The sequence below is a fragment of the Lonchura striata genome, chromosome 9 (assembly GCF_050655825.1).
Source record: "Lonchura striata isolate lonStrDom1 chromosome 9, ASM5065582v1, whole genome shotgun sequence".
NCBI classification, from domain to species: domain Eukaryota; kingdom Metazoa; phylum Chordata; class Aves; order Passeriformes; family Estrildidae; genus Lonchura; species Lonchura striata.
The window spans coordinates 19,510,578-19,634,755 of NC_140711.1; the positions used below are offsets into that span (position 1 = coordinate 19,510,578).

Consider the following 124,178-nt stretch of genomic DNA (forward strand, 5'->3'; position numbering starts at 1 on the left):
TGTGCTGTGAGCCTGTGGGTCCTGCTGCAGGGCTCAGGGGTGTTCGCTGTGCTGGAACACGGGGAGGACTCCCTCTGTGGCCCCTAGCCCAGCCCTCCACCCTGCTCCTCTGCTTCAGCGGTGCTTGGCCCGCTGCCTGCGACCAGCTGGTCTCTGCATGCACCAGGGGCCACCGGGGTGGGGGGTTCAAGCAGGGTGGGCACTTTGCAGCAGCACAGAGTTACTGGGGGGGTCCCAGCACTGCACTGAGGGAGCAGCAGCCATGGGCAGGGCCCACCCTGCCCAGGTGCCAGCTCAGGCACAGCTGGAGGTGAGCAGGGGCTGAGGGGGAGCTGTGTCTGCACGGCGTGGGTGAGCACGCTCAGCTGCTTGGCAGATGAACAGTGTGCTCTCCCAGCCAAGCCTGCAAGCTGCTAATTTTAGCGATTACATGAATTTTTCCAAGCAGTCTCGAGTCCCTTGGTGATTCAGAGCCACTCAGCTTTGCTGCATCCGCCACCCTGGCCGTGGGGATGTGCTGGAGATGTGCCAGCAGGGACAGACAGACACGGGACTGTCCTGCTGTCCTGTACAAGGCAGACAGCTCCAGCAATAAGTGATGCTGCTGTTCTGGGGCTCCAGCATCTCCTTGAAGGTGCAGGGATACAACAGTGTCCAGGGCTTGGTCAGGGGGGCCTCTGGTTGGTGCAGCTGGAGGTGGGAAAGGTTCAGGCTTTCCAGCAGCATGAGACCCACTCCATCCAGCTCCGTGTGATTTCCTGGCTACATGAAACAGCCTCTCCCTGCTAAATGCTAATCTCACCCTCAGTCACAGCCATGGGCTGTCTCTGGAGCTGCCTCTCCCCTCCAGATGTGCAGGGTGGGTATGGGCTGCTGTCCCAAGCAGGGTGAGGGTGCTCTCACACCCTCTGTTCCTCTCCCTTGTAAGTAGCCTGGGGCAACCTCCCATGTGCTCACCTCTGGGAGTGGCTGCTGTAGTGGCTCAGCATGTGCCATCTGTTACTCAGCCCTGCTTTATTTTTAGCTATGTCTTGAAAACAATCATCTGTTCCGGCCGGAAGCCAGAGGCAGTTTCCTGAGGCCTGGGTAGAGGCAGGCGGGTTTTTGTCAGGGCTGTTACCTGGACTGCTCTGAACTTTTCATGGTGCTAGGGACCATAATCTGATGACCCCTCCTGTTGGGGCAGGGTGTTTAAGGTACCCATCCCGGTCTGCCCTGGGGCAGCACTGCTCAGGAGAAGAGTCCCACATTCCTCTGATGAGCTGGGCTTGGGACGGTGGTTTATCGGAAGTGCTGAGGTTTGGTTTCTGTGTTGCCTTGCTGAAAAGCTGTGAGCCTCTGGATGAGTCAGAGTGGGCAGAAGCCCAGCAGCACTGGCAGTGGGCAGACAGAGCCACGATAAGGCTGTGAGAGCCCTGCTCGCATGCCAGACCTGCCCAGTGCCTGACCTCCAGCTGCACTGCTGTCCCAGAAGTGGGGAGATTGTTTTGGGAAATGTGGCTCTGGGAATCCGCTGTGTCACTAGAGTGTGAACTAGAGCACGTGGTGGGTGGTGTTTTCAAAATGCCCATTCTGTGCCAAAATGCCTGGGTTTTGCCCCATGGCAGGCAGGAAGCATGGCCAGGGGTAGTTTCAGCCTCTGCACTCACTTTCCAGCCAGAGGGATCCACGGCCATCCAGCATGTGCTATGGCAGATGGGCCTCCCATGCAATGTGACATCATGGTGGCCGTGGCCTCCAGCTGAGGTCCCATTCCCTAACACGTTCCCATGATCCCTGTCTCCTTCCTTTGAGACTGTCTGGGAACTCTGCTCTCCATCCCTGCAGTTTGCTGTTTGTCCTAGTCTGGTCCCCTCTCTGAGCAGGGCAGCTGTCCCTTCCACTGCCCTGCACGCTCCCAGCCCTCCCAGCATGACACACTTCCTCCCCCTTCTCCGGCAGCAGCCCCACGCTGTTCCCATCCTGAGCAGCTCCTCAGTGCCACCGGAGCCTGAGCAGAGGCTGCTGCAACCGGCGGAGGGGTGGGACGGATGAGAGGCAGGCAGGGAAGTTCCAGCTGCCCCGTGCTTAGCAAGGGCTGCAGTGGCTCTCCAGGAAGCCCCAAGGGGCCGCGTAAGGCTGAGTGTCCTTAGCTGCTTCCTCCCGAATATCCGTTCCCGGTAGCTGCTGGACTGGGACTGCCCGGAGGAGGTGGGCAAGGTGGGGAGACCTGGGCTGGGTGATGGGACCCATGGGCACCCCAGTGCACCCGTGTGTGCTGGGGGGGGTGGGGAGGGGTGGCAGCAGGTGCCCCTGAACAAGTAGCTGGATGCTTTCCAAACACCCCTGGGTACCAGGCTCCATCACCCGTGTGTCAGGACTGCTGAGGGGGCACAGCAGGGGCAGCCACTGGGAGACAGCTGTTGTGCTGCTCTGGGGTTCCAGGGATGCCTGTAGTGGGGGTTCCTTGGCACCAAGGTGTTTCTCAGGGCTTGTGGGCAATGCTCTGGCTTACTGAGGGCTCTCTGAAGCAGCCTGGCCTGTGGCTGGCACCCACAGAGCTGCTTGCCCTGGCACAGTTCTCCCTTCCTAGCAGTGCTGCTTGTGGTGCCCACAGGACAGAGCCCTCAGTGGGTGCTCATGGGTTTGTGGCCCCTTGGCATCTGCGGCTGTGGGGGGAATGAGAGCTGTGACCTGGGCAGGGTCAGTGTGCCAGGGGTCTGCCTGCACTGGTGGCCCTGGGCTGGGGCACAGCCGGAGGTCCTGGCACTTACAGGAGCCAAAGACAGGGAAGCAAGAGCTGTGCCTATGCCAAGGAAGTGCCATCGAGCAGCCCTGGTGTGAACTCGTGCCAGGGAAGGACAGGGTTGTGCCTAGGGGTCTGGCTTTGCTTGTCTGCCCCCACAGATCAGTGGCTGTGTCCCTCTGGAGACCAGGGGGACTCCGAGGGATGAGCCACTGTCTGGGCACTGGCTGACATGAGCAGCATGTTCACAGGGCCCTCTGCTTGTCTGCTTACAAGAGCACTGGGGTTCAGGAGGGGGAAACCCAAAACTCATCCTTGAAATGCTTGCTCTGCTGAGGAAATAGGAGTTGGAAGCAGCTCTGCTCCAGTGCTTTCCCTAACCCCGCCACTGCCCCTGTGCTGATTCATTGATTTGGACGGGTTATATACTGGGAGGGGAAGAATGAACCACACTCTGCTCTCTTGCCAGCACGGAGCTGTGCTCGCTCGGTGCTCGTGGCTGCAGGACACTCGGGTAAGTCTCCTTCTCCTGCTGCCCCTCTGAGTGGACACGGATTCCAGGGACTCCCAGGGCAGTTCTGAGGGTTGGTGGTGGAGTGGTGGGATCTGCACATTCAGCACCTTTTTATTTGATGGAGATGTTTATCTTGCAAGGGTTCTCCGAAAACCTCTGAAACTTAGATGCTGTGGGAGCTGAAAGAGTTACATAGGCGATGTATCCCAGACAATGATCAAGAGAGAAAATTAAAGGGGACAAAGTAATGTTTGGGGGGGACTGATGTTAGGAGCAGTGAGATGCTGAGGGGCTGAGCAGCAGACAATGTTCAGCCTCTTAGTCTGTAAGTTTTTTATCCCTAGAAGAAAAAGAGATAGCTGTTTTCAGCTGCCTTCCTGAAGGTTGCTCCAGTGTGGGTGCTCTCAGTGCTGCCTTACCAGGGAAGGACATGAGCAGGGCTTTTGATGTGCTGAGCTTTTGGGGAAGTTTATAAATATCTTGCTATAAACATAGCTGTTCTTGGATGCAGATTGTTTCCATATGAGAAACATAAACCACGCTGGCTTGTGGAGGGAGGGTTCCTCCCTCCCTGCCTGAGAGCAAGACTGTTGCCTGTGGGGAGGGCAGGGAAGAGGGCAGGGGCTGTGCCCCAATACCCTGGGCGCCAGCTGGGGCACTGTGACCAGACCCCTGTGCTGCCTGAGTCGCCTGTCTGGCTGAGCTGTGCTCAGAGCAGGAGCTGCAAGTTTTCTCCTCCCTTGTGCCACATGAAGCTGTTAATGGGGAGCTGCTCCATGCCAGCCTGGCACAAGGCTGCTGCTTTAATCTAGGGAGGGAGGAAGCTCACAGGCCACAGGAGAGAGGAGAAGGTGTCAGTGGTATCTGTGCTCGTGGGGTAATGGAGAGCTCTGCTGGGCACCACCCTTGACACCAGCCTGCATACACGTGCCCACAGCAGACACCCCACTCATGGTAAAAAAGGCCAGGCTGAGACCTCGCTAGGGATGGGGGAACACAGGGCCAGCCTGTACCCAGCCTGTGCTGGGGAGCTGGCAAGGGCCCTGTTGACCCAGGCTCCTGCAGGACTGGGGCTGAAGCATCCCCGGGCACAGTTCTTGGCTTTGCAACAGGAGCTCAGAGCTCAGAGGGTGCTGGGGGTGCTGGGGCAATGCTGGGACCCACTGCAGGTGCCATGGGCCAGCTCTGGTGAAGGTCTGGGCTCTTTGGTGGTGCCAGCAGGCCAGCGCTGCTGGTAGCAGGTCGCCACACTCTGTAAAACAGGAAACCACACTCCCAGCTGCCAGAGGAGCCAAGAGAGCTGGGACGCCAGGCATGCCACTAATAGCTGTGGTATGGCAGCCAGGCATTGTGGCTTCCAACTCTGTCTTGCTCTGAGCTCCTGCCTGGGCTGAGTCAAACCTTGCCTGCCCCAAGCCTCCCTTGTCTGCCCTTTTCTGCCTCGTTGCCATGCTGGGGGCAGGAAGGCCACAGCCTTGTGGGCTTTTTCCAGGGGGAAAGAAGCACCCATCCCTTGCAGTGGCTCTGGGAGCTGGGAAATTGCAGGGATTGAACCCCTCTCCTTTGTTTTGTGTGCAGGCCCAATGGAGCAGGGAGGCTGGCAGCCATGGCTGCTGCTGCTGGTGGGCATCCAGCTGGCCAGTAGCCAGTGCCCAGAGCAGTGCCAGTGTGTCCGCAGCGCCCAGGTGGAGTGCTTTGGTGCCGACATCACCACGGTGCCCAGCCCCATCCCTGCCAACGCCATGACCCTGCAGATCATCAACACGCGCATCGCCGAGCTGGGCGACGCCGCCTTCGGCAACGCCTCCCTGCTGATCGGGCTGCGCGTCGAGAAGAACATCCTGTCACGCATCAGCCCAGGGGCCTTCCAGAACCTGCCCGACCTGCGCTACCTCAGCCTGGCCAGCAACAAGCTGCAGGAGCTCCCTGTGCAGGTTTTTGAGCCTCTGGACAAGCTGGAGTCTCTGCTCCTCTCCAGCAACCAGATCCTCCAGGTCGAGCCTTCCCACTTCGCCCATCTGAGCAACCTCAAGGAGCTGCAGCTGCACGGGAACAACCTGAAGGAGCTGCAGGAGGGGGTGTTTGACCAGCTGACCAGCCTCACCAAGCTCAACCTGGCCAGGAACAACATCGACCGCCTGCCGCCCCGGGCCTTCGAGCGGCTGGCGCGGCTGCAGGTGCTGAGGCTCTACGAGAACCGGCTCCGGCACATCCCGGTGGGCACCTTTGATGGGCTGCCGGAGCTGCAGGAGCTGGGGCTGCACCAGAACCAGCTGGAGACACTGTCCCCGGAGCTCTTTGTGCACAACACCAACCTGCAGAAGCTCTACCTGTCCAACAACTTCCTCACCACTCTGCCAAGCGGCATCTTCCTGCCCCTGCACGCTCTCGCCAAGATCACCCTGCACGTCAACCGCCTGCGGGACATCTCCCCCAGTGCCTTTGGGCCTATGCCCAACCTACAGGAGCTCTGGCTTTATGAGAATGAGCTCTCCACCCTCCCCACTGCCGTCTTCAGCAACCTCACCCAGCTGCAGCTCCTGGTTCTCAGCAAGAACAGGCTGCGGTCGGTGGCACCGGGGGCATTCCAGGGCTTGGGAGAGCTGCTGGAGCTGTCGCTGCACTCCAATGCCCTGCGCCGCCTGGATGCCCGGGCACTGGAGGGGATGCCCAAGCTGCAGAACATCTCTCTGCACCATAACCAGCTGCAGGCACTGCCACGGGGCCTCTTCAAGGCCACCCCTGGGCTGCGGCACCTGCAGCTGCACTCCAATGCCCTGGAGTTCCTGCCCGCTGGAATCTTCTCCCCGCTGACTGCCCTGCGAGAGGTGAGGCTGCACAACAACTCCTGGCGCTGCGACAAGGGCATCCTGCCCCTGCAGGGCTGGGTGGAGGAGAACCCTCACAAGGTGGGTGAGATCCCCCCGCTGTGTGCCCAGCCTCCCGCCCTGCAGGGCATCCCCATTGCCGGGCTGACACAGGACCAGTTCCTCGACCCCCAGGCCCCCACTGCTGCTCCTCATCCCAGCACCCTGCTCCCTGCTGACACCTCTGAGGCAGCATCAGATGATGCCTCAGCAGCAGAAGATGCCTCAATGGAGCCCCCCACAGGGCTGCCCGCCTCCCCACAGGAGGATGAGGAGGAGAAGAAGGAGGAAGAAGAGAGGGGGCAGTGGGGGCTGACACGCCTGCAGAGTGGCGTGGTGATAGCAGTCATCGTGCTGGTGTGTGTGGCCCTGCTGGCTGCTCTGGTGGCACTGGTGGTCTATGGCTGTAGAAAGAAGAGCCACGTTGTACTCATGAGGATGAAGGCTCCGAATGAAGCCTGAGTATCTGGCAGACCCTGAGGGCAGAGGTGCTTGTGGGGTCAAAGGACATGACAGTCGCTCTGCATCAGTTGCCCTTGCTGACTGGGATGGGACAACATCACCGTGTGAGCTGTGTGTAGCACTGTCCTGCTCTGCTTTGCCCTGCCCCTGCTCTGCAGCAGGGCCTTCCCACCAAGTGACCTCCCATGGCTGCCCACTATCCCCAGCCCTTCCTGCCTCCAGTGCAGCCTCTGTGCTCATTCCCTGCCCAGGTCCAGCAGCTGAGGTGTGGGATGCAGAGAGGGACCCCTCAAGCCAGGAGCCACAGCCTGGCCATGATGGTGCTTTACCCCAAATAACAGGACTTCCCCATCCTTCACCTCTCCTCATTCCCTGCAGTGCTGCTGCCCTCACACTGCCTGCTGCCCTCACCCCTGCCCAGCCCCTCTTCCCCACCTTCTGCCCCCTCCATGCCTCCCCCTTGCCCTGCCTGGGCAGGCAGTGTGAGCCATCGTGCTGGGCCAGGAGCCGGGCGAGCACCTTCGCCCCGGGGGAGCTGCATGGCCTCTGCTGCTCCGTCACTCACTGTGCCTGGGCACGGCTCCCCGTGGGGCTGGGTTGCTGCCAGGCTGGCACACCCTGAGTGTCTCAGCTGCCTCCCAGTTGCCCTCCCTGCCTGCTGGCAGGGCAGGCCAATGCACAGCCAGCACCCTCTCCTGCTCCCAGCATCTGCCTGCTTCCCTCGTGCACCTGCAGCCAGGAGAGCCAGGGGACAGTGTGCTGGCATCAGGGATGGGCAGGAGCAGCCCACCAGCCCTCACTGCTGACCCTGCTGTGGCTGTGGCCCTGCCTGCAGCGCCCTGCCTCAGCCCCACAGGGTGCCAGGGGCTTGCACTGTGAGGGTAGAGGAGTGGGACAATGGGTGTGAAGGTCCCGCAGGGGCTGGGAGAAGCTCCTGTGCTTGTGCTCCTGGACTGCTGGAGCATGCTGGGGCTGCTTCTGCTGCATCCCGTTCCCGGTCCTCATTTCCTTAACACCCTCCACAAGCTAGTGAGCAACCTGGTCCTGCTCTGTTTGATAAAGCTTCTTCATCCTCTTCTAACTCCCTTGAGTGCTCTCCTCTGTGTGCCCAGTACCCCTGCTGGGTGCAGCCCTTGGCCAGGGGGATGCTGGCAGCACAGAGTGCTGGCTGCTCTGCGGTTTGCAAATGGGTGCCACACCATCCCCCCCTGCATCCAGCTGCCTTCTCCAGCTGTAGCATGCCCATGGGGGGATTGAGCTCACCTCCATGTGTGCTGCAGTGGCACCAGCCTGCCTGAGGACTGCTGTTGTGGGACAAGGTGTGTGTTTGGTGTCCACCCTGCAGTGCTGGCTGTTCACACACCTCAGCAGCCAGTGTTGGTGCAAGCAGCTCCACCATGCAAGCTGGTGCATGTGATGGGTCACCCCTCTGGGCAGAGTCCTGCATGGCAACAGGAGACTCATGACTGTGTCACGGGGCTGTTGGGTGCTGATGTGTGACCTTCTCATTAAAGAGCCACTGTCCACTCTGAGTGCCAAGAGCTGTTTATTCACTCCTTTATGGTGGGAAGCACGGGAATGGCCCAGCAGGGCCTGCACTTGATCTCCACTCCTCAGAGATTTTTACAGCATTGAGGAAAAGTCTGTATGAGCTGGTAAGGCTGGGAGAGGGTTAGTGGGCTGTGTTTGCAGAGCCCTTGCTGGTCCCTGGATTCCAGCCTGGGATGATGGACCAAGGAGGGCTAAGCCATACAACAGCAGTGGGTGGGTTTTTGGAGAGTGAGCTGAGACCTCAGCAAGCTTCTCAATGGAGACACTGACTGTCTCCTGCACACTGCACTGCTGGGGTGGTGGGGAGCTTGCTTGGCTCCTTTCAGAGCTGGCTGCCTCTGGATTGTGTCAGCTGTCTTTTTCCATGTGTCACCATCTGCTCCATGAGACTGACTGAGTGCATCCCTCCTCCTGCCCCTGGGGGTGTCTCCATGGCTGCTGCCAGCCCGGCCCGTGCCAGCGCAGGCCCTTGCAATGCAGCTTTTATGGCAGTGTGTGCTGCTCCTCCAGGCAGGTTGAAACTCCTAGAGAATTCAGCAGATCCATGGGTCCCTCACCATCCCACTCCTGGCTGGGATGTAAAATCCCTGGTGACCACCATGATGGTCCCACAGTGGTTCCCTCCCCGAAGAATCATAAGGTTGGAAAAAACCTCTAACCTCATGTACAACCTTCATCTGCCTTGCTAAGCTGCACCTGGTCGCTTCTCTCATGGCAGAGATATTCTGAGCACCATTTCCCAGTGAGATGTAATGAAGTTCTGGGGCTCTCTTAGGGGGCTTCTGGAAGCAAGTATGCTGACCTTGCTGTGGGACTGGAGCCACCTGTGACGGCAGCACCCTGCCACCATCCCTGCACCAGTGGATGTCCGGGGCCAGAACCCCACTTCCTTGCCAGGATGCTCACAGGCAGCTGCCTCTGGCCTCCCCTCGAGTCCCTCTGAGGCTGGGTTATTTTTCAAAGTGCTCCAAGGACACGGGTTGTTGTTGCTGATAAGCAGTGAGGGGCAGCTCCGCCCCAGCAGGAACAGCCAGTCCCTGGCCTCCCATCCGCCCAGAAAACACTGTCCCATCTCAGCAAGCAGCATCCCTGCAAGTCTGCCACAGGTTCGGTGACCGTCCCCGTGATGCCACACTTGGTAAGTGGTGCCCACACTGCTTGGGTAGTTTGGGGCCCTGGGATGGGTGGGAGCCTCTGTTGGCTCTGGTGAACACAACGAGATAGAGGAAAGGAAATGCCAAGCCCAGTGCTGCTCTCAAGTGCCGGAATAAGTCCAGAGAGCTCCACTGTAGGTGGGCGTTGCTCTGGGGTGGGCAATATTCCCCATCACAAGGCAGCACTGGCATGTATCCCAGCTAGGGAGGGGCTGGCAGAGGGCTGGGGGCTACTGCCTCAAAAAAATGCTTCTGTGCACTGGGAATAGGTGTTTGGTCAGGCTAAATATCCCTGCAGCAGGTTGATGCTGCTCTGATTCCTAGTGGAAAAAGAAGTACCCGACAGGCAATTAGAAATACAAGTGGGGCAGCCCATAGCTATTGGCACTGAGCTCAGAGCAGCCCTGCAGTGTTGTCCCCATCACCCAGTGTGCGCAGCACAACCCTGTGTTCCACATATTCTCCTCCCTAGAACCTGGCTTTGTGCCTGTGGAGACATCTGATGAGGGTACAGGTTTCCCCCAAGACTTCCACAGACCCCCACAGGTCCCACCTCAGCTGCTGTTCTGCAGGATGTGGCTGCTCACCACCTTTGGTGAGGGTGGCGTCACCCCAGTTGTCACAGGGTGGGCTGGGGCACAGAGTAAAAACCCTGGGGAGACATCTGGGAGGGAAGTGCTCCCCGTTCCTGCAAGGGGAGTGCTGGGGAGGTGCTGGCAGCAGGGGCTGGTGGGATGCCCCATGGCCAGGGCAGCTCCTATGCTGGTGGTGTCTCAGAGGTTGATCTAGATCCTGCTGCATTTCTGGCTGCAGAAGCCCTTTCCCCAGCAGTGCCTGCCTGTGGGTGCATGGGCTAAGGCTTGGTTCCTTCTCCAGTGCAGGCTGGTGATCTACGTGTTGCTGGGGCTGGGGCCCCTGCTGGTGGGGGCATTGTCCCCATCCTGCCCCCCTACCTGCCAGTGCTATGACACCTCCAAAGTCTTCTGCTCAAACGAGAAGATGCGGGGGATCCCCGAGGGCTTGCCAGGAAGTGCCACCCACCTCTTCTTCGTGGGAACAGACCTGGGCAGCATCCACAGCGGGGACTTGGGCTCCAGCACCACGCTCACCAAGCTGGTCTTTATCAATAACAACATCCAGGAGCTGGAGCCTGGTGCCTTTCAGGGGCTGCCCAGCCTCACTGAGCTGGAGGTGTCAGGCAACCCCTTGCCAGCTGTCAGCCTCGGGATGCTGGCAGGGTTGACCAGCCTCAGCAAGCTCTCCCTCAGTGCCAACACCATCCGCACCCTGCAGCCGGGGCTCTTCACTGCCTCTTGCCGCCTGCAGGACCTGAGCTTGTCAGGGAACAGGATTGAGGCACTGCCCCCAGGCATCTTCCGCCCACTCCGGAGGCTCCAGGCCCTGGACCTCTCACAGAATGCTCTGGCTGAGCTGCCAGAAGGGCTGCTGGCCCCACTTGTCACCCTTCGTGTCCTCAAGCTCAGTGACAACCTGCTGGCACGGGTGCCTCCAGGTGCTTTCAGGGCGCTTGGCCAGCTGACTGAGCTGCGCCTGGATGGCAACCGGCTGGAGGAGCTGCCCCCCGGCATCTTCTCCGGGCTGGGGGCGCTGCGGCGGCTGCAGCTGCAGCACAACGCCCTGGGCAGCCTGGCCCCCGACATCTTCACAGGTCTCCTCAACCTCACTGTCCTCAGCCTGGAGGGCAACAACCTGGCCACTGTGCCTGCCATCCTGTTCACTGGCACCCCTGGCCTCCTGCACCTCTCGCTGGCTCGCAACCAGCTGGAGACACTGCCCCAGGAGCTCTTTGCTAACCTGTCAGTGCTGGAAACCCTGGAGCTCTCACACAATGCCATAGATCACCTGCCCACCGGGGTTTTCCAGGGGCTGGCAGGGCTGACAGAGCTGCAGCTGAGCCACAACAACCTCTCTAGACTGCCGGCGGGGCTGCTGGCTGGGCTGCCCCTCCTCACCGCCCTGCTGCTGGACCACAACCGCCTGGCCCGCCTGCCCCCGGGGCTCTTCGATGCCAACGACGAACTGGTGCGCGTGGGGCTGGCTGACAACCCCTGGCTCTGTGACTGCCACCTCTCCTACCTCCTGCGCTGGCTCCAGAGCTTTGCTGAGCCTCTCATCCACCACCAAGCCTTCTGTGCCAATCCAGCTGCTCTCCAGGGCCAGTCCCTGCTGGAGGTGTCCCGCGGGCAGCTGGAGTGCCCAGGAGCGCACCGTGTCCCCCCAGAGGAAGGCTGGGACACTGATGCTCCGGGGCAGTGCACCTACACCGACCCCGAGGGCACCGTGAGCGTGGCCTGCAATGCCACAGCCTGCCAGCAGCTCAGCCTTCGCCTCCCGCCTCCCGGGCAGGGGCAGGGCCCGGGGGCAGCGTACCGGCGTGCCTGGGTGCTGCGCTCCCGCTGCGGCACGCTGCAGGTCAGTGTCCTCGTCACAGCACAGGGCGGCAGCGACGCCACATCCCCGGCTCTGCCCGCGGGGCCCTAAGGCTTGGGCAGGCGTCTGCTTCTGCTCTGGCAACCTCTGAACCAGCCTGGGAAACAAACAGCTCTCCGTCTCGCTCTGCTACCGCTGCTATGGTCCCCAGCTGTCGCCGAGCTCTCGGCAACAGCTGGCCTGGTGGTATTTATCCTCTCAGCTATGTGTTTCCTGTGTATTTCAAATATAATTAAAATGTATCTATTATTTCTGTGCTACTAGTTCCCATGGCAGAGAATCATTCTGTTCTCCCCGCCACTGTCTGTGTGTCTGGGAGAGGCAGTGAAGGTCGATGTGGTACTTTGGGATCTTGTCAGGAACTGTGCATAGTGTGACATAGTGCAGGTGCCCGGTGCCACTTTGGCATTCTCATGGTGTGCTCGTGTCTGCCCACTGCAGCCACCTTCCCTTGGCACTGCAGAGACAGGAGAGGCCCAGCTACAGCCTGGCAAAGCCTGAGGACAGGGATTTGTGTTGTCCAAGGGAGGTGTGGGTGAGTGCTGCTGGTTGCCCAGCAAGAGCCATGAGCTGCCTGGCTGCAGGTGAGCTCCAGCACAGGTGTGCACAGGAGGGTCCCACCCCTACCCTGTCAGGGCTTGGTCTGCAGCCCTGCAGCCTGCAAATGGAAAGTGGCAAGTTCCACATAAATGAGAGGAAGAACTTTGCTGTGAGAGTGAGTGGAACAGGCTGCCCAGCGAGGTTGTAGAGTCTCCTTCTCTGAATATACTCAAAAGCCATCTGAACAGAGCCATGGATACCCAGGGAACCCTACTTCAGTGGGAGGTTGGACTGGGTGACTTCCACTGGTCCCTTCCAACCTCTCCCATCCTGGGATTCTGATTCTGTGACCTGTGGAGATGAGGCACAAAGTCCCAGCAGTGCTGCCCACCTGGGGGTGACAGGTAAGGCGTGTGCTCCCCTGGGAGGGCGAGTGTGGCTTCACACACGAGGCTCTAAGTGCACAGGTGTCTGTGTGTGTGTCCGTGTCAGAGTGTCCCTGAGTCTGTGACCCGTGTCAGATCCCTGTGCGTGTCAGCCTGGGCCTGTCCGTGCGTGTCTGTCTGTCCCGCGAGTGTCTGTGGGTGTCCCTGAGTGTCCCCGAGTGTCTGAGTGTCCCGTGTCTGTCTGTCCGTGCACGGCGGTGCTGCGGCACCATCTCGTGGCCATCGGGACCCGCAGAGCCAGGGGAGCGCCAGTGGGACACGGACGCACTGGATGCTGACGTCGGGAAGGGGTAAGGCTGTGGAAAATGTGCAGTAGTTTGTTTTTAAATTTGCCAAGAAACGTGTAATGAAACCCAGCAAGCAGAAGCTGAGCTTTTAAAGGAGCAGGTAACAATAGAAGTTTAAATGCAATCAGTGCAATTACTTGCTGGGAAGTAACACATATCCTGTCAGTTTGTCTTTGCCTCAAAATGAGCATTCCACGGGATGCCCTGCACTAGCCAGGGGCTCTGGTCTCACCATGGCAGGGTTTTGGTTTGCACTGGGGTGCAGCACACAGCACTAGGGTCAGCAAGGTGTGGAGCTGTGGGGCTGAGCACAGGGCTCGGGTGTTGTTGTATCTGTTGAGCCACAAATGTTTCATTGTTTATAAGCATGAAGAAAGGCTTCAGAACCGCATTTTTAGCTACATAATCCCGAGGAATGAAACAGCTGTCTGTTGTGTTGATGGGGGTGGTGTTTGTGAAACTAGTGAGCTACCCTGCTGGAGATACGGGATCACAGAGACTATTGCCTGCAAACAGGCTGGCCTGGAGATCTTCAGCTTTCCCTGGATGTGACGAGTCAAGTGGTGCCAGCAGATAACGCCTGGGGAGTACGTGACTGCATCCCCTCCAAGGGGTTTCTGCCGTGGCCTCCTGCACCGGGGGCACAGCTCCTCTGCCGGCTCCCTGGCGTCCCTTATCTCCCCTCACAGACTTGTGTCCTGACCTCACGTGAAACTGAGCCCGTGCCTGGGACATGGATAAAGAGCTGGCCAGGTGATGAGACCCCCATCCGGTGTCCTCACTCCTAGCACGGCATGGCTCCGGTGGCTGAACTCGTTTGCAAGTGCTCAGCCAAGTAAGTGGTGCAAAATGCTTCTTTTTTGCTCTTTACAATGTGCTGGGAGGGGCGGTGGGGAGGGCTGCTGGTTGTTTCTCTGCAGGAAGGAGCAGGGAAGGCTTCAGTGCCATGAGCTGGGACCATGTCTCCATGACTCTGCCTGGCTGGAGTAGAGGACAAGCACGGAACCACAGTGAGGGTTTTTAAAGGGTTTTGGGGGTTTCAGAACTGTCTGTTTTCATCCCCACACACTCATGTTTCCACATTTCACACATTGCACTGCCCCTGCAGCAGAAGTGAAGCAGGCACTTCTACAGCCTCAGCCCCAGCTCTTCCACCCGGGGAGAGGATGGGCAGGGATCAGCAGTGGCTTCTGCCCTGGGAGCCCTGGGGGGCAGCTGCACAACCAATGTCACCTCCCATCCATTTCTCTTCAAACCCAGTGGCTTTCATCTCCAGTATTTGCTGATGCCTCAACATTATTTTAAAAATAACTTCTTATAGCAGATTTACCCTTCCAGAATAAGTTTTTTTGCATGGGCAGCTTTGATGGTCACCCAAGAAGAAACTCATACCTCTTTTACCTGCTCCCACCCAGGGCTGTGAATTAAAAGTTGGAAACATGGTCCCAGTGAGGTGCTCATTGCAGTTAAACCCCAGTTAATGTGTTAGCTGAGTGTTTCCAAATGTTTCCATGGAAGAAGTGGACTCTACTAGTAAGTGTGCATCAGTGATTTCACTTCCTACCAGCAAGCTCAGAGCCCCAGATCTTAGGTGTTAAATAGTTCATCTGTGGACATTCCAAGGTTTTAATGAGCCTTGCTTTAAAGCTTGGTTGCTGTTCCCAGGTTAACTATTTCTGTCTGTCAGAGCTGCATGACCAAAACAAAAATATAGTACAATTAGCAAGAATTCTGAAAAAGAGGTGCTTAGAAGCCATGTTTTAAATCAGCCCTCTCAACTGAGAGAAGCAGCAATGAAATAGCAAGTATACCCAGCACAGTGTGGAAATTCTAAGCACACAAGGTCCTCTGGTCTTGGCTGGCTCCTGGGAGCCTTGCTGATCCCTCATTAGCAAGGACAGGACTGACTGCTTCTGTTGTTGCATGAATGGGCTGTTGCCCTGCTGAATAACTGGACCCACTGGGGCAGCACTAATGGGCAGCAGCACTTTGCCCTCTTCACCCAGGCAGACTGAGCCTACAGTTCAAACATGTGAGAAGAAGGGCCAGAGAACAGTGTCCAGCCCTTGTCCCTCCTGGAGCATCTTGCTGGCATGCTTTCCCTCTGCATCCCTTGGTACCAACAGCAGTGAACTCGTGTAAATGCAGTGTATGTTTGCTTGTCCAATCTCTTTTTCTCATGAAATGAGTCATGGTATGTGAATAGAAGAGTCCTGAGAGCTCAACAACAGTGTGACACCACAGTTCATGAGCTGTGGACAGGGATTCTTGTTCTTCATAACTGATTTTTGAAACTTTTTTTCCAGGACAATGTACCAGTATTTCCTTTTCCTTTTCCTCCTCTCCTTCAATCCCCATAAATGCCAAGATCAAATCCTGGGTGAAGATCCATATGAAAAGCCCAAAGACTACCAGGAGGTCTACAGAGGGACAAAAAATGATGTCAAAGAGATCCCAAAGATTGCAAAGCCCTTTGTTTCTGAGATGATCTTTGTGCAAACGAGCATCACTTCTATAAGTAAAGGTGCCTTCAGGTACATGCCTAACCTGATCAAGATTTTGTTCATTGGCAACAAGATCAAGACTGTTGAACCTGGAGCCTTTGATAATTTGGACAAGTTGAGGGACCTGGACATCTCTGGTGCCTCATTAGAAAAACTATCTGTGGGCACTTTCCAAAACCTCCGAAGTTTACAGAGGCTGGAGCTGAGAGACAGCCAGCTCAGATCCATCCCCAAAGGCCTGTTTGATGGGCTGGAAAGTCTGGGAGAGCTCTCTCTGCACATCAATGCAATCTCTTCTCTTCCAGAAGGCATTTTTGATTCTCTTGTCAATCTAACTTTTTTGGACCTGTCCAGGAACAGGATCACAACTCTTCCTGTGAATGCCTTTAGCAAACTCACCCAGCTGCAAGTCCTCCGGCTGTATGAGAATGAGCTGCAGGACCTCCCAGAGGGACTGCTAGACAGTCAGGTGGAGCTGCTGGAACTCAACCTCCAGAGGAACAGGCTCAGGGCACTGCTACCCATGCTTCTGAGGAGCCTGCCTCACCTGGAGAAACTCCTCTTGGACAACAACCTCATCAGGGTTCTCCCACCTCAGGGCTTTTTTGGTTTAAACAAGCTGAAGTTGCTGACTCTGGGCTCAAACCATATTATGGAGCTCCCCTGCTGCCTTTTTGACACCATGCCACACTTGCGGGAGCTGGATCTGGGCAGGAACAGTTTGGCCACACTTCCAGAGGGCATCTTTGGCAACCTCACATCCCTTGGCAAAATCATCTTGTCCCACAACCAGCTATCAGCCCTGCCAAGAGGGGTTTTCACTGGGCTCAGCAAGCTCTTGGACCTCCAGCTGGACACAAATCAGCTCTTTGCTCTGGATGAAGAGGTCTTTGCTTCTCTCCCAAATCTGAAAACACTCAACCTTCGAAAGAACCAGCTGGAGAGTGTTCCTCAAGGGCTCCTAGACCCTCTGGAGAAGCTCAGCTCAGTGTATCTGAGTGGTAACCCGTGGAGATGTGACTGCAACCTCTGCTACCTGCACCGCTGGATCCTGGGCAACAAGGAGAAGGTCAAATTATCCTCCCAAGTCTCCTGCAAGAGCCCACCCCACCTGGCAGGGCAGGCAGTAACATTGCTGAGGGATGAACACCTGATTTGCCCAGGCACTCTGCCGTTTAACTCCACATCATCACAAAGGACATCAACATTTCTGTCACGTGGACCCATGTCCACAGCAGCACCAGCCATGCTGTCACTGGCATCCTTTCCCATCAGGACACTGCCAACCACTCTTTCACCTGTGGTCACCTCTGCTGTGATGCCAACCGTGCCAATGGAGGCTGCCTTCACCACTCTGTCACCAGCCAAGCCATCTGAGGTCTCTGTCACCATCCCACCACCAGCTGTGCTGCAGAAAGCCTTCAGCACCAGCCCATCAACAACCAATAAGCCCAAGACCTCCACCACCACACCATCAACAAACAGTGTGATGAAGTCCTTCATCACCACACCATCACCAGCTGTGCTACCAAATGCCTTCATCAGCACCTCATCATCAGCTGTGCTGCCAGACACCTCCATTACCACCTCATCACCAACCATGCTGCCAAAGGCCTCCACTGCCACACCATCATCATCAGCTGAGATGCCCAAGGCTTCCATCACCACCCCATCATCAGCTGTTTCATCTTCAGCCATTGTAAGGCTACAGTCTCCTGGGGCCACCCACCCAGAACCTGTGCCGTGCACTCCAGCTTCTGCCACCACACGGGTGCCAACAAGCTCACTGGCAGCCACCACCAGACAAGAGCCTCCTGCTCTCTCAGTGCCCAGGGAGAGGCCAGCCACCATCCCACAGGGAGCACCCACAACCCCCCTTGTCTCAGCCTCCTCCATGGCCCTCTGGCCATTCCCCAGGACTGCTGCTCTGGGCACAGTCCCACTGGCCTCACATTCACCATCACACCATGCTCCTGCACCAGGCAGGGAATGGGGCTATTCCACCACCTTTGACTTGTCCCAGCCCACCGCCAGTGCTCCCCAGCAGACTCCTGCCCCGGCAGGCACTGTCCTGCTCCCAGCACCCCCCATCCCCACGCTACCAGACAGCATGAGCCCCTCTCCAGCCTCCCCTCCCCTGACCCCCAGCAGTCATCGTGCCTGGGGCTTGTCCCTGTGGACCAGCCCATGGCAGTGCCAGGTGTCCCTGGCCTTGGGGCTGGCTGTGCTGGCACTGCAGGCAGCCTGCACACTGCTGGGGGGGGTGGTCGCCTTCCTTCTTCACCAGGACACCCGCCACCACCCCGACCCACCTGTGAGGCTGCTGAGCCTTCAGGCTCTGGCTGTTCCGGGGACCCCCGAGCCAGCCCCGGCACCACCTTGAGCTTTGCTGCCCCTGCATGCCCGGGTCGTGCCAGCTGTCCTCCTTGGGGGTTTGCAGCCGCGCTGGCCGCAGGGTGCGCTGCCCCTGCGATGGGGGTCCCGGCACCCAGGCCGATCCCGGTGTAGGGGGCCGCAGCAGCAAGGCTGTTCTGGGATCCCGGCGATGCCGGGGCGCGGTGTCCCCGCCTGACGGCCCTTCTGGCAAGGGACACTAGATGGCATCCCGACACAGGCAGCGGCCGCACCGCCTGGCCGCGGCCCCGGCACGCCGGAGCCTCCGCATCCGCCGCCGCGACCCGCCGCGCCGCGCACATGCCGCGGCCAGGGGCCATGGAGGGTCAGGAGCCCCTACCCGGATCTCCTCCCGTCCCTGCAAGGTGCTCCTTGGAGAGAGATAGCACAAGGCTTCCTGCCCTGCAGCCTGTCTTCTTCCCTGTGCCACGTTACAGGATGTGTCAGTCACTGTACCACCGTCACACTCAGACCTCTTCCCCTTCTCCCCTTCCTCCTCCCTGATATTAAAGCTTCCTCTGCGTGTCTGATGGGCTGGTGAGAAGACTGTTTTCATCCTGGGCTTTTCTTGCCCTGACCTGCTGTGGGGGATTCCTGTTGCTTGCTGGAGCGTGGGGCCCCCAGTCAGTGCTGGGGTAGGACCAGGGCTGGCCATCCACAGGCAGTGGCACTGTGAGACAATAGACAAGCGTTCCTTCCCACTCTTAAATCTCATGTCCTCCAAAACCCCTTTGTGGTGCTGCCTGTCCAGTCTCTCTGGAAGCCTGATGTTTCAGCATGGCTGGCTATGGCTTCTTTACCATAACCTCACCTGGTGCTGAGCTCTGGCTGCAGGATGGGAGCAGGTCTCTTGGGAAACTTGGCAGGAGGGGTTGATGAGAACCTTCACCCCTGGAGTCATGGGCTCCTGCCAGGCCTAGGGAAGTGCCAAGCTTAAACAAAAGTGGCTGCTCCTCTGTGGTTTCTGCCATCACAGAAAGTGTTGAAACCTTTTCTGGGAAGATTTCTTTCAGGAGAATTTGAGCTGATTAATATGGGGGTGGTTCCCTTGATTTGGGTCTCTATAGACCTTTTTTTTCTCTAGGTTTAGTATTGATTTTGCCCTGTGCAAGGTAAGCTGCTCCCTAATTTGATCACAGTTTCTACAGGGGTGCAGGTGTCTGTCTTCAACTCCTTGCCATTGCAGCTGGCGCCTGCTCCATCTTGTCCTGCCTTTGGGTGTCCTTCCCCAATTGTGTGGCACAGGGGCTGACTGGCTTGGAGGTGTCCCAGGGAAGGAGACCCTGAAAAGCAAAAGTCTGGATGTGTGTTTCACAAGGAAAAGTGGGAAAGCAACTCAGAAACCTCCTGGCCAGTGAGCCCTGAGCACCCCAGTTCCCCTGCCTGATGCAAGACTAGCAAGGGGGAAGGGGCTTTGTGCTGGAGCTCGTGCCTGCAGCTATGCATTAGGGACCTGGATATACATCCTTGCTAAGAACCTGTGCAGTGTTACAGGCCCTTCAGCTACTCCTTGAAGTCCTGCTGACGGCTGTGAAATACGGGAGGCGAGGGGGCAGCACATCTGGGCGGGATGGAGCGAGCGGCTCCGGGGCCGGGGCTGGCACAGCAGGTAATGAGATACAGATGAGGGGGAGGGAGTGTTTTTTCTGGCAATCCAGATGGACTCAGCTTAATACTTGATTTAGAGGGTTTGAAAGCGGGGGCTGGCTGCTGGGGAACAGACCCCAAGCACTTCCCGAGGTGAAGAGGGGGGGGTCTCTGCTGGCTTTTCAGATATTTAATGGCCCAGCGCAGTCTAAACAGGGAAGTACTTCGGGGTGAGATTAGCACAACATAATCACATCTTAAAAGGTCTTCAGAGACACAAGGCACGTCCGCTCTCATATTAATTACTGGTTATTAATAAAGCTGGGGTCAGGCACGAGGTGTTCGCTCCGGAGTGTGCCGGTTCCCTCTTTGCAGGGTGGTGCTGTATCCAAAAGCAGCACAAAGCCCTGCAGCCTCCACCTGTGCCCATCCGGCTCTGGAAGCCAAATGGCCAGCGTTCCTACAGCTGCTTTTAAAACTAATTTGGCCCATAATACCCTGAAAGGGCTGTATCTTTCTAAGTGCCCAGAACACCTCTAAGTGCTTCAGAGTGCTGTAAAATAATAACAGCCAAGGGTGTTCTCAGCACAGGAATTTGCTGCTATGATCGATTTGTAATTTGCAATGAAAATACAGCGAGCGTGTTCCCGGGGCCAGGCTGGTGCAGCTGGCTCTCAGGCACGACTCCGCTCCCTCCACCACTTTAGGGTCAATCCTCAGAGGGTTACAGCTGGGCTGGGAGGAATTAGCAGCTGTTCCCATTTGCCCCTGTTGGGGCCAACAGTGTACTCCAGGAGGGAAGGAACTTAGAGGGATGGATGCAGGGTGTCCTGGGGGTGATGTGCCTGAGCAGCCTGTGGGGCAGCACCCTGGGGTTTCCTGCTTGCTGAGCAAGACCAGCCAGGGAGCACATGGGGAGGGGCAGAGCAGGGGGATCTGCACCAGGGAGATCAGTGTTTGCTGCTTCAGGGCTACAGCTCACTGCAATGAAGGTGTGTGGCTGGGGCAGTGCTGTGGAGTGCAGGGTCCCCAGCACACCCTCTCCACTCTGTGGAATGCAGGGTCCCTAGCACACCCTCTCCACTCTGCTGTGGGCAGCCCAGGCATCTCTTTGCAGCATGCCACTGCACTGGGCAGTGGTTGATAGTTTCTAATCTCAGAATTTCTCTGGTTTCCCTGAAGTCAAGTAAGATTTTATCATTCACAGCACCATGTGCTGAGGACTGCCCAAGATTGCCTATGAACTGAACAAGGCATCACCTTGCTTTGCTCTTCCTCTGCTTGCTGCTCCTTGCACAGGATGCCCCTGGTTCTTGCTTTGGAAAAAAAAATAGTTGAGCATCCCCGTGTGGCATCTCCAGGCTGCTCGTGACACTCTACACCTCTTCCCAGTTGCTGTGACTGCCTGAGTCCCTCACAGCTTCAGGTGACCAGCTGTTAGAAGCAGAGACAGGACACACCATACATGCGTGTCCTTGGGTGGCGCTGGGACCAGGGGTCTCCAGCATGGCCTGGGACTCTTGCAGCTGCTGCTGGCTCTCTTCCTGCCCTTCTTCCACCTTCACCTGCAGGTGAGAAGTGGGTCCCACTGCCCTGTCAGTCATGCTGCAGGACTGTAGCCCTCTGCATGTCAGCCCTGCCGGCAGCCACCCATGCTGCGGGTGTGGTGGCCTGTCCCTGCCACCTGCCTCAGTTCCCTTTCCTGTCCCTGGGGCACCCCATGGGAAGGAAGGGGGCTCGCAAGCAAAACTCTTTATTGTGGCTCCTGGGAAGGGAGGCAATGAACACCTGCATGAGGGGATTTGCACAATAACCTGCACAAGGAGCAAGCCTGGGCCTCTGCTGGGCAAGTCTCACTGCTGGCTTGTGATGGGAACCTGTCCCAGCTCGTGGCCATGCTGCCACAGCTTCCTCCCTGCACGCCTGCCTCATGTGCTGGTGCCAGACATGTGCCAAGCTGTGCTGGGAGCAGTGTCTCAAGAGCTGCTGATGTGGTTCGAGAGGCATGGGGAGCTGGGGGCTGACTTGTCTGTGTGCTGTGGGCAGAGGAGGAAGGAGCTGGTTTAACACTTGTTCCTGAAGGAGCAGGGAGATGCTGGCAATGCCACTGGAGAGGTGGGATGGGCACCATAAGACCTGCAGGTTGAGGACACAATTTGGGGCAGCTCCCTGGCAGAGGAGGCAGCTGCTGGGATCCGCCTCATGCCCGGCTGCACAGGCATGTGCAGCACTCATCCATTCCCTACTGCAGTCAGCAGAGATGGCCTGTGGGCTGCCAGTCATTGCTTAGTGTGCTGCTGTGCCTCCTCGATGCTGGTGATGGTTTTGAACACCAGCACCACTCCTCTGTGTGTCTGCTGGACAGTTTGTCTCTCCCTCTCCACCCTTCACATTCAGCAACCCTCTCCACACCCACTCACAGCACCCATCCAGCCAGGTCAGGCTGCCTCTTGCAAGGAGCCCTGTGAGACACACGGGACAAGAGCTGAACTGGGACATTCCTGCATTTGCTTTGCCCTTGGCATCTCACAGCCCTACTGCAGCAGGAGCCTGGCTTCCCCAGGGGCAGTGGGGCAGCAGGACACGAGGCTCAAGCAGATGGGGGCTGACACCCTGGCATTCTCATCCTCTCTGCTTCATGCCTTGGGCTGTCCAGGCTTTTATCCAGAGTTTGGGCAGGGCATGAGAGCAAGGGCAAGAAAAACAAGCTGGTGCATCCTCCCTTGGGCAGTGAGAGAGCCCGGAGGGGCGGAAGTTCCTGTTTGTTTAAGGTGCAAACAAGTGCTGGTAATCTGCTGCCTGTTTGTATTTCTTTAGAGCCCCTGAGTGTGGGGGGAGTGGAGATGGGGTCTCCCCTTTGTGTGGGGCAGGGTCAGGCTATTGGAAGTGGAGGTGAGAAAACACAGAGGGGCAGCTGGAACCTGCTTTGGGAGGGAAAGATTTTTTTCGGCTATTTATGATAATTAGTGGGAAACGTTCCTCAAGTGTTTCAGATGATTCTGTAATGAAGTTGGGTCGAATGTTTCCGCTTTGTTTCCCTGGAACCATTAAAAATCACCCTTCTTTGGCTGCCTTAATGCAGTGCTGAAAAGGCACAATGGCATAAAAGTGGCTCTGGGCAGGGCGGCACGCCTCCCACCCCGCCAGATAGAGCCCTTCAGAGCCAGATTTTCTGGGCTATAAACCCCAGAACTTGTAATGTTCATGCAGGAGCTGCTGTGCATCCTGTGCCCAGCGTTCCTTCCTATCCCTCATGCTGGTCAGTGTGTGTGAGCACCACTGAGACTGGTGTGCTCAGGGGAGCAATGGCCAGCACAAACACAGCAGAGCGACGAAGGGCAGCCACAGCCATCACTCCAGTGTTTACAGAAAAGCTACTTTCTGCCCGTGGTTGTGCTGGGAATTTGCTGGGATGAAATGGTGTGCTGGGAGAGGACCAGTTTCCATTCAGGGGAAAATGAGGGGTACAGCCCAAAGGAAAGTCCTTCTGATTCTAGGCCAGATCCTGCCCTGTCTGCTGGGCCAGGCAGCACCCAGGAACCAGAGAAGAGCAAGAAATCCAGGCAGGAACCTCCAGCTGAATCATTAGCAGTCTTCAAGAGCTGGCTCAGTCTCCTCTTGCTTTTAGCAGTGGAAGGCTTTTCCAGTGTATGTGATGAAAAGAAAATCCACCTGCCTGATCTCACACATCTATCAGCACTATCTCCCCAGGGATGATGTGGAAAGCTAATGGGAGCTCTCCTGCTAAAGCTGTGATAAAAAGAGAAAATGGCAAGAGCTTTTAGCATACTGGTGGGGGCTGAATGTGATGGATTTTGGCCTCCCCATCAATATTCTCATGTGGACTCCAGTCAAGTTCAGTGTCCGAGGCTGAGCACAGGGCTGCAGCAGGCAGGGAGGAGCTGCTCCCCTCCTGCTCCACTTTTGGCTGGGCAAGGACAGCTGGGGCGTACTTAGGCACTCAATGTGGGCACCTAACTTTGGCACGGTCCTGCAGCTCTGCAGGGCAGGAGGGAGCCATGCCTGCTGGCCAGGAACCATCTCTCCCCAATCACAGGCAGTTTCTCTCAGATAGTGACTGCTAACTGGGACAACATCACCCTTAATGTCCACCCCCTGCCCCGTGGCTGGAGCCAACATGCCCCACTAAGGTACTAAATCATCTGGTTGTGGAGGAGAGGTTAAGGACTAGGAACATGGCTCCCCTGGAGCTGCCCCATCCCTCTGCCTTGCCTGCCCCTGCCATAACCAAGCAGTCTTATCAGTCCCTTCACTCCTTTCAATGGGGAAAAATTTGCAAACAAATTCCTGCCAGCAGGACTTTTGAGCTCTCCTGTGTGGTGGGATAAAGATACCTGTCACCTCTGCCCTGTCCCCAACACCAGCTCATGCTGGGAGCACAGCTGGGGAGGCCCATGCTCTCCACAGGGCTGGTGACTCCAGGCACTGTGGGAATGGGCTGGGAAGGCTCTCAGGAAGTGCAGAAGGGCTTTAGTTTGCCTTGAGATAATGTATGGCTTGCAGAGAGGTTGATGCAATGAGCCCAGCTGTGAGTTAGCTGGAGTCTTTACCTCGGGTTTCTGTTAGGGCAGGTCCTGAGGCACCACTTGAATTATGATGCCTTTGCCAGTTCCCATGTCCGTGCCGCCAACCTTTATTGTGGAAAAATCTCAAGATACACAGTAAAGTTTCTGTGGGAGCTGAGGTAGAGGTACTGGCACTGAGATGAGTATTTGGATGGTGTATGTCTGCAGGCAAGGGTAATGGGTCCTGGGCTAACTGCAGTGCGTTCAGTCTCGGAGATGGGGATTTTGGTGCAGGTTGCTGCCTGCACCACAATGAGCCTCCACACACAAATGGCTCTCTTGGCAAAGTTTGCAGTGGGAAACCAGCTATCTTGGTGTACAGAAGTGATGATATGGAATGTGGCAAGCCCGTGGCTTGCTGAGAACATCACAGCTCTGGCCAAGACTCTGGCAAGCATTGATAGACCAGGTACGTCTGGTACCACCCTGCCAGCACATCTCCACCCCTTCCCTCTGCTCCCCCCTAGGTCCGGCGATTGCTTTCCAATGAATTATTTACATAAGTTCTCAGCAGCGGCCGGAGACAAAACCTCAGGTACGGAGCAGCAGCGTGCTCCTGACCTTTCCCACCGCCGGACAAATGGAGCCAGCAGCACGAGGCGGGCGCACAAAGGCACTGCGCCGGCCGGAGCGCTGACCCCGCTGTGCCACAGCTACCTGCTGCTCTGCCACAATGGCCCCGCGGCCCCCGCCGGCCTGCCGGGCCGATGAAAAAGGGCCCGAGATAATAATGAGCCTGACTACCACTGCTCTCTTCAGAGAACTGAGTCAACTCCTTGGGAAGAAAGGAAAAAAAAAAGAAGCGGAAAAAAAAAAAAAAAGAAAAAAAAAAGAAAAACCCCTCTTGGATAATAAAGAAGTAACAAATGAAGACTGAAAGCCTATAGAAGGCGTCTTAACCCAGTGAAGAAAAAAAATGTCAACATCTGTGGAGCTGTCTGCAAAAACAGACCAAACCCCTAATGAATACCCTCTAGAAAAGACATTCACTCGAGGAAAGGCAAAAGGCTACATTTTTCTATGGAGGTATAAAGATTTTGATGAATCTGCCCTTTCCCTTTCCAGTGCAGTTGAACCAAGCACTAATGTTCATCTTCAGTTGTATTAAAGAGTGTGGAGGGGGGCAGAGGGGGGAAGAGTCTTGATCTGAAAGCTTATGGGGAGGGTGGATTTAGGGAGCCTGGATAGATGTCTGAGCACTAAAGCAAGGAAGAAAAGCAACAGGCATTAGAGAAAATACTGTTTAACAAGAGTTTCCTTAGTCAACCCATTTGAGCAGAGATTGGTGCGCCATAAACGTAATCCTCTTAGTGCTGACTTAAACGTGTTTGTACAAAACAGGGAAATATAATATGAATGTAATAGTCTCGTTTGCTAAAATGCTTAATAAAAAGACAAAAGTCTTTTATTTTGATCTTCAGATCCAGTGTGGGCTTGGGGCACAGCAGATGTTTTTTCAGAAATCTGTTTGAAAAAGAGAGAAAGAAATAGAGAATATGGTAGTGTCCTGGCTGGCTGTGTCACACGGCACCTCAGCAGCTTCCTGGGTTGGTCTCTGGAGAAGGCAGCCCTTGCCTAAGGAGCCCCCAGGCTCTCCGGAGTGCAAGAGGAACCACTGAGGGTTGAACCTAAAAACACTTGGTGGGGAGCTCTTGGTAAGGCAAGTTTCAGGTGAGGGGGCGCAGGCAATTTTGTTTGCTGTGTCCAGAAGCTTTGCTGGGGGAAACAGAGCTAAGGAATAGTCCCCAACTGGAAATGTTGCTGACAGAGTCAGACTCAAACCCAGCCAGAGCCGTTGTGGAGGGATCAAAACAGTTGTCCTCAGGTGCATCCCACCTTGTGCTACAGACTCAGCGGGAAAACCGACGGGTGGAGTTGTTGTAATCACCATCTGAACATCTACATCAATCACAGATGAATTTGAAAGACATGAACAAAATGTTGCATGTTTTTTCTCTTTCTTTTTCCTGTTATATAGATTAATCATAGAAAATACTAAACTGAAATGGCAATATTTGGGTTTGACTTTGCTTGATAAACATCTATTTAACGTTAGCCAGTATGACTGTACAGCATCAACACTTAACTGAAAGTCAGAAACCAGTAACATATTGTGTTTTTTGCACGCAGATATCATCTTGCCCCAGGAAAATATGGTTCCCTCTTGGGCCAGCCTGGGTGGGTGCTGGTGGTTGTTTCTTGGTGGCTCACAGGACTTGGGTCAAATCTTGAATCAATGCCAGGGTTTGTGCCACAAGTTTTTGCCACGATGCCCATATGATGCCACCTCCTGGAAATGAAGGGGTGAGATGGGGACAGGGCTGCTTGCTTTCTGCTGCAGCAAATGTCAGTGCAAACTAGGTAAAACCTATTTCCTGAAGAAAATTTCCACTCTAATAAGAAAATACCCGTCTATTTTGGAAGCACATCAGATGTTTTCTGGTATGGTCCACAATGTGTACAGCAAATGCAAGGCATGTTCTGTGGAGAGCAGATATTTTCCACAATAACAACATATTTTTGCTTAAAAAAAAACACCCTCTGTTCTCTCAATTAAGAAGAAAGGGGAAAAGGCTTTGAAAGCAGATAGTTTCTGACTGCCAGGGTCCTGTGCTTGGGCAGTGCAGCGTGAGCAGGGATGGAGCTCAGCAGTGGAGGGGAGCCTGGGAGTGGGAGGGTGAGGTGGGTTGGTACCTGTGCCTGGCTCTGTTAGTGGGTATGTGCAGAGGTTTGATGCCATGGGGTACAGGTCCCTGGCATCAACCATCACCCTCTCTGTCACTTGTCACCGGGTGGGGAGTATGATGGGTTCTGTGTTTCCCACCAGGCACCTGCTTGGGAGGGTCTGCCAGGGCCACCAAGACAGGTGGCAGCACCAGGCAGAAAACTGGGGCATTTGGAAGCAGATTAGTGGGAACATGCCTATAATGCAGTTCATCCAGGTCTGCGCAGCCAGACGGTGAGGCTAGTAAGCTCTGGTGCTGGTCTTCAAAAATGAGTCCTGGTTTAGGTGTGAACTGGTGAAAAAAGACTTAAACCAGCCAACCTGCTGCCTGCAGAACATAGATACATTTTTGATAATGGGAAAATAGGAAATGTGTTAATTGTTACAGTCCGTTACCACCTTCTTTTCAGAGGCTGTGTCTGTAACTAGGGGAAAATTAAACATGGGTGGCTTTCCCACAGGGCAAGGAAGATCTTGGTCCTTAGGGCTGCTCCTTTGGGCAACAGTGCCCCTGCTCTGCTCTGGGCAGAAAACTCCATGTGTCACATCTTCCCGGTGCCACAGGAGGCAGAGGAAGTGCTGGAGCAAGGCAGAGCAAAGTCCATAAGACAGAGCCGAGGAGGCAGCAGTCACTCGCCGTTTCCCTGCCACCCCTTGCACCCGGGTCTGAACTTGCAGGCGGAGGGCAGCGTGTGCAGCCCCATGTCAGGGAGCAGGGGGGCCGAGCATTGGCAAGTCGGGTCTGGGGCAGATAAATGCAAAGGGCTGAAAAGCACAGCAGCCCTGGGGGCTGGGGCGGCATATCCTTGGTGCCGCCCCCTGCTTCCTCGCACGTCTGCTTTGTTTCTCTATTATCCCACTGGTGACAGCAGAGCCTCCAAACCCTGCTCTGTTTCCTTCCGGCACACCTGGTTCCCGAGCCTCATGCGCTGAAGGCACATCTCTTCACCGGCAGCGCCGTTACTGTAACGGGAACAACGCAGTTTACAGCCCAATAAACCCCAGGTCCTTCTGTGCAAGCTCCCCTTACGTGATGCTAATGCTTACAAGATGTGCAGCGCTGCGGGACGGCCCCGGGAACCAACGCCCAGCGTGTTTTACATTGCTCCGCGGCCGCAGCCTCGGCTGATTAATCCCAGGGACGAGCCCGGTGCCCCCGGCAGCCCCGCGGCCGCTGGGCGCCGGTGCCCGGCGCGGCTCCCGGCTCCGTCCCGCCGGAACGGGTCCCGGCCGCAGCCCACCCTCGGTCCCCGCTGCCGCAGCCCACCCTCGGTCCCCGCTGCCGCCCGCAGCCCGGCGGTGCTGGGGATGTTTATAGCCAGGGCCGGCCGCGGCTCGGCGGGATGCCCGGGCACCGGGGGAAGCACGGCATTGTCTCGCAGCGGCGTTGTGATCACACACTGCGTCTAACGTGATTTACATCCCATATTCGACCTCTGGCGACTTCAAAGCCTGGGCGAGAGGGGGATTAAGTGGAGGAGCTGGGGCCAGGGGAGCCGGGGAGTGGGGGCCCGGCTCACCTTTGAGCTGCCGTCATCCCCTCCCCGGTGGACCCGGGATAATCATCTCCCTTTGTGCTGCCGGGCAAAGCCGGGGTGCAAACACAGGAGCCTTGTCAATATTGGTTTTTGAGAAGACTTTTTTTCTATTCTCCCATGTCTGGAGTTTTTGTACCCAAATCCCTTTGGGGCTTCCCAGTCTTCCCCTGGGAAATCGTGATTCCAGAGGTCCCTGCTAACACCAGCCATTGATTGAAATTTCACACCCACCTGTTTGCACACAAGATTTAATTTGGTTGATTCTTCATGCCCTTTTCCTGCTTAATCGTCAACCTATTGACCTTAATATTAAAAGGGGCTAAGGGCGAGGGAGAGAGAGACTACATTTCTGTAAAGGAACAAAAGCTGCCAAAGAATAAAGTAGGCACAGCCAGCCCTGAGCTAATGAGTCCCCACCACACGCAGGAGCAGGAAGCTGCCCTTGGCTGGTGCTGTACTCCTGTGTGACAGGACACGTCTCACTGACCGTCCCTGTCCTCACTGCCCTTTACAGGACCCACAGGTTCAACCTCATGAGGGATGGGAGATCACACTGCCTGAGCCTGGGCACTTACCAGCCTGCTGGGGCTGCCTGTCCCCCTGCACTTGTCAGCGTGAATGCATCTTGCTGAAATGTGTCCTGTTCAGTGGAAAATGCCATAGGATGGAGGAAACTTGGCTCCAGCAATGCAGCAAAAGGAGCAGCAGTGGACATAGGTCAGGAGTATCCTTCACACCAGCATGGGGTGCTTTATCTGGGTGCTGTGGTGTGACTAAAACACATCAAAGCAGCTTAGTGCCACAGCCTGCCCCCAGGGATAACGCTGCCCCAGGGTAATAGTGTACCCAAGCCCTACTCCAGACCCGGCCCTGGGGCTGGACCAGTAGCCCAGCTGTGCATCCTGTGCATCCAGGCAGGCTGTGGGGCAGAGCTGCCCTGCCTGTGAACAGAACAGGGCACGGGCTCGCTCAGCCCCCGGGCTGGCAGTCACTGGAGCAGCCCTGCAGCGTGTGTCTGTCACAGTGCAGTGGCCAGGCGGCCTCGCTGCTCTCTGGGGGTCAGGCTGCTCCCACACTTGCTCTTCCTCAGAGCACAGGCAGGGGAAGGGCAGGAGAAAAAACTCCGGGAGACGATAGAAGTTGGAGTGAGAGAAACACAGCCTTTCACAGTTCGGTGGAAGCAAGGGTGTGAGTGTCCATTCCTGCTGGCTGGACTGACAGGATGCACCTGTGAGATGCTGGGCTCTGGGGGCAGCAGGAGGGGCTGGGTGCACCAGTACAGGCAGGACACAGCCCCACATGCGGCTGTGCACACCCATGGGGACTGGCATGCCGCTGCTCCTTGCCAGAGGCATGTGTCCAGGTTAGAGGTGGGACCCCAAGCAGCAAGTTTGGATTGGCAATATCAGCCAGCCCAGACCCTGGAGGGCTCTGACCACCTTCCACACATCCCCCTCTTTCATGGGACAGAGTTTTTGGTGGTTTCTGCACTTGCAGATAATCTGCCTGCTGGAAAACCAAAAAGGAAAAGGAGGACTATTTTTTACCCTGCTCTGCCTTCGCTGACATGAAACCGGAGCTGTGTGGGAGCGGGCGAGCGTGTGGCTGTGCTCACACGTGTGTGTGGTGAGCCGCCTGTGTCCCGGCCCTGGCTGGGGCCGTGCTGGGGGAGCGTGTGGGTGCGGATGCATGTGCGCCTTCCCCGGGGGACTGGCTTGGTCTGCAGAGTGCGGTCGTGTTTATTTAATATCTGACGTCCCTTCTGTCTTCAGCACTGACATCAATTAAGGAGTGTCTGAGCACTCATTGCTCAGACAATGAGCAATGGAGCCCAGATGTTCCCTGGCGGTGGCCTCCCTTCCTTCACCAGTGTTATGTGGGTGATAAAAAAATCCGAGGGGGAGTTGCATTTTGACTAGTGTTCCAGGGCCATTCTAGGAGCACACTGGGGGGGCTTGCAGGTCAGTTAACCCAGTGGGGATGCCCACACACAGACCTCAATCCCTCTGAACCGGGAGCTGGGCACAAGCAACACAGGTGTCAGGGAGCAGGGGCTGTCCAAAGTGCAGAAGGTGAAAGCAACTGGCAGATGGGCTGATCTCCAGAACCTGCCTGAGCACCTCCCTGCCCCAAAAGGCTTTCACCGGCTGCACCCGGCTGCCACGCTGCTGGCATGCTGCCTTGCCAACCAGAGATTAACACTGCAGCCTGTCATTTCATAAATACCCTCACCCATGAAACAAGAGACAGACGTGGCCTTATCAGAGAGCCACAGTGCTGCTGGGGCCCACACACACCCAGCTGAGCACTGCGCTGTGCCTTTGAGGTGCACTCTGGGTGCCCCCAGGATTTGTAGAAGTGGAGCAGGGTCAGTGGAATACTCCTGTCTGGTTTGTGAGGGCTGAAATGGCTGGGCTGGGCACAGGAAAGCAGCATGCCCTCTGTGTTTTCTGCCATCAGTAGGATATGCCACCAAGGAAGATGCTCAGATGGCATGTGGCTGGAAGCCCAACTTCTTGCTCTGGCAGGGGCTTAGTATGTACCCAGTGCTAATGATTAGACATTATTCTTTAGTTGGGAAGGAATAATTAGAACAAATGGTACTAGAGACTAATGTGTGGGATTGGTGTTATTTTTAGAAATTATGTCTGTCGTGGTGGCATCACTTCCTTAAAGGACGCGCGTGACAGGGAGCATAACCAGCAGATCGGCCTGACCAGCAAATAACCCCTTGCACGGTTTCCATATTGCCTTTTTAAACAGGAAGGGAACATGATACAAACGCTATGCGAATTATGATCTGAAAAGTTTTCCTGGCAGGTTGTCACATGAGTTGTTAGTGTCATTCTTTGACATGCACACTCAAAGCCTTTCTGCACCAGTGCCTTAACCCTCTCACCCCTCGAGAAGTCTGCCAGGTTGGAGCTTTTCTTCCCCGCCTTTTGGATCTTGTCCTTGTCTTAGGTACACTGAGATGTGATTTCACACCAATGCCTGAGCAAGAGCTCCCCATCTGTTTAATCTTGGGTGCAGCTTGAGAGGCTGGTGAGCCAGGGCAGGCAGGGAGACATGGTGCTCACCCAGGGACTGCCAGGCTGGGAAGTGGCCAAATAATTCCTCCTGTGCACCACCACTGCCTTGCCCCAGAGCATCACCAGCCCCTGAATCCTGTCCAGCCCAGGCCAGGAGCATGTGGGGGCCCACTTGGGCCAGAAGGGCTGTGTGTGTGGGCAGAGGTTCCTGCCTGCGCGTGTCCTCATCTCCTTCTGGGCTGCCTTGGCCGCAGCTCTGCGCAGAGCCCAGCTGCACTCTGGCCAGGGAACATCCGCTGTGGAAACCTGGGAGGAGCTGACAATCCCCAAAGATTGGCTGCACACCCAGCCAAGCAAGAGCTGCTGGCTTCCAGCCTAATTCATTGCAAATGTGCTTCCATGTGGTTCCAATCTGGAGCCCCTGCTCCCCCCGTGCTGCCCCCCAGGGCTCGGCAGGGGCCGGGAGCAGCCGCGCAGGGCAGAGCCGGGAGCAGCCCAGTGCTGGCCTGGGCACACAGCAGCCTCCTTGGCTCCCTGGCCCAGGATGAGTCCCCCAGCCACTTCCCTCCTGGGAGTCACAGGGAACCTCCACAAGGATGTGAGAGAAGTTCACAGAAAATTCCTGCTGGGGACACAATGTCCGGAATGGTCCTCACTAGCCTGCACCCTGTGGAGGGACTAACATCACTCCTTTGCCCTTAGCCCAGCCCCAGGCATCATCTTCCCACCGGGATTTGATTTTCATCTGCCAAAGGGCTTTTGGCAGGCGGCACTGGGCTGGCAGCCAGCAGTGCCCAGCATCCTAATTTAGCCTTCTCTTCACCCTCCCCAGCTGTCGTTCTGTTGTTCACTGCTGTAGTTGCCCCCTCGTGTCCTTGGGCACAGGTGGGCTCTGCGGGCACACACCGCTGTCCTGCCAGGGAGGCAGGGCTTGGGGCAATAGAGAGATAAGCTGAGTCCTGCTGGCTGCCACCAGGGCTGACCCCTGTCCCTGCTCTATCCTGGCTCTGCTGTGCTGTGCCCATCAGCTCTTGGCAGGGCTGGGAACACAGCATCACCCCACGCACCCCTCTCACGATGGCTCCAGCAGAGATGTCCCAGGGCAGTGATGAGTTCCTGAGCCCCTCTGCTCCAGCAGTTCCTTGCTGTACTTTGCTTTCCCCAGAAACATCTCCCATGGGAGCAGGGCAGCTCTCTCAGTCCCCCAGCACAGGTGTTGTGGGGTCTCAGGACCAGGGAGATCCCCACTGACACCCTGGTGCACAGTCCCAGCACCAGCATTTCCAGGCAGGTCTTCTCCTTGTCCCATGCATGCACCTGGGTTTAACATCTCAAACTAGTACAACATATATTAATTTCAGATCTTCTCCCTGAGGGCTCTTCCCTATCTTCTGGGGTTCCTTGCCTATGTCCTGCAATGCCCCTGCAGTGCTGCAAAGCAACTTTAAGCTCAATTTAAAATTAGTCCAGACTCAAACATCCTCTCCCCACAAGCTCACGCATTTGAAAGGAATAACATCAAAGCTTCAAAATAGTCAGTAAAAAAATTGCTCATTAAGCAAAGTTGTGGGCCCTGTCCTCTTTTGTGTTTATCGCAGAACTAGAAATGCCTGGCACAAGGCTAACCCTCAGAGCATTGAAATAAAGTGGCATAAAAGGAGTTCAACTCTCCTCAGGTTTCAGGAGAAGCAGGGTGAAGCATGTGGGGGAGTGAGCATGGCTGGGGCCAGCACCTGGAAAAACATTTTTGGTGTTGGTGCAGGAGCAGAAAAGGAAATGAGCAGTCAAAGAGCTGGAAGCAGCACAGTGGTGGCCAGGCGGGCTGGGCTGCGACGGCCATTGCATCACCCCTCACCAAATTCAGAGCCCCTGCAGGCAGTGCTGTGCTGCCTCAGGGTGGCTGCACTGCTGCCAGGGACAGCGTGGCCCTCTGGGCAGCCTGCAGTGCCCAGAGCACTGCCAAGAGGCACCTGGACATGTCGCTGTGGTGGCGGAGATGAGGAGATGGGATCATCCCGTCACCCTTTGCCTCCAGCCATCGGGGTCCGTCCAGGTGCCGATAAAGGGGAAATCTCCCTGCCAGTGCTTTTGAACCCCGAAAAATGAGCATCTCAGCCGAAATACAGCAGCAGCATGGAGAAGTGGGGAGGCTATAGGACAGGGGTGATCACTGCCAAGGCTTTTGCCACTTGCTGTCACAGCAAGGCGATGCTGGGATGGGCTTGGGTGGACCTTGCAGAGCACAGGGTACACGGGAAGCTCCAAATCTACAAGGCTAGATGCCCTCCCTCCACAAAAAGCCAAGCTAATCTCTTTGATGGGACTCAGAACTGCCATCAGCCTTGCAGGGACAGTGTTGGGGTCTGCACTGTGACAGTGGGTGAGAGCTGATGCCTGATGCCCTGAGAGGTGTTCAGCCCTTGCTGCTCTGGAGTCCTGCTGTGCTGGAGTGCTGCTGCCCTGGTGCAGCCAGGCGTTGTGCTTGTCTTTTTAAGATCAGAAAGGTTTTTGGGCTGACACTAGCCCTGGTACGCAGAGGAAAGTGTACAGCAGGGTAATTAAAGTGTAAGAGCGAGGCTGGGTTTGCCTTTAATGGCTTGCAGCTGCAAATATTTTTGTCTTCCCAAGTCCACTTGTAAGCTGTCTAGCTGTATTTCTCATCCTGGCCAATTAGATTCCCATGTGTGCTGCAGAAGTGGAAATATAGAAAGTGAATAATCCTCCAATTCTGCTCTTTGCTGCAGAGGCCTTTGAACCTCTGGCTGCCAGGGCTCCCTTCCACCCCAGCCCCATCACCACTCCGGGCACCCCTCTCCACACCAGTCCTGGCTCCCCTCTTTGCAATCAAACTTCAGCAAATCTGCTTTGGGCATCATCATGATTCATCTTCAAGCTTTTCTGATCAAAGCTACAGGCTGTTTCTCCTCCCTCCCCACCCTCTTTTTGCTGAGCTTTACAGCAATTTTCCCTTTTGGATGCTGGTTTTCTGCCAAAAGTTCCACTCTAAAATCAAAAGGGGCAGTCCATTAATACCAGGCAGCTGTAACAAGTACACTATTGTGTTGTCTCTTCCAAGGTACCCAGGATTTTAATAAACTGTGGGGTGTGGAGAGCTGGTTGCCTACAAGAAAGGGGAGGCAAAGGTGGAGGAAGAGGGAGCTGGCAGAAACCATGGTACCATAAAATGCAGCCCAGAGGTGCGGAGCCCACGGTGTGCTTGGTGCTGTGTGGTGGTGGGAAGGAAGAGTGAAGGAGGCACTCGGCAGTCTCCCGGCTCTCTTCCAGCACCGGGATCAGGTATCGGTCGGGAAAGGCTGCTCACTTTGATCTCTGTGGGCTGACAAGGCTCTGTGCCAGCACCCATGCTGTGGAAACAGGCTGCCTGCCCTGGCTGTCCTGTGCTGGGAGCCACGGCTGCTGGGGCAGCTCACTCCAGGGCACCCACACACCAGCTGGGAGCTAGTAGGCAGCTCTGATCAGTGCAGTGGGGTGTAAACCTCTCGTTCAGTCAGGTTTGGGTCTCTCTGGGAAACATCCGTGTTATTCTCAGCCCAGCTGGGGTAGGTCTCCAAGACCTTCCCTGTCTCATTCCCCACGGAGGACATCAGCCAGCACCCAGTGGGGCCAAACTGCCTTGTCCAGTCAGGAGATGTGAATGATGCCCCTCGAGCTCCCAGCAGCCATAGCCAAGCTGCTGGAGACAGGTGGGCAGAGCAAACCCCAGACAGGGCTGCCCCAGCAGCCAATTCAGGTGAGCACCCCTTTCTGTAGATCCCTGGAGATCCTGCCCTCTGCTCCTGTGGCAGCACCCTGTGGCAGCAGTTTGCGGGCAGGGAGGCAGGTTTCTGCACCAGTCTGGAGCAGCGGGGCAGAGGGGCCGACCCTGAGGGCTCAGCACTGCAAGTCAAGGTGAGGCCGGGCTGGGAGCAGATGGGACCTGCTCTGCTGGTGAAAGAGCGTTTCTGCTATTTATGCTAAGCGGTGGGAATGCTTCTCAAGCATTTCGGATGGCTCTGTAATGAGGCCGGCCTAAATATGCCAGCATTGTTTGTGGTGGACAATTAAAAGCTCCCCCTTGCCACATGAACGGTGTCTCTGGTGGCGGAAGGGCCCGGGAAGGCGCGGGCGAGGGCAGCCACAAAGCCCGCCTTTTGTTCCGTGCTCCTTTGAACCCGCTCAAAGCCCCCGTTTCAAGGGGTGGCTTTTGTTTCCTTTTCAGCGGGCCTGAACCCAGAGCCGCCTGTTGTTTAGCAACACAGAAATGTGACCTTAATTGACTCTGCTCTCGGGTGCACTGTGTAAATCACTTCTGGCACCCAGGGGAGTGCGTGACGTGCCCCCTCCCTCCCCAGTCCCAGTACACCCGGGAGCATCCTCCCTCCGGCCGCTCTGGTCCCTGGCAGAGTGGAGCTCAGCTCTGCGCATCATTCCCACGTCGCAAGCTGGGAAACAGGGCTGAGAACACTCCTATGTCCATGGCAAAAGGTTTCCCGTTTTCACGGGAGAGCTGATAAAACTGTTTCCCTCTGTTCTTCACACTCTCTTTGCAACCCAGTGCCTCCTGCTTGTGTTTACGGTCCAGCTGGGCTGCTAAACCTCTTCACCTACCTTCCCCGGGACTCACTGGGTTAAAGCTTATTGAAAAATAAATTAAAAGATGATGATGATGAAAATGATTAAGTGATGAAAAGGTAACAACTCCTCCTGTGAACCTCTGACACACACTTAGCCAGACGACTTATTTGTAGGATACCAGGGGGCTGATACATTAACAGATATAATTTGCGGTCTCCCGAGGAGAGGTTAAGGACTGGGAGCACGGCTCCCTGGGAGCTGCCCCGTCTCTCCACCTCGTCTGCCCTGGCCTTAATCAAGCGATCATCTCAGCCCGTGCCTCGCTGGCCCCCTCTCTTCTTTCAATGGGGGAAAATTTGCAGACAAATTCCTGCCAGCGGGACGTTGGAGCTCTCCTGCGTGGTGGGATAAAGATACCTGTCACCTCCACCCGGCCCCGCCGCCGGCTCACGCTGGGAGCGCCGTTCAAGGAGCACCACGCTGATACCCTTATTTGATTACGCCTCTTCATGCCTTCCTCTGTGCGGGAAGAGCTATTCAACAGCGGCACCGCTGCCTTCCCAGCACGGGCTGGCCCCGCTGCTGGCCTTTTGTTAGCCCCACTGGCAGCACGCCGGGCATCAGGGTCCCCACGCCACCGCCTCGGGCCAGGGCTCTTCCCAGTGCTTTGCAACAAGGCTTTGGCCAGGCTGTTGGTTTTTAACTAGAAAAATTGCAAAAATGAGGGGATAATAGGACTTAAATAGAAATACGAATGGCTTCATGAGATAAGGGCTCTGTTCCTCCTGCTTCACCATACTTGTGGCATGATGGAGATGGGGCTGCTCAGTTATCTGCCCCTGTTATCTGTGTCCACTGGGAGATCCCAGGGCCATATTATCAGGATCTGCCCTGGGTGCTGCTGATTGCTGGGTGATCCAGCTCCTCTGTGGCCTCAGGAGTTTTTGGTCAGGTTTGTGAGCTTGCAGAGAGAGGATCAATTGTCCCTCTTCTCAGGAGTTGAAAGATCAGCACCTGGAGATCCCCTGGGCACCAAGAGTTGCAATCTCAACGGAAACACCATTTTGCAGATCCCCTGGCCAGAACCACACACCCCATGTCACCCTATCCACTGCCCCTGAACAGTGCCACATGTCCTCGGCAGTGTCCCAAGCACCACTGGTGACCACCTCACTAGACAAGATGTGCTCTCTGTAGCCCAAGCAGAGGGGACCCAATGCTGTCCCAAGCTCTGAGCCTTTCTGCCATCCCCAAAAGTTTCTTGTAGCTTATTTTAAGTAAAATATGTTGCTTCAGGTGACACTGAGGTGTGAGTTCCCAGCCAGCCCTGCAGCAGCCTGGGGAGGGCAGCCTGTGTTCCTGCCTCTCCCTCTGGAGTTAATCACCTGGGCTGCTTGGAAATGTGGAGCAATTTGCCCTTGTTTTGCCTTTCCCTGCTAGATTAAAGAGCTCTTAAGTACCTGGTTCGTTATTTCTGCCAGGATACTTTCGCACTAAGGTCCTTGGGACTGTAATCAAGCCACCTCTTGATCTTCTTCCTGATAAACTAAGTAGGCTGAGTGTCCTGTCTGCCTCCATCGGAAACGTCCTCAGTCCTTGTCTTGCTCTCCCAGGGCTTCTCTGCAGGCTCTCCAGCCTGGGCACAGCCTGTTTGGCAACGGCTTCAAGTGTGTCAGGATTGGACCTGTTGGTGCAAAGTCGCTCTCCTGTGTCAGCTCCTCCAAAACGACTCTTCAATCTTGCAAAGCCAGCAGTGGAAGGAACAAACAGGCTGCACAAACTTCCCTGACTGCACAGCTGCAAATCCCCCCACAAAGCCTGAAGACTTTGGGCATCTGCCCCTTTTCCCCTTCCCCACACCAAAGTTCACTCAGCATAATCCCCCCTGAAATCTCCCTTCAGCGAGTTCTGCTCTGCCGGGCAGGAGGAAGGCTCTGGGGAGCTGTGCTGCAATGAGCGTGGTTGGGGCTCAGCATCTCAGGAAGAGAGGGATCTCTCCAAGCTGTCAGGGAGGGAGCAGTGAAGGCCAGCCCTTACCCAGGTATCACACCCCTCCCGTGATCCTCAACAACAGCTCCAGGCTCTCAGGGAACCCCGGTGGCTCTGGGGCCGGTTGCTGCCTGTTTCTTCACCTCAGAAGCTGATGGGCCTACACATGGCTGGCTGCAGAGTGGTGACCTGGGCGGCCAGTGCAGCAAGGATCACATCTGGGACCTTGGATACAAGGGGGTCACCTGCAGGAGCCCAGTCCCTTGAGTCACCGTGCAAGCAGCACCTGTGGTCTTCACAGCTTCACAGTGCAGAGAAGTGCCAAATGGGCCAAATCACCACTGTGTTTGCACAGATAAAATGACAGTCTGGCACTTAATTAAACTCATCTTCAGTACTTTACTTTTGACTGAAATACCCTACCATACATTTCTCGGGTGTTTTGCAGACTGGGGTAGCTCGTGTTATCAAGCACTTCCTGCCCTGCAGGGAGCATCTCCCAGTCCCTGGGGCTGCGCCGGCCCTGCCACCCTGTGCATGCTACTGCCCCAGCCAAAAAGTGGCATTTGCAGCACTCAGGTCACTGCCCCCCAGCAAAGGAGCTTTCGACCGAGCCCCAGCAGCATGTCCTGCCACCGGCACCTCCTGAAAGGGACCGTCCGCTGCAGCCCCGGCCCATTGTCCAGAGGGATAATTGGAGGGAGAAGTGAAACGGGGCTGTAAGGAATTCTGCAGCTATTCAACAGGGCAGAAAGCTCGCTGCTCCTGACAAAGTGCTGAGGCTGCTACTTCCATTCTGTGTCCAGAGGGGAGGCCTCTGGAGGGCAACTCACTATTGAGGAGGCTCTGGGGTTGAAACAACACCCGGTATGTGAAGTTTTACTCTTTCTGTGTGAACGTGCTCTGACGTGGCTGTGCACAGGGTCCTTCCCTGCTTGGGGCTTGGCAGGGCTGCAGCTGCTGGTACTTCCCAGCTCACACAGTGAGGTGTCAGGGTGTCCCCATCACTGAGTTCTGCTGACACCAACCTCAGCTCTGCTGCTCTTCTCCCCATGCTGCCCTCATGGGCTCTGCCAAGTATTCATTCACTCATCTCTGGGGTCCCGTGCAAAACTTCCTCAGCCACAGTGACCCCAGAGACCAATACCTGTGCCACCCCAGCACCCAGCAGCACACACACAGCTCCCCCAGACCCTTGCCAGGGGCTAGATTGTCCCCTTCCCATATTTTTTGGGGAGGATGGAGCAGCTCTGGAGCAAGTACCCAGTTTGGGGGTGGATGGAAAATCTGTGCTTCTCTTTCCAGGCATCCTGAGGCTGTGAAGGGCTGGGCAGTGAAGCGTCTGTGTGGTCCCTCCCACGCAGGCAGAGCCCTGTGGAGGGCAGCTCCTCTCCCACACGCTCCTGCCAGTAGCTGGCCGTCTCCAGACATCTTGCATCGCTTTGCTCAGCCCTGCCGCAGCTGCAGCCGAGCTCCTGCTGGGATCTCACATTCAGGGTGGGGTTCCCCCTTCTCCAAAGCCTCCTGGCGATATCCGGCTGGAGGCAGGGCCACAGTCCCGGTCAGGAGCAGTCCCCTGCGATGCTGGGCCGGCTCCGGTGCAGAACTGGGGTCCGTGGTGCCTGAACCCTTGGGGAAAGCTTTCTGACACTTTGCCCGGGCTGCAGAGGGATTGGTGGCAGATCTGGAAGCCTGTGAAGGGGTTGGCCTCCCGCACATGAAGGCTGGAGGGGATGAGGGAGTGCCCAGCTGCCTCCCTGGTGCAGACAGACACATGGGGGCAGTGTCTGTGTCACAGGGCAGTCCCCAGGGATGCTGGTGCTGCCCTTGCCCTGAGGGGCACAGTCCTATTTTACATCGAGATGCTCTTGAAGCAAATGCCTAAGTAATCCCCTTCTCCTTCCTGCCCATTGGGATGACACAGTTCCAGACCTTGGAAGGGAATTTAGCTCTTTTTGTCTCTGGCCCAGTAAACCAGGTGAATGTGCAATCAGCAAACTGCTGGCAATTACAGCCATCACAAATTTCTGCATCAGTGCCATAAACAAGTGGGAGGGGGAACTCAGAGCACAGCATCCCCAAGAGCAAGAGAAGATAAACAGGACTATGTTCCAAGGTTTAGATGAGACTGCAGTCATCCCTAGGACCCAGTGCTGTTCTTCCCAGAACATGGTGCTCTCGTAACACCTTTGCTCAGTGGAACTTACCAGGCTGTCTCAAGCCCCAAAGAAAGCCCTCCTGACCTTCCCGGGAAATGACTCCACCAAGCAATAAACTGGCTCATGTTTACTTTGAGAGGGGTGTCTTGTCAGGCTTTAACACAAGAGGGACAGCTCTGAACTGTGAAATGTGGCTGACACCAGAACCATGGCTGGAGCAACCCACAACCACCAGCACATGCATGGGACCAGCTGGGCCCAAGCCTCCCCTGTGAAGGATGGGAGGCCATGGACAGTCCATCCTGTTAGACCTTTTCCTGTCCTTTTTCACATGGGTGATGGTTAATCAGCTGCAACTACAGCGTGCTTCTCCAGACTGGCAAACACTAGGCAATAAGAGAGCCCCTCACCCCATGCAAGATCTGCAGTGGGGGTGAGGATGAGAGAAGAGGGAGTGGTGACTGTGCTGTGGGCTGACCCAGCCTGGGAGGAGCTTCCCAAGAGGTTCTCTGTGACCCTCGTGCTCACCGTGACACTGGCTGAGCAAGCACAATGCAGCTCTCAGCTATGTCCCTCTCCCCTTTGCCTGTTTTTGGGCTCTCATCCCACAGCCCTCATCCACTACTTCATCCCTCGGAGGAGCCATGACCCAGCTCAGCCTGTGCCCAGCACCAGACCCCATCTCAAACCCCTGGTGCAGTGCCCTGAGCAGGCAGCACTGCAGGCAGGCTCTGCCCACACGCAGCTGAGCCCAGCGGGGAAGGCAGTGAGCGCCAGCCCTGTCTGTGAGCACAAACATCTGCTTGGAGCCTGCTCAGAAACACCAGCCCAGGCTGTCCAGCTGCCAGCCTCTGTTTCGAAGCACAATAAAAGCTGAAGGATGGCTGAAAGGAAATGCCCCGTGGGAAGTGCAGAGCTATGTACTGTGGGATACAGCAGCACTGATCCCACAGTGAGGAGAGAGGCTTGGCTGCAGGGAGCAAGGAAGTCTCCATGAGGCCTGTTGGAGTCTTTGCTGTGAGACCCTTGTGCAGCTGATGACCAATCAGAGCCCTCCAGATGCAGAGCTAGGGATAAGTGCTCTGATTTCCCTATGCATTCACCATGCAGGGGACTGGTTTGGTTGGAAACACTGCTTACTGGAAGGATTTGTCCTGATGCATCATCATCCCAAAGCTCCCCCTTCCCTTCCAGGCTCATCATCTCCTCCAGCACGAACTGTGATGCAGCCCTGAGGGATGTCCTGGCCCCTCTTCCTCAGCCATGCAGGTTTCCAGTATTGCTTTGCATTTACACGTTGCTGTCAAAGGCCTGAGTGCAATGGACCATTTGCTCTCCCCTGCCATAAACAGGATTCATGTCACTGCTGGAACAAAGGCAGGTTGTCTCCCAGGTCCAGACATGAGCCTGTTACTGATGGAGGCAGGAATGAGGCTCTGCCTGATACTGGAGATGCAAAAAAGCCAAATGTTTCCCCACGCCTGGCAGGATCAGCCTGTGTTGGTCTTGCTCTTTATACCAGTGCTATGGCTGCTGGGCTGGGGTGGGGGCTGGAGTCCAGCATCACTCCCTCTGTTTGGCAGATGCCCCATGTGTGTCAGCACTGCCAAATGAGATGGGGGTTTATCTGTGCCTGGGGTACAGCAGGGCTGCGAGGGCCAGAGCCAGGCAAGATACATTACTGAGGTTCAGCATGTGTCTCTATCCTGCTCCCTCTCTTGCTACAAACACTGTCCAGATTTCCAGCATCAGAGGGAGAAACACCAGCCAGATTGTTTTATGGTTTCAAGAACTCATAATGTTTTCCAGAGAACAGAGGTACAACCCATCTTCTGCAGTGGGACAAGCTGTGGGAGCCTCCAGCCATTCATGACAGCCTTCTTTTTAAAGGGATATTCCTGTCTGAGCACTGAGGAGCCACTCTGGGGGTCACATTCACACCACCCTGCACTTTCACTGCTGGGATCAAATCCCCTTTGCAGTGGGTGGCCCCAGTGAACCAATGGGTGCCCCTTTTGACTCCCTGCACATCCCATACTCACACAGTCAGGTTTCATTCCCCGACTCAACTCCATGTTTACCATAACAGAGTCCAGATCTCTGGTTCCTAATTTAACCCTGGTGCAGTGACATGACAACAGGTCAAGCTGTGTGTTCCCAGGGAGAGACCTGAACACAGCAATCCCTGGGGTTTTATACCCTCACAGTCTGTGCTGTATGTGCCTCTTGGTCCAATGGTGTGATTTAGTCTGGGGTCTTCTTGCTCTTCATTGGGTCCTGCAGAGTCTCTGGGTGACTGGCTACCTCCCTGCTGGGCTGTGCCACCCATCCCCGTGTCCTTTGTTAGGCAAAGGATTGATGCCAGCTCACAGCTCCAGCCATTTCCCCCATCCAGGAAACAACCTGCAGCTTGCACACCAATGTACCTGCACTAAGTATATTCCTCAACACTTCTGACCTCCTCAGCAGCAAGAAAAAGCCAAAACAACAGAAAAAAAAAGGTCACCACTGGAAAGGCTCTTGCGAGGCACCCCAGTGCACCCATATCCAGAGCAGTGTGCGCCATCCCAGCCCCAAGCAGGAAGCAGCCTCCTCCTGGCATAGCCTGAGACATGTCCCCCTTGCAGGGCAGGCATGATTGCTGTTGGCCCTGGTACCAGCACAGCAGGGCAGTGTGATGGGAGCCAACAGCCCAGGGATGGTGTGTGACCCCACCTGGGGGAAGAACCCAGCAGAGGCCCCACTCCAGGAGCAATTCTAGGGATGAGTTTTGTTGAGGTGCTATGCAACAGCAGGCTGGATCAGGCAGGCTGTGTCTCCTCAGCGGGGCTTGGAGAGCACGGAGGGAGACACGGCTCTGCAGGCAGTCACAGGGTGACCCGGCCCTGGCTCCCAGCCCCGGCTCGCAGCCCGTGAGCCACCTCATGTCTCAGTCCTGCCGTGAGGCTGAGTCCCAGCCTCTGTTCTAGCAGCAGTGCCCCAGCCATGCTGTTGTTCTGGCAGGCTCATTACAGCAGGTCTGCTTTTAATTAAGCAGGATGCTGCTTTTGTATAGCTGAACCCCTGGGTAGTTTGGGTACAGAGCCTTCACCCCTGCAGCTCCTGCTGCTCACCCCTGTGTGCAGGGCAGCAGGCAGGGGGAGCCGGGGCCAGGGGCTTCGGGAGCACATGCTGGGGAGGTGTGTCCCAGCCACACGGAATGTTGGCTGTGTCCCCAGGGTTACAGGGCATGGTGCAGTCTGTACCATGTCCTGTGGCTGGTGTTTGCTCTCTTGGGGCCAGAAGGCAAAGCCCAAGGCTCTTATCGCGCCAGGCAGATAAGGGTTAATGCCCCAGCAGTTGTGCTGAGCTGGCTTTATTGGCAATAAACCCCCTCTGGGAGCAGCTTCCTAATCATTACAGATTGCAGGTAGCCCTACCTCCAAGGCTGTCCTTCAGCAATAGCACCTCTGCCTGCCCTGCTGCCCCTGCACTCCCCTTGGCAAACACACCAGGAGCAGGCCCCTCCAGCCCACACCCCTTCAGTGCCACACAGCCCCCTTGCAGCCCTCACTGGGGGCATGTGCCCCCAGCCTGTTCCCAGTGCTCAGTGTGGATGCTCGTGCAGGGCTGAGCAGGGAAACAGTCCAGAGGCTATGGTCTGTGTGGATCATATTGCTGTCCTCGGATACCTGAAAGACACTGGAATGGGCAGCTGGTACCCCTGGGGCACAGCTCTGTCCGGCAGAGATGTCAGAAATCACTCCTGATTTCTGAAGGGGGAAGGGGATAAGATTGTCCCAGCCGTTCCCAGCACCAGCTGATCGCAGGGCCACAAATGTTTAATAAATGGGAGTGGAGTCATTTGTCTGGGCTGATCCCCCCAGGAAGTCTGTGCTCTGCAAAACAAACCGGGCTTTTGTTTGACTTGTTTTAAGTTAAACACGTCACCCCTGTAAATCACAGGTCCCCTTCCCTGCCCCAGGGGCAGCGGCAGAGCGAAGGGGGCTGGTGGCCTGAAGGTGCTGGTGCAAGCCAGAGCCACGCGCTGGCAAGTCTGGTCCCAGCCCCGGGCTGTGCGTCCCACTGGGAGCCACGGCTGGAGCATCCCAGCCCCCGCAGCGCACAGCCGCCCCAGCCGGCTCACACGCCCCGCTGCGCGCAGCCCCCAGGCAGGTTTGCAGCGCTGCTCCCGGGGGACTCTCCTCCCGGCTCCCCCAGATCCCAGCTGCCAGGCTGCTTTCTCCCCGCGGGGCCGGACGCCTGGACGCCGGGCCAAGGTCAGCCGTGGGCTGCGGGCCCTCGGCAGGAGCGCGGCCGATGGCCGGGCTCGGCGCGGCTCGGCGCGGCGTGCGGGCGGCGTGCGGCCGCGGCTGCCGGCGGCCGGCCCCGCCGCCTGCCAGCGGGGGCCGGGCCGCTCGTGTGCGGCGGCGGCGGCGCGCTCCCGCCCGCGCTCCCCACGCCGCTGGCAGCCCGCCACCGCGCCGGGGGTTCGCTCCTTTCTCACGACCTCTCAGGTTCCTGAGCTCATCTGGGAGCTATTCATTTCCTGCCAGAAAACAGCCTTGCCTGCTAAAAAAACCACCTTGGCCGCAGAGCGGCCCAGGGCTTGGTACGAGGGCTCTCCCGGCTTAAATCATAAAGCTCCGGCTGTCTGGCTGGAATCAAAGGCAGGGCGGGCGTGGGGGGGCGCGGGGGCCTGTGCCATATGGTAGCACTTAAGAGCCAAGGAGGAAGCAAGGAGGGGCTTTTGCACCGCTCACGAGGAGTGTGGGAAAAGTTAATTGACTTTAATGACAGGTTTCCCGGGACGGCAGCAGCAGCAGATGGAAAGGAGCTGCGGGGATGCGAGGGGCAGCCGGGGCTGCAAGCTCCGTGGTGGGTGGGGGGCAAGGCAGGGTACTGGGAAGGCAGGAAAAGCCCCCTGTGCATGGACCTCCGTGCAGGTGCACTGCAGGCAGGGATTGGAGTACTGCTCCTTCCAGCTCAGTACCCTCGGGTCTGCAAATGCACCCAGAGGACTGGGGCAAAGTGCTGACCAACCCAAGAATGGTCATGAGAGAGAAAGACCTGCCTCCAGCCCTTCCCAGGATCCTCTCCACTACCAGCCAGGGCCCAGCAAGGTGCCCAAGGAAGCCAACAGGAGCTGCATCCCATCTGGCAGCACTAAGTCCAGTCCCTTTTCCTACCTGTCCTGTACACTCCCCATGCAGGGTCATAAGCTCAGCCCCGGACATTCCCTGGCACTCCTCCCTTACCCTTTCCCGCTCATCCCTCAGCATCAGTTTAAAGGCATTTGCTGCACCTGAAAGAGAATTCCCACACACAATGATCCACAGACCCACAGCCTGCATTTGTCATCCCAATTTGTCACGGGCTCAGTGAACTGGCACCAAGAGCACAGCTCTTGGGAATTGCTCTGATCCCCTTAAAGCTCACAAATTCAAGCAGATCTCTCATGTCAACAGGCTGTGGGATAGAGTAAACAGAGAAAGCCTTGGAGAAACCGGCCCAAGCATGCTGTATCTGCTTTATACTAGGCTATTTAAACTCCATTAGCAAATAGGTTCATCTTGTCTTTCACTCTGGGATCTGCTCTATGTTCTCCATTAGCCTACAGCAAAGCCTCTTTTTTTTCTAATGTGCTTTCCAAACCAACTGCTTCAGCAGAAAAGGACTCTGCTCAAATGGAACAGCATTCACTCTTATAGGTGATGCATGACTGGTCTACATCAGCTCCACACAAGCCAAGGAGTTGGTCCGATGCAATTCTGAGACAGGTCCTGCGAGCACTTCTCTGAACACAGGGTGGGCTCACTCCTTCCCTCAGGACCTCCAGTGCAGAAAGGTGACACTGGCTGGTGGAAGGGAAAGATAGCTCAGCCTGTACAGCTACACATCTGCCTTGGGACAACAAATCTGATATTCCCAAGCCTTGCACACAAAACCTGGCTGTGAGATGCCTCTGTGAGGGTGGCAATGCAGGCAGGCCAGCAAGGTGTTGAAGAGGGAAAGGGAGATCAGGTCGTTTAAAAAAAAAAAAAAAAAAAAAAAAAAAAAAAAAAAAAGCTGCCACTGCCTATCTTAGGCACATACCAACCGCCTTACCAGGATGTATTTTCAGATCAGGTAAATATGTTTCTTTACTGGGAGCAAAGCTGGGGAGTCAAACCCCAGCAGGTTTAATCCATCTGGTCTCACTCACCTCAGCTTTCATTTTCCCAGCACCTGGATACAGTCAAGCACCTGGCTGATCCAGACAAAATCCAACAAGCTTTTGCAGCAGGATTTGGACAGAAACCCCAGTGGATCCTGGCACATTTTAAAGCTGTCCGCTCTGAGTTAGGACTTGTTAAGAAGGGCCATGCAAGCCGTAACCTGAGACTGCTGCTCGCCACTATCTATGGCTTGCATCTTGCCTGGAAACGGGGCATCCTCAAGTCACAGGGGTCAGCTGCAGCTCATGATTACAGAGTCCTTGCAGCCCCACATCACTCCCTCGACCACGTGTTTTCCATATAACAGCAGAGGAAATGCCCAACTCTATCAAAACCACATGCAAAGCATTAATCATCAAGCAGAGCTTGGCTGCTGCTCAGGGTCGGGAACAGCTCTATGCTTTTAAGTCCAGGTGGAGGTGGTGCCCAGCGCCTGCTGCAGCCCGTCAGCCAGGAGACAGGAGCACTCGTGTCAGGCTTGTCCTGCGGAGAGCCACTGCTTTTGTAACTCGAGAAGCTGGCAGGCACCGCTCTCTCAATCAACTGACTGGAGGCACTTGCAATTTACACTACAGCCTGGGAAACAGGCTCCTCTGGGTTCAGGGCAGGAGGCTCAACCCGGGCAGCTCAATGTCTTGCTTTACCACACCAACTCCATCAGCCTGAGGTGCCAGAACAGAGCAGAGGTGAGTCCCACAGCACATGCACCAGCTCTGCAAATACAAGCTCCTTTTAACAAGTCTGATTAATTGAGCTGCTCCCAAAGAAGCACTGATTACTTCTGCCCCAGGGCAGGGAGAGGGACCAGGTGATTTCATAAGACAGAGGGGACGGAGGGTCTGAGAGACAGCTCCAGCCTGGCGAACAGGACAAGGCAGCCCTGGAGCAGCAAGATCCACAGGCAGCCAGGAACTGGAGTCCCTCCTATGCACACATGCCAGAGCTCAAATTTTCTCCAAAAGCCTTCCAAAATGGAAGGGATACTTTTATTTTAAGAGCATTCAAGAAAAAAAAAAAAAAAAAACCCAACCAAAAAACAAACCCCCAATCTTTGGTGTCACATAAGGAAAGGGAGGAAGGAAGAAAAAAAGATCTCGTGTAAAACACGAAACACTGTCAAGGGAGTGCTATGGTACAAAGGCAAAATCCAATATGAACATATAATCTATATACAGCCGTGCCAGCAGCACGGGGTGCAGTGCCAAGTCCAGTCCGGTGCCCACCACCCTCACCAGGGTCTCCAGACTGAGTCAGCCGTGCCAGGTGGCGGGCCTGGCGGCGAGGCAGCAGTGGCTGGGCCACCATACAGAGGCAGCACAGCTCCACCAGGAGCAAAGGCAGTGCTGGGGATGAGGAAGGCAAACTGCCCATCAGAGGCTGGCAGCAGCTGGAAGCCACCGTACACCTTGGCTGCATCGGCACCCGGCTTGCAGGGCATGCCCGGGAGTGGCCCCACGCCACTGCCTGGAGGAACCAGAGGTGGCCCAAAGGCTGCGGCTGGTGGCAACGGGGGCGGCGGGGGGGGCGCAGGGTAGTTCATGGTGTTGATCTGGGTCATGCAGCTGGCCAGGTGGCCCAGGAGCCGGGTGCGCACCTCAGTGTTGACGCCCTCGCAGGTGGAGAGGAACCGCGTCACCTCGTTCATGCACTCGCTGAAGCCGGCTCGGTACTTGCCCAGTACTGTGGGGTCTGTGCTCAGGGCAGCTGTGGGAGAAGAGAGGCACACAGCAGTCAGCAGGCTCCACAGGAAAGAGGGGTGCACAGCCCACAGCATTGCATCCTACAGCCCCTCTAAGCTAGGACCCAGATGGGAAAAGCAGCCCCTCTGGCATAGTATGTCTTGTGTTCCCAAGTACCAAGAATTTGGATGGAGAACACAGCCCCTCTGCTACCAAATCCACCAGCAGCAGAGACCCAGGTAGGGAACGGACAAGTCCCAAAAATCCCCTTACTCCCCCATATCCCAGAGACCTAGGTTAGAAATACAGTTACTCCAGTGGCTCTTGTGCCTCTCACACCCCCAAAACAGACCCATGTGCAGAGCACAGCTCTGCTAGCAGAAGGAACTCAAGCGGGGACTGCAGCCCTCTGTGTGCCCTCCAGCACCAGAAATGCACAAACAACACAGTGACGGTCCCAGAATCTCTTTATTGAGGATACTAGCACAAAGCATGATGCCCCTCACCAACTCCCCCGTAGCAGGGATGGAGCACTGTGTCCCCCGTGAAAGCAGGATTCAGGTGCTGGCACCAGGAATACAGGTACAGAACACAGTACCCTCATCTCCATCACTCCCCGGGGATGCAGGTGCAGAGCCTGGTGCTCCTGCTATCCTCTCTACCGAGCAGGCAGGCAGTGTGTGATGCCCCCAGCCCCCGGGTTGCAGGCAGCGCCACCCCAGCTCCTTTCCTCCGGTTCCCCCTCGGGACTCACCAGTCATTTGGGCTCGCTGGAGGCTCCGCAGGTGCTTGACGGTCATCTCCAGAATGTCGGCTTTCTCCAGCTTGGAATGCCGGGAGCTCTGCGGGAACAGGCGGGGCTCAGACCGGCCCGGCAGCGCCGTTTGCCCCCGCACCCCCCGCCCCGACCCCCCTGTGCTTACATCCTTCTTCAGCGCGTCCAGGATGAGGGTCTTCAGCTGCCCTAGGCTCTCATTGATGCGCGCCCGCCGCCGCTTCTCCATGATGGGCTTGGAGGACTACAAGAGAGGCGACAGTCAGCGTCCGGCACGGCTCCGCACGGCGCTGCCCGCTCAGTCCCGTCCCGTCCCGGCCGCCCTTACCTTGCGATGCTCCGCCGCCGTCTTCGGCTTGTCGGGCGTCGCATTGACGCTGGCGGGGGTGGCGGCCACCGGCGAGGCGCTGCTCTTCTCCATCAGGTCGGCCGGCATGGTGCGCCGGCGGGAAGAGGCGCCGCGGCGGCGGCAGCGGGCGGGGGCCGGGCCGGGCCGGGCCGTGCGGAGCGCTCGGGGCGGCGGCGGGGCCGGCGGGGCGCGGGTGCCGCGCGCCCTTGGCCGCCCCTACTTATATAGCGCGCGCCGCACGCGCGCGGCTCGTGTGAAACGTCCCCCGCCGCCGTTCCCACACTCGCGCCCAGCCAATGGGCGCCGCCCGCACGCGGCCCCGCTCGTGGACGGCGCCCGCCCATTGGCTGCGCGCCGCGCGGCGGCCGCCGGCCAATGGCGCGGGGCGGGCGGCCGCGGTTTAACCCCTTGGGCACCGCCCGCGGCGGGGGGGGGGCGCGGGGAGCGCCGCGCTAATTACCGGGTTAATTGGCGCCCGTGGCAGGCGCGGCCCCGCCCGCTCCCCTCGGGCACCGCCGGCCCCGGGGCGGGCTGCGCTGTGGGGGGCCGCGGCCCTCCGGGGTGACGGCCGGGACGCGGCGTGCCGGGCCCAGCTACCGTGTGCGGGGGCTGCGGCGAACCGCGGGGCGCGCCGCGGCTGCTGCGTCCTCCCACGGTGCCCGCAGCATTGCCGCGGTCGCACAGATCTCCCAGGGGCAGGCCAAGGCTCCCCACAGCAGACCGGCTCTCCCCCCCGGTCGCCCAGGCGTCCCCACGCCCGCCCGGGCAGCGCCACGCGGTGCTGCCCTGGCCCCGCAGGAGCGCCCGGGGCTGGCGGGGCCGGTGCCCGGGGCGGCGCGGGGCACGGGGCAGGTGCGCGGTGGCACCTCGGCGCCGAGGGCGGTGGCCGCCGTGGGCTCCGTGCCGTGCGTGGGTTCTGCTGCCCGCTCGCACGCCAGGCCGGCGGCGCGGGCACGGGCGCGCTGCTGCTGCGCTGACATCGGGGGCACCGGCGAAACCGCAGGGAGGGAGGTGCCCGTCCCTCGGGCCTGGCCCAGCCGCCCTGCTGCCTCCGCCGGCTGGTTTGGACAGTTTGTGGGTTGCTTAAAAAAAAAAAAAAAAGAAAAAGAAAAAAAAAAGTATTTTGCCTGGGGACTTGAATCCTTTTTTTTCTCCCCTCCGCTTGACTGACTTTCTCACACTCCTATTCCCATAGTCTGCCAGCTAGGCCTGAGTCATCCTGCCAAGAACTAGACCTGGCCTATTCAAAAATGTGCTCACTCGCTCTTTCTCTCTGTCTCTCTCTTTTTTTTTTTTTTTTTTGAGTATACACAGTAATGTTTTTCCACCTCCTCTTGTACCTGATCTGCACCTGTACAGGGCCAATCCCACACGTATCACCCGATCTTGCCTTTTCAGAGACCGTGAGAAAAATAAAGTTCAAGAAAGAAGAGACATGTTTGCAGATCTCACCGGTGCAAAGCCCTCGTCCCTGCATAGGCTTGCCTGCTGAGCCTTCAGAGTTTAAAAAAAGAAAAATAAATAAGAGGCAGAGTGTCATGTTTAAAACTGCGGAAAAGTACAAATCCAGGCTTTCTTTTAGCTCCTTGATGGGGCCACAAGCCTTTTGATTAAAAAAAAAAAAAAAAAAAAAAAAAAAAAGAAGGCACCCTTCAGCGTGTAAGGTTTAACTTCAGATGAACAATATTTGACGTAAGTTTCAATTATCTAGGTGCCGAAAAGCACTTTCACAGTTCGTGGGGAGATCGGAGAGAACACATTACTGTGAAAACTGCAGTATATTTTTGGAGAGCTTAGAAGTTCTCCGCTCGATCAGTATTTCTTCTAGTGCTTATAATTGCATATATTGGTGGGCAAGAAAGTTGTGACAAATACTGAGCTGGTGTTCCCTCTCCCTCCTGCGGGGATTTGCAAAGGGCTGAGGAAACGCGGCGCTGGGCAGCCCGGTCCCTCCCGGCCGGAGTGAGAACAGGCTGCAATTATGTCTGTGTGGGAGCCGAGGAGCTGCAAACCGCCTGTAATTGCCGGCAACAGGTCGGTGTGTCTGCGGGACGGGAGCGGGGCAGGCAGCAGGAACAAGCTGTCATTAGGGGTTGCCAGTCCTCGCCCACAGCCGGGATCTGGGAATTGCCAGGCAGCGGCTCCCCTTGCTGAGCTCGCACCCTGCCCATGCAGAGCCTGCCGGGTGCCTTTCGCTGTGCCAGGGGATTGGGCCTCTGGAAGCGTCTGCTTCAGCAGAGGCTTCTCAGATCCATCAGCGAGAGGGACACTGGGGTGTCCCTGCCGCACATCTCCTCCGCCGGCTGCTGCTGTGAAATGCCTTCGTGTGCAAGGGCTGCGATCTCCGAGCGGAAGCACGTATACTTGTGAATTCCCCAGGGATCAGGAGAGGAAAGGGAGGATTTGCATGGAAGGATGTCTCTGGAAATGAAATGGCTGAGGCCAAGTTTAGGCTGGAAGGCGGCGGCGAGGAGGTTTCTGACCGCTGAGGGGATCTGCGGCAGATCCTCGGGGCATCTCCAGCCCCGCCTTCTCTTGTGAAAGAGGTGTCAAGGGGGGAGGTGAAACTGAGGTAAGGGACTGCCCAGGGACTGGGAGTCCCTTGTCCAACAGTCCTCCCAAAGTGTCTTTTGCTTTGCTCCGACAATCATCTTGGATTACAAATTGGGAATTGTCCAAAACAGATTTGGGAAGAACCTTTAGACAATGCATTAGGGCTTTACTGACTGGCAGAACATCTTGGAGGAAAAATGTGTTGGCAAGAAAATTTAGACAAGTCCTGGGCACGGGCCCAGGGGTGGGAAGAAATAAAATAGGATGCTGCTGCTGGTGCAGCACGCAGGAGGTGAGGAGGTGGCAGGGTTGGCTGTGCCTGCTCTCCAGTCCTTTAGGAAGCAGCCAAGATGAGCAAAACGTGCTTCTAGAGATGCAAGTGTTTTAATATCCAAAGCTTGAAGGATCATAGGAAATACAGAAAATAGAAAGCAAGTTGCTTGTAAGAACTGGATTGCAAGAGGGATCCCAGGAGTTGCATAGCAAGCCTTTCCTCTTTGGGTTGCAGGCTGAAAACCTAGCCTGGCCACAGCTCAAAGTTGTCACCACCCTGAAGGCTGGAAAACAAGTGCTGAGTCTCAGGGACATGTCCCTGGCACAGGTGTTTCCTCTGGACAGCCCTGCACATGCCTCTGCTCGTAGTTCCCATCCCAGAAGCTGTTGTGCAATCCATATCCAACCAGCTCCCCTGGGAGGGGTGATCTCAGAAGCTTTGGGTGCAGGTTTCAGGATTTATTTCCCCTCTATAAACGTTTGCCAGGTCTTTGGAACAAGGTCACTTTCAAATTGACTTCCTGACAAAGCTCCCTGGATGAATCAAAGCTTTCATGGACATTGCTCCCCTACACACCAGGTCTTTGTGGTAAAGAGGGCAACTTCTGTGCAGCAGTGTCACTGCCTGGCCCCCTCGATTGCAGGAGCAGCTCATTTTGAGGCAGCAGCCTGGTTTTATGGCAGGTCCTGCCCTGTCATTCCACTGGGAACCCATTTCCCAAAGACCTGCTGAGAGGCAGGGTCCCAGCTCTGTCAGACAAGCCTTGGGGTGGGTGTTTGTGGCAGCTGCTCCCCAGAAGCTGGCCTCTTTCAGCTGTTCCCTGGCTGCCACTGCAGAAGAGAGGCTGAAGTGTTTATTCATTTTACTCCTCACTGTGTGAGTCAGACTGGGTGTGTTTGGGGCAGCTCTGGCTATTCTGCAGTGACACCCATTGTGTGGAGGGAGCCTCCTGGCCTCCAGAAACTGGTGCCCTTCATTCTGTTGCCCACACAACCAGGAGGCATCCCTGGGAATGGCGCAGGAAACTGGGATGAAGAGGCCAAAGCTTTGCTTGAGTAGCAAAGTGCCAGTCTGAGAAACTCCAGAATCATTAAGGACAGGTGATGAAGAACCATTTTCATCTCCCCAGCCCATCCCAGCCCAGGCTGGAGCACGGCTCTGTGCTGAGAAAGGCTCTGGGACAAGAGCCAGGATACCTGGATCTCTTGCTAAGCTGATTCCTCTTGGCAGGCTCCTATCCTGCTGAACCAAGGAAATGCTGCTGGGGAGCTGGCGGGGAGGGCATTTTGGCAGCTGTGAAATGCCACCCATGTGGATGGGAATTCCCTTCCTGATACCCATGGCGTTACTTCAGAGGTTGCTGGTTTGGCTAGAGCAGCCACAAAGTGCTAATGGGCATGAGATGGTGCAGCCCCAGCTTTCCCCTGTGTGCCTTTCCAGAGCCCCAGCTCCAGCCTAGTCCTCTGCTGGCAAACAAGGCTGGGTGTTGGCAGGCAGTGCAGCTGGGAACAAGCTCTGGGAACATCCCTAAATTTCCTGTGAGGCTTGGACTGGTATCTGGCACTGCTGCTACCAGCCAGAGGCTGTGAGCTGCCTTATACCCTTCTCTGAGAGATACTGTTTTCATGCAACATGCCCAGAGTTCACCAGACCACTGGTTTGCAGTCTGCTGGCCATGACAGGGGAGTCCACTCCAGTACAACAGCCAGCATCCTTGGCAAGATACAGGAGCTCTATGCAGAGGGACAGACAGCTGAGCCTGCATCCCTCTGAGAACCAGAAATAAATGCACAGTCACTGCCACGCTCCAGAGGGGAGAAGGAGCATCTCAGCTCTCGTTCACTCCCTCTGTGGTGGGAGGTGTTGGCAGTGAGAACCGAGTTATTTATTTATTAAGATCCCACTTGTGTTGCTCCCTGAGGCTGCTGGTCTCTGTGCTGGAGCTGTGCTGCTTGCGTGCTTGCAGGAAATGGAAAGACTTCAAGCTATGAAGCAGGAGTACATATATGAAAATATTGTGAGTTGGGCAGTGGTGGGGGTGGAGAGGACATGAGGGCTCACTGGCACAGAAGATGTCCCTGTCCCAAACACTAAGCGAAGGAACCCTCTTGAGAGCCAGATGAAGGTGGGTGTGCATCAGCTGCACATCCTGAGTCCAGCCTGCAGCCGTGTTGCTGCAGCTCTAGCGTGTGAGCCGCCTGTGATCCCTGACGTGCTGTGGCTGCAGGAAACCCCGCAGGCTTTTCCAGAACATGGCTTTTAAGTCAGATCAGACCAGCGGTGCGGTTTGCAGCCCAGCTGTGCGCAGCTGGGTCGGCGCAGCCAGGGGATGGGAAGACGTGGGCGGGAGCGTGGCGAGGTGGGAGTCTTGCCAGCCATCCTCAGCGCAGGGAGCCTGTGGCTGGGTGTGTCAGCCTGCCCTCAAATTCCCAGCACACAAGCCCTTTTCTGTGCCCCCTCTGCCCTCTTCCCCTGGCCCTGCCGGCGCCTGCAGCTAAGGGCAGGTGGGAGCCTTGGCATGTGGCTCTCTGGGGACTCAACCTTCACTGACTGCAGACTCACGAATCCCACAGGGCCAGCCCTTGGCCATAGTGTCTGTGTTCTTCTGCAGAGTGATCAATCACATTTTCCAACACAGTTCCTTCTCCTTGGCATTAATCAGTCCAAGAAGGCAGCCTGGACTGATTGCTGCCATTGAGCTTTCTGCTAAATTTACCAGCTGATCACCATCTCTTCTCTTCGTGTCATGAATTGGCAGCAGGGAGTGTGATGTGTAAACTTCACGTTATCCTCAAAACCCTGGCAACTGCAATGATGCAGCAAGAAAATATTTGGAACCTTTGGGAGGTGTTGCAACAGGCAGCCCTGCCTCGCTCTGGGAAGCTCTGCTGAGGGCAGTGCAGGAAGGACAGGCAGACCAGGGGTCCTGTGCCCCACCAAGGGTGGGGACAGATGTCTCAGCCTCCCTGGTCTGACCAGGTCCTGCAGCTCTTGGGGCACCAGGCATTTCCTCTTGACAAATAGGAGTGGTCACAATTTGCCAGCCCTCCCATTTCCATTATTCCTGTATCCATTTTTTGAAGAAAACACAGGATACTTCATGGTGCAGTGCTTTCCTACAGCAGAATGGAGCCCTTACAGAACCAGCGTCTTTCTTAATGTGTAAGTAGATGGACTCTGATAAATCCAGGGTACAATGAATCATTTGCACTTTACCTGATCTCCCTGGTGCCTTTAGTTTTGTTTCAGTTTGGCAGCATTATGGAGAGAATTAGCCTTTCTCGCTAATATTGAAATGCACACATAATCTGAATCCTGTAAAATCAATACTCATAATTCAAGGCGACAACAGAGCTCAAATTAGTCCTTTAGCTATATCAAGAGTATCAGGATGATCACGCGTGATTTGGACTAGGACCTCACGCAGACACACGGCTTCGGGCAGCGCAGGGCAGGGTGCTGCGGAGCGCGGCCGGGGGGACGCGGGGCGCGGATCCCGCCCGGCCCCGCCCGGCCCCGGGAGCCGCTGGATCGCGCCAGGGCCCCGCCGCGGCGGCAGGTGAGGTGATGGGCGGCGTGCCAGGGGGACACAGCGACCGTGGATTTTTGTTTGTTTTTCTGCCCAGGGCAGGCAGCGGGAGGAGGGGATTGGAAATCCTCAGCACACTTTGACAGCAGTGCAGGGTGTGTGCTGGAATGGAGTGGTTTCTCCCTTATTTTTCTTTTCCTACTTGCTGATGTGTAGCCAAAGCTCTCCATTAGCGCTTTGGCCGCTGACAAGTGTTAGCAAGGGGTGGGATTTTTGGAAAACTCCTGAGCATTTTCCATTTCCTTTGCCTGGTGCATTGGCTGCACATGTGCTGGTTCAGAGCTGTGTGCATGCCCTGGTGCCAGAGATCATACTGGAGAATCATCCTCATGTGGGCTAATATGAGATCTCTTGCAAGCTAGTCAAGAATTGATGTGTTACTAATTGCTGTAATAGAAAATACTATCCTTTAGAGGATGTTGTTGTTTTATAAACAAGGGGATAATTTACAGTTCAGTTGCTTAAATCATACGTTAATTGCTATGTGTAATGAATAAATACATTTACAAGTACAACATTTAATTTGCACAGATTCCAGAAGTCTAGGCATTAAGAGGCAGATCATTATTTGATAAGTAATCTGGAATGTCGTATGAAATGACATTTATTTTCACATGATGAAATATTCTGAAATGAGATTTCAAGGTCCTTGTCCTTCCTTCCCTGCAGTGAAGGGCAGTGTTGTCATCGGCTGCCTCAGAAATGTGTCCAGGCTGCCTGGGAACACAGAAGGAGGCAGGAATCCTCCAGGAGTGACACAGAGTGGAACAGCAAACTTAGCTCTATGCAAATGCAAGTTTTTAATATTACAAAATGTAAAGAGAGAATATAGAGCCAAAAATGGGGGATATATGGAGCAGCCTGGGAGGCTGCACATCAGTGATGGCAGGATGGCTGTGGGGCTGTGAAAAGCATAGGGAGTACCTGAGGAGTTGAGCTGGGAGTATTGATGATGAAAGGGAGGCATTAGTGCTGCTGCCTGGGCACTGGTGAGAGCACAGCCCAGTGTGAGGATGCAAGCAGAAGCAGCAGCAAATAAACCCAGCAAAGTGAGCTTTTGCAGCCTGCTGCTGGTCACACGTGCCTGGTGGCTGTTGCTTGCTCCATGGGAGGCTGCAGGAATCTGTGCAGGACTGTGTCCTCTTCTCCAGGGAGTGAGGAGCCCTCCCTGCTGCTGCCTGCTGCTGGAGCCAGGGCTGGCTGCTGCTGCCCAGAGTAAGAGGCCCTGCAAACAGAAGGCACCTGTGCTTCAGTTGCTGATATTGAATAATCTTGGGCTACTGGTGCCCTTTTGCAGGCCCATATCTTTATTGGAGGCTGTTAAAGCCAAACCTCCCAACAGCAATAACATGACTACAAAGCATTTCTAAGAATAAAGTACGTGGGAATAAAGGAGATACTGAGATCCCAGCCAATTTCAGTACAATACAAGTCTGAAGTACCTTATAAAGTTAACAAGTCAAATTTAAATGTATACAAGGCTCAGGAGCATACAGGAAACAGGATTGACCAAACCTTTGAAGGCCCATCATTGTCTTTCAAAAAGTTCACTGAAAGGCTCATGTCATAAAAAAAGGTGTATTCACATGGCTGATACAGTGATAAACCTGGTGGAGAAATGCCAGCAGCCAGAGTGGGCAGGGATGCTCCCTGCAGGGATGCTATGGTGGCCCAGCCCCTTGTTACAGAGCGCTTTGCCCTGCTCTCTCTGTTGCTGCACCACAATAAAAGAAGGTTCTTCTGGTGTAAATCTGGGGAGTGTTTGGCAGGTGACTGGCTCCAAGACAAGAAGTAACCCTTGTCCTGGCTTTATGACAGGTCATCCAGCCTCTGCAATCTTGCTGCTGGAGAAGTAAAAAAATAACTCTCCTGCCTTGCCCAGCACCATCTTCATCACACTCCTGAGCACCACAAGCTGCAGCCAGGAGTGCAGCACATGGTGGTGGCTTCCCTGTCCCCTGTGATATCAACACCCTGGATGCCACAGACAGGAGAGGGCAAGGAAAGAGCTAGGAGAGACTGCTTGTGCTGCATGCCAAGGAGCTTGTCCCTGCTTTCTCAGAGCTGAAGACACCTGTAGATTAAAAGGGTCTTCTGTAGGCACCTGGAGAACAGTTTGTGAATTGTTACAATGTGAAAACTATGCCCAAAGGTCCTAAGCCCTCTGCTGTTTAGCTTCCTTGAGCACCAGATTAAGAGCCAGCTGTGGTCATGAAATGCCAGAGACCCAGAGCTCTTTCAGCCTGCCTGAGTGGTGTCAGTGTGGCGAGCTTACCATGTCTGATCTTTCCTTCTCCTTTGTGCTATTTGTGTTTAGCAGGCTGTATTCTGCCTTCATCATGTGCCATTGTGTATTTATACATTTTACATCCATTTGGAAGCAAGAACTGGTGCCACAGGACTTACCAAACCAACCACGCTCTCTAGCAGAGCATTCATGCAAGCTGCATTGCAAACCATACAAAGACTGCAATAGAATGGCAGAAAGAGTCTCAGGAAAATGCCCTGCTACAAAGACATTGGAAAATCAAAGTTGTTTCATGGCTTATTTGTGAGCAGGAAGCAAAACCACCCTGATTTGGTGCCTCTGAAGAGGCCAGCAGAACTGAGATACATGTTGCAGGACTCGGCGTGCAGGAATTCATGAACCATAAGGCCTTGTCAAAACTAATTTTTAAATGAAATGCAATGTCCTAGCAAAACACATGCCTGAGACTTAAACCAAAACCAAAGTACAAAATGTGGCGTTTAAAGGCTGGGTTCCATCTCAAGTGAATAAAAGCCACATGCATTCATCTGAGATCAGATTTTGGCGAGATTTGAAGTTGTGCTCATGGAGGCTGCAGTGAGAGCAGGCAGAGGACGTCTTCATCTCCTCCTACAATCCTGTGCACATGATCAGCCTTTCTGCACTTTAAAAATGAAAAGGTTTCTGACACCAACCCTAGGCCCCCCAGGTGTGTGATGGAGCATCCCAGGGCTGCTCAGCTGCTAGCTGCTTGCTCCACACTATGTGCAGGCAGCAGTGAGGTCACTTCCACCAGCCTGAAAACCTGGTGCAGACCTGCATCTCTCTCCCCTTGCTGCCCACAGTGGATTTGGGACTGTGAGCTCCCTGTGACACCACTCTGTAGCAAGTGTCCTGCAAAAGAGCCAGTATTGAGGCTTAACCTTTATTAATTGGGGAGAGGAAAAAATAATGCTGGAAAATATTGTCAAATACTTCAAATTAATGATTAATTCTAGATGGAGTGATACTGTTTGATGTGGTCTTTGCTGGTTTAAACAGGAGAAGGGTGATTCACTCTAAAGGAATTTATAAAAACACAAGTATTTGCTCATGGACAATAAATACTGGGGCAGATAAAAAGGGGGATGAAGTGTTCAGTGTTGTGATAGCAACTCTGCTTGAGAAAACTTTTGACCTTCTCACATCTTAAATCAACGGGCCCCCCTCCCTCACTTTCCTCCAGGCCTGCTCGGGAGGCTGAGGGATCGGGGTACGTGGGGGCACACCGGGCTCGCCCTGGGCTGTGCTGCTGGCAGGTCCCCCCTGTTTCCCTCTGGTTCCCACGGGGAGGACTGGGCACCCGCCGGCGCCCGCCGAGGGGCACAGGGCAGCACCCGACAGCAGTTTACACAATCTGTGTACACAGCCTAATCTGTCAATTTGCCTGTTGTAAAAGTAAGCGCATAAACCTGTGCTGAAGCGGCTGTGGTTTACAGAGCTGCCCTACCGGGGAAGCTGAGATTTACGCTGTCTAGTGGCGAGAGAGGCATCCCGTCCGTCCCATCCCATCCCACCCCATCCCATGCTGTCTCACCTGTCCCCTCGCAGTGCAGACAGGCAGGCTGCCCGGAGGGCTGGCTGCAGGCAGCGGAGCCCGTGAACAGCCCAGCGGCAGCAGAGGTGCCGGCAGCGCTGCGCCTGCCCCACGGCGCCTGAGAGCCATCGGGTGGGTACCTGAGGGAGGGAGCCTGCTATCTACCTTTCCCGTGGGAATACGATGCAGCTGAGATAACCCCCAGACCTTGCTGGGACTCTGCCAGTGTCATTAAAGTGTTGACATCTGCTGATTACCCTGACATGATGCTGGTTTTATTGAGACAAGATTAGCCACTCGCACTTTGAAGGGAGGCTGGGCACACACGCTAACTGGTGTCCCCTGTCAGGAAGGGCTTCAGAGCCTTTTCCATTCTGGTCTTTTTTCTTTATGAAACTCTAACTATTTATGCCATAAAAATAACAGCATGAGAGTGAGGGCACAAAGCAGGCAGAGCAAAATCCCTGAGCCAGTGTCCAGCCTTTCCATGTCTGTTGTGGGTTAGCCAGCAGTGCAGGGTGGCCCTGGTCACATCACCTGTCAGTGTGGGGCTGATGGAGCAGAGCTGATACCCACAGAGGGGCTGAGCCCCTGCCTGCAGCCATTCCTGCAGCATCGCCTCGCAGGCTGTCAACAAGCCTTTCATCACAGCCCCTTCTGACATCAGCCTTTCCAAAACACCTGAGCTCCTTGTGGTCCCTGTGCTCATAACACTTGGAAGTGACAGCGGCTTCTGGTTCCAATTAACCCAGGGGCAGTTTGGGGACTATCTGATTGCACTGCAGTGGAGGGGAGAGGAGAAAGAGCCTTTCTGGGAAGCAGCGATTGAGAGTGTGGGTGAAGAACTTCAGAAAAAAGCAGATGGTTTCTCTCTTTCCTTCCTCCTTATTTTCCTTGTCTTTTTTTTTTTTTTTTTTTCCTGAATTCCATGAAACAGACAACCCAACAGCACATTTTTCACCATCAAAGCTTTGCTGAAGGGAATTCTCCACTGCTATTTCATTTTTTCCTTATGTTCACAGATTGTAAAGCAAACGGCCTCTGGAGAGCAGGGAGGGCAGATCTGTCCCAGGGTGACAGCGGAGGACTGGCTGACATCCTTGGGACATGACAGGCAGTCCCTGGCAGCTGGCAGCCAGGGGAAGCGAACACGCATCTGCCTTGGGATGCTGGGTGGCAAACATGGCATCGCAGCTGGCAGCTGCTAGCACTGGAATCTGGGACACAGGGATTTGCCAAGGTACATAACCTCTGCCTTGGACACCTGCACAAGGCTAACAACTGTGAGCAGAAGCTGCAAGCAGCAGGGGAAAGCAAGCTCCAGTTCCTGGGCTGGCCCCACTGACTGATGCTCTCCTGGGAGGAGATGCACTCACAGGTCAGCAGAGGCAGGTCCCACCTGGAGCCTTCCTCCCACAGCCTTCCCACGGTCACACCACAGACAGAGCTCCCAAATATTATGTCTCTGGGAGAAACAGGGAGGGAGGAAGCTGTAATCCTGTGAAATCCCAGCCCACACTGTGCCAGTCCTTTAAATTACTCTCACATGCAACATGTTCAATGCCTGTTGAAAGGAAGGTGGTTAAAGGAGGAGATGTAAATGGAAAATAAGCTTGAAGCTTATTTTAAAGATGGAGCTGGAGGGTTCTGTCTTGTTAATAGATCTGTTTTTTTAAGACACCCTTTTTAGACCTGGCAATGCTAGCTGCTTGCTGCCTTCTGCGATGCATGGCAGCACTGACGTGCTCTGGAAGGTACTCTTTGGAAAGGAAGAGTGAGGATTCAGCAAGGGAATACAGCAGAGGGAGGGACATGGCAGCCAGTTGTGCTTGGAGGGCTGGAGGATACTCTGTTGGCTCTGTTCTCCTTCCACCGGTGACCTGGACAAAAAAAAGGGAGCATTTTCTTGCAAAATGTGCTTCCCCAACCAGGAAAATGAGATATGGAGGCTGATGTGGGGCCAGGAGCTCCTGCCCAGTCCCCTGGCATTGGAAGGTGGCTGGACAACATGCTTGCTACACATGCATGGCTGAGTCAGAGGAAGAAAACATTAGAAGGGAATGGCAAAACTGCTGGGAAGACAAATGGGACTGAAATGACCACTGGGACCAAGAGGGTCCAGAGCAAGTCCCAGCTGGAGCAGTCACAGTCAGAAAATAACTTCATTGCTCATTGAGACACGAGCCACATGTGAGAGGGACAAGCCAGCACGGACTGGCAGGCACAGGCATCCCTTGCACTGTGTCTCCATCGCCTCCGTCACCACTGCTCACACAGCAGCGCACAAAGCCTGCTCCTTGCTCTAGGCTGGAGGAGGAGGCACTGGTGAGGAGCAGCCAGCCCCATGGGGTTTATCACTGGGTATGTGTTGTGCTTGTCACCTCTGACATCAGCTCTATGCCTCGAAGATGTCCTTTGCCTAAGGAAAAGCTGCTTCCAGGCTCCAGACCCAGGACAGCAAAAGGCAGCGGCCCTGGACGAGGATGTGGGTGCACTGAAGGGATGGAGCCACCCCACGCTGTGATGCTGCTGGCAGTGCAGAGCCCAAACGCTGAGCTGGGCCTGTCCCCACGCCCTGGGGCTCCAGAATTGCTCACCTAAACTTGGCAGATTTTGAGTGAAAGCAGGCTATTTTTGAAGGTGCTTCAACCCCACTCTATACACGTCATAGGCATGCCCAGTGAAAACAGGGGTACTTCTCTCTTTCTCCCTGCTGCACCCCAGGAACCCGTGCAGCCCCACTGAGTGGGAGTGGGGTCCGTGGGAAGAGGACAGAGCGAGGCTCGCTGGCTGCCCGCCGGAGCCCGGCGGGGCCGGAGCCAGCCCAGCCAGGGAGCTGCTGCTTTTCACACCCCGCCGGGCTGCCGAGCCCCGCTCCCTCCGCGCTGCGCCAGCGCTGCGAGGCTCAATTACCGCGATTACTTCAAGGAGTCAAACCGGCTGCCGGCAGCGCTGGGGAAAATCTTTGTTTCCCGTTTGGCTTTGTCAAAGGGAAGGAAAGAAGTGCCTGGGCATGCGGCGGGGGGTGAAAGAGCCTCTGCTGTGCTGCACGAAGGGCAAAAGTCAGAGGGCGGCTGGGTGTTGGCGTGGGAGGAGGCTGCCCGGGCCAGCTGCCCTGCTCCGCCGCTGCCGCCGAGCCGCGCTTGGGGCTTGGGCAGCCTCCAGCGCGCCCGGTCACTCAGAAAGGGCCGATGAACAGCCCAGGGATTGTAGAGAGATGCAAACCAGTTAGTGGTGGAGACAGCCTTTAAAAGTGAACGTGAAACCTTGGCAAGTTAAAAGTAAAGTCACAATAAAAGGAATTTAAAAGTCTGTGGAAGAACATGCAAAAGGTATTAAAACCTGAAAATAAACATATTTGCATAAAGGCCAGGAGGAGGAAACCAGCCAACAAGCTGGTGCAGGTTGTGAATGATGAACAGAGCACCCAGGGAAGGCAAAGCCTCATCAGCAAACTGAGTGGTGGCTTGAGAATGCTCAGACAGTGCCTGTCACCCTTCCTGCAGGGCTGTGCCAGGAGCCTGTCCCACAGCAGAGGCCTGCTGGAGATGTCTTCTAACAAAAGGAGGTGGCACACATGTGGGACGAGGCAATGCCAACCCAACTGGTGGTACCCAGCTTTTCCTGCCAGCCTAGGTCAGAGGTGGGGAAAGAAACATGAGCTGCAGCCAGAGGAGCTCAGAGGATCTCATGGGCAATTTGGGAGAACTGATCTATAACAGATCTGGGTCAATGCAGCACTTAGGGGAGACTCAGCACCACCTTGCAGGAGGAAGCCATACCTCACAAATCAGCCAGGTGACCAAGCGTGGGGAACAGAGCAATGTGCCGGTCCTGGAGCAGTGAGACATCCAAAAGATCTTGGTTTTTCTGCCTTGGCACCTCTCCAAAAGGCCTGGTGCTCAATGGGCTGAAAGGACATTTGCCTTGCATGGAAAAACAACTGGTTAAAAGACTTACAGACAGCAAAAGTAGAGCTGGCTACTGGGCAGGAGCTATTAAAAAGTATTAAACTTCAGGCTGGTAAAATGACACATGAAAATCGGTATTGATAAAGGCAAAGCAACGACCCACAGGGAAGCAGCCCCCAACAGCCATGCAAAATGCTGATCCCCTCTTCAGTGATGCTCGGAAGGAGTCAGGACAGCAAGCATGATGTATGATTAGGGAAAGAAGAGAGAACAACTAAACTCTTTTGAAGTAGTATATGCAGTGTTTTGGTTTGTTGTTTTTTTTTTTTTTAACAGAAAGGATGTAAGGGAAATAAAGAAGTATGAAGAAAGGCCTTAAGGATGCTTGGGAATAGAGTTTGGAGGCATGATGAGAAAAGACCAGGAAAGATCAGATGTCATGGTCACACAAGCTTGGAAGAGCAGAAGGAAGGTCATAAAGGTCTCAGGAATCAGAGCAGGAGATGGAGGGACACCTGGCATCAAACTGGAACAGTGGAATCATGCTGAGAATATGTCCAAAACAAGAAGGAGGAAACCTTTGCCTTCATCAGCACTGCTCAGCTGTGAAACCCTCAGCCACAGGCTGTAGTGGCAGCCAAAAGCACAAAGTGGGGAAAGCTGCACCCGCTGATGCTGAGTCTGTCTGACACAAGTGCAAGCATCTGAGACAGAACTCACCCACTCCTGAGTTCTCTGCTCCCCCAGTACCTGCTGCCTTCACAGCAGGGCCTGGGGCTCCTGCTGCTTTGCAATCTGGCAATTCTTGGCCCAGGAAAAGGGTGAAGGAACCAGGATACCAGGCCATAAGGCTGAGCTGAGCACACAGAGGCACCTTCTGAGATGCAAAGGGTCAGGCAGGAAGCTGTGTCTTGCTGCTTTGTTTTCCATGTGCTGCACTAGCTTTGAGCTGCCAGCCAGAAATGCTGCCCTGCTGCCTCCACTGTGCAGCAACTTCACCCCTCCCCGACTTTTATGAGCAAGGATTGACCAAGATTTCCTCTGCCACATTGACAAATACCTTGAGTCAGGAGGAAAAAGAAGCTGAACCTGTCTCTGCATTGCACACTGGCATGATGTCATAGGCTCTTGCAATCAGTGGTTTTGGTTGGAAGTAACCTTGAAGAAGTTCCAACTCCCCTGCCACCAGCAGGGATGTACCCACTAGATCAGGTTGCTCCAAGCCCCATCCAGCCTGACCTTGAACATTTCCAGAGATAAGGAAGTGTTATGGGTGTCTGGACAGCAGCTGCTGGGTGCACAGCCTGAGCTACTGCCAAGGGAGGGACACACCAGGGCAGCAGGACTCGTCTGTCAGGGCAGCACTTGGCCTTTGGCAAGTGAGTTTTTTTGGTGCAAAGCCATTTGCTGCCTATCTGACTGGCCAGCCTGCTGTGAGCCTGGAGCAGCAGCAGGAGAGCTCCAGAGCTCCACACCAAAATCCAGGCCCCCCGAGGTCCCTTCTGCCCGCAGCGAGCAGCCTGGCCAGCGCCCGTGCCCGGCGCCCTGCCAGCTGCCCCGGTGCTGCCATCCCGCACGCGAGGGCCGGGCAGGGGCTGCCGCCGGCATCGTTCACCCTCCAGGGCGCGGGCCTGGGGTGGGATTTGTGGAGATTATGCCGGAGAATTACAAAGGAACAGACTTTCCCACAGACGCTTCAATCGCTGCCCTGAGAAAGTGTGTGAGCTGAGGCAGGCCGCCTGCCTCACGGTGCTTTGGGGAGCGCACAGGAACAGCACACACGGTTTTTAATAATTAAGTAACTTTAATTGTCCTGGGAAAGCAGCGCTTGCCTTGGGGCACTCTGCGCAAACTCATAATTAATGTTACCAGGAGAGATTACGGGAAGGAGAACTGAGAAATGATTCACTTTTGCTTTTTAAGCCTCTCTGTGTTAAAGCTGTATTATCCCCTGGTTTAAAGCCTCATTTAGCTGTGAAGAAAGCCAGTGTGCTCACAGGGGGAGGTGGGGAGAGGCAGGCAAAGCACCCTGACAAATTACAAACAGCCGCGCCAGGCTCCACCACCAGCCCTGGCGGGATGGGAGCCGGCAGCTGGCTCAGCTGGGAGCATCCCGGCTGTGCAGAGCAGCAGTGTGGTGGAGAGCCCAGAGGAGTGAAGGATGCTCATCACCAACCCGGGCCCGAGGCTGGCATGTGTGTGTAATTCCCACGTGCACCTTCTTGCTTGAGGGTTCCAAAAGCAGCTGCCAGCACAGGAGTTGCCAGACAGTACCAGGGCAAAGACTGGTCTCTCCCAGTATCCCCAGTGCACCAGAGGGCTAAATCCTGGGAAGCCTGAATTTAGCAAAGTGAGAGCTCCTCCTTGGAGTCAGAGGGTGACAAGCCCTTTGTAAATCTGATTTATTCCAAGTAAATAAAATGGGCATTTAGCACCCTAAACCTGGCTACACTCCTTCCATAACCTGCTCCCAGCCCTCCAGGGACCAGTGCTTTCCAGAGGCAGCACGTCACCCGTGTTAGCTGTGCAGCAAGCCAGCGATCCTCCAGGACACGCGCGGCAAGGGCGGACAAAGTCCCTGTGCTGGGATGTGCCTCAAGCAAGCTGAGCCCCCGGAGCTCCCAGCCCTCCTCCGAGGCAGCTGCCTGCCCCTCTGGCTCTGCTGAGCAGGGGGATTCATTCAGCTCAGCAGAAATGCTGCTGCTGAGCCCAGCCCCATGGGGAGCCCAGTGGACAGGCACTGCCGGTGCTGCACAAAGAGGTGGGCAGTGAGGGAGGGATGCAAATCCTTCCCGGGGTGTGCGGCGCCTGGGATCCGTGGTGCTTGCTGGCGCGTTTCACTCACTTTAAAACCAACAACCTATTGGACTGGAGCGCCTCTTTTCTTTCTTTTTTCCTTTTCTGTTTTTTTTTCCCTTCCGCCCAAAGCAAATCATTGGACTCACGCAGGACACAAGGTATTTTACTCTATAGAAATCCTTTTTTCAGGCAACTATGTCAAGAATGTTTTCATACTTTGGGCTGGATGGGAAAAAAAAAGGGCTTAATCCCCTGAGATGGTTATTTCTCTGAAAACAGACATGCAAATGCTGGACTTGTCAAACCTTAAAATGTTTTCTTTATTCAGGGAATTACTGCCTGCCTGCTGAGCCCGGGTAATGCTGACAGGCTAAGCCCGGGGCCTTGGCAGCAGAGCATGCAGAGTGTGGGAAAGGGCGGCTGAGGCACGCGCCAGATAAGATCATACAATAAATGATACAGCCCTCTGGAGCACACGGCCACTTTCATATGCAAACAGGCCTGCCAGTGCACACACACACACACACACACACACACACACACACACACACATTGCCCAGGCAGGAGGCAGCACCTTGCAGCACGCCCGGGCAGACGTACCTGCACACGCATGCACATGGCTGCAGGGCTGGCAGGATGCAGGGAGATGCAGGGGGATGCAAGACAGGTTTTGCTCAGCCCAGGGAGTATCCTAGGTTCTGGAGCAGGGGACATCTTCCCACATACCCATGGTCTGGCCAAGGACATTCCCTGATTGTCTTGTCATGCCTCAGTAGTTGCATTTTGGTGCTGCTGGTGACCAGGTTCTTGCTGCATCTGGGGCATGGTGGCTTGGAGGCCCTTCTAGAACCCTGTGAGGAAAGGAAAGTCATCATTAATAAATTGGCTACTTCTTTCTTCCACATATGGGGTAAAACCTGGAAACAGGACTCAAATGGCTTGGAAGATGACAAAGATGATCCAAAATGCACAGGTCTTTTAGTTGCATTCTTTTAGCTGTTGTGTTGTTTTGGACCTAAGTGAGGCTTTTTGGTACACATGCCTGGGGCTCTGCAAAGCAGCCACTTATTCTGCCCTCTGGCAGGGCTTCATTTCTAAAGAGAAGCAAAGAGCATGACCCCACTGATAGGAGCAATAGGACTGATGGTGCCATGCTCCTGCTGCCCATGGAGGCAGTGCCAACTTCCCCCAGGCATCCACAGAGCCCTCACTTGAGCAATTTTTGCTTTCTTTGCAATGTGCAAACCTGATTCAGCCGGGAGACGGGCAGGCAGGAGGCCGGCGTGAGCCTCCCTCGAGCTCTAAGTGTGGCACCTGCACATTTATTTTAGACGTGGTGCCTGGCAGAGCTGCCGTCATGGGTCACAGTGCTGGTGGGTCACACAGCCAGCCACAGCTAATGACCCATGTGCTGGGGTAGGAACAATGGCTCTGAGCTGCTGAGAGTGCAGCCAGAGCTGTGGGAGGGAGCCACCACAGCAGCAGCAGCAGCATTTGGAGCCAGAACGGGCTCCCTTGGGGAGTCAGGTGCCACCCCAGAGCAGTGCTGGCACCAGCCCAGGCCCCCATGGGCTGTTGATGGCCAAAGTCACCCTTTCCTGTCCCACCATGGCAGCCTGTCCTGCTCTGACACCACCACCCACTGGTGGTAGGTTCTGCTGGGACATGTTTTGCAGGGTGCATCACTAAGTTAATCTCAGCACAGTTCCTCCTAACCCGAGCTTAACTTTTGACATGGTTACAGTTGTATTTTTAGGGCATGCAGGAGCCTGAGTGCGGGGGCAGAAGGCTGCTGAGCACACGAGGGGTGGCGAAATTGGTGGTCGGTGATGGATGGCTGCCCTGTGCTCCTCCAGAGCCCTGCACACTCACAAATCACAGCTCCTCACTCCTCACTGCTCTCAAGGTAGCTGGGGAAGGGGGAGAGCCACGATGGGGGGGTCCTGGCATCTTCCTCCCGGCTTAATACGGTGCATTCACACAGATAATCTGTCAAGGAAAAAATGAGCCAACAAGCTATCTATTCTTGTCTGTGCTATTTTCCCATGTCAGAAACAGGCTGGGCTGAAAAATGTAGGTTTCTCCTTTCATCTTGCCTTTCAGAGCCCCTGAACAAGATGCCTTTCTTTGCCAGCACTCGCAAGGAGATCTTGCCTCGAAGAGCAGAAAAAGGGGCTTTCTTTTTCTTTCTTTCTTTCTTTTTTTTTTTTTTTTTTAATATCTGTGCCCAGGCTGTGCCAGTAGCAGGGATGTAGAGTAGCTTTTATTTTCCTTGGGAAGGGAGGCTGCTGTGCTGATCTCCTCCTTGAGCTCCCACTGTTGTTACTGTTTCCACTAAGCTGAATTAGGGTTGACAACAAATATTTCCCTTCCACATTTTATTTTTAGCACGAAAAGAAGTGTCTGGGAAGGCAAAAATAACATTTCACCAGGTGGGAGGCCCCAGTGATCGAGAGACAAGTGATGAAATGCTGCTGCATCCTCCCCTCAGCTGTGTGATGCCAACACATCAGTGCTGGACACTCAGCAACACCCATCCTTTCATGAGTGCCAGCATCCTGCTGTGCCTCTCGCCTCCATACCCAGTGGGTCCACATGTCCCTGCTAGCCAGGCATGCTGTGGTGCAGCGTCCTCTCCCTCAGACCACGGGGCAGCAGGGAGCATGAGAGGCAGCAGAGGTTCTGCACACCTCAAGTTTAAAAGGTGGTGGCAATCCTTACCCTCCTCTGTCTGGGCATCTTGGGCTCACGTGCCCTTTTCATACAGTTGCTTTGGTCTAATAAAAGCAAGAAATGTGTTTTTATAGGCTTTGTGGTCTGTCTTTCATTAATCACATTTCTTTGCATTCTTGTTGGTTTGTTCTACTTCAGTGACTGGCAGTGGCCACCAGCTCTCCAGCTGTGTAGGCTGTTCTGCTGGTGCTGGGGTGTGTTTGTTGATTTATGGAAGTGGTTTTCAAAAAATAATATTTGAAATGGCCAGGTAACAGCCAAGTGCAGGGAGAGGACATATCAGCAGCACTTGTATAACAGTGATCCAGCAATCTGGTTTCTTGTAAAAGCAAATAGTTTAAAGGGTCTTAGGCTGTTCTGCTTCCTTCACAATTTTGAGAATGTTTTGAGAATTTGGCAATTATGGTCTTCTTTACTATGGTTTCCGTGACCTGGGGATCACACATGGCAAACAAATAAATCCTTTCTGAGACCAAATTAGTGGTACCATTGAAGCTTACATTTTAAATTTTTTTAATGTATCCTTTTGAAACAAGAGATGGATGCTTTTCCCTTCTCCCAGTGCAGAAAAATGGAAAGTTAGGCTCTATCCCCAAGACTTGGAGGAGTCTGTCCATTCCAATTATCAATGCTAGAGACTTGGTCCTTACAGCCAACGGTGACACACAGTCTTGCTCGACTTCTTTTCCTCTCAGCTTTTCTTGGAGATTTTGTGAAGATGAGCAGAAAGAGGAGACAAAGCTCTGAAAGCAAATGCTTCTTCCCTGGAGGATGCCTAAGCAGCCCACAGTCACTCAGCGTGTTTGGTTCCTGCCACCTGAGGACAGGGGCAGGAATTCCTGCAGGGAAAGGGAATCCTGCAGAAGAGATGGCCAAGAGCTCAGGCTGCCATGAGCTGCAGCAGCAGTGCCTGCTGAGCCTCGCTGGTGCCTCGCAGGGCCAGCACCCAGTCCCACCAGAGCGCTGCCAGAAGGGCTGGGGATGTGCTTCTCCACCAAAATGCTTCTAAGGCAGGGCTGCTGGAAGGAACTGCAGGGAAATAGGGATCAGACAGAGCAGGCAGCTAATTGGGAGGAGCAAGAATACATAGGTAAGATAAAAGAGAATGTTTGCATTGTCTGGAATCCCCAGGCCATCCCAGCTTTGCCTCCAGCAGTTTGGTGAAAAGCCCTTTCCAGCCTTTGAGAAGGTCATGGTTAATCTGGAATCAAACAAAATGAGCAAGCGAAGGCGAGCAGGCAGGAAGGCATGCAACCAGCTCCTTTGACTTTTGGGAGGACTGGGAAATTTGTAAATGCAATTGCTTGTGGTGGTGCAGCACTCAGATTGCCACAGCTTTTGCATGACAGTACCAAGACACCCCACCTAAGGCTGGAGCTGCTCCAGGCTCTGGAGAGAAGAACCCGTGGCCTGAATACACAAAACAGGAGTGGAAACAGGCAAGAGATGACTTTCCCACAGGCAGAGTGGGGCAGAGCTGGAGCCACCATTGCCCCAGTTATGGCTGTGGCCACCAGCTGCCTTGCCCCGGGGGCAGGCTCAGGGCTCAGCTGTGTAAACCTATAGGGACCTGGGCAAGAGCTGGATGAGCCCAGGAATTTTTGGGAGCTCAACGTACAATGTCAGTGGGAGCGTGGCAGGGATTTGAGATGTGACAGTAGGACAGAGACATCTGGGCAGTGTGATGTCACTGCCAGCTCACTCAAGTCTTTGTCCCTGCTGCCAAGCAGAGTACTTTGGGACCTGGAACACTGCAGTCCTTAAACTTCAGCCTGGGAGTCTCCCTCATGAGAGAGGAAGGGGGTGGCAGGCAAAAGCAAGGTCATCCTCAGCCTCTTCCTTCCTCCCACAAAGCTGGGGGATGGTAGAATGCTGCAGGGACCAGGACATGCCTGTCCTTGCTTTGGGCTGCCAGAGAAAAGGGACTGAAGCCACAGGTGCTCCATGGGAATGAGCACTGCAGCCTCTGCAGGGTTGGGAAACCGATGTTATCACAAGGGAGGGTTCACCTCAGCAGAGAGGTGAGGAGCAGCTCCCCCCAGCCCAGCCCCACAGCCACTGCCCCAGGCCCTCTGCCAGCTCTGCGGGATGCTGGGAACCACCTGGACTGCTCCAGCAGACAGGGCAATGCCAGTCACAGCACCCTGTGAATCACCAGCCCCAGCCTGCAGCCAGATCCTCCACCTGGCAGGAGCAGGGTACACCTGGGTACACCTCATTTCCTGACACAGGGGCCTTTCCCTGAACAAGGGCTAGGTCTTGGAACAGTCTCCTGGCTGCAAGGCAGGGCTGGGAGCAACTGGACAGATGAAGCCCTGGAAGATACTTGCCTGGGCCTCCTGGGAACCTGCAAAGTGTTTCTATGGGCTTGGAGACTCAGACCCCCAGCCTTCACCCATGTGTGGAAGGAGGTTCTGAAGTCAACACAAATTCAGAAAAAATACCCAATGCGTGTGAATAAAAACTTATGTGAGGGAAAACATTACAAAGAGGGCCCAGACCCTGGGCAGCTGATCCTCCACTGCTGTCCTAGGGAGCATGTGGGAAGACCCTTCCTTTCCCGCAGCAGGATCTCATTTGACACCTCTCTGGGTGCTCTGTCAGGCTGCCCCGGCACCCACGGGTGCACTGGGACACTGCAAATCCTCTGCACCCCTTGCCTGGCTCCCTGGGCGAGCTGGCCAGCCTGCCTGGGAAGCGAGCCTGCAGTTTGGCAGGAACCGCGCTGCTCTCCGGGCTGCAGCGCTGCCCCGGCACCAGCGCTGGCCCCATGCAGACCCGGCTGTGCTGGGGACACCGGGGCCGGGGCAGAGCGGGCAGGGAGCGTGGGCTGCTGGGCACGGCAACGCCGGGCAGACAAAGGGGAGCCAAACCCCAGGGGAAGGCTTGGATCAGAGCCTGTCCCGGAGTGTTAAGCTGTTCGCACAAAGCTCCTTGAGCGCAGGCTGGCTCTGCCCCCTCCGCTGCCTTCTCCCTCTGCGGGCAGGGCTGGTGCCAACGTCGGAACCTGCTAATCAGTAGCTGCAGCAGCCGCAGCCTCCCTCAAGCCTCCCAGCCTCCCTTCCCTCCCTCCCGCCTTGACTGCCGGCCAAGCGCGGCCGAGCCTGCCGGCGCAGGAATGTGTGAGAGCCATGTGTCACTTCTCCAGACTGTGGGAAAGTGCTGCTCCAGTGAACTCACAGCAGCTGCCCTGCCCCAGCCCCAGCCCCGGCCCTGGCCCCGGAACAGGAGCTGGGCTGGCCGCCCTGGGATGCCGGTGCACTCCCACTCCGCTCCCCTCAGCGTGGGTCCCCTGCCAGCCCCCAGCCCTGCGGGTGACAAAGAACATCTGAGCCCCCAGCGCCTGCCACAGCCACCGCGGGTGGTGAAGGAAGGGCTGCTGACCTGGTTTTCCTTTAGAAACAGTTGTTTCCCTGCACTTTTATGTTGATTTTTTTTTTCCTAGATGAAGGGTGTGGGGTGCTGAGAACAGGAGCAGCCACTCGGGGAGCCGGGAGCTGCTCCCATGCCGAACTCTCACCACCTGGCACTTGTACAAGGCTCTTCGTCTTCAAAGCCCTGGGCAGACAATGGCCCCTTTCAGGCTGCGTGGTGCCTGCAGCCGGCCAGAGCCCTGGCCATGGTCAGCCCGCCTGGCATAGGCTCGGGTCTGGCTCCAGCACTGGACATGCCTGCCCTCTCCTACGAGAGAAAAGCACGATGCTGTGTGCTGGGGGGATGCTCCTGAACCCACATTCCAGCTGCTGGGGGAGTAGTCAGCCCCATTCCTGTTCTCCAGCATCCTCCTCGCCCACCACAGCCCTTTCGGGTGTTGCAGTGGCTGTCAGCACGGCATCTCCCGGAGGAGCTTGGTGCTGGAGCATCAGCATGGCCCTCAGCTCTGTGTGGAGGGTTGGCTGCCTCTCTGTGGGAGCCCCCTGCCCGGCAGCTCTAAACGCACACAAAAGCAAGACCAAGCTGAATAGAGGGTGGGGAACAGCCTGTCCCTTTTTTCCCCCCAGCCCCCTGCCAGGGGATTAATTGCCGACCCAGGGAGCAGGAGAGCTGTGCTGGGGCTTGGCAGGAGGGCAGCAATGCAAAGCACTGAAGCAGTGTGTTCAATGGTTGGCTGGTGCCTCTGTGCCTGCTGCCAGACCTCCCCAGCTTCCTCCTTGCCGTGCTGGTCCCAGCCAACCAGGCTCTACAGACAAGCACCTATTTCTGCCCTCATTTTCATCTCCTTCTCCCAGGCCTGCCATGGGCTCTCATTAAAGCTGCTTGCTGGGGACTCATTAACTTGGCAGGCTCAGTGAACCTGGGTCAATTAAAATAAAGCTCCTTAGCTTCTCTACCCTCTGCTTTTCTGCAGTGTTGACCCGCTCTCTTACTCCTGTCTGCATCCTAAACCAGGTAGAACAAGGACAACAGTCCCTGACCTGCAGCATGTCCTGTGTGTGTCAGTCCCAGGACCACCTCTGCCATAGCTCCTGGCCCAGTTAGCACCAGTGACTCTTGGGGAGCACGCTTGGTGAGAACCTCTTTCACAGGAAGCTGCAGGTCCCATTAGGGTGGCTGAGGTACTTGTAATAAGTAGGGTAGGATGGCTGCAGTCTGAAATTTTGCAATCAACATGCCCTTAGCCTCTGCCAGCACAGCTGCCTGCAGTGCTCCTTGATGGGTTGGTTCTGACCTTGTGCCTGCAGACCCCCAAAACATCTCCCACCAGGTCCCCTTAAAGTAAGAGTGCTGCTCAGGAGCAGAGCCAGTTCCCCAGGCTCTGTGGTGCCCAGCACTTGTTGCTTGGCCAACCCATACTCAGATGCCCAATTCACCTGAGACTTGATTCCACAGCTCTTGATACATTTGCACAAATGTTAAGATGGGTCCATTGTCAATGATAGCTTTAAGGGGTGAGAAAAGAGATAGACTTGCTCCCTTTTCACCAAAAAATTATCTGGATGCTCTGCAGCCAGTGGATAGCTGGAATATCCCTGATAGTGCCTTACTATTGATTTCTTAATGACTCCAGTCAGCATGTTGTGCACCTTTTACTATTTCAGAAACTTTTGGAGAGAGATGCTGACTATCTGGTTAGAGCTATGCAAATTCAGAGGGACAGGAAGAAGCAGATCTCAGGCTTTCACCCCCTTGTAAATCTGTTGTCCAAACCCAAACAAACCAAAGCTATAATAAAATTAGCTTGGAGTCTTTCCTGGGTAGCATCTGTGCAGACTGGGAATCTGCTGCTGCCAGACAGATGATGATATTAGCGGGTACAGAATGAGGCCATGGGGTGTTAGAGACCATGGGCCAAGCCAAACACTGGATGCAAATGCTCCCAGGCTCTGGGAAAACCCTGACCCAGGCACTGACTGGACAGCATGGCCGGGGCTTATCTCTGCAAACTGAGGAAAGCAGTGTGGCTTCCACTGTGGGCAAGTTCCAGCACAGTGAGAAAATCTGGGGCTCCAGCATCTTACTGGCACCTTTTTCACTGCCTGGCCATAACTGTGATGGCTCACATCCTTTCACATTGCAATGGCAATGTCTGATGTGTCACCTGTGCAGAGCTGTGTCCACCCTGGGAGGAGAGGCAGACCTTTATGGCAAGACTGTGCCTGCTGCTCCCCTACTTGTCTGCAAGTATCCCCACATGGCCTCTCAAGTGGAGGAAATATTTGCTGCCAGCATTAGATTTAGATCTAAAGTCCTTGCTTGAAAGCCCTTGACTTGGGACAACTCACATGAGGAGGAGCTGTGCTTGGATGCTCGAGGTCATCAGCTTCTCCTTGCCAGAACAGAGCAAGAAAAGCAAACAGCTCCTGCAGCCCTTCTCTGGTTTGAGTTTTGTTACACTTTCCAAATGCATCAGTCAAATATTCATGAAGGATCAGCCAGATCTTTCCCAGGCTTACACTCAATTCCAAATAAGCCTTGGCCTTACTGACACTCCACAGAGGTCTGATTGCAGTGGCAGGAGGAAGAAACATGGAGTGTGAGGTTTAATGAGCCCTGTGCTATGGCAGCTCATCATCTCTGTAGTGCTGGTCCAGATCCCTTTTAAAGGCAGACTGGGCTCCCGTTGTCGCTCTGCCCCTCCCCTGTGAGTCACTGGAGCATGGATCATACATGTACATAAGTGCTAACGACCGTGTTTATGTCCCAGCTGTATTTCCTAGGCAACATTTGACTCTCATATGATGCAAAGGTGGGAAGAGTGAATTAGCTTGCTTAAACCTTTCCTGTGTTCATGGAGGTACCCAGCAGCACCCAGGATCATGAATGCACCATCAGTGACAGCTCTGTGTGGCCCAGCTGGGCAGAGCCATCCCATGGGAAAGGCACTGGCTGTATCCTTTTGCCTGCTGAAAGCAGCCTGCAATATCTGCTGAATGCTCAGAAATTAGGGGCAAGAAGAATGCAGATGATGGGTAGTTTTTCTGTTTCATAACTCAGGAGTTTGGGGGTGTTAGAAGTTGTTGGGAGCTCTAAAGATAATTACCTGCTTTCCAAAATTCCTTCTCAGGGGACATCTGAATGCTTTTTTAGCAGTTACACCCACCCCCTACCAGTCAAGTAAGAAATGGTGTGCTGTGCATGCAAGGGCTGAGCACAGATATATGGTGGAGCTGCTGGCTGCCCCAGCCCCACTGCTCCAGTGTCTCCTGGCTGGCACTGCACTGGTGCAGTGTCTGAGGAGTCCTACAGCTGTCTGCTGTAGGGTGCTGGGGTGATTGCCAGGATGCTCCCAGGCACTCCTCTGTGTGTGGGGCCAGGGTTGCCCACTGCTGCCAGAGTTGCCACTGTGCAGACTGACTGTGCTGCTGAAGGCACAGCTGCAGCAGCACAGAGCACATCCCCACAGCTCCCTCCCTTTCAGCCAGCTGGGAGGCAGCAGGTTTGGCAAGCAGGGCAACAAAAATACCATCAGGGGATTGCCAGCAGGCCGAGGGGTCTGATAGCTTCCCCTTTGCTCTGACCTTAGCTGCTGAGTGCTCGGGGGCTCAATTGGGATAACGTTTCTCCTCACCACTGATCCTGCTTAGCGGGCACATTGCTGGGATGGCAGAGCCACCCTGACCTCCCAAAACCCAGCACAGCCCTCGGCTCAAATTCAGGGCACCTGCTGCCGTAAGGCAGCTCAGGAAACCTGGCCAAGGGGCTGCCACAGTCTGAGCCCCCAGTAGTGGGCCCAAAGCCTCCCACAGCAGATCCTGCACTGCTGTGTGCAGCATAGTGAGTACAAGGGGGGGAAAGCAGCAAAGCAGGTTCTGCAGCCCCCTGACTACCCTGAGCTTGCAAACACCAGGAGCCCTGTAAGGCACCCATGGGTGCTCAGAAGGATATGGGATCCTGCACTTGGGACAGAGGTGCCACCTTGCCCTGAGCTCCCATGCTGTCGCCAAGGGGCACGTCTTGTCCCACACCAGAAGAAAGGAACTGACATCATCCTCCAGCCCCACAGGTTTCCCCAGAATCAGCACTAGGACACCGTGAGCCGCCTGTCACCACTGGCCCTGGGAGAGATCTGGGGTCACCATCACTCTCCTACCATGACAAGGGAGGAACAGGATGATTTGACAAGAACCCAACTCTGCCAAGTCCTGGGAGCTCCTGCTGCTTTGGAAAAGAAGGGGATTTAGCTGAACTGGTCAAAAACAAGCATTTTAGCCATAAGCTTTGATTTTTAAAAACATTTCCAACTTCAGTTTCTAATTTAAATTCAAAAGGAAAAAAACTCAAAATGCTGTCATTTAAAAAAATCTGGTTTATTAAAACACTGGTGTAATGAAAATAAAAAGCTCTTTTGTGCTTGAAATCCTTACCGTAAAAACAAATGCTGTCTGTAACAAATGCATTTTTAATAGCAAAAAAAAAATAAAATTAAACCAAAACTAGTTTTTTATGCTAAACTTTTATTTTGGTCAGTCTTTGGTCCTATCATTAATCTGACTCCATCCAGGATGTGGGAAAACTTCAGCTTTGAGAATGATAGCAAGCATGGGAGTGGGGCGTGGAAGGAAAGCCAGGACAACTGGACTAGAGCTTGGCTACCTTCAACCAGATAGCTCCAGGGGAAGGCAGGGCAGGAGGAAGACTTTAATAATTAGTTCTGGGATCTCTGAAGCATTTCCAGTTTGCAAATTACCACTGCTTTATTGGGCTCTAATTCAATCTGCTCCAGGACATTGCTTGCAAAAGCCTTTTTGAAGATGAGGTGTGGGAAGTGCCCTGGCCTGGGACTCCTGTGTGGCCATGGTGGCACAGCCTGGATGGTGCCTGCCCTGCCTGGGTTCCACCCCCTTCCCCATCCTTTGCAAGTGAGCAAGACGTGACCCCAGGGTTGCTGGAGGTCCCTGACTGCATTCAGTGGCATGATAAATCCCACTTCTTGACAAGATATGTGTCTGCTAACGTGTGTCTATAGGATCAGGTTTGCTGGAAATCGGGGTCTTTTGGAAAGCCTGGGCAGTGACATCTGGGTGAGGGGCTGGGGAACTGCTCTGTGCTGGGAGAGGGAAGAGGCTGAAAGGACAGTGAAGCCCCAAGTGCCATCAGAGCTGGCCGTGCTCACAGCCCAGCCTAGCACCAGCTCAGCAGCCCAGGCAGCCCCTCCCTGCTCCCCATGGGATAACCAAAAAGCTCCCAGGCTCCCTTCCCAAGATCTCTGAGTGGAATAGGGTTTTCCAGTGCAATTGGACTGGGATTGCATCCATCCCCCACGGGGAGGTCTGGCTTGCACAGACACGCATGCACACACAGCCTTGTGCCAGTGGTGTCCACAGCAACCAGCCTCCCAAAAACTGCCTCCTTCCTCTAGCAGCTGAAAAAATAGTCCCTAACTAAAATGTGGCAAGTCTAATTTTTGGGTGACAGCGCACAATATGGGCAGAGTTTGACTCAAAACCACATGTGAAAAGTGTGTGGTTGGACATTGCCTCCCTCAGAGATGCATTTTTCCTATAAGTGTGACCCCTTGGTTTAAAACTAGATTGCTTTCATCAAAGGAGAGAAGAAATTGCATGAGATCGTATAAGGAGACTAATAAAGAGTGCAAGACTGAAACCCCCTGCCCCTAAACCCTAAAAAAGGGCTAGCCTTGGCTCTTTCCCCCACACATGGCAGAAAGTTCTTGTGCCTTCTGAGTTCACTTCTGAGAATGAAACGCTCTGGCAAACAGGGTGAAAGGAGAGGGTGGAGAAGAGGGAATGAAGAGGATGAATGGGAGGGATCCAGCCCTGTTCTTATCTGATGGCTGCTGAGTGAGGCATGATGAATTCCCCAGCAACAGGTCTGTTTTGTCAGAAGGCCTCTTATCAGATGGCACAAGCCCAGTGGTCTGGCCACGGCCATTAATCACCCACCAGCAGCTCTCCTCCAAAGAGAAAAGTTTTCCCCTCCTTTTCCCCGCTGGCCCCAAGCCCTGCTCCCATAAGCTGCAGGAAGAAACTTTCACCCAGCCAAAGCCCCCCACCCCCAGAGGAGCACAGGAGATGGCCCCGAGGTGGGGATGGTGGAGACCTCACTCCCTTCAGATAAGGGACTGGAAGTGGGTGTGAGGTGTGGGAGAGCAAACCAGTGCCAGGAGCTCTCTTCCCCTCCATGTTGAGTGCCTGGGACACAGTGGCAGGGCCACACTGCCAGCTTCAGCTGGTGTGCAGCCCCGAGCTGGGAGGAGCAGCACTGCAGGGTGATCAGGCACCCCAGACTTCCTGACAGCCCCCTTGTCTCATCCCTGCCACCACAGCCAAAGCTGCAGAGCCTCTGGCCCAGCATCACTCATGCCAGGGGCTTTGGGGAGCAGGTTTGGTGGCCAGTTTGGCTCCCAAACCAGGGGCCCTGGCACCCCCCTTGCCTGTACTCTGTAATCCCCAGGCTGCTGCTCCATCCTCCCTGCACAGCAGCTGCTGGCTGCCCGAGCTGCACAGGGCTCTCAGCTTGCTCCATTTTCTCACGGTGCTTTGTCTGCAGCTGGTGGTGGGTGACAGGCTCTGCGAGTTGAGCTCTAGGAAGCCTCTTTTATTTTATAACCTGTCTTCCCTTGTCTTTCCTGGGTTAGCTGGATCTCAGGAGTGCAGATGCCCCCACCCCGGGGTGACAGGAGGAGCCATGAGAAGCAGCTTTAATGCAAAGCAATTTGTCAGAACAAAAAGAGAAGATGCAAATGTGCATATGTGTCATCTTGTAAAGTACGTGGGCATATCAGAGCCCAAACATCAGGGTGGCCCCAGAAGGTGGGAAGATGCCTCATGATCAAAGATGTCCCTCTGCCCGCATGACAACCCCTTTCAGCACTGAACTGTGCACAGACCTGGATCTCTTGGGGATACCAGTGGGCTGCAACTCTGGAGGGCTGCAAACTGTTCCAGCAGTGAGAGTGTCTCCATGTATCACCATGATGGCACACTGGAGAGAAGTGCTGGATACTAGCTCAAACATGGACAGAGATCAAATCCAGGCAGGGGTAACCAGTATCTCTGAGGCATCCAGGAATGACAGTGGTGTTTGAAAGGCACCCGAGATGAGAGAGGCCAGGGGAGAGGGAAGAGGGGGATCCTCATTCCATCTGGCCATAGATGTCTCAGCCAGACCAAAAGTGACTGGAGACTAGCTTTTCCAAGCCAGAGGAGTCACAAATCCACTGACACACCTTCATGCAGCATGCAACTGCCTTTTGCATGCTTGAAGTGTGCAGAGGTGCAGTTGCATGAAGGAGGCAGATGGGGCTTTTTAAGGGTCACACTGCCTGGAAGTACAGCAGGAGTGTTCCTGTTCTAGTGCTCTACAGGATGCAACTGGAGTGAGATATCTGCCCCTGTCCCTGGCTGCAGTGGGACTGCAGGCTGGAAAATTTCAGTCAGGAGGAGAAGGGAGGGGTCAGTGTCAGCAGCTGGCTGCGGTGTGTTGGTGTTCTCTTACCTCCCTCCAGAGCTGTGCCAGGGCTGCTGGAGGAGCTGTCTGCATGCTTCGGGTCTGGTGCCATCAGCATAAAGGTGACATTTGTCCCTTGGTCACACTTTCCCTATGCCCAGATGGTGCAAAGTCCTCGCTGTCCCTGTGTCAGCTGAGGCATGGAACAGGGATGCCAACTTGGCAGCTGACACCGAAGCCAGACGTGGTGGGGTGCAGGCAGGGGATTGCCATGTGTGACTCCCACTTCAGGGAGCTGAGCACATCCACCCTCCCTGGGAGACTCTGGAACTTGCTGTCTTTTGTCACAAAGAGGACAAACAAGGTTCTTCTGTCTCCTGACATCGCATTCTGTGAGACCTCACATAGGACTGCTGCAGCAGTAGGCCACTGTGGAATGGGGGTTTACTGCCAGAAGGGTCACCCTGGAAAAGCAAGTCTTTGACCCAGAGTCTGACTAAAGGTGAGGTCCATCACTGCATGGTGGCAATCTGTTTGCTCAGCTCCTGGTGGAATCCTGGGTTGTGCCAGTGAGGCCAGCACTGGGCCCCACTGTGCCATGCCAACTTGATGTCACAGGAAGGAAAAATAGCCGTGAATGAGAGCTCATGGCCATGAGTAATGGAAAGCAGTTGTCTCTTGTAATGCCTGGCCATAAAATGCCAGATAGATGTAAAAGTTATAAATACATCACAGAGCAAATAATTACAGCATGGCTCTAACTCCTTGCTTCAGGAGAGCTGCTGACCTCCCTGGGCAGTGCCCAGCCCTGGAGAGATGAACCAGAACAACCTGAGGATGTGACATAAATGTGTGCAAACTCCCTTTGCTGGCAAGTGCTCATCTGCTGCCTCTGGCACTGTGGGTGGGTGCTGGTGCTTGCAGGGGATCTCAGAGCTGCCCAGTGCATTGCTGGGGTGAGATAGCTGAGTTGTGAGATATCTGAGATATCTGAGCTGTGTTGAAGGATGGTGTGTGCCTCGTGGTGTGATTAGCCAGGTGAGAGCCAAGGGCAGACAGGTGCCCAGCTGCGCTGACCATGGGAAGCAGCAGCCTGTAAGGTTTTAGGGGGAGTATGTTGTGATGGCAAGGAATTTTGCAGCATGTGGGAGGAACGGCTGTACAGCAGAGCACTATGAATGGCGTTGTTCATGTACCTCCAAGTGAACATGCATTGAAGGAGGAACAGAAAAAGTCCAGATGTGTCCATCCTACCACCACTATGCAAATGACACTGACACAGCCATCTGGACAAGGACTTAGGATGTTCAGCATCCCCTCGGTACCAAACTGATGGGTGCAGCATTCCAGCATTCCCAAAGCAAGTGCCTGTGGGTGCTCAGAGCAGCCAGACAGGGTCCTGCCAGGGACCAGCACTGGCAGAGGGGCTGGATACACTGCCCTCAGTGCCAATAAAATTACCCTCCACTTGCTTGCCATTGTGGTGGGATGCCAGAAATTTCCCATATATATATGTATATATATATATATATGTATATATATATATACACACACACACTCATACATCTATACATGGCTGCAACAGTTGAAGCAGACCCAAAACCCTTCTAGAACATTCCTGAGAAACCTCTCGCTTCTGCAGCGCCAAGACTTCAGAGCATGGTCTCAGAGCTCCAAAGGTACGACTCAAGGGTGAAACACAAGCCTAGCATGGAATTCCTGCAGGAGGTTTTCACAGAAGGGCAAGATGCAGAGAAGGAGGGCTCAGAGGAACAGGTGCAGGCAGCCTTGCAATGCTTCCCTCTGTCTACAAATACACCAGTGGAAATAGTGAGAGGAGCAGAGAGCAACGATGCAATAAATCTTTTAAAAGAAACAATAAGAGCAGGACAGCTGGCATAAAAAGGAACAAGTTCCCCTGGCTACCAGTGGCTTTAGGAATGAAAAAAAGTGGAGTGAGTGAGGGACAACATAGTGGCAGGGTAAAAACAATGATCCCAGAGAAATTTAAATCCTGGGATCCTGAGAAAGACTCCTGGGAAAACTGGGTGCTTTTCAAAACACTCAGAGGAGAGTTAGTCTCTGTCCAGAATATCACGTCAGGAAAAAAAATGCCAGAGATTGTGTTGCTTAAGCTAACTACAGAAGGTAGAACAGCAAAGAATATGTGAAGTTTTGGATGTACTGAGGGGGTATGGGAAAAAGGCTGCTGAGGGAACAAGTGTGGAGGAAAATCACCCATCTGAGCTCATCTGTGCACTTTACACATTGGTGTTTCTTTCCAAGACTCATGGGGTTTATGCCTAGCCTTCAGTCCCCAGCACCTTAGCCAGAGAAGCACCACTCTAATACCCAGCTCCAGCCTTGGCTCACTGGTGTCTTGGGATGAGTTTTCACTTCACAATAATCTGTTTCCTTCTCTGTCCAGCTGTGAATTTGCTACTATTTAATTTCTCTGCCTTATCCTCTTGGCCTGGTATTGCCAGAGACTCTAACACTGGCTTCTGTGCTCCCCCTGAGTCTCCCCTTCTCCAATGCACAGCCCCTTTCCAACATGAAATGAGAAGCAGCTTCCCCCCAGGCTGCCCCTGTGTATGCCTCCAGCTTGTTCTCTTGGCTACATTTCTGTAGAGGAACATGCTGGAATGCTAAAGCTGTGGTAATGAGTAACACACTTCTTCAATGGGACATGGCTTTCTGAATGCACTGTGCTTTACAGCTACCATAAATAATGAAATCAGTATTTGTAAACTATACTTTAAGGAATCCATTCTTTTCCAGAGATTTCAAAAGCGTGTCATTTTCCAGATTGAGGAAGTTTGCCAGTTCATCTATTTTTAGAAATTCTCACTCTACTGATGTGGTCAAGACAGTCCTTAACAGAAAAGTGTGGCCGCATGCCTCGAAGGTATAAACAGGCAGACATGTGATGGGAAATGCTTCAGAGGTGAGCCCTGCAGACTCCTAGACATCAAAGTTTTTGGGTGGTGAAACTGTAGGGACAAATCAGTGTGTGGGCTGGGGAAACAGGCACTGAAAAACATCTTAGAAGTTACTTTTCTTGGAGACCTGAAGAGTCCTTAAAATAGTGTCACGTCCCAGGAAATGAGACAGATCATGCTGAGGGAAACCTGGCAGCATGGCCTCAGCCAGAAATGCACTTCCTTGGAGTCCTTACTGTCTGTAAACATAAAAGTGGGAGGAAAAACCAACCAAACAAAAAAACCCACAAGCAAGCCAGGCTGTCCAAGAAGCTCCTCTGGGCTGTGTGGCTGTGCCAGAGCCACCAGTTCCCTTAGGTGGTTTCTCTTGCACCCCCCATCCTCATCCCTCAGCCACAGCAGAGCCCTGAGGGTTGCCTAGGGAGCAGGGACAACCCTGCCCTGAGCAGGTGCGAGCCCCAGCATTGTGATAAGGGAAAACAGACCCAAACCTGAAGACCTCCCAGTATTTGATGTCTCCCAAACTTGGTAATGTTATGGATACAGCTGACTGTGATCCTGCCCTTTGCCCTGCCTCCAGAGCAGCACAGCACGATCTGGTCAAGCTGCTGGGACTTAGTTCTTTGAGGCCTCTATTCCTAACTTGTTTAGTATAAATCAAATTTTTACTGCACTTAACATTTCAAAGATGGTCAATTTGATCAATTTCCTTCCTGTGTACATGCTTTTTTCTATTAAAAACTGTTGATTCTTTTGCTTAAAATGTATGCATCTATTTATTTGGTTACTAGATAACAAAACTGGGTTATGCCTTGCTGATGCAGTCTTCTCATTTTGATTAAGATAATGGACCTCAAGTATTTCTCTATGTATTCAACTTAAAAGTTCTTGCCTTTATCTTTCACTTTTCAGGCCCCAACTTTATGTTCCCTGCAGAGAACACCAGCTGCACAGAAGTGTTTCCCCCACTCCACAATGAGACCTTGTCCTTGTTTGAGATACGCTGGCCAACCCCCAGGGGAAGGGGTCATCCTATGTAATTTCAGGTCCCATCTTGGCCAATGTGTCCTGTCTCCAGCTGCAACTCTTCTTAGGTGCTCCCAGGAAAGATTACAAACCCCTGCCTGTGTAGAACCAGTGCCACTTTTGGAATGAAGGACCTCTCTGACTCATGCAGGTGCTTCAATTAGCTTTCAAACTTCTCTCTGCTAAGTTGGACCCCTTTTGCCTCTCATTTCAGCACTTGCCTAGCCAGGCCCTTTCTTGGCCTCTTCTTGTGTCCCCACATTCTCCTCCAGGTGCCAATTTCAGCACTGATCACTGCATCCTTGCAGCTTTTCCATCCTTCTTCAGACGCCTTAGGCCTGAGCTGGGGTTTGGACCCAAGAGGATTTCCAGGTCTTCCTTCAAACCACGACTTTCCCAGGCACCCCCGGCCTCCTGGGCTGACCACGGGGGACCCATTAGAACTGGCTGTGATCCTGCAGCCAGGTGTGACCCCATTCCTGGCTGCAGAGGGTGAGGCGTACACCCTGGGGCAGCCCCTTTCTCTGTGCTTTCACACCTGGAGGACCAAGCAATGGTGCTCAATACATCACAGGCAGGGACAGCCCTGCACTGTGGACACTGAGCTGCTGTGGCAGCATCCTTCCAGCCCATGGGCAGAGCTCACACAAGGGTTTGCAGCTCCCCAAGCAGAAGTTACCCCAGCTCTGCTCTGAGCTGCCTGTTGCGACAGGAGGCAGTGACACACAAACACCTCCCTGCATCCTGTCTCCCTCTCAGATCTGTTTTTTTCAAACCATGAGACTCCCATCAAACCTGGCCCTGCTCCAAGGTTCACACAGGCAGTGGTGGGGTGGGAGGAGGAGGGAAGCAGAGAGCAATCCATAACCTTTGTAGCACTCTTGAGAGCAGCTGTCTGGCAAATGTCAAGCACTGTCTAGGGCTATTTTGGGCACTTTATTTTTATAAAGGATGCTTTGAGCTGGGGGAAGGGTGAAAAGGGGGTTTTCTCATTGCCAGCACCTTAAAGAATAAAATCCTAGGGAGGAAAATTCAGGAACCCTCCTTGGTCATGTGGCTGATGCCACATCCCATTGGAGCATTCCTAGAGGCTCTCAGACAGGCAGGGCATTGGAGAAGGGCCTTAGCTTCTCTTGTGATTGGAGACCTCCTGGAGGAGCTGACACCCCTTGGGATCCAGGGTGAGGATGTGGCTCATGCCGTGGACTTGCAGGTACCATCCCTGCAAGGGGGACCAGCACTCCATGCAGCCCAGCCCCAGGAGGATTCCGGGGTGAGAAACCACCAGCTTTTGAATGTTCCTCCTAAGGAGTCTCATAAATATCATCTTAATTCTGGGTGTTTTCCACTGTTGTCCCATTGAACCCTCCAAGCCCCCAAGAGCCCTCAGACTCCTTCACTTTTAGCAGAGCCAAGACCCAGAGCCAAGATGTTACACAAGGAGAAGCAGAGCATCTGAAAGATCCTTGCCTGAAAGATGTATGCTGCATAACTGGAACAGACAACAGAAAAGCAATCTTATTGACAAGAAGGGATGTTCTTCCGAGACTGGAAACAGTTGCAGAAAGTCAGGGTGTTTGTTTTTGTAACCATTTCTTCCGGTGAGCCTGGAGAAAAAAGTAGTTCTCACTTGTAATAATTGGAGGCTTCATCCCCCCATAATATGCCTCTTTATCAGAAACAAAAGTAGCATGGAAGTAGAAGAAACAACCCCTCGGTATTTTTTACTATAAAATGCTATGTGGTGCATTTAGTGTTTTTAGACTTAATTATCTATTTTAAGATTAAACTGGGATCAAACTCTGTGCAAGGATCTCAGAGCCATCAGTGGCTGGGAAGTTGCTTTCGTAGTAGCTCAAGACCATCAACCACAGTACCCATCTAACCGAGGGAAAAGGAGCTACAAACCACTTCCCATCCCAGAAAAATGCTGGCATGAATAATCCAAAGCAGTTTTGTGAGCATCTGGAAGTTAGCACAGAGATGAGTAATACCTGATATAACTTAGTCAAGAATGAGACACGTCAGGCCAATTTAATTTCCTTCAGCAGCGGGGTACAAGGAGCCTGCAGATGGCAAAGCAGCGGTGGCTGTGGGATGGGGATGCTGTGCTTGCCCTGCTGTAGGACGGGGAGCACCAGGCAGGGTGCTCAGGAGGGTGCAGAGTGAGCAAGGGGCAGTTCTGTGACAGCAGCTCTCAAAAGCTCACTATGGGGCTGGAAAGCCGCAGTTGAGCACTCCCATTAACAGCCAGCATGGAGAAACAGAGAGAGTATTTATTAAATTTGCATGCCACGAAAGGCCGGGGCTGCAGACAGAAGAAGGATTGTGACAAACTGGAGAAACGGGATGAAAAGCTGGGGGGAGACTGAGGAGGAGGGTAGCGCGCTGTGGCGTGCTCCTGCTAGAGGGGGCAGGGGAAGATATCCCCTGGGCTGCTGCTGCCACCTCTGCAGCAGCCCGGAGCTGTGGAGACAGCCCCAGGAGGTGCTGCTGACCTTGCAAATGCAGACAGGAGAGGTTCCCGTGCAGCCCTACGGAGCCTGCAGTGCCTGGGCAAACACAGGTGACAGTCACCTGTGGGCACCCACCACATCTGGGCTGGAGTGCACTGGACAAACTCTGATGCATGTGAAGTGCCATCAAATTGATATACCTTTAAATCACAGCACTGTGGTCTGAGCCATTTCTGTATTAAATTGAAACGATTTAACAAGGGAAGCTGTCAGCACCAGCTGGGTGGCCTCCCTTACGGCTGGTAGTGCAGGCAGGGTAAAAACCAGCAACAACTCAAAGCCTCCTGCAGTGGTCCCAAGAAGCTTGTCCCTTGCTGGAAGGGAAGGCATGCCTAGGAACAAAACCCTGCTACCCAGCTGCAGCCAGCTGCTTTCTGCCAGTCCTGGGATAAGGAATGGCTTATGGTGAGCTACTGGAAGCCACAGTGAAAAATGAAACACAAGTAAATGCATCTCCCTGCAGCCCCTGCCTGCAGTGGGAAGAGGATGCTGAAGGGGGGATATGATGCAGGAAAGCTGGGGGTTAGAACCAGCAGAGCTGTGGGGCAGCTGCCAGCCTGGGCAGGGATGTCTTTCACCCGCAGCAGTGTCAAACAGAAATGGAAAAGAGTTTACTTCTCTCTTTGTCAGCCTGTGGAGCCAGAGTGGAAACAACCCCCCCAGATCCTGTTTTTCCGTACTCTCAGAAGAATGTAAACCTTTTTAAACAAAACCAAAACTTCTTAGCAAAGGAAAAATAGAAAAATACAAAGCAGATCCAAATTGTTAATTTAAGTCAAACCCCAGCAGCTCAACAGGAGAAAAACCCTGGTGGGGAGGCACTGAGACCTGCTGACAATTCAGCTCCCTGGTGGAATGTGACCCCCTTCTTGCCACCCAGACAGGATGTGACATCCCAAAACTGTCCTACCCCAGTCCCAGAGCAGGGGCCAGCCACATCCTGAGCCGCTGTGTCCCCATGAGCTCTCCTGCCGAGTGCTGGGAGCAGGACCCCGGCTCAGTGACAGGCCGGGGTCAATGGGGGTGGCTGGGGCAGGGCAGGAATTTGCCGCCGGGCTCTGGCTGCCTGGCCGGTCCCCCAGTGCAAGGCCATGTGGTTTCCCCGTGCAGGGAAATAAAAGGAAGGCTTTGAAAGTTGGCGTGTGACGGGGCGTCCCCCCGGGGAGCGGGGCGGCAGCGAACGCGTGCGTCTGCGAGCGGCCCTGGCCGGCCGCCACGCTCCTTCCGTTTATTTACGGTGCTTTATCAGGGGCTGTGGGCTGCGATAAAGCTTATGAAAATAAAAGGCATCTCCAGCAGGCCAGGGCGAGAGCAGGCCCTGCCGTTTCTTTCCCACACTGATTAGGATCTGGGCAGGCATCGGCGCTCCAGATCTCGATGAAAGCAGCAGGACCGGCAGCGCTTCCCTTCCTGGCCCCCACTCGGGGCCAGAGGCCGCGAGAGGTCAGCGCGCTGCGGGCTGTGCCCCACACAGCACGGGCTGCACCCACACAGCCCGGGCTGAGCCCCACACAGCACAGGCTGAACCCACACAGCACGGGCTGAGCCCCACACAGCATGGGCTGAACCCCACACAGCCCGGGCTGAGCCCCACACAGCACGGGCTGAACCCCACACAGCCCGGGCTGAACCCACACAGCACGGGCTGAACCCACACAGCACGGGCTGCACCCACACAGCACGGGCTGAGCCCCACACAGCATGGGCTGAGCCCCACACAGCATGGGCTGAGCCCAACACAGCCCGGGCTGAGCCCACACAGCACGGGCTGAACCCACACAGCCCGGGCTGAGCCCCACACAGCACGGGCTGAGCCCCACACAGCACGGGCTGAGCCCCACACAGCCCGGGCTGAGCCCCACACAGCACGGGCTGAGCCCCACACAGCACGGGCTGAACCCACACAGCACGGGCTGCACCCACACGGCACGGGCTGAACCCACACAGCACGGGCTGCACCCACACAGCACGGGCTGCACCCACACAGCACGGGCTGAGCCCCACACAGCACGGGCTGAGCCCCACACAGCATGGGCTGAGCCCCACACAGCATGGGCTGAACCCACACAGCCCAGGCTGCACCCACACGGCACGGGCTGAGCTCCACACAGCACGGGCTGAGCCCCACACAGCACGGGCTGCACCCACACAGCCCGGGCTGAGCCCCACACAGCACAGGCTGAGCCCCGCACAGCACGGGCTGAACCCCACACAGCACGGGCTGAGCCCACACAGCACGGGCTGAGCCCACACAGCACGGGCTGAACCCACACAGCACGGGCTGAGCCCCACACAGCACGGGCTGCACGCACCGTGCCTCGCATGGGGCAGCACCAGGCTCCGTGGTGCCAGGGCCTGCGGCACCAGGCCGGGACACACCGGGCCGGGACATGCTGGGCTGGGACACGCCGAGCCAGGACACGCTGGGACACACTGGGCCGGGACACACAGGGCTGGACACACCGGGCTGGGACACGCCGGGCTGGGACACGCCGGGCTGGGACACACCATGCTGGGCACTGCGGCACCCTGCCCCAACACACCGGGGTGGGACACGCCATTCTGGGCCCTGCGGTACCCTGCCTGGACACACCGTGCCTGGCACTATGGGCGCCATGCCAGGACACCCCGCACCAGGCCACACCGCACCGGGCACTGTGGGCACTCTGCCCTGAGCTGCCCACACTGGGCACTGCAGCCCTCCCCATGTTCTGAGCACCGTGCTGTGCCAGCCAAGCGCTCTGCACCACACCATGCACCCCAGCCACTCTGCACCTCATGCCGGGCACCCCCCGATTCCCTGGGCTCCCATGCTCCTCTGTTGGAACCTGGGGAAGGTCCCTTTGAAGGAGCCCGTGCATATGGGACCACACCAGGGTAAGGCATCCGGCTGGGATGCAGCTGGGGCAGGAGCAGGCGCGTCCCCAGCACGGGCAGCTGTCCCCGTCCCCAGGGTGTTGGCCAAGGTCATGGTCCCTTTCCGCCAATTGTTTGGTGGAGGCCAAGCTGTGGCTTCCTCCTGGTCACAAGTCTGATTCTCACCCTGGTGCGAGTGCCAGAGCTGGGGCCTCAGTCCCTGCCTGGAATGGGCATTTCCAGGGCAGGTGGGCTCCACGGAACAAAGTCTTCTGCAAGCTATACATCCAGAATTCACTGGGCTGCCAGACAGTCTGGGCAGAAACAGGCACATGAGGAACAAAACCCGGGGAGATTTGCTGGCTAGAAAATGGGAGGGGTTAGGAGGAATTTGGGCAATGGCAGTAATGGAAGGTTCCATCCCCCAATTGCTGCTGGGTTTGGAAATGTTCAGTTAAGTGTGGGTTTTGTGGGGGATGGTTTTATTGCCCCTTTTCACCTCCAGCACACTCTGGAAGAGGTGCTGGGAACCAAAACACTTAAAAGCAGCTCATGATGAAACCTCAAACCACACAAATCGTGCTTGGTCTGGGGTTTTCTCACAAGCTCAGAGTACCGGCATGGTCCTCAAAGGAGCCGTGAATCTCTGAATAGGGCTGGCTGGAAGCTTGTGGTTTTAAGAGTAACACAGCTCCTCCTCTCTGCCACCTTTTCCTCTTACTGACTGTTTCCCTGCCTGGAAAAATCAGGTGGATGCTCAGAACCAAACCTTGCTTTGGGTGGTGCAGGATCCTTGCACAGACCCTCCTGGTGACCTGGCAGCCCCCTTCACCACCGCCCCCTGCAAACCAAACAGTGGGGAGGGCTCTTTCCTTTCTTACAGCATGTGTCAAGATTTATGGGGCACTGGCACCAGATCAAAAGCAAATTCAGTCATTTACAGTAAAATCAAAGCAGGCAGAACAATGAATATGAAGTGAGGTTAAAACACCTTGTTACAGGAACAAATTGTGCAGCTGACATCAAAATAATGGAATTTATGTCCCTGCTGGTTGAAGCCAAATTATTTGCAGTGGCATTTGTCGAAGCATGAGCATCAGGAGAGGTGCTTGATACTGCTGCTGAAATATTTTGGGGTCAGGCAGCAGCCTCACATGGCATAAGCAGCAGGGGAGGGCCAGAGCTCTTGTCAACCATCTCACATCCTCTGGAGTGGGAGGATGTGGGGAACCCCCTACACTTTCCTGTGTGGTCCACACAGGACTTGCCCTGGCTGTAAAGCATGGATGCATTTCTGGTCCTGGCACCTGCCCAGGAGATGCTGCTTCCTCCCTAATGAATTCAATGTGCACTGTAGCCCCAGAGCTACATATTAAATGTGACTGGGCTCACAAGCTCTATCCTCCTTATCTGAGGTGGCCACCAGTCTGGGTGGCATCACCAGCTCCTTGAGCGGCAGCTGGAATTTCATCCTGCCCCTCAACTCCCTTGTCTTCCCAGCAATTTTGGACAGCATGTCCTTTTTCTTGCCTGCTGAGCCCTGGCTGTGCTCATGCATCTTGTCAGACCCTGGGATGTCCCAACACATGTAATGGCTCTGAAAATCCACCTACTCCCTTTCACCTTGCCCCTGGCACAGAAGTAACCCCACTGCCACTCCTCAGGGCATGGATTGGGCTGCCCAATGCTTCCCAAGGGACAGTCCCTCCCTGTCCCCTGCCCCAAGGCCTGGGCCAGGCTGGCAGCCCCTCAGGCACCCCCAGGAAGGCAGGTGACACGTCCTACTCCAGCAGCTCTCCCTGCGTGCAGTGTGGCTGGGCTTGTTTTTAAAATGGATTGTGAAGCACTTCATTGCTATGGAGACTTACTTTATGGACAAATAAATATTTATCTGTTTCTCCTCTTGCCTTAAAAGTCTTCTCTTCTCACTCACCGCATCCTTTTGGTTCTGTGTATGGGTTTTATATTGCAGGGTCTCTCTGCTCCTTCCTCATCTTCCTCTCCTGTCCATGCAGTGCATCTCTCCATGTCCTTCATCATCCCTCAGCCTCTTCCTCCTCCTCAGCCTACAGCTCAGTGTCATGGGGCCCCTTCAGCATGTGAGGAAAGGAAAAACCCATCTCAATTTTTAAGCATTTTGCTTTTTGTGAGTATGAAAATTATTTCATCCTCTTAATTCTTGGTATTTGCATTCCAGTGCAGCTGCTTTCAGCTTTTCTGGTCCCAGCACTATCTCCTTGGTTGGGCTCCTGTTACCATGTCCAGTGTTTCTTTCAGGAGGGTCGGTCCCATCAGAGTTGCTCCTCATTGTGGCCCCTGTGTGTCTCTTGGGATTTTTTTGGGGTTTTCAGGAGATCTGGCACAAAGCAAAATCTTCACCCAACTCTCCTGAAACCCCCCAACAAAGCCATCAAAAATAGCAACTGGCAAAGCAACACCACCAATTAACTGAGCAGGGGAAAGGAAGGCAAGACACAAATGAACCTCCTTCATTAATAAATCCTAGCAGCTGTGGAAAGTTTGAGGCAAGTGAGAGCACCCAGACAGAAAATTAAAAAACTAATAAAGTCCTCAGTGTGGGGGCACTGGCATCAGGTCAGCTTTACTTCTGTAGGCACCTCGTAAAGAGACATTCCAGGACACTAACTCATAAGGGAAAGCTGCAGGGGTCAAGGAGAACAGTGGAAAGCTAACCATGGTAACTCAAGTATACTGGAAAGGCAGCAGAAAACAGCAAGGAGTTGGGCTTTCTCTTTTCCCCTTCTTTTTTTCTCTCTCTGTTGATTTTTGGGTGAGCAGAGCCTGCAGTTTGGAGTGTCTTGGGCATGGTGGGGCAGCCAAGCAGAGCCCAGTGAAGAGCTCTCTCCAGTGGGGTGGTTGGGGATGGGAACAGGCTTTTTCCAAGGCAGGAGCAGAAGCTGCTCACTGCCCTCTCCCTGCTCCAGCTGTGCCACTCCTGCCTGTCTGGGATGTGCCATAGCCTGAGACCACCTGCTAAAATGCATGATACTTCAGTGTTAACCATAAATCTAAATGGGAATGTTTTGCTGTAATGGGGGTAAAAGCTGAAAATTATTTCTTAATATTTTGTATTTCTTTTTGTGTCCCCAGACTGGTGCTGCAGCTCTTATTCCTGGAGCATACTCCCCACCCTCCCACTGCCTCCCCTCAGGACGGTGAGGGGAACGTGGAGCCTGGGGTGGAGTGTGCTGCCCACCTGCAGCACACAGCTGGGAGGGATGTGTATCTCCTGCAAGGGAGGTGTGTGCCAGGCCTCTGGGGGGCCCAGAGCCATGCCCAGCAGCGTGCTGGCCTCTCTCCTCTTTTCTAGCCATCCTGGTGGAAAGAACAGGGAAGAAAGTAGTCTTGCCTGCCCTGGGAGATCATGGTCACAGTGAAATCCCAGCCTGAAAATCCTCTTTACAGCTCTTTAAAATAGGTAAATACATCTATCTCAAAATCAGCTTTCCAGGAGTGAGAAGAAGTGTGATGAAGGGAGGAGGCCTGGATGTGTGTTTGTCCCATGGCCAGGCAGCATGCCCCAGGAGCGAGCAGCCAGGCCAGAGGGAGATTCAGGCTCAGCAAGCTGCTGGCCAGGAGAGCCTCTTACAGGACTCCTGCCATTGCATAAAAACCTCCTGCCAAGTGCTGGGCTGGTGTCATCCCTGGGCCATGACTGTCTGTCAGGCGCCTGGAGCAGGATGCACAGCTCTTGGCCAGGCCCCAGGGGAGGCACATCATGGGTGTGGTTATTGCAGAGGAGTGTGAGGTGGTTTCCTGGTCCTTGTCTGGTGGCCAGAAGAAACCAGGAGTCCTGATCCCACACCCTCACCCTGCTGCAGCTCAGCACCCCTGGCTCTGGTTCTGTGCCTCTAGTCTGTCTTTTGGTAAATTCACCTTGGTGTTTGCGTTGCCACATCACCTGTGAGCCCGGGATGCCACAAGTGAGTGCTGGCCAGGCAGCCCTGCCCTGCCCTGCCTTCCTGGGGACACAGCACGCTCCCCGAGGCAGGCAAGGCCACTCAGGGGGGTCTCTCTGGGCTTTCAGGGCAGCGTGCCAAGTCCTGCTGCCCACACAGCTTGCTGAGGGAGCTCCCTCGATTTGCCTGCCCGTGAGAAGCGATGTGCGAGTGTGGGAGCAGCTGCATCGAATATTTCAGCAGAGAAACCTGAGTTTCCCTGCCTTGCCAGAGCCCAGCCTGGAGGGCAGTTTCACAGCCAAGCTGTAAACCTTGCAACCAGGGGTTTCTAATGGAAACATTGACATAACCTGTAGCTGACAGAGCAACAGCTCTGCTCACATTAAGCCTGTATTTTCATCCCTAATCCCTGCAGCTCCTGGCCTGTCTCAGGAACAGACCTGTGCAGCTGGCTGAGCATCCCCAGGGATCCAGTGGATGGCTGGGCTGCGGGGGGTCACAGGGATTTGGCTGCTCCCCACCATGCCAGCCCCACCTGCCACACTGCAGGCAAGGGGCCGATGGCTGGGGAGGCACGACAGTCCTCTGCCACCAAAAAGGCAAAAGAAAGCGGCAGAGTGGTTCAGTTGGTTGTAAAAATTAATGAGTTCAGATACAGACTTGCTTTATTCCGGTCCAGCTGCGTAACCACGGCGATTGTGTCCGGCACACTAGACAGTTACATCAGCTCCACACCCCTGTACAATAAGACTCTGTTTGATCTCAGAAACAAGATCAGACTCCTGGGCTTTGCACATCCTGCTTCCTACATATGTAAAATCATTTTATTACCAGCCAGGAGAGTTCATCTAAGCCGCTCTTGCTGTGCAGCTGATGTGGAGAGAACATGCCCCTGTCTGCACTTCTTTTACCAGATGGAGATCTACCGAGAGATTGAAGAGCTGCTACTCCTCCAAGTTTGTTTGGTTTTGTTATCTTTTTTTCTAAATTCCTTATCTTAGATTGGAAACTCTGGGACAGGACCTGTGTCCTCATGTGTTTGTTCAGTCCCATCACAGTGGGAGGTGTATAAGGCTCAGCTCTCCTGAATCTAAGTGGTAAATAAGCAGCCATGTGTTTCTGCTTGGCTTTACCCCCTTTTTGTCTTATCTACCCAAGAGAGGAAGTTCTTAGAAAAAGCCTGCTCTGCCCTACAAACATCTGCTCAAATCCCCCTCTGTCTGTCAGGTCCATGAGACACTGGGGAGCTGTCAGATATTTTGCATCCTCCCTGTATCCAAACATTTACCCTGTCCCACATGAGTAACCAATGTCACCAAGGCAGTTATGTATGTTCCCAAGCTGCTACAGTCTCAGCCTGACCCCTCAGCACCACGAGTCTCTTTTGCTGACCACAGATCACTCAGCAGAGTTACAGGGCACTGACTCCCCTCTAACCATGGCTATTCCTGTTACATGGTCCCACTGGCACTGTCCTGCTGCTGGCCCCATGTATCCCAGTGGCTGAGCTGTAATACATGGATGCTTTTGTGCTGGTGGCACAGCACTGGTGTGCAGTGACTGCTGGGTTTTGGGATGTGTCTGCAGCGCTGGTGCACATCACTGCATCCCAGGATGCCCCTGCAGCGCTGGTGCACAGAGTGCCATAGGTATCACCCAAATGAGGGCACATTCCCAAAGAAAATGCACTTTTCAGCCCAGGAGTCCTTTGCTGCTGATGTCTGCAGGGCTGTGTGGCCAGAGCTCAGTGACTCACTGCACACAGGTCATCCAGCAGCTGCCGGGTGGTAACTCTTATTTACTGCTCAGTTGTGGTTGGATTTAAACCAGCAGCACAGGGGAAGGGAGGGGAAGTCCCCTCCTTCCCATCCCAGCCCTGCAGAGTCAGCCAGTCTAACTGGAGCAGCTACTCTTGAATGCATCTTGTTTAAGGCTTTGTTTCACCCTGAGTTTCTATCTCAGTTCTCCTGAACTGATTTTTTTTTTTGTTAAATTTCCAGTTCAAAGGCTTCTGGGTTCTTACAGCTTTGGAGAAAGCTCTTGGAGCCTAACCCAGGTCACACACCCTGTAGTCCAGCAAATATAACACTGGGACACATCTGTTCAGCAGCAGCAATGAAAATTGCTGCCAGTCCATACTCACTGTCCTGTTTGGAAAGGAGAAATTGTGCCCAGTGTAGGAGCCACCAGCATGGGCACAGGCATCCCCATGCCATACAGCCCTTATACCCTTCCTTGGCAGCACTGACCTGCCTGAATCAGGCATGACAAAATATGCTGATGAATCTTTTTTTGCTGAAAACCATTGCTAGCACATGTGCCACACCAGATTAAAGTTCAGCTTCCCTGTACATGTCCCCTGAAGAGCTTTGTTGATCAAGTCATGCTCTTGGGGCAGGGCCACCATTCTGATTCACATGTGATGGCACCCCATGCATCCCATTTTTGCCTCCTGGGCCCATGAGTCAAACAGGAATCTCATCCTTTCATCAATTTCCTCTCCTTCCCCTCCAAGCCTTGGTTTGGAGAAACTGAGGCTGGCACTTGCGCAGTGAGAGCAGCTTGCAGGAGGGGAGGCTGTGGGAAGCTCTGGCCATCAGGGTGGACCAGCACTATCCCAGCTGGTTTCATGCTCTTAAGGGTGTATTTATCCCATTGCCATTGGGATAATTGCCAAAGATTTTGCATGTAGCAATGACTTCCTCCTCTCTGGGGTCCTCCCCAGCTCTTCCAGAAACATTCCAGGCAATTTTTTTTTGCTGTGTCTTGTCTCTCCCCATTCTCTCTAGATCCTGTTTTTTGTAAGCATATTTTGACCTCAGCTCAGGACCATGTGTGTGTGTTTTCACAAGCAAAGTAAACCAAAAAAACCCCAACTGTCTCTGCAGCCATTCCATGGCAATGCTGGAGTGCCTGCCGTTGCCAGTGGCTTTTCCTGTTGTTGGTTTGTAATTACCTTGGGATGCCATTCCCCACATTGCTCCGACAACTGGGATTTAAGGCCCTGCAAAGAGCAGAGCAGCCTGATCTCCAAAGCCTCCCAGGTTTACAGCCAGCATCGTTCTCATCAATCATCTTCTGTCAGATGGGGAATTTGAGCAACCCCAATCCAAATCAGAATATGGAAGGGAGGCCTTCCCCAGCCCACCCTCCCCTGTTTGACAGCTCAACTCGAATAAACAAAACCTGAAAGGGCCAAGGCAGCTCAAAAGGAAACTGTAAACGATCCCATCTGTGAGCCTTGGCAATATCTTCTCCAGGAGGGGGGTGTGGGGGAGAGAAAACAAGCTGAAGGGTCTTTTTTTTTCTCTCAGAAGGAAATACCATTGTGTTCAAACGTTGCTACTGCTCCAAATGTCATTCCAGAGCCCAGACCCAGGCTCCTCCTTAGTCAGGTCTCTTAGCCAGGATGGTGGCAGGAGTCTTGGAGAGAGGTTGTCATTTGCAGGGATAATTAACACCAAAGGCAACTGAACACAGGTGAACTGAGCTCAGGGTTCAAGGTGTGGATCAGGGACCAAAAGCATGGTGACACATGATTTGTGTAAAAGTCGTATTCCATCATGAGAAATGTGTTTTTAAGGCAGTAAAACAACATCGCTGCTCACACTGGAGCACCCCAGTTTGCTGTGTTCCTGCCCATGACTCACAGGCACTGGTGTCTGGGTGCTCAGCTGATTTTGGTGCTCCCAGCTCAGTGTCAGCTGGATGGGGACCTTGGAAAAGGCAGGTCCTGGGGTGGCAGTCAGGAAGAGCAGCGCCTATGCTCAGGAAGCAGCCTGAAAAGTTATCTGTGCCCAAGTTTAGAAGTCAACATAGCCCAAGACCATAAATTCATCATCCTTTCTCCATTCTTGAAACTTGCCCAGTTTTCCATTTTCCAGGGCTACAGGATGGCCTGTTAGCCATGTCCCCACCTCCCTGAGCTTTCCTAGGCAGCCTCTGCCTTCTGGCCCCAGACTCAGAAGCTGGGATGAGCACTTGATAAGGGACATTGCAATTGTATTGGCAGCCTCGGTGCATGACAAAAGCACTGGCATCACAAAGCAGCTTTATCTCACCAGGTTCCCAGCTCTGTTCCCCAGTCTCAAAGGCTGGGATTGTGAGTAAGGGCACTTTGCATCTTCAAAGAGCAAGAGCAGTTTCAGGATGAGCCCAGGGTGCCTTGGAGACCTCAGCAACCCAGCCCCGAGGGAGTCTGGAATGCAGGTCTGGGTTGTGGAGCAGGAGCCATGTGTGCCAAAAGGAGAGCCAGGAGATGCACTCGGGAAATGCTCTGTGCATCACCACAACCACTACAGCCCCTGCTTGGTTAGTCAGAGAAACAGCTCACCAGAGGCAGTTCAGAGCAGAAGGCAAAATATTCCAATGCTTTTGATCAACTGTTGGCTTTTAAACACAAGTTAATAGTTAATTGAGAGTTCAACTTTCAAGCATGCCAGTGAGAGTGAAGAATGAATGTTTAAGGCTATGTTAATTGCACTGAAGATGAGCTGAGGCAGGGAGAGGGACCAGCAAGTGATGAAGGGCTCAGGGTGAGAACTAAGAACTTTCTGATTCAGAAAGGTGGATTTGGCTCAAGCAGAGCAATACTGTGGCTAAACACTAAGGAGATCCTGGGACACTGTCACAAGGAAGAGCTTATCACCTTCTGGTGCCCACACTGCAAAAGTGTGCTGAAAAGTTGTCAAGTGGCAAGAGAGTCACAAAAATTACTTGAAGACAAAACTGAGCTTTCTGGAGCTTGCAGAGCTCAACCAATTTTACATGGAAAAATGATCAGGTGGTTAAATTTGTAAAAATGATGATAGGAAGAATTAGAAGAATATTCAATTTAGTCGGGAATGTTATAACAAGACTCAAGCCTAAGAAAGGGACACAGAGCAAATTTAACAGGAAATGGCCATCTATCTTTAAGGGATATGGTCAGGAACCACTGTAACAAGCCAGGGAAAGGAGAAACACATGCTTAGTCCAAGGAAAGATGATTTTCTATCCTTTCCTGGGGCTAGCTCAGGCATTTCTGGGGAAGATGTGATGCCTGTGAAATGCAGACCTTCCATCCTGAATAAGTCCCACCAGCTCCTGCAGTTGTAAGCAACACATGCTCATAGAACCAGGGAGAAAATAAGGGAAATGACATCCAGGAGCAGAGTGGGTGGGTGACAGGCACTGGTCCTGAGCCTCCTGAAGTGGCTGAGGATGAAGTAACTGAGCACGAGAGTGTAATGCAGTGGGCATATGACCCTGTGGAGGGCAGGCAGTTCACTTGGTGCCAGGCTCTTCCCTTCCACTGCCCTGGAAGTGTCACCCCTTCAGCTCCCCAGGCACAAACTCTCCAGCCTTGCCTTGGGATGTGTGGCCTGGCTGGGTCCAGTCCCCTTTGCAAGCACTGTAAAGCAGAGGGGAATGCTGCTTCTGCAGCTCTGCTTCTGCAGCTCTGCTTCTGCTCATTAGCTAATGCGAATTAAATCCCTTTTATCTTCACACTCATTTTCTAAGGATAATAATACCTTTTTGTGTGCACCCACTTCAACTGTTCCCAAACTGAGCTGTAATTGCTGATAGTAATTAAGTTAATACATATTTATAGCCATGTAGAGTTATAGAAGGTCTCCCGTAGTTTTATTTGGGGCATTTTCTTTAACCTGCTATAAAATAATCAACAAGTTGTTCAGTGTTAATTGCTTCCAATGTTGATCTCATCCCCTTGCCTCCAGACAAGGCAGGGCAGCAGATGGCTTCCCTGGATTGCCACTTTCTCTCTGCTCCCACCCTGGCTCTACTGCAGGGCAAAGTGACCTCACCTGTCTTTTCTTTTTTGATCCAGTTTTGGCAAGCTCATCTCTATGGACAACTTTCCAAGCAATCTGCAAAAAGAGCCCTGCAGGGGTTGATGTGCCCATGTCCACATGGGCATGAGGATCATCCACATGAGGATGGGGCAGTGGGACCCTGGGAGAGTACGGGTCCAGCAGGACGCAGTCTTGGCCCCTGCTGCAGCTCTGCCGAGCTCCATGGCAGCAACCCCCCCATGTCCGATTTTCTCCTGCTTGCATGTGTGCTTTTGTGCTTGCCAAGAGCCCCAAACCACTTGGCAAACAGCGTGTGTGGTGAGAGATCACCTCGTGTAATCTCCGGGCGAATCCCCCCATTATACAGTTGGCTAATTAACTCCGGGTACAGGGTCAGGATGAGCTATCAGCTCCAGGAATGTCCTCCCCAAAGGGAAGTAAATATCACTGCAAGAGCAGGGAGCCCCTTTCTATGGCAGTGAATCCTGATAAAGAGCTTCACTCCATTCTCCTGCTGTTGGCTCCAGCTTAGTGTTTTTAAAGCTGATTCTCCCTGTGCTAATCTGGAGGGTCCATTCAGCCCAAAGCTCAACATCTGAGTCTATTTGCGAAGTGTGCAGCTGTGTCAATTTGCAAAGACAAAGGAAAGCTCCTCTGTCAACAGGTCGGGGAGCTCAGGTAGCACGAGCGAATTGAGGGCAAGAAGTCAAAGTGGTTTCACAAACCATCAGACCATGTTTAAATCCCATCCAGCCTGAGAGGCCAGGGCAGTGCAAGGGATAAAGGGAGCGCAAAGGAGTGGACTGAAGGGCCAGGGCTATGAGGCCACCAATTAGTGCTATTAAAGAAAGATAATTAGATCTGCTCCATGGAAACCTCAGAGGAGGCAGAATGCAATTTCCATTTGGGCTTATTTTAATAAAGGTTAGAAGTGTCAGGAGGTGCCAAAATTGCAATGTTGGCAATATGAGCAGGGCCCTCAGCGTGGGGTGGAGGAATTGCAGGGCAGCAGGAGAGGACCACAGCCCTGCAAGGACACAGGAGGCTGTCTGCTCAGTATTTGTGCCCAAGGGATGGTACATGAAAATTCTGAAAGTGAACTCTTCCAGATAAAGAAATCTAGCTTTTTTTAGAGGCTTTGCTTATCCGGCAACTTTTTTTTCAACTCTGCACACAGGCAGAAGCCACGGAAATGCTTAGTGGTGATGTGCTCTGAGCTGAGAGCAGAGCTGGAAATGGTCATTCTCAGGGTGCCCAGGACGGAGTTGTGAGGAAAGCAGGAGTCATCCTGATGTCCCCTGAGAGAGCACAAAGAAAATAATCATGGGAAGGAAATTGAACTTCTCACTTAGACCATTAATCTCAGTGCCATCAGGTCAGGGAAATTCTTATTCCTGGTTCACACAGGAGAAAGAGAGTCTCAGGAAGTCAAGTCTGAGATTTCTGAAATCAGCCTGTGGTTTAGGATGTGGTTTAGCCCTGTCTGGGCAATCCTTAGCCATTGGCAATTGAGGACCATGGCACTACAGAACCTCTTGGTCTGGTGACAGGGACCAGCCAGTGTTTGAATGGAACACAGGAATGTCAGTGAGATTTGTAACCTTCAGAGTTAATGAGAAAAGGGAATAAGGAATCATCACATAGTCAGCGTAGGAGAAGGTCCTAAGTCTCCTCATTTGCAAAAATCTAAAATACTTTTGTGTGATTCAGAGATCTACAAAATAAGCTGTGCTTAAGCAAATCCATTTTGCCACTGAAAACTTCCCCATCAGAAAATCTTCCACTGGAAATAAAGACAGTTTCAGTCTTTCTTTGGATTTTTGAGACAAAAAGTAGGACCTTGGTTCAGAAAGGTTTTGCTGAAACTGTAACTTTGCCTTCAGGTTGACACTACACGTGGGAAGGGGAATTTCAAAGATGATCAGCTGGAAGGCTGAAACAGCTGAACATGGTTGATTTTGGTATCAGTCATGTACTGCTGTCTCCCCCAGCAGTTGGTCCTCCCAGTGCCTGTGGAGCAAATTTAACTTCAACAAGTCCCATTGGGAGGAGATTTAGATATTGTCCATTGGATAAATATTCACAGATGTGCAATAATAAACACCATTAAATAGCATTATTGGATGGAGTTAGCAAAATATACATCACATATAGGTGTATATCTAGTGAGCAGGGAAAACAGGTGAATTCCCCTGTTATTTCATGACACAAGATCCAAAATTAGATTCTGCCCTACTTCTTCATTATAACCCATATTGTCAGGGCACATATATAGAGATGTATAAAATTTGACTAGATACTACATTTTCCTCTTACAGGTGAGTATATTTATTTTGATAATGTCTGGCAATATAAAACCTGTAACATTAATAAACACTGTCATTCCTTTTAAATATATTTCATGATTACCAAATTTTTTTCTTGGAGATAATAAATCACATGAATAAACCTTATTAATCATTTAAGCAGACCCTTAAAACACTGTTGAAAGGATTTTCCAAGTCAAACACCTTTTAAGACTCAATGACATCATGTCTGTCGGGACATTGTTATGCAGTGAAGATTGTGAGACATTTTCCCCCCATAAAGTTGCTGTAATAAAGTTTGTTACTGCAGTCATTAAATAAATGTTTTCTTCTCTTACCTTCTTCCCTTCTCTGGTGCTACCCATTGTTAGGGAGAAAGAGAAAACTTGCCACAGTGCAAAATTTGTGGAGCCTTCCACAAAGCAAAATACCCATTGGTTTCAGGAAGAGTTGTAATCTGTCTTACACTGACTCTAGGAGTACTTGGATCTTCTTGAGCAGGTAGAACAAGCATGGGGAGAAAGAAGAAGGGAAGACACCAAATTCTACCTGGAAATGATGAAAAACTGGCGAAATTATATTGTTTAATGGAACTGAACATCCTGGGAGGAGCTAATCCTCATGGAAGCCTTCACTTTTGTGTATCCTGACCCAGAGGATGGTGCTGGCCCAGCTGACAGGTTCAACAGAGGCTTTGCCTGCTGAACAAAGTGAAGGTTTGTTTGACTGAGCTAAAAGAGAGAGCAGATGAGGGTGATGAGTTTTATCAGTTGGAAGCTGCAGATGTGGGTGGTAGCAACTTCTAAGTGTGCTGAAAGCCATGATAAAGATGATATTTGGTGCCTCTTCCTGCTATTCCAGGAATTGAGCTCTGTGCTGCTTTGAACAGACCCTGGAGGGTGCTGCAAACCCTGTCCTAGCAGCTCCCCCGAGCTCACCCAGCTGTGGTGATGGCTCTTTGGTGGTCTGGGAAACCAAAACCTCAGACATGCCATCGGTGCCTGTGACTCAGATCCGTTGTGTGCCTCCTCCCTCACCCTGCCCAGAGGGAGAGAAGCATATGTGAAAATAAGTTTTGGGTTTGGCTGCTTCCAGAAGTGCCTCTCTAGGCAGATGGTCCCTTCTGGGAAGGGAATGCTGTGGAGCAAGCAGGCACGTGTGTCTGGCAGCACAATGGGCAGAGCACCTTGAAGAACACTCTCAGCCTCAGTGTCTCAGAGCTGAAGACTGGAAGAACCTCCTGAATGTACACACAAAAATCCACCTGATTTCAAACCCTCTGGCTGGCAGAAGACAGTTCCGTGTGGTAGAGCTGTGCCTGCTGCTGGGACAGGGTTTGGAGCACACTCCAGGGTCTGTTCAAAGACCCACCCAGTGTTCCAACTGCCCTCCCAAATTAACATACGCAAAAAAATGCCTAATCCAACCTCTGACTTAGCCCAGCTGCAGTCCCTCCAGCAGATTTCCTTCCCAAAAGATGCCCTGGCCAACTTTAAGACAATTCCCAGGGGCGCATCTGCCTGTTGCTGATTAGAAGTTGTGTCAGATGCCTGTGCCACCACACTGCCCATGATTCCAGAAGTCTGCCTTTGGGGACAGTGGCACCTCCTGCCTAGAAACCTGCATTCCTGGCTGTCTTCCTTCTTGCCTGAAAACTAGTCAAGAGTGCACAACCCTCTTTAACTGAACAATTAAGCTATTAAGTAACTCAGTTAATAAATTCAGATTTTGCCCTAATACATTTCTAATGACCTTGTCTAATAAATTCAAAGCAATCTGGGAAGAATGCTTGTTCTTATATTTTAAAGGCAAAAGTGATTTATATTTGCTGAGAGAACAAAGACAGCCGCATGTGATTTATTACTATCAGTCACTGTATCTTTCATCTCTTTAATTATTTTCTCTACAGGCAGCTTCAAAAGTGCTCTTGAAGGCCGAATGGTGAGTGCCTTTCAAATTCAGATACTGCTTCAGTTGGAACTGCTGATTTTTGCCTTTGTATCTATAGCTTCAAGTATTAATCATGGAAGCTGCAATTTAGTTTGCTTAGGTTGGACTTAATGCAAGAAATGATTTTGCATGCTTGGTACCCTACCAGAGCCAAATGCCTGAAACCTCCAAGGCTTTTGTATGTCAGTGATATTTTCCAGTGTGAAAGCCAGGAACAACTACCAACATCCATAGGCTGATTGCGTTTATAACAACTTTTGTTGTCAGACTATAGGCAGGACATTTGGGACCAAATCTGAAAGCTGCTGTAGTTTTATTGGACAAAAAGACCAACTTTTCCATCCTTCCCAGAGAGGGGATCCTGCTTGGCATTTGCTGTGAAGCCAAAGGAGAAGATGAACTAAGTGTTAGAAAGTCTGAAGCCAGGACAGGACAAACACAATTACATGAAGAAATCAATCTTGTTTCCAGAGGGAAAAAGGCAAGAATCACCACTTAAAAGCCCCCCTTCTGTCCAGGAATGTGGGGAGGTTTCCAGAGGAGCCACATGGAGTTTGGATCCCACGTCCCAGAAAGATAGGGGAGCCAAGTTCATCCATCACTCATGTCCTTCAGAAAGCCCAGCCTAGAGCAATAAGGGAAATTATTTATATCCTTGCTCTCTTATATACCCCAGAACTTCTTAAGATTTGAGAAAATTTGATTTAATCTTTGTCCAGCTTCCAGTCTCAATCAGGGCTCAAACTATGGGAACTTTTTCTGCCAAGGCTGTCTTCCAGTTATTTCCAGGTAGTCCTCAAAACAGGTCTGGCTGGGATTCAGGCAGGAAAAAACATTTCTCCAAGATTTTCTGTGTGGCTTAAAAAGCCCTAAAGGTTTGGAGAATAGTGATGAATCATCCAAAACCTCGATAAGTGCCTGTGTGACTCATGGACAGAATGGACACTGGGGATGTAGGACAAGACACAGCTCGGTCCCTGCAGGGGAACCAAAACTGCCTGTCCTGAGCAGCCCGGGCTCCCATCACAGGCACTGGGGAGGGAGCAGTTCCAGCCCATCGAGGTCTGCGTGGCCTGGAAGAGTGTTTGTGTCCCAGGGCTCCCCATGGGCAGTGTCGCAATCTCAGGCTCGCACACTCTGTTTACGTGACACGGTCCCGGCCACCGGCGTCTCGCTCGGCTCAAGAGCTCTGACTAAACATAACAGCAAGAAACAAGGAGATTCCAAGGTTTCTTCTTCAAATCTCTCCAGACCCCACTCTGCTCAAGCATACATCTTCTCAAATTACATACCCTGGGTTGAGTCTCTACACTCTGAGGGAACTTGTAGCAGCATTTTTTGGTGTCATTTTTTCATGACTGAGACCTAGTCATGCAAACAAAGATTTATTTTTCCTTCTGACCAAAACAACTTTAAGGAGAAAATTCTTTCCCATGACTAAAGCCAGGCTGGAATTTTTTTACAGAATGTCAAAGCAGAAAGTTTCAGGGTAGGGGTCAGTTTGGGGCAATTTTGCACGTACATTCTTAAAATGGGAAAAACCCCACATCTGGTATTTAGTTATTGTCATGCAAATAAGTATCATGGTCTTTACCAAGATAAGAGTCCTTGCCCATTCTTACTGCTAGCTACAACCACTACTAGCACCAGTTGGGATGGTTTCTGACAGCATTGACTGGCTTATGTGCTAGTTTTCATTGTGAATGAGGGGAGCTGCCCAATCATGACAGCCAACTAAAGCTCAGCCATCCTGTACCAAATGCTTCAAACCTCCAGAGGTATCTAAAAATTGAATATTATCACCATCCAAGGGCCAAGATGCATTAACACTGGGACCCTGGGTTTATATTTGATTCAAAAGGCAGTAAGTTACTACCAGGGACAAGCATCTCCTCAGAGGAGTGTGTGAAGGGCTGTGTTCAGCAGCCCAGCTTCTGCTGCTGCACGTCTCTCTCCTAAAGCCATGGGAACTCAGATGGAGGGGCCATTTCTTCTGTGCAGCAGTGGAGGGTGTGGACCCACAGGCAACAAGAGGCAGTACCTTGTCTCAAAACCAGAGACCTCTGCTCTGCTAATTTCCATTATTTTAGGGTATACAGAAAGCAATAATGTGGCATTTAACCAAGTTACCACCACCAAAGTTTTGAACAGTCAAGCTTAGAAAGGTGTAGAACATTGCTCTTACCATTTTCTGCCATGCTGTTATAGCCCAGAGGCTGGCAGAGGGAGCCCCAGCTACTGCTCTGCAGGGAAGTACAACCCTCCCAAAAGCTGCTCCAAAGCCTGGCTGTCCATCTGACTGCCCAAATAAAATGCAGCAACAATGGAAACAGAATTCATTAAACTAAAATAGACATGATTTTATCCTTGTTGGCATAACCTCAGTTCCTTGTACATATAAAGCTTCCATTTGTGGGCCTCGACATTAACAGATGAGTTATTAACTAGCCATGGCTAATTATAGATAGCTGCATCACCTTCTTAAAAGGGAGACATTGTCAAGGCCAGCTAGGGCCAAGGTTGAGGTCTCATGGAGTTAATCTTATTGTAAAAACCATTCAATAGAAAATATTTTGTTTTACCTTCAGCTTCCACTGAAAATCAATTTTATGGTAATTTGAACAGTTTCCTAAAGTGTTTGCAAAACAACCATCAAAGCAGGGCAGAGGTAAAACAGGTTAGTCTGTCTTCATTGTCTGAGCTCTCACTGAACAGCATGTATTGGTGAGAAGGAAATCATTAAGCCTTTAAACTTCCTTTCATTTAGATGATATACAATATTGTTAATGAACACAGTTACGGGCATTTGCCTTCCCCAGCTGTATGACTTTTTACTTAGTACCACACTTTTAATCTTCCCACAGACTTACAGAATTGTTATCCCTGAAAGGAAGCAAGACCTCCCTCACTGATGAAGATTTACTTTGCTAATGCTTTTTGATGAGGCAGGAACACAGCATGGAGGAATTAAAGGAATAATAAAATAAACATTTCTACCCACAGAAAAAGGAACCCACCCTCCCAAAGCACTCCTTGTTCATGGGTGGGTGTCCTGCCTCAGGGCCACACCAGAGCCTGGGGTCCTCCTAAAAATACTCAGCATGGAGGGCAGGGCAGGGTTTGAATGGTGTAAATGGAGAGAGGGGGATAAGTTCTGAGGTGGTGGAAGCCAGTGTTGATGCCTGGACTCTGAGACAGAGCTGATTTAGCAGTGAGAATCACGACCTCTCCAGAAAATCTCCAAATGAAGACATGTGTGACATTAGCTAAGGCTTTCTAATTAATGGAGAAAACAAATCTGCTCCACCCCAGGCAGCTGCAGCTCTAGCCAGCATGTTACTTATTAGCTTAAATTATTATTATTATAAAAAACACTTGACTTTCTTGTTCAAAAAGTAAAAAGGGATTAGTGGGGTCTCTCAGACAGCTCTCCTCAGACTAACCTTCAGCATCTCAGACAAAGCCTCAACCAGAACAGAGGCTTTCTCAGGGCATGGACAAAACAGATCCCAAACGGCTGCAATAGAAAGTCAAAGGCAATACTTGACATGGCACTCAACTCTGTTTGCTGACTTTTCCTAATGCATACAATAAAATTCAGCCCAAATAGGTCACTGCTGCCAATTACCCAGGGCAACAGCCAGACCTGGAGTTGCTAAATCACTGGAGATGCCAGGAAAGCTGCTTTCCCCAAACGTGAAGTAGGTGGAAGACCATAAATGTGAGAAGCACACCAAGAAGGATTAGGGGCTGCAGAACAAAACGAGCTGGGAGAGCTCCAAGTGAGTGGGTCCCCTGTGGCCACCACCCCTCCCAGCTTGGGCTTAATCCAGGGCTGCACAAACCTGTCCCTGGAGAGGCTGCACCCCAGCCCACTCCCACCCCGAGACCAGAGAAAAGGGGGATGATTCATCAACCAAATGAGGATGCCAGGAAACTCCATAGGAAGTCTGAGCTTCAACAGCAAGGGGCTGGGGCTGGCTGCAGTGTCAAAGCTGGCTTTCCCCAAGGCAGCAAAGCCCCAGGCTGCGTAGGAGGGGGCAACCAGGGATGGTGTTGGCATTTGATTAAAAATTATTTGATTGGCAAATCCAAACTGCCTGGGACTTGGTAGATAACAAGCCACAGCTTAGGTGTGAAGAGCTCTCTTTAACCTGAAAGTATTTTCCTGTTAAGCAAACCGTATCATACACATCCCCATCCCTGCCAGCTCTGCTCACAGACTAAAGCTGTTCCCAGTTTTGATGGCTGAAGCACTGAAATAAGTGGAATCCAGTAATTTTTATGGAAATGGTGAACAGCAGTTGGCCCACCACACGTGTCTGTAAGCTGTGCAAAATGCAGTCCTGGGGATAGCAACACCTTTTGGGATATAGGTTGAGTTTAGAAAATGGCTGAGCCTTTTCCATGGTGGTTTCCTCTCCTGTCCTTCAGTCCTTATGGAGAAAAGCTGTGCCTCCCAAAGAGCCTGCCAAGGACTGCAGTGTTTGCGTCAGGAGGATTTTGAGGAGCGTGATGTTCCCCCACTCCCCTTCTGGGCTTTGCGGCCCTGCGTGGTGTGTAATGGTCCAGAGAAAATCAATTGGACACTGCATTTGAGAGATAAGGGCTGGGATATTATTCTGAATAACCTGGTGACCCCAATCAATCTCTGTCCCCAAACCTTCTGAAAGTTTGATACTCTAACCTGCAATTAAGCCTCCACAACCAAGAACTCCAGCAATTGTTCCAGTTAAAACACCTTTATTAACTATTTATTTTTGATTAATATAATGAGATACCAGCCAATGCATTTAAAGGCACACCACAGGTTCTGTCTGACTGGTACATGGTCCAACTAAGGTTTTGAGTTATTTTTCACCTGCTTTTAAAGTTTCTGGGTATTTTTTAAGCTGATAAAACTAAAACAAACTGTAAAATCCCTCAGACTTCCCTTGTAATAGTGACTCTGGGAAAAGAACTTAAGCCAAACTGTCACAATGGAAACAAGAGAGTTTAAAATGTGACAGGGTATGAAAACACTGTCTCCCTCTCCTGAGAAGGAGCAGGGCTGGAATAATGATGGGTGCTGCTCTGGGTGCACTTGTTCCATTTGAATCAAACAAGAAATTATTCCTGGTGGGAACGGCTGCTGCTCAAGGCAAAGCAGATGCAGGAGACAAAGATGAGTCTAGAGAACAAGTATTGAACATAAATGTTAATTCCTCAGATAATAACATTTCTGCTGAGCCAAAATTAAGCTTGCTTCCTGCCCTGTGATGCCTCTGGGACGGATGTCCCCTGCAGTATGCACTGCTGCTGCTGCTGCATGCCCTCCTTGTGCACTTTTGTGCATGGTTAGAAGGGGACAAGAGAGGAATCCTGTGCTCCTCAGGCAGTGTGAGGGCACACAAGGAAGATGCTGTCCAGGGTATGCACAGAAAACTCTTTCCCACAGTTGCTGCCTTCAGACATGGCCAGAGCACTCTTTAGTGCAGCAAATTCCTGCACACAAGGCTGGACTTTTGGGACTTTTGGCTTACCGTCCTGCATAACCCTCAGAGTCCCCCCATAACTCCTGTATATCCATCAGCCACATGGTTGGCCACGCAGGGTCTGACCCTGAAGTCCCCAGGGCACTTTTTCCTGGTGGATATTCAAGTTGGTGAGTGATGCCCATTTACACACCCTGCACAGCTGGTTCTGCCTACACCAAATCCCCCTGAGCTGGCCCATCCAGGGCAGGGGGGAGAAGGGGCCTTTGGCGGGAAGGTGTTTTTCATCACCCCAAGAGCTGTGTCCGATGGCATTGTCAGAAACAGCAGGTAGCAGTGACAGGCAGGGTCATTCCCCTGCCCAGCCCCAGCCCCTATTGTGCTGCCTTTCAGTGCGAGCGAAAGGTCAGCCCGCAGCCCCAGCTCCCAGCCTTCGCTTTTTTGTTACGATTGTCACAAGGTAAATTAATCAGATTTACGGCATTAAGCCTTGCCGTATCTTGAGCCTTTCAGTCCTTTCTGCCCCCAAAACTTCCCTCGTATGAACAGGCTCTTTGTTTATCCTTGCCCATACAATCTTCATTTGGTGACAGGGGAGCGGTAGGGGGACAAAGACTGGAGGAGAGGGCTGCTGCCCGCAGGTACCCCGTGTCACAGTGCTCACTACCCAAAACACTGGTGGGTCCATGGTAGATGGCCCTAGCCAGCTGGGGAAGATCTAGTTTTCAGAGCTGCAATGCCACTAGCACATATTTTGGGAAGAGTTGTTGCCCCTCCAGTCAATAAAAGGCAAGAGCAATTCTGCAGCAGGGGCAATTCCACAGCTCACGCCACCACTGTGAGCACAAAGCACAATTTATGTCCCTCTAATGTACCTACAGCATATGGGACCACTTACACAGTTGTTTGCCATGGTCAATGGGGCTGCTGAGCCATTGGGGAGCTGGGTCTTATTTCACTTTCTGATGGGGATTTGGAAATGATTGGCTCTGCAGCCAGCACAGGGCTCCCCAGCAAGGGCTCCCCAGCCACGCTCCCAGCGTGAGCCGCAGACAGGCTGGGGGAGGTGACAGGTATCTTTATCCCACCACCCAGGAGAGCTCCAACATCCTGCTGGCAGGAATTTGTCTGCAAATTTTCCCCCATTGAAAGGAAAGAGGTGGCCGATATGATCACTTGATTAAGGGGCAGGCAAGGATCACTTCAAAAGACTGTGCTCCAAGGAATTCCCTTCCTATGGGAGACTGATACACTGCTCCCCTCTGTTTCTCACTCATAGGATCTCACATCTACAACTGCCAGTTTAGTCAGTAAGTATTTTTTTCTGCAGAGTATACAGCTTAAAAGACCTATACCTAATCCATCCATATGGAAAAGCAATCTTTAAAGGAACAGCAATGAAACTCAGAGAGGGTAATAAATGCTGCTGCAGTGAAACTCACAGCCAGAGTGGGAATGGGTGGGAAACAGTATCAGTGACCTTATCTTCCATAGATGCATTTGATTTTGATTTGATTATCCTCAGGGCAACTCATAACCATGAAACATAAAATACATTAATGCATTTGTTTTGGGCAATGGCATGCAGATAAGAGGAAGATTATACACCACATTTGAATGCTGGGTTTGTCTTGACTTTTCTGCTTCCAGTTTTTTAACTTTTGCACAAAAAAAAAAAAAAAAAAAGCAAGATGATGGTACATAGAGTGTACATTCAAATGACCTCTCCATAATCAGAAAACTTTTGGAGTATATTTAAATTGAAAAAGGAGAATCAGATTTACATCCTGAAGTCTCATCATCCATCATTCTTTGCAAAAAGACCTCTTTCCAGAGACAGCTGGGAGGCTGACTGCCTTCTCTCCAAAAATAAGCAGCATGGGTGAGTTTGCACCTAATCTTTTGGCCTGGTGCTGATACACAACCAAAGATGTCTGTAACTTTTGGAGTGTGACTGGTGTCACACTGAGTGAAAAACGAGACTTTCTGGTGAGCTGAGAATCCTCTGTGACTCAGAGCTGGTGTGTGAATGAAGCCAGCAGCACTGCATCCTTCCCCTGCATGGGGGCTGGCCCCCTACAACTCCTGGCCATGCTCCTCCTTCTCCAACCCCGAGCCCATGATTCATTAAAACCATGAGGACTTCAAATATCTGGGTTAGATCTTCCCAAAGAGAGGGAGGGTGAGCTTGGCATGAAACCCTAGTTCTGCTGAGTATCCTGTGTGGTCGCAGCAGCAGCAATTCATCCCTAGGTAAGATTCTGTTGAGAGATGTTAATGTTTTTTAATGAAAAACATAATCCAGCTTTGAAGAGGAGATTGATTTGTTTTATTGTCACTCCCTATTGACACGGTTCCACTGGGAAAGCTGCCAGAACTCTCCACCTCTGCCCATCCAGCACACAAGCTCTACCTGCTTCACAGGGATGAGGTGCTTGCAACAGGGTTGGTGGGTTTTTTTGCATTTTCAGATGAAAAAAACCTTAATCAGTATAACATATTTCCTAAAAGAAGAAGATAGATGTGAGTCATGCTTTTGGGCACACATCGACTTAAATGTTTTGCCAGTATACATCAGCTACAATCATCATGGTGATTTCCTCAAGATTAAAAAAAAGAGGAGAAGGGAAGAACAGTCACTCCTGCCTGTGCCTGAATTTTTAAAATGGTGTCAATTTTTTGGCTTTGTCATTATTTTCATTTCCCTCTTCTCCTTCTGCCCTAGAAACTATTAAATCATTAAAATTATTTTAAAAATAGCAAAGCAGATGTCTGGCCTCTTTGATCTCAAGCCTGAATACAGACGAAAAAGGAGTCAAGACTCTTGATTATGGAAAAAAAATGTAGAAGAGAGAAAAAAAAATTCTAACAGGAAAGTCATGAAGGAGAAGATTTGGCTTTGATCTCCACACTGCACTGGCTTTGCTGGGTGGGGGCTCTGCTGAGCAAAGCTGGGCTGTTGTGCGGCTGCTTCATGGGCTCGCAGGGGCAACACTTTACACCATCTGCTCAAAGGCAAACAAGTCACTCTGAGCGAGATTTCCATCCTTTGGCTCTGAGAAAGCAAGCAAAATACATATTTGATGTTTGCAGAATGAAGCTAGACCTCAAATCACAGATACTGTTTTGATTTCTACATAGCTAGCCTCCTTCAGCTGAAGGAGACTGATTAACAGGCTGAAGCCTTGGTTTGCTTAATCATTTTGGTGCCTTATTTGGATACCCTCCTCTTTCCCTGCTGCAGGGAATCCAGAGGGTGGGAAACAACCATTAGATATCAGAGCAGTAACAGCAAAGAGGGTTAGCAGGCATGCAAAGCTAACCTGCTCACACTGCTCCTGGTGTTTTTCAACAGGAGAAAGTATGCTGGGAACAACAAGGGATCATTTATCATGGACTCACTGCTAACAGAGTCTATAGGTATGTTGGACAGAGACTGAGATTTTGGCCACTTACATTTTCACCAGGTCTCCATTGGTCCTTTGCCTTTGAGGATTTGTCATTTCAATCAGTCTCTCAAGGTAGCTTGAATTGATTTCTATCTTGAAGGAAAATTATAAAATTATGAAGATGGTCTGAGAGCAGGACATATGACTCAAATCCATTTGGCAGCTCTGATAAAAATATATGTGGTTCCATGGTGTTTGGGATTGCAAGTTCCTCCAACTTCACATCCCCACCAGCACATTCCAGCCCTTTCCATAGCAAGACAAGAGAAAGAGGACAGGAACTATTTTCTGGACCTGAATTTTTGTCTGAGAAGCAATCATACTCAGAGGAAACTCCAGTAAAAATAGTCCAGTGATGCTTAGCACAACTACTCCTTCCTGAGCTATGGGTTTTACCTGCTGCTTGCACAGCCCCCCTCTGAAAGTCCATCTCAGATGGGGATGTTCTTTCAGAGGAGAAAGAAGCTTCTCCTTCAGAAGGAGAAAGAAGCCCCACAAAATGTGGAGGTGGGGAAATCTATCCCTCACAGATCCCACCTGCATGACTGGCAGTGATGGACTCAAGCTGTAAAGCATCGATCTCCATATGTCTTCTAGGCTTACTTTAGGATTCAGTATCTTTAAAGTTTACATGTCTGAAAAAAATAGATTTCTTCTTTTGTCAGTGCAGCTCCAGGGGACAGAAGAGGCTGCTGTGATGTCTTGGGCACCAACACCCAATGCAACTTTTTTCTGTCAGCAAATCCTCTGTGGATGGTGACTAAAGAGTGGGTGTAGACTAAAGAGCTCCAGGTGTCTGCATCCATGAAGGGCTCCTGGAGAGAAATTCTTCTTTTCAAACATTTGTGTGGAGCCAGTTTCCAGGAGATGATGCTAGGGGAGAGTAATTCTCCTGCAGGATCCATATTATCCAAATTTTTCTGCCCTTCAGGTGCTGTATGCAAACAGCTTCTCACCAGCTGTGACTGCCTCTTTGCCTGTTGGAAAATTTGCCAATAGCAGTTTGAATGAGAGCAGACCAGTCCTGGCAATCTGCTGCTTGGAGTATACCAGGCATCTCATTTTCCAACTGGAAAAGTCTTTTACCTTAGCCCTGCTGATGAAAATTAATTGAAGACACATGTTCACAAGACCCAGAGGACATCTGTGTAAGCATTCAGTAAGATCAAGACTAACTCACACCAAGAATCCATGTGCTTAACCAGCATCACCTGTACTGCTGACTGCTGACATGCAGGAGGTGGCCTCAGCATGCCAAGACACCCATTTTTCATGTTAGCCACACAGGGAACAGCCCTGCTGTCCCTGGGTATGTTTTCAGCTGTCACCTCCCTGGAGATGCAGCCACCCCGGGGCAGACAGTGGTGTTTGCTGAATGCCAGGAGCAGCCTCTGGTGGGAGAGGGAGCCCAGATCTGCTGGGACAGGCAGTGGCATGAGCAGAGTCCAATGGCAGGCAGCTAATGCAGGAGATGAGCAAAGCAGACAATAATTGCAGCTACACAGAGCTGTATCAGCTGGGAGCTGTTCCCAGGGTCAGGGTGGCTGTGGTGAGGCTTTCAGAGCGATGACACCTGGCAGCCTGGTCCCTGTCTTTGGGCTGTCTGTCCCAGCCATGTGCCCTGAGATGTTGGCTGCATCTGGGAGGGTCCTACAGCCCTGTGTCAGCTGGGGAGTGCAGACACCCTCTGCAAGGTGCCAGCCATGGAAAATGCCTTTCCAGAAGGTCAGAGCAGGGACAGATGGAAAATGGTCTTTATTTAGCTTGGAAAGCTTTCCTTTTGGATGGATCTAGCATAAAGGTGGGGTTCCCCCCAAGCGCCCTTTCCAAAACAAGGCAGCAAATAGAACAAAAGTAAAATAAAAAAACCTCAATCACACCCGATCAAACAGAACATTTAACTCATTCTAATAGAAAACAAAAATGTTTTGTTTTCATGTGTTTCACTTATGGTATTTTTGATTAATTTGTTTTCTTTTTTTTAAATCTAAGCTCATGTATTAATTAAAAAATAGTGGGATAGCAGATCAACAAAATACACAGAACTTTCTCAATTCAAAGTATGTGTGTTATATTCTTTTTTAATGTTTATTCCCCATCTTTTTTTTCCCTCCAAAATTATCCACTGAAAGTGATCCTAGTTCATAAACAGCCCCAGCCACTGTGAGCTTGGCCACACAGCCTTTCCACTAGACCAATGACCAACTCATAATGTCAACCAGTGTTATTGGTGCCACTGCTGAGAAAAGGGATCTTCTGATATTTCACCAGCATTCCTGAGACTGTCTGGGAAGTTTGCTCACTGGCCTGCCAAAGGTAACACCACACTTTTAAAACCTGAAGGTCTCAAATTAAGATTCTGGGCAGATGAAAAGAATGTCCTAGGCTGTGAGGGTGTATGAACCAGCATGGATAGACTCCTGTAGTCTTGGTCCTGCTGGTGGAGGCTTCCTAGGAAGGGACAGAATAGGTAGAAAATATGGATTTTGCCTCATCAAGGCTCACCAGAGCTCATCTGGAGGCCTCCTTGAGCAGTCCAAGGGAGACCTGTCTACTTTGAGCTAGTTTGCAGATGAAGTTAAAGCAAGTTAAGTCCAAGTGTCAATTTAAAGCACGGTTGATCAAAGCACAAAAACACAAGGCAGCATTACTCCAAGCTAAGAATTCACCCTGCTGTCAAGTGTCTCCTCAGCACCTCTCCCAGGCACTGTGATCTTTCTGTGGCTGTCACCAGCTGAGAGCCAGAGCACGGAGGGGATCCTCCACTGATGGTGCCTTTGACACACACCAATGAGCACAAGTGAGTCCCAAACTGGGAAAGGCTGGGAGGAAGCACTGGATCCCCCAGCCCCCCTTGTCCCCTGAACAGCAGGAACAGCAATCCCTCCACTTGCTGCTGTGGGGAACATGTGCTGCACAGACATGGCTGGAAAATGTGGTGAGTACTCATCCAAAACCCAGTACAGAATGAACTGCTTTAAAACAGAGGTTTTTAAAAAATAGTTTCATTGCTTGAAAGTTCCTAGTCCCAAAATAAGGATTATTGCTCAGTTTCTGAAAAAAAAAAAGAAAAAAAAAGAAAAAAAAAAGCAGCAGTTAAAGCATTAAATCCCTAATGTAGGCCTTATTCAACTATATTTCTATAGAAAATACTTCTCATTTTCCTGTCTGGTTTGATGCTGAAGACACCTGGTCTTGCTCACTGACAAAAGTGCACCTCAAGGACCACCTCTCACATCCAAGGAAAACAAAAGTGCATACGCAACCAGGAGCATCTTTGCTCCTCTGCCTGCTGTGGATTTTGCCAGTGGCTTTAAGGGTAGCAAGAGGCAGCACAGCACCTCCAACAGAAGCATTTGGAACCAGTTTGCTCTGCATGCTGCTCCTCACTTGTTAGGGATTAAGAAGGAGAGGAGTTTAAAGCTGTGGGCTAGTGGGATGAGCTGGGGCTGCCTCTGGGTGCAGGAGTGGCTGGAGACAGCCCCAGGGAGAGAAGCTAGAGACAGCAGTACTGCCCCTGCCAGAAGTGTGTCCCACAGCATGGCACTGTGCCCTTCTCCCAAGGGTTTGTACTCCAGCTTCATCTTCAGAAGCCTCCTCAAATCACAGGAGGCACCTCTGCCCTGGGCCCTGGGCAGCACAGCCCCTACTTTGGAAAGAAAAGCCCTTCCACTGCTGGCTGGTGTAAGGCACGAGAGGCTGCATGCTATGCCACAAAGCTGCTGCTTGAGGCCTGTTTAACACCCTTACGTCAACAGCCTCCTCCTGGTTCTCACAGGCACGAGTGATGTCAATGCAGTCCAGCCCACAGCACAGGAGTGTGCTCTTGGCCAAAGCAGCTGCAAGTGGTCTCCCAATGCACAGATAAAGCCTGAACCACTTGGACCAAAGCCATGAGCAGCTTTGGGAAGTCCTCAGTATTGATGCTTGCAGCTGGGCCAAAGTGTCCTGGCAGCAGTATGCTCCTGGCCCTGCCCCAAGCAGCACCTTCCCCAGGCAGGTCCAAGAGGCTTGGGATGACATCTCTGCTGAGCTTTGATGGGGTGTCTGGGGGCACATCACAGCCTGCACGGGAAGAAGTGCTCAGGCCTGCCAAGGTGACTTCTCCCCTCCACACTGCAGGCCTCCCTTTGGGATGGTAGAGTGAAAGCCAGTTCCATCTATCCATCTGCTTCTGCTCCCTCCTCACATGCTAGCAGCCATTCTGCTGCTCGAGGTGGCATCTGAGCCCGCTTCAGAGCTAGAGCAGAGGCATATGAAAGCTGAGTTATGGAGAGACTCCTGACAGGCTGGCAGCAGCCTCAGTGACTCACTAACTTGTGATTTCCTCTGTGGTGGTTTTCCAGCACAGCTGCTCCCGGCCGCAGCACATGGCGAGTGCTGGCAGAGTGAGCACCGTGTCATTTCTCAGAAAGCCAGGCTATGTGGGCAACCTGTGCATTGCTCATGCAGATCCCCACAACAAACTCTAGTAATTGCCTCAGAGGATAACAGGCCATAAATCTGGGCAGCTGCACATGTGAGGCACGCATGGTCTGGCTCCTGGAATCAAAGCGCGTGTGTTTTTGCTGTTTGCAGTGGCTGAATGTGTTTCTCATTCTGGATTCCCCTTTTCAGAGGAAACTCCCTCCATCCCCCTCACTTCTCTCATCCTCTTTACGAGAGGACCTCAGGCACTCTGGAAACATGGGAGAGGTTTATACCACTCCCGTGAGACATCTCACAACTTCTTCGTGCCATTTGACACACGAGGAAGCTGCACACAGTGATTTTTTACACAGAGCTTGCAGGAGATGCTGAATGAAGTAATAATTTTCTGGTTTCCTGGCCCCATATTTTTTCTCCAGGTTTGAAATCATAGCATTTTTTTTGTCCATCAATTTGATTACGAAACACCCAAACTGCTTGGGTTACAAGCTTATTTGCAAACCTGAAACTTAGTTCTAGGGTCACAGACCTATTTTGTACAAACTCAAGGCTAAGGTTTGAGTGAAAGAAGAAAGAAATCTTTTTACTCACAACTCCATGGAGGAAAAAAAATGAAATTTAAAGAGGCTTTGTCAAACAAAACCTAACCTGGCCAGTCCAGGAACCCCACACAAAGGGGTATTGTACTCTGCTTAAAAACAGCAAGTCCAGTCTGTCAAGACTGCGTCCTGTACTGCCAGCGCTCAGGAAACTTGGACTCAGGTAGTCAAATAACCTGATGACTTCATGTCTGAGAGCTGGGTAAAAAGTGTCTTTCTGCCTCCTTTCCCTTCCCACTTATTTACAGGAGGGACTCCGCAGGACAGATCAGACTCAAACACAGCTGATAGGAGCAAGAGGGGACAGAGTCAGGGGAGAAGGGTCAAGCACCAATGCAGCCAGTGGGACCAATGAGCAGTGGAACTGCAGCAGGGACCTGCTTACCTACAGGGCTGGCCAGCTATGAACATAGAGAGCACGAGCAAGCAGAAAAAAAAGTGTGGTTGTTGAGATAAGCAACTGGAAGCACAAAGGCACTGGGATGGTTCTGCTCCGTGGCAGAGAAGCCCAGTACTGCACTGCACTGCACTGCACTGTAGTGCCCCAGGAGCCATCCCGGGGTGGCACTTGGAGGTGCCCAGCATCCTGCTGCTCCTGGGGCATGGGCAGAGGGCAGATGAGTGGGGCTGCCTGGGCTGTCCCTCACATCTGCTCAGGGAATTCTACCTGTGCTCTCTGGAGGATGCTGTCCTTATTTCTCCAGGACTGCTGGGGTTTCCTGGCTTGACATGCATGTCCCTCTCTCCTCTAGCAGTGCACTCATATATTTAATTTTCTGCCAAAGAGTAGAGGGTACTAGAGCTTCAACAAAACACAGAGCAGGTATCTTAGCAGGGGTTTCCACTTCAGTGCCACAGTAAGGAGCCCTAGGAGTGGACTCTGTCCCTTGGAACCAAATTAGTGCCTGTTCCCATCTGACAGTGAAACCAACCCTATGGAAATAAAAGCAGCAGCTGAGATCCCTATGCAGCACGTGTGCACATCACCTGTATGGTGTTCATGCAGCTTTTTACAAGCATCCTGGGAACCTGCAGCATTCAAAGGGCTGCCAGCATCAAGATTTCTGTCCAGCCCATTGCAAAGACCTTCAAGCTAAACGAGTGACCTCCTTGCTGCATGTTGCATGTGGCCTGGTCTCTCCCTGATGTGCTCTTTTCCCGTAATGTACCTGAGACTTCAAGCCATGCTTTAAATAAAATAGCTGCTCTGACCACTTATAAGAAGGCAGGGAATGCAGCCACACTTTTCCAGCCATGGAAACCACATGAAAAGATCTCCAGGCAACTTTCCCCAGCATTCTCACTCTCCTTCATACAGGCTAATCCCAAGAAAATCTTGGCCAGAAAAAGATTTGCAGAGCTGTGTGTCATAAATCCAGGGTTTCACTAACATTTGCCAAAGGGTTTTCCCTCTTCTAGGAGGGTGTCTAAATCATCCTTGATGATTTAGGGAAGTTTTTTGGGGAAGATGATTAAGTTAGGGAACAAAAACCACCAGGTCTCTATAGTCAACAGTATTTCTTTTCTGTTTCTTCCTGATGAAACTGTTACTTGGATTTCCAAATCCCTCAGAGAAGCAGCTTCCTATCCATCACTTTTCATTCTTTCTGATTTTCTTCCCTTTTGTTTTCAGCTTTTGTTTTGCATTTTACTGTCAAACACAGGAGAAATATTGTTTCATTTGTAGCTCTCATTACCTCTCTGGTGTTGATACAAGACTGTTGGTCCGGTCTAGTTTGTAACCTGTGAAAAGTCCCCTAGAACACAGCAGGATGAAACTTGCAGGTCATACAGGAACAATTTCAACTGTCCAAGCTAAGCAGAAAACAAAGCCTTTTCTATGAGGTTTCAGGAAAAAAACCCTACAGTTTTAACAGGGAATTCCATTTCCATGGGTGAATTTATAAATAATTTAAAAAATACAGAAAAATAAGCACTTCCTGCCTAGAGATCACTGAAATGGAAAGCACTCCTGGCACGAGCATTGCTTTTTCAACTGAGCTAACACTGTGCTATGGAACTGGAAATGGAGGATGGCTTCTTGGATGTGGAACATTTAACAGGACTAAGGTTTGGGGCTGCAGCAAAACCTTCCTGTATCATAGCTCAAGTGAGTTGACTACATAAGACAGACCTGTGGTGCCAAAGTAACCTCCAGAAGTTTTTGGAGAAAGGACTGGGAACACATACAGGCTAGATTTGGGCTTTCTGGGCTTGACAAGAGTCAGGGCTCAAGGCACCCATTCAACTGAGCAGCAGCATGGCTTGAGGAGAGGATTCCTGAGGGTTTGTCCCATGGCCTTGGAGGACCCTGGGGTTTCCTCCAGAATGAGGAGGATGGCTATCAAATTTTACTATGCCTTGGCCCACACCCTGGCCATTTCCACAGCCATTTGCAACCTTTGTAAAGGAGGACCTGGATGGGCCCCTGTGGCCTCAGGGCCTTCCTTGGCTGCTGCCCTAGAGATGAGGAGGATGAGGATGGATTGTGTTCAGCAGCTGGGCTGGCCAGGCTGTGGGGCACACTGAGAATGGGAGGCTGCAGGCTGCTGTGCCCTCCCAGGTACCAGTCACCTCTCCCATGTCAGTCTCTGCCACCTGTGCAAAAACCCCATAATCCACATGGAAAAAACATCATTTGCTACTTTAATAAGCCCATTACCAAATGGTTAATTTACTTCCTTATGCACTACTTGCTTTCTCCTTTGCTTTTGGGCTTCATGAGTAATTTTTCTCTCTCTGGATTAAAAAGATTTGTTTTTCTGGTAGATGCAGTAAAAGTGCATTTTGTTCCTGCTCTATTATGTGGGCTTCCTATTTGCCATTAAGCCTGTTCATCACTTTTAATGGCTGTTCCTTTCTCTCCTCACAACAGGATGGATGAGGAGTATGGCCATATCCTGAGCAACCAGAGACCTTCCTCTCAGAGTTGTTCCAGAAACAGGAGCTCATCAGCTGCTGCCACACTGTGATTGCTGCTCTGTGTTGGCTAATGTACCCTCTCTTGCCCCTTTCCACAGCAGTGCTCTTTGTCATCTCATCTCTAGTAACAGAACCAGGGCTAGAACTCTTTTTATTTTATTTTTTTTTTTTCCCCAAACTGGTTTTACACAAAGCTGATTTCACATTTGGAGGCAAAACTCATTCTCTTCTCCTTGTGTTTATGCTCAGCTGTGAGAAAAAACTGTAGAAAGTGGGAATGTGTGTGACATGGGAAAGTGTGACAGCAGTCAGAGTCATGTCCCCTGCAGCAAACCTGGCTCCAGTGTGGTCTCAAGCAGTGCTCAGCCCCCTGCAGTGAGCTGCTCTGCCAGGGCTGGCTTAAAGGATAGAACAAGCAGGCGTCTCCCCACCCCCAGGAAAAGCCTGGGCTGCTAAAAAGCAAGCTTGCTGAAGTAAAAATATTTATTCTCAATTTCCTGTTAAATTTGGCAGGAACAATGAATTTTTTCTTGTAGTATTTTATTAGGAGATAGGGATTTAATGGGAAAACCCAGCAAAACAATCTGCCTCCCCAGGAAACAGAGTAAGTCCAGGGCGACGTTTCTCTCTCACAGCTTTAACAAGGACACATCCCTCAGCTTTACCCTTGGACACCCTGGAGAAACCTCTGATCCGGTGGCAGGAGGCATGACTTCACAGCCAGAGGGACCCTAGCAACAAGCCCCTCAAAAATACCTTGAGGAATGGCATTTAGGGAAATAAATGCCTCTGGCAAGAGCAGCAGCAGCACTAAGGTCACCACATAAGCCACTGGCCTGGTCTTCCCAAGCGAGTCAGACTCACAGCCAAGCTTTCAGACAGCAGCACAAATGCAAGCCTGAAATGGCCCCTGGCTTGCAGCAGGCTAGGAGGGCAAGACACAGTGGCTTCTTTTCTAGTTGGAAAAAAAAGCTAGAATGAAATACCTTCATGTTGCTTTGAAAACCTTGGTAAATTATTTCTTTTCCCTACTTTTCTTTAAAGCAGCAGAATCAAAATAGATTCTGCTAAAAATTAAAATAGGAGTGTGCATCAGTGACCTAAATGTTACAACAGACACTGGGGACCTCCCCACTTTGGGTTGGTTTTAAATCTAGTGCTTTGTATGAAATATTACAGTGTGATTCATCATAGAGTCAATTAGGCTTTAATCCAGCTGCAGATTTATCCACTCAGTGGTTAAACCTGTCCTGGTTGCTAATGACCTCTTAATAAGACAGGTACTAGTGTTTTGTTCTAATTTAGAACATTTAAGTCCTGCTTCAAGCTTTTAACATAAAGTGAAGGTTGGTTTGTAACACAGGGAAGCAATACAAAGCTACCAGCATTCATTTTGCTTAGAGCCACCACCACCTTGCAAGATGGGTTAGGGAAGCAGACATTGCGTGTACCCCCCCAAAATACAGTTAATCTCAGAAACGCTTTTGATAGCTCCCTGCCATCTCTTTTCACTGAGGCACTTCACCTTCCCCAGACTTTTCCTCTCAGGAGCATAAGACTGTTTGCAGTAGGAGAGGGCAGTGAGCTGGAGGCTCTGTATGTCCAGAGACACCCATGAGTCAGTCCTAGATCAGGACACCCACAGAGGTTTATCTCTATTTTCTATTTGGAGCCTCTCATTAAAGTCAATCACTTTTCTGCTGCCCTGAGAATGATCTCAGAGACTTTCCTCTCACCTCCCTTCCCTAACACAGAACCTTCTGGACTATAGCCAAGGAAAGAAAGCTCCCCTCCCCACAAGAGCTCCTTATCTCAGAGCAGCCCATCTCCCTCTGGGGCAGCAATCCAAGCTGCTTCCCCTCCTCCTGCCCCAGCACCTTCTGCAGCCAGTACAGCAGTAACTCACCCTTCTCAGGTGAGATCAACTACTCTAAATGCAACACACCCATGGACTTATTTTCCAGTTTTGCAGTCCCTCCTCTTGGTTTAAACACAGCTCTTCATACCAGGCACAGCTGAAGGCCAGTGAGATCTGCACACCTTGGCACAGCACCAGCTGAACCCAGAGCACTGCATGTCTGTGAACCACACAGGAGCTCACCCTGCTCACACTCCTCCTGCACTGGGGCCAAGCTCATTATTGCCCTCCTCAAGGATCGTTCCCTTTTAGTTCAGCATGCAGAGGATGAATGCACTGACTGCAGAGCCCTTTTGGCAAGCAGCTCTATGAATACTGTGGATGCTGCAGGAAATTTGGGGAGCACTAGTAGATGCACAGCATGGGGAGAGAAAAGGGACTTGCAAGGAACTAGGATCTACTTGAGAAATACACACCCATCCCTCTGGCAGCTCGGGGGATGCTAAATAAAAGCTCACTCTGTTCCCGGGAAAGCAGCAGTTTTGTGCACAAGGGAGGAAATCCTGCTGCTACCTGGGAGCTTTCCACTGCCCACTGGGGAAAGCAGTCCTTTGTGCACAGCAGGAGAGACCATCAGTGAGCTCTCTCCTGAATCTCCAGCTGGCACGGCCTGAGCCAACATAATCCTGGTCTCCAGAGCAGCATGTCTCTGTGGGTAGACCTGCAAGGTCAGGGTGTGCCACCCCTTTCTGGCACTCCTGCCCCTGGGGCCTGGCTCCAGAGAGGCTGTGTGTGCCTGGGGTGCCACTGCCATGCAGTCAGGGAGGCATTTTTCACCTTTACTTAGTGTGCTGGAAACCAATTGTGAATACAATGGAAAGTTTCACGCTGTGCAAAAAACTCCTTCCCATAAAGCAAACATCTACAGATGGAAAGTTTTCATTCTGTCTAGTGCCAGAGCTGGGAAAGTAGGACTGCACAGCCACACCAAGAAACAAAATCCTGCAAACTACTGTGCCCAGGATGTAAGGGAGAGAAAACAGGGAAGCAAGTGTGGTGGGCAGAGACCACCCTGTGAAAATCCCATTTACACTTGCCACCCAGTACACTCCAGCGTGCAGTCCAAAGTGCAGGTCTTGGTCTGTGTGACCTGCATGAGCTGATAACGTGGTGCCTTCATCTGAAAGGATCCCCCCTTTTCAACTTCATCGATTTTGTGTATTTAATGGTTTCAAAGACGCTTGTGCTAATGGGCTAACTCTTACTTGGGGAACAAGATAACATCACTGCACCAAAGCCTGCAGCAAAGTCAATATTGACCGAGCTGGCCTGGCTGCATCCTGCCTGGCCGGGACTCCCAGGTGTGCAGCAAGGCTCTCCTCCAGGAACTGCTCAGGTGGGGACCAGTGGAGATTAAAACCAGGAGCCACAGGGCGTGTTAGACAGGAACAGTCTAGAGAGAAATGTGGGGTTTCACAGCTCTCCAGACACAAGCAGCTCTGTTGGCTACCAACGAATAGGAAAAGCTGTGCATGCAAATCACTGTCAGACCAATGTATGCATTATTGATTTTAATAATCAGACACAACTGGAGACAGCCATGAAGTAATTATTCCCATATTACAAGAAAACACACATAAGCCATGGGACATGACAACTCTGCTAATGGAAATGATCTGCAGCTTTCCTTTCTGCCTCATGCTATTTTTCACTTGTTCCTCTATCCCAAACACATGTTCATGTCTAACTGCTCTGAGGCTTTCTATGCAGAACTCTCAGGCAGAAGGGGTGCAGACAGTCCCACTGGAGCCAGAATGAGCCCCCAGCCCAAACATCAGGGCTGGCTGTGGTTCACCTCTCCTTAGACACTCACAGCACACTGCTCAGGGGTCCTGCAGCACGCTGGAAATGCTCTCCCAGGGTCAGACACAAAACAAGTAGAGGCAGGAGGCCAGATGCATAGCAGCTACCCAGAATCATGTTGTGTGGTGCAGGGGTCTCGTGCACAGATGGAAAGGAAAGACAATGTTGGGTAGTTTAAGTGAGGGATCAAGCACTGCAAACAGCAAACTTCCAAAAAGGCAGCTGCTACAAATAGTTTGCAAGCGGCTTTTGCACTGAAACAGCACTTGAGCAGTCCTGAATGATAAATGTTGAAAGGAAAAGTCAGTTCAAAGAGAAACACTGGTCCTCCCACAGGAAAAAACCCTTGGAGGGAAAGAGATAAAGATCATAAACAATTAAAGAGCAATGGTTATTGAGTATGCTACCCCTGTGATTAGAGCTCCTGAATCTGTTTATCAGGAATGGGATGGGTGTAGTGAATACTGCATAGCCAGAAGCATCCAAATTGTTGATGAATCATGAGGGGCCCTGTCAAAACAGACCTTGTGTACAAATGGAAATTCTAGTGTCCCTAGCACTACTGGCTGCTCCAAACAGGAAACCTGTAGTGTGAATTTTATGGTAAACATCTATATCCAGCATTTAGCTCTGCCCTTCAGCGTTAAGACAGGA

General features: G+C 52.9%; 4 protein-coding genes and 1 long non-coding RNA gene across 9 annotated transcripts; 3 read left to right on the plus strand and 2 right to left on the minus strand.

Annotated features, from left to right (window-relative positions):
* The first annotated feature begins 249 nt into the window (after positions 1-249).
* LOC110473865 (uncharacterized) lies at positions 250-8,100 on the plus strand. Of its 5 annotated transcripts, none has more exons than XM_085587765.1 (3): positions 250-2,199; positions 3,195-3,239; positions 4,818-8,100. In XM_085587765.1, exon 3 carries the CDS (start codon positions 4,823-4,825, stop codon positions 6,566-6,568), a length of 1,746 nt encoding a protein of 581 aa, XP_085443891.1. In that variant the 5' UTR covers positions 250-2,199; positions 3,195-3,239; positions 4,818-4,822; the 3' UTR covers positions 6,569-8,100. The 5 variants fall into 5 exon arrangements, with proteins under 5 accessions (XP_085443891.1, XP_085443890.1, XP_085443892.1 ...); XM_085587764.1 differs by having other exon boundaries at positions 250-2,190; XM_085587766.1 differs by lacking the exon at positions 3,195-3,239.
* Positions 8,101-8,234: 134 nt separating this feature from the next.
* Positions 8,235-11,988, plus strand: LOC146766647 (uncharacterized). Its single transcript, XM_085587769.1, has 2 exons — positions 8,235-9,257; positions 10,150-11,988. The coding sequence occupies exons 1-2, from the start codon at positions 9,246-9,248 to the stop codon at positions 11,773-11,775; spliced, it is 1,638 nt and encodes a 545-aa protein (XP_085443895.1). The 5' UTR covers positions 8,235-9,245; the 3' UTR covers positions 11,776-11,988.
* Positions 11,989-12,135: 147 nt separating this feature from the next.
* LOC144246821 (uncharacterized) lies at positions 12,136-26,390 on the plus strand. Its single transcript, XM_077785786.2, has 2 exons — positions 12,136-13,832; positions 15,304-26,390. Exons 1-2 carry the CDS (start codon positions 13,792-13,794, stop codon positions 17,882-17,884), a joined length of 2,622 nt encoding a protein of 873 aa, XP_077641912.2. The 5' UTR covers positions 12,136-13,791; the 3' UTR covers positions 17,885-26,390.
* A 21,039-nt stretch (positions 26,391-47,429) lies between these two features.
* Positions 47,430-49,279, minus strand: HES1 (hes family bHLH transcription factor 1). Its single transcript, XM_021536809.3, has 4 exons — positions 49,066-49,279; positions 48,886-48,981; positions 48,717-48,804; positions 47,430-47,987 (listed from the first exon to the last, which is right to left on the minus strand). The coding sequence occupies exons 1-4, from the start codon at positions 49,171-49,173 to the stop codon at positions 47,512-47,514; spliced, it is 768 nt and encodes a 255-aa protein (XP_021392484.1). The 5' UTR covers positions 49,174-49,279; the 3' UTR covers positions 47,430-47,511.
* A 7,004-nt stretch (positions 49,280-56,283) lies between these two features.
* LOC146766648 (uncharacterized) lies at positions 56,284-64,230 on the minus strand. The gene is made up of 2 exons (XR_014957388.1): positions 59,327-64,230; positions 56,284-56,727 (listed from the first exon to the last, which is right to left on the minus strand). It is a non-coding gene; the product is annotated as an uncharacterized LOC146766648 (long non-coding RNA).
* Between the last annotated feature and the right edge of the window lie 59,948 nt (positions 64,231-124,178).

What these genes read in the sequence shown, in the direction of transcription:
- LOC110473865 (XM_085587765.1), top strand. Translation starts at nt 4,823, where the DNA reads ATGGAGCAGGGAGGCTGGCAGCCATGGCTGCTGCTGCTGGTGGGCATC.
- LOC144246821 (XM_077785786.2), top strand. Translation starts at nt 13,792, where the DNA reads ATGGCTCCGGTGGCTGAACTCGTTTGCAAGTGCTCAGCCAA. An exon ending in GTTTGCAAGTGCTCAGCCAA is followed by an intron (nt 13,833 to 15,303) that starts GTAAGTGGTGCA and finishes CTTTTTTTCCAG; the next exon opens with GACAATGTACCAGTATTTCC.
- HES1 (XM_021536809.3), bottom strand. Translation starts at nt 49,173, where the DNA reads ATGCCGGCCGACCTGATGGAGAAGAGCAGCGCCTCGCCGGTGGCCGCC. An exon ending in TGGACGCGCTGAAGAAGGAT is followed by an intron (nt 48,805 to 48,885) that starts GTAAGCACAGGG and finishes CTGTTCCCGCAG; the next exon opens with AGCTCCCGGCATTCCAAGCT. An exon ending in CCAGCGAGCCCAAATGACTG is followed by an intron (nt 47,988 to 48,716) that starts GTGAGTCCCGAG and finishes CTTCTCCCACAG; the next exon opens with CTGCCCTGAGCACAGACCCC.